The 114,032-nt window shown below is 36.1% G+C and overlaps 13 protein-coding genes, 3 long non-coding RNA genes and 3 pseudogenes across 23 annotated transcripts; 12 read left to right on the top strand and 7 right to left on the bottom strand.

Annotated features, from left to right (window-relative positions):
- Positions 1 to 782: 782 nt before the first annotated feature.
- On the bottom strand, positions 783 to 5,235 carry LOC147930722 (uncharacterized; annotated as a pseudogene).
- A 992-nt stretch (positions 5,236 to 6,227) lies between these two features.
- LOC104723654 (putative F-box/LRR-repeat protein At4g15060) lies at positions 6,228 to 8,539 on the bottom strand. Its single transcript, XM_010442046.3, has 4 exons — positions 8,375 to 8,539; positions 7,064 to 8,052; positions 6,836 to 6,976; positions 6,228 to 6,740 (listed from the first exon to the last, which is right to left on the bottom strand). Exons 2-4 carry the CDS (start codon positions 7,997 to 7,999, stop codon positions 6,444 to 6,446), a joined length of 1,374 nt encoding a protein of 457 aa, XP_010440348.2. The 5' UTR covers positions 8,000 to 8,052; positions 8,375 to 8,539; the 3' UTR covers positions 6,228 to 6,443.
- A 4,881-nt stretch (positions 8,540 to 13,420) lies between these two features.
- LOC147930721 (uncharacterized) lies at positions 13,421 to 14,041 on the top strand. The gene is made up of 2 exons (XM_087477000.1): positions 13,421 to 13,697; positions 13,800 to 14,041. Exons 1-2 carry the CDS (start codon positions 13,421 to 13,423, stop codon positions 14,039 to 14,041), a joined length of 519 nt encoding a protein of 172 aa, XP_087333126.1.
- A 9,179-nt stretch (positions 14,042 to 23,220) lies between these two features.
- LOC147930720 (uncharacterized) lies at positions 23,221 to 25,747 on the bottom strand. Its single transcript, XM_087476999.1, has 6 exons — positions 25,480 to 25,747; positions 24,980 to 25,321; positions 24,650 to 24,907; positions 24,271 to 24,418; positions 23,688 to 23,869; positions 23,221 to 23,597 (listed from the first exon to the last, which is right to left on the bottom strand). The coding sequence occupies exons 1-6, from the start codon at positions 25,745 to 25,747 to the stop codon at positions 23,221 to 23,223; spliced, it is 1,575 nt and encodes a 524-aa protein (XP_087333125.1).
- A 2,018-nt stretch (positions 25,748 to 27,765) lies between these two features.
- On the top strand, positions 27,766 to 29,321 carry LOC109127716 (uncharacterized). 2 transcript variants are annotated; one of them, XR_015575231.1, is made up of 3 exons: positions 27,766 to 28,281; positions 28,810 to 28,977; positions 29,072 to 29,321. It is a non-coding gene; the product is annotated as an uncharacterized LOC109127716 (long non-coding RNA). The 2 variants fall into 2 exon arrangements; XR_015575232.1 differs by having other exon boundaries at positions 27,879 to 28,281; positions 29,081 to 29,321.
- A 915-nt stretch (positions 29,322 to 30,236) lies between these two features.
- LOC104773037 (uncharacterized) lies at positions 30,237 to 31,251 on the bottom strand. The gene is made up of 3 exons (XR_002037135.2): positions 30,870 to 31,251; positions 30,545 to 30,709; positions 30,237 to 30,309 (listed from the first exon to the last, which is right to left on the bottom strand). It is a non-coding gene; the product is annotated as an uncharacterized LOC104773037 (long non-coding RNA).
- Positions 31,252 to 37,981: 6,730 nt separating this feature from the next.
- LOC104773038 (putative F-box/LRR-repeat protein At4g15060) lies at positions 37,982 to 40,160 on the bottom strand. The gene is made up of 4 exons (XM_010497582.3): positions 39,982 to 40,160; positions 38,689 to 39,659; positions 38,466 to 38,606; positions 37,982 to 38,379 (listed from the first exon to the last, which is right to left on the bottom strand). Exons 2-4 carry the CDS (start codon positions 39,604 to 39,606, stop codon positions 38,146 to 38,148), a joined length of 1,293 nt encoding a protein of 430 aa, XP_010495884.2. The 5' UTR covers positions 39,607 to 39,659; positions 39,982 to 40,160; the 3' UTR covers positions 37,982 to 38,145.
- A 960-nt stretch (positions 40,161 to 41,120) lies between these two features.
- Positions 41,121 to 45,280, top strand: LOC104773039 (protein FAR-RED IMPAIRED RESPONSE 1). 4 transcript variants are annotated; one of them, XM_010497587.3, is made up of 8 exons: positions 41,121 to 41,475; positions 41,769 to 44,012; positions 44,101 to 44,154; positions 44,284 to 44,352; positions 44,447 to 44,509; positions 44,603 to 44,671; positions 44,752 to 44,799; positions 44,896 to 45,280. In XM_010497587.3, the coding sequence occupies exons 2-8, from the start codon at positions 41,886 to 41,888 to the stop codon at positions 44,947 to 44,949; spliced, it is 2,484 nt and encodes an 827-aa protein (XP_010495889.2). In that variant the 5' UTR covers positions 41,121 to 41,475; positions 41,769 to 41,885; the 3' UTR covers positions 44,950 to 45,280. The 4 variants fall into 4 exon arrangements, with proteins under 4 accessions (XP_010495889.2, XP_010495887.2, XP_010495888.2 ...); XM_010497585.3 differs by having other exon boundaries at positions 41,210 to 41,575; XM_010497586.3 differs by having other exon boundaries at positions 41,241 to 41,613.
- A 182-nt stretch (positions 45,281 to 45,462) lies between these two features.
- On the top strand, positions 45,463 to 47,044 carry LOC104773040 (extradiol ring-cleavage dioxygenase). The gene is made up of 3 exons (XM_010497589.2): positions 45,463 to 46,019; positions 46,155 to 46,534; positions 46,612 to 47,044. The coding sequence occupies exons 1-3, from the start codon at positions 45,783 to 45,785 to the stop codon at positions 46,802 to 46,804; spliced, it is 810 nt and encodes a 269-aa protein (XP_010495891.2). The 5' UTR covers positions 45,463 to 45,782; the 3' UTR covers positions 46,805 to 47,044.
- Positions 47,045 to 52,544: 5,500 nt separating this feature from the next.
- On the top strand, positions 52,545 to 55,639 carry LOC104773050 (putative serine carboxypeptidase-like 30). The gene is made up of 10 exons (XM_010497598.2): positions 52,545 to 52,874; positions 53,038 to 53,145; positions 53,236 to 53,331; positions 53,499 to 53,591; positions 53,692 to 53,783; positions 53,893 to 54,189; positions 54,433 to 54,566; positions 54,659 to 54,754; positions 55,044 to 55,149; positions 55,282 to 55,639. Exons 1-10 carry the CDS (start codon positions 52,598 to 52,600, stop codon positions 55,447 to 55,449), a joined length of 1,467 nt encoding a protein of 488 aa, XP_010495900.2. The 5' UTR covers positions 52,545 to 52,597; the 3' UTR covers positions 55,450 to 55,639.
- LOC104773041 (cytochrome P450 97B3, chloroplastic) lies at positions 55,594 to 58,995 on the bottom strand. The gene is made up of 14 exons (XM_010497590.3): positions 58,680 to 58,995; positions 58,266 to 58,446; positions 58,064 to 58,171; positions 57,894 to 57,978; positions 57,561 to 57,802; positions 57,292 to 57,465; positions 57,180 to 57,227; positions 57,046 to 57,105; positions 56,873 to 56,959; positions 56,696 to 56,784; positions 56,522 to 56,613; positions 56,344 to 56,405; positions 56,108 to 56,257; positions 55,594 to 55,964 (listed from the first exon to the last, which is right to left on the bottom strand). Exons 1-14 carry the CDS (start codon positions 58,820 to 58,822, stop codon positions 55,746 to 55,748), a joined length of 1,740 nt encoding a protein of 579 aa, XP_010495892.1. The 5' UTR covers positions 58,823 to 58,995; the 3' UTR covers positions 55,594 to 55,745.
- Positions 58,996 to 60,099: 1,104 nt separating this feature from the next.
- LOC104773051 (putative polyol transporter 1) lies at positions 60,100 to 62,142 on the top strand. Its single transcript, XM_010497599.2, has 3 exons — positions 60,100 to 60,322; positions 60,427 to 60,773; positions 60,869 to 62,142. The coding sequence occupies exons 1-3, from the start codon at positions 60,196 to 60,198 to the stop codon at positions 61,928 to 61,930; spliced, it is 1,536 nt and encodes a 511-aa protein (XP_010495901.2). The 5' UTR covers positions 60,100 to 60,195; the 3' UTR covers positions 61,931 to 62,142.
- A 2,599-nt stretch (positions 62,143 to 64,741) lies between these two features.
- On the top strand, positions 64,742 to 67,861 carry LOC104773042 (serine/threonine-protein kinase SRK2B-like). 3 transcript variants are annotated; one of them, XM_087479934.1, is made up of 8 exons: positions 65,359 to 65,839; positions 65,958 to 66,099; positions 66,201 to 66,302; positions 66,478 to 66,531; positions 66,644 to 66,871; positions 66,949 to 67,027; positions 67,467 to 67,526; positions 67,644 to 67,861. In XM_087479934.1, the coding sequence occupies exons 3-5, from the start codon at positions 66,234 to 66,236 to the stop codon at positions 66,764 to 66,766; spliced, it is 246 nt and encodes an 81-aa protein (XP_087336060.1). In that variant the 5' UTR covers positions 65,359 to 65,839; positions 65,958 to 66,099; positions 66,201 to 66,233; the 3' UTR covers positions 66,767 to 66,871; positions 66,949 to 67,027; positions 67,467 to 67,526; positions 67,644 to 67,861. The 3 variants fall into 3 exon arrangements, 2 of the variants coding, with proteins under 2 accessions (XP_087336059.1, XP_087336060.1); XR_015575623.1 differs by having other exon boundaries at positions 65,686 to 65,839; positions 66,201 to 66,333; XM_087479933.1 differs by having other exon boundaries at positions 64,742 to 66,099.
- Positions 67,862 to 73,331: 5,470 nt separating this feature from the next.
- LOC104773044 (VQ motif-containing protein 22 pseudogene) lies at positions 73,332 to 74,211 on the top strand (annotated as a pseudogene). The gene has a single exon (XR_015574258.1). The product of XR_015574258.1 is annotated as a VQ motif-containing protein 22 pseudogene (transcript).
- Positions 74,212 to 76,083: 1,872 nt separating this feature from the next.
- On the top strand, positions 76,084 to 77,970 carry LOC147930719 (uncharacterized; annotated as a pseudogene).
- A 7,962-nt stretch (positions 77,971 to 85,932) lies between these two features.
- On the top strand, positions 85,933 to 96,570 carry LOC104773052 (uncharacterized). The gene is made up of 4 exons (XM_087479264.1): positions 85,933 to 87,229; positions 92,931 to 95,480; positions 95,865 to 95,983; positions 96,074 to 96,570. The coding sequence occupies exons 2-4, from the start codon at positions 93,710 to 93,712 to the stop codon at positions 96,458 to 96,460; spliced, it is 2,277 nt and encodes a 758-aa protein (XP_087335390.1). The 5' UTR covers positions 85,933 to 87,229; positions 92,931 to 93,709; the 3' UTR covers positions 96,461 to 96,570.
- A 1,263-nt stretch (positions 96,571 to 97,833) lies between these two features.
- On the top strand, positions 97,834 to 98,497 carry LOC147930718 (uncharacterized). Its single transcript, XR_015574356.1, has 2 exons — positions 97,834 to 98,086; positions 98,195 to 98,497. It is a non-coding gene; the product is annotated as an uncharacterized LOC147930718 (long non-coding RNA).
- A 5,489-nt stretch (positions 98,498 to 103,986) lies between these two features.
- Positions 103,987 to 105,862, top strand: LOC104773045 (choline-phosphate cytidylyltransferase 2). The gene is made up of 8 exons (XM_010497593.3): positions 103,987 to 104,247; positions 104,350 to 104,463; positions 104,539 to 104,634; positions 104,737 to 104,779; positions 104,859 to 105,014; positions 105,104 to 105,172; positions 105,295 to 105,405; positions 105,502 to 105,862. The coding sequence occupies exons 1-8, from the start codon at positions 104,108 to 104,110 to the stop codon at positions 105,682 to 105,684; spliced, it is 912 nt and encodes a 303-aa protein (XP_010495895.1). The 5' UTR covers positions 103,987 to 104,107; the 3' UTR covers positions 105,685 to 105,862.
- LOC104773046 (uncharacterized) lies at positions 105,839 to 106,682 on the bottom strand. The gene is made up of 2 exons (XM_010497594.3): positions 106,192 to 106,682; positions 105,839 to 106,100 (listed from the first exon to the last, which is right to left on the bottom strand). Exons 1-2 carry the CDS (start codon positions 106,594 to 106,596, stop codon positions 106,002 to 106,004), a joined length of 504 nt encoding a protein of 167 aa, XP_010495896.2. The 5' UTR covers positions 106,597 to 106,682; the 3' UTR covers positions 105,839 to 106,001.
- Between the last annotated feature and the right edge of the window lie 7,350 nt (positions 106,683 to 114,032).

Genomic DNA, 114,032 nt, shown 5'->3' with positions numbered 1-114,032 from the left:
TATTATAGAGAAAAAAATAAAGAAAACCATTGGAGATGGTCTTAGCCTATACAGACTGCAACAACCTCTTAGCCTCTTCTCAGACCATGTTTCCAGAGAGAGTTATTTGTCCACTTGGTTCAGATTTTGACATTTGTTTTTTTAGTGAACAAGTAGAGAACTGTAATTATTTGAGTAATGTTGAGTAATATTGATATTGGTGATGAGAATAGTAATTCTTGTCTAGCTAGTGATAATGATTTTCATGTATGAATATAACGTATGGTAAATCTAAGGTACCCAAAACATATATATATAAAATTTTTAAAGTACCAAAAATATTCACTAATTAGTCTCACATATTTGTGTTCTTTTACGGTCTAAAAATACCTCGGTTCAGTTTCTGTATCCGATAAAATTGGAACACCTCGGTTCAGTTAAGTTTATAAATCAATCCTTAATGCTTCCTCTTAGTGACTAACGTAATAATATGCAAGGACGAACCTGATCTTTGGAAACTCTACGTATTGTTTGGACTACGTGTACGTACAGGAGACGCAGGAACAAAGGCAAATTAATATAGGTCCATTGCAGATAAGAGTGGTGAGTTTGGGTACTTATGATTTTTTTTTTCCGTATCAATATTAAGTTTTTATACAATTTTGGCAATTTTTTTTTGTATGAATGTTAAATTATATTCACCAAAAAAACAGTGTTACAGAACAGGTTTAGAGTTTAATAGAGCTTCAAAGAAATTGAAAATAAGCAAAACAGTTGAGGAGAGAGTGATTCAGAGAGAATCCTTAATTGGGATGGGTTTGAAACCAATACTGAAGACCACTTTCAAAACCGGAGATGGTCGTCAATGTGAGCAGCCGATTACGAACAGTCCTTTCAATGAAGCGAATCAGATTGGAGGGTGGGGTTGGAGGTTCTCCATGACGTCGAGCATTACGTTCTCGCCAGATGGTATGTATGGCAGATTGAAAAACATACCGCAACACAAACAAGTGAAGCCTTGGAGTGGAGGAGTCAAGAAGCAGAGGTGTCAATGTGTCCCAAACCGTGGTAAACTTGACGCCGAGCAACCCGTCAGCTAGAGCAGACCATATGTGGGAGGAATAGGTCCAGGTGAAAAACAGGTGGTTCCTTGTTTCCCCCTATCCCTGGCAGAGAACACAATCACCATTCGCAGCAGTGTTCCATTGAACCAGTTTGTCTCCCGTGGAGAGCCTGTTGTGATAAGCGAGCCAAGTGACAAAAAATATTTAGGTGTAGCATGGGGGAACCAAACCCCAGCCGACCATTCACAGTAGTGGCTTGTTTGCCGAATTAAACACCACATATCAGATGATGAGAATTTGCCTTTAAACGAGCCAGTTTTCTGTTTCCATAGAGGACGATCACAACCCTACAATTGTATTGACTGACGAACGGAGTCAAGCACATCTTCAAGCTGATTTAAAAAATCAACTCGATGCCTACGCCTCCTATGCGTTGAAAGTGCCTCCGCGACAGTACTCTGCTTCGGAATTCCCATGTCAATACTACCACGCTCTCCAAGTTTAGCAAATAGCTGATCTAGAGGGCTCCAAACATCAAACCAAAAGGACGTCGCTTGACCCGTTTTCACCTCCACCTTATGAAAACTTGAAGAAACATTACGGTACTTTAGAATTTTCCTCCACATCCATGATCCCCCGACACTACGCTCATTTACTGACCAAAAGGAACCTGTGCGTATCAGATTTCGCCTAACCCAATTAACCCACAGGGAGTTTCCAGCAGACACTAAACGCCAAATAAGTTTCAGAATGCAGACTGTGTTCGTATCTTGCAGGCGACGAAGCCCCAGACCACCCTCACGTGTTACACACATCAAACCAAGAAATCTTTGCCTTTTTTGAATTCAGAGCCGGACCAGACCACAAGAAAGCGGAGAAGAGGCTATCAATCTCTTGAAGACACTTCTTCGGCAGACTGAAAGCAGAGAGCCAGAAGTTGGTAAGGCTAGAAAGAACTGATTTAATCAACTGTAGTCGACCTGCAAAGGACAGGAAGCGGCCGGTCCAGGACGTTATACGTAAGCGAATTCTCTCAATGAGTGGCAAATAGTCAGCGGGCGTTATACATCGAGTTAGAAGCAGAAGTCCCAGGTACCAGACAGGGAGAGAACCAACTGCAAACGGAAAATGCTGAAGAATAGCTTGTTGGTGTTGCGGTGAAGTACCCGCCATAAAAAGAGTTGATTTCTCAAGGCTTATTTTGAGACCAGAGGCTGCTGCAAACCGATCAAACACTGCTAATGTTTCTTCGACAGATCGAGAGCTACCATCAGAGAAAAATAGAATATCATATGCAAAACAAAGATGGGTGAGTCTCATTGTTTTGCAGCGAGGATGGTATCCAATTTGTTGATCGAGTGCAGCCTTGTCAAGCATAAGGGACAATACATTCATGCAAATGACAAAAAGATATGGTGATAAGGAGCATCCCTGTCACAACCCTCTTGTACTCTGAAAGTAACCTGCTAACTCTCCATTGACCTGTACGGAGAACGAAGCTGAACCAATGCAAAGTTCAATCCAATGGATGAAGATATCAGGAAGGTTGATGGCTTTGAGAATTTTTAGGAGGAAATGCCATTGTACTGAGTCAAAAGCTTTGGAGATATCGATTTTCATCATGCAACGAGGTGATATTGATTCCTTGTGATAATCTTTAACCAGCTCCGAAGCAAGCAGCAAATTTTCCATCATAAGTCGGTCCTTGATAAACGCGGACTGGTTTGGAGCAATGAATGAGGGCAAAATAACCTTCAATCGATTAGCAATGATCTTGGAGACTACCTTATATAACACGTTACAACATGAAATGGGACGATAATCCTTCATCTCCATAGAATCAGTCTTTTTCGGTATTAAGGCCAGAATTGTTGAATTGACACCTTTGGGAAGGAACCCTTTCAGGAAGAAGGACTGAACAGCGACTATGAAGTCGTCCCCTAAAATCGGCCATGCTTGCTTAAAAAATTCCACAGTGTAGCCATCAGGCCCCGGAGATTTACCCACTGGCATCTTAAAAAGTGTTTGACGTATCTCATCCATCGAAACCAACTTCAGTAACCCCTCTTGATCTGTACTGGAGCAACGATACGCCATCAACTCCTGCAACTGGTCAACACTAGTGCCCCTGTAGTCCGAAGGTGTATGTGTTAGAAACTCCTCAAAAAATCTCACCGCCTCGGATTTTAGTTCAGGTTGAGTTTTAACTATAGTTCCATCAGAACAGAGTATCTCTCGAATGACATTGAGAGCTTGTCTAGACTTTACAGTTTTGATCTTTGTTTCAGAAACTTCTCCTCCAAGTCAGAAACATGATCCCATCGTTGAAACGCTTGCTCTTCAGCCTCCACTGAATCCGCTTTCGGCGTAAGCAATGTAGTAGTCTGTCGCTCACAGAGGATCTTGTGAGAATCCTCGACCTGCTTCGAAAGCTTACTCAGCTTTTGACGACCTAAAGACCGCAAAATTGGCTTGAGCGCCTTAAGCTTCTTGGCAAAGCGATACATTGCTGAGGTGGAGTGATAGAGGCTCTCTGAGCTGTCCCAGAACGTCTGCACCGTAGACATAAAGTCTGCGAAAGACGTGAGAACATTTGAAAACTTGAACGGCCCCCTCGGTTTACTGACTAGAGTTCCCATCGTAAACCTGCATTGGAGGTGGTCAGAGCACCCACCGGATTCAAATACACCATAAGTATCACCAAAAAGTTGACTCCATTCCTCATTAACCAATATACGATCCAACTTCTTGCATACAAGTCCCTCATCCTTCTTATTTTCCCACGTAAACAGAGGACCATGAGAACTCATATATGATAAAGAGCAGTGACGCACCACATCCTGAAAATCTCTCATTCCAACTGTGAGAGAGGGAGATTGCTCATAGTTGGAATGTTCTTCACTGTCAAGGATTTCATTGAAATCTCCCACTAACATCCAAGGTTTATTAGCGAACAAAGGAGAATCAAAATGATGCTTAAGATCCTCCCATAACTCCCTCCTTTCATCAGCCAGATTGTAAGCATACACAAAAGAGACAAAAAAACTCCATAGTATCCCCAGGTAGAAGAACTGAGCAGGTAATAACCTGACCACTCTTAAAAACCGGGGTAACTCGCACATCCTCCTTCCACACCACCCAAATTCTCCCAAGATGATTAAACTCATAGTTATTAAGTGAAGACCAACCACGGAAAACAGAAGAGATAATCCGAGAGGCCTTATGTCCTGGACACGCGTTTCAAGTAGACATCCAAACTGCAAGGATTCAGCTTGCACCCAGTCCCTAACAATAGAATGTTTTTTTTATTTGTTAAAACCACGCATATTCCAGGAGAAACCAGACATTAACGACGCGGTTTGGAGTTCTTCTTGCTCGATATGCCAGGAGGGAAACTCTTGGCTTGCTGAGAAGAGGACTCCGAAGCAGGCTTATGAATTATCTTAGATTGCCGAGGTAAAAAAACTCGAATGGCTGACTCCACTGCAGGATCCGGCTTATCCTTAACAGCTACAGTTGCAGGTGCTCCTGTGGGAGCCAAATCCCGAGAGTCAACTGTATCCTTTGCCGGTTCGCCAACATCCTCTAAATCCTCCCCAGTGTCTTGTAGAACAGAGTACCGAGACGACCCGAGAATAGGTTGGCTAACAGCAGACGCACTACGAACTTTTTCAACACTCTTACAACCCTTCCCTAGAGAGACGACTGACCAACCCACTGCATCCTCCTTCAACTGTTTAGATGTTTGTCCCTCCCCTTCTGGAAGTGCACAAGTTGCAGTCGGCAAAACCGGAGGTGGAATCTCAGACTCAAGAATCTTAGATGGAGAAACAATCTCACCCTCCTCGATAACCTCTGCAGCACCCTTTTTTGGGGAAACTTGTGCAGTCACGTAACTGTCATCGGAATGACCCCACCTTTGACAGCGGGAGCATCGCGGTGGTAACCATGGGTAAAGAAACTCTACGGTGACATCCTCCTCCTTCGTTAACTGAAACCGAAACGTGTTCGGCAAGGTTCGTGTGAGATTAACTTCCACAAAAACTTTAGCCTCATCAAATTTACTACAGAGCTCTGTATCCGGGTGTAGCCTAATAGGGTTTCCTATAGATCTAGTCAAGAAACCAAGACCTTCCCAGGAAAAAAGAGAATGAGGGACATTCTTCAGAGTAACCCACAAGGGCATTGAGGTGACCACCGGCTGTGCATCTTCGGGAATAGGGGACCATTTAGCCAGCATCATAGGAACCCCCACAATATTCCACATCCCTCGGCATAAAACTCTTAACCTTGTAGCCTCATCACGAATACGAAACCAAACCGAAGTTGTTGAGTTTTCATAGACGTCAATGCGAACCGACTTGTCACCAAGAGGCCAGATCTTATTGACAATCACATGGATTTTGGCACATGACGAGCCGTGGAGGGGAACCTCCCCACCAGAAAGTCATCCCACAGAGGAACCGAGTCCTGAAGCACCGCATCAAGGACCGCAATCGTTGGAACACCATCAACCAAACTTATTTCAAAATCATGTTTCTTAAGCGATGCACGCTTATTCACCACTGCTGCATAGGACTGTTGCTTATTGTGAGAAGAGGCCTTGTCACCTTGAGGATGGCCCGAAGAAGTCAGCTCTGACATGAGAGCACCCCGGCGGAGCCGTCACAAACCCTAGCGAGAGGGAGGTATTGCAAACCCTAGAATCGCCTTGTGTATCGCACTTTCCTTTTTTAACCAGAGAGCTTTTTTTGTTTTTTCAGTTTGTTATCTGACGCAAAATTTTGACAGAACTACAAGTAGCAGAAAATGAAGAAAAGCTCAGGAGAACAACAAACACTATAACACTGCACATAAGATAAGGAAGCAGAAGTGAAAACCAAAAAGACAGAGACCCAGGAAGAAACAACGATTCCGAACTGCGAAGCTCGGACATTGGCATGATTTCCTTAATGGGGATAACTTTTTGGTAGTATTAAAAGTAAATCTACGCTGCACACCGATTAATTTGTGTTTATTTACAAAGGTTGTAAGAGCGTGTTAGAATCTATCAATAAGGTTTATATAGCTAGATCAAAGTCGTGTAAGAGATTCAAAAATAGCATGACCAAATTTTATTTTATGTTGGTTACTTAATTAAAATACCATGCATGAAGAACAAATTTCAAGTTGACACAAAAAAAAGGAACAAACTTCACTCTACTGTTGCCAACCTTTACTTTCGATAAAAATAGAAGTGAGAGACCAATTGCTTTGGTCACATAATTATAACTCATAACAATATCTTTGTCGAACCCAAGGCCTTTCTAAATTCCCGTAAACAATTGGGAGGGAAGAAACTAAAAACTATCACGATCATCAAAGTTCATCAAAGTTCATAGAAAGTAAAACAGCCACTGATCAAAATTCACAATTAAGTACGAGTTGGCATGTTGTTGAACCTCTAGGAGAGAGTAACAAATCCTGGATCATCATCTCAACTGGAACTTGTCTCTCTGGAGCGTCCATAAACAAGATTGTCCCAGTCTTCAAGCAACAAGCATTTCTCAAGATATATTTCAGCAGATGTCTCTCTTTCTCCGTCCCAAACAACCTTGTCCACTTGAAAGTTTCAAGACTCGATAACAAACATTTAGGAACACAATTTAGTCCATCCTCCCAGGGAAGCATTGGATGGAAATAACCCTCTTCATGACCCTGTGACAAAAAAAAAAAAGAAAAAAAAAAAGAGAACATTAATTAATCGAAGTAAATTAAAGCATAAAAAAATGACTTAAAACGAACAAACTTACATCATGCAGATAGACCTCCAGCTCTTGTAAATTTGGAGAATCTTTGAGTAATTGAGCAAGTAACTTTGACCAATCATAATCACATTGACACAACTTAAGATGTTTAAGATGATTGAAGACAATACCCTCACGGTATAAAGCCTGCACACGACGGCAAAGGATTCATGCAACATTAAGAAAACCTGGTCTGGTGTCCTAAAATGAGATTGAAATGAAAACATATATTACCTCAAGGGGATTGGCTCCTACGCATATTGAAAGCCGCTTAACAAATGTGATTGATGTAACAAACTTGTCAAAACCAAGGTACACGGAATCAATTTCCACTTCCTCCAGCTTGGGCATAATGTTAGAAGAGAAGGAGTAACTACCATTCTCAGTATAATCCTCAGTAACTTTGAAATACTTCAAAGAAGGAGTTTTTACCACAAGCTCACGAAAATCATTAGTTCTTAATATCTCAACAGTTAGTCTCTGTAAGGACGGGACATTTACCTTCCATGTTCCAAAATGGTCAAACTCACTTCGTTCCAACACTAGATCTTCAAGAACAGGGCAACTGGAAAGGAGTTTCTGAAGAGAATTCTCATCTGAGTAAGTCACACGTCGAAGGAGCAAAGTTTTCAAGAAGGGGAGACATGCCATGCGAGGAACATCGATGAGAACATCGTCATTCAGGTTCAAGATCACTAGCGATTTGCAGATATACAAACTACTAGGCAATCTAACAGGCTGCCTCATAAAAATAAAGAAGTCACGAATTACTCTGAAGGCAAGACTTAACTCACGGATACAGTGAGAAACTGCAAATGCAACCCATAGTTCGATAGCTTGAGGCTCAAATGTTTGAACTGGTCCATTGAACTTGAGATGCAAGCTTTCTATGACTGGAGCTTTATGAAATGGCAAATTCAGATTTATAAAACGCTTTAATCTCTCTTGCTCAGCAGCAGAATAATCGGAGCAATCGTACTCAAGCTTAGGCAACCACATCCAAAGAAACTCCCATCGCTTGGATAAAATACTCGTGCTAACTGCAGTTTTAGTTGGGAGAAGCAGTAGTATCTTCAAGAGTAATTCATCAGGCAACCCACTGATCTTATCCTTATCTTCAGAATCTTGACATTTCTCTCTTTTTCTCATCATCGTTGATTCTCTTGTCATTTCTCTTGTCAATGACTTAAGCGCCGTCTTGCAATACCAATATTTGGGTCTCCCTGAGTAAGTAACAAAGAAGAACATAAGATAACCGAAGAAAATCTTTAATTGTCATAGGTTGGGAGTTGAAATAATATATATAAGGACTAGGCCGACAAACATGCTTGTCCTCTTAATTCCTTAAATTTAATCTAAATGTTCACTCAATATTTTATACCATATTTATGTAAAATCTTGAACAAACATATATCCAACAAAGTCTTTTATGTTCCATATATTCTACCAGCCTATTCAAAATCAAACCAAAAATTTCATGTGTAACAAATTTAATGTCACACCCATTTCTCCGATTATGTAAAAACCCTAATTGTATCAACTTACCTCATGTCCTCAAAGAAAATGGAGTATCGAACTGCGTCTTGATTTAGAATCGGATTTGATCTCGTTTGCTTCTTAATTATGAACTCTTTAGAAACTCCGCCTACCCTCTTCTATCCATTAAAATTATCTTTTTTTCTCTCTCTCTCTCTTCAAAGCAGATAGCATGTTTTATCTTCCAACCCTAGGAGTATCTAAATACCCTTTAAATATTTCCAAACGACGTCATTTCGAAAAGAACAAAAAACAACGTCGTCCTATTTTATAAAATAATTTCCGGTAAGAATTCAATAACAATTTATCTTATTTAAATACAGTCAAAGTATGTAAACAAAAATCTAAAATTGTCAAACAAAAATGCTATGATTCTTTCAGTAATCGTTCATGGTATATGGCCAAATTTGAGTAGCATCTTAATATATAGCACTTACAAATTCCATACTTTTATAATTTGCTATCAGTGCCCACTTTTTTTAATAGAATGTCCGGATTGTCTATGAGGCTGGGGTTTAAACACTTCATGTTACTTTCTTCACTATGTTGAAGCTTGAAAAACAAAATAAAAGTTGTTTTTCTTTAGTTTTCTATAGCTACATAGGTATATCTTCATTCTTCTCCCATCAAACACTCCCAACCCTCTGATTTCCAGGATATTTTAGACTAGGTAACGGGTACGTACACCGGTCAAAACTCGGAGCTAATTAAAAAATATATATATGCAATTTCAAAATCATCAAATACTCCCCAACCCTCTGGTACGTACATAGACTAGGTACATACACCGTCCAAAAACTGTGATTTAACATAGGAAACAGGCGTGTTTAGATACTACTTAGCCTATACGGACTGCAGCAACCTCTTAGCTTCTTCTCGGACCATGTTTCGAGAGAGAGTTATTTGTATATAATGGTAATTATTTGACTAATGTTGAGTAATATTGATATTGATGATGAGAATAGTAATTCTTGTCTAGCTAGTGATAATGATTTTCATGTATGAATATAACGTATGGTAAATCTAAGGTATCCAAAATATATATATTATTTTAAAGTACCAAAAATATTCATTATTTAGTCTCACATATTTGTGTTCTTTTACGGTCTAAAAATACCTTGGTTCAGTTTCCGTATCCGATAAAATTGGAACACCTCGGTTCAGTTAAGTTTATAAATCCATCTTTAATGCTTCCTCTTGGTGACTAACGTAATAACATGCAAAGACGAACCTGATCTTTGGACAATGTACGTATTGTTTGGACTACGTGTACAGGAGACGCAGGAACAAAGGCAAATCAATATAGGTCCATTGGAGATAAGAGTGGTGAGTTTGGGTACTTATGATTTTTTTTTTCCGTATCAAAGTTAATTTGACAATTTTCGCAAATTTTTGAAAGAACTACAAGTAGCAGAAATGAAGAAAAGCTAAGGAGAACAACAAACACTATAACACTACACACACAATAAGGAAGCAGAAGTGAAAACCAAACAGACAGAGACCCAGGAAGAAACACCGATTCCGAACTGCAAAGCTCGGACATTTGCGTGATTTTCTCAATGGGAATAACTTTTTACTAATATTAAAATAAATCTTTACTGCACACAGATTAATCTCTATATACTTATTTAAGTAATGTTGTTAACATTTAACCCTACTATTATATGGCATATTACAAAAATATCATTACATTTTAACTAAATAACTAACAAAAAAATTTATATTGGTCTATAACATAAGAAAAAAGAATTTTGAAAATTATTTCATAGTTTCTATTTATTGTTTCAGAAATCTTAGAAAACAATAACAAACTATTTAGAAAAATTATAAAACTTCATTTTATTTATAAAACAAAATTCAAATATTTACATATCTAAATGTTTAATAATGACAAATATATTTTAAATGATTGCTTCGGGCACTCTCCCAGTGTTAGAACGGCTTGCGTATAGGGGTGTCCGGTGTGATACTCTATGCAAACGATGTGAGTCTGCACCAGAAACTATTAATCATGCTCTTTTTGAGTGCCCTCGCTCGCGCGATGTCTGGGGGCTGTTACCGGTTTTGTTAGCTCCAGATGGTTTCCCATATGCTTCAATCTATGCAAATTTAGATTCTGTTTTCTGGCGGGCAGCTTCTCAGTTGGGGGATCCTGATGTAGCTCTTCGTCTTCTCTGGATACTTTGGAAAGACGGGAATAAACAAGTTTTTCAGGGGTTAGAGGCCGAGTCGATGGAGATTTTACTTCAGGCGAATACTGATAAAGTACAGTGGGAAGAGGCCAAATCTTACTCGGACAGTTATTTGCATACTACGCCCCTGTTGGAGGACAGGGGAGCGTTTCCTCGATGTCAGATTGATGGTTCATGGAAAGGTTCAGATCCTTTACAGGGTCTGGGGTGGTGGTATTGTAGTGATAAAGATTCGACGCTTCTTCTGGGAGCATGGAGTCAGAGACGCGATCCTACATCCTTACATGCAGAGTTACAAGCCTTGATTTGGGCTATGGAGTCACTATTGGCGGCTGGACTTGTCTGCCAGAGCTTTGAGACAGATTGTGCAGAATTGGTGGCGATGGTACAGACGTCTGATGATTGGCCAGCTTTTTCGAACCTGTTGGAGGAGTTATTTTTGCTCAGGTCCCACTTTCCTTCCTTCTCCCTGACCAGGATCTCTCGAGAGCTCAACGTAAGGGCGGATTGTCTAGCCTGTTCTTCAAGATCTTTAATTACTGAAAATTCTTTTGTAAACTCTTTTCCCCCGGTTTGGACAACCAATCTTGGAGTTACCTTTTAATTTAATTAATTTTTGGTTGAAAAAAAAAAAAACTAAGATACAACATTGCTTATATTTTAAAAATATTTCTATATTCTTATTTGAGTAGTGTTGTTAGAACTTTAACCAACTTTGATGTGGCATATTAGGAAAAAATGCTATTGTATTTTAATTAATCTAATAACTAACAAAAGAAATTTAATATTTATTTACAAACTAAGAAACAATATTTTTAAAATTATTTAACAGATTCTATTTATTGTTTTAGAAATCTTAGGAAATAATAACTAACAATTAATTTGGCTAAAACTTATTTTTTTTTATACATAATAATACTAAGTGTATAATGTTGACAATATACATATACATAATCTAATTGTAATTTTCACATAAAATTTAATATATACTAACATGTTATACCAATAACTGCAATTTGTAAATTTGGTATATTAAGATCTTTAAACACAATCACATCAATTTGTAATACCATATTACATGTCAATACATTTTGTTGGGTTTTGTTTAAGACTTTACCGAATGTATAACTAACGAATTTGTTATTGCACCCAAACCAAAATAGTAGTACCGACTACGGGTCAAAATCGGAGATCTTAAGTAAATTAAATATATAATTTTATAAAATGTACAGAATAAATAATTTTTTTACAATTATTTTGTAACAAACAAATCTATATTTACTTAAATTTACTCAAATTTACTAGTTTGTGTTTATTTACAAAAGTTTTAAGTAGTAAATTTACTCAAATTTACTAACAAATTTGATATTGCACCCAAACCAAAATAGTAGTACCGACTACAGATCGAAATCGGACCCAAAAGGGCCTTTTTAAATTTCCGTAAACAGTTGGGAATCAACTAAAAAACTATCACGATCATCAAAGTTCATCAAAGATCATTAAAGATCATCAAAGTTGCTGAGAATACTGCAGGTACGGAGGGTGAACGGGACCTTGGTTGGACGACTCCTACCAAAGGATTGCGAAGCCCAATGAAACAGGTTTCTAGTACAAAGGACGTGTCGAATATGTCGAACTCTTTTTCTTGTTTGAGTGACAAAGGGGAAGAGGGTGAGGCGTTGGATACAACAGTAGCGGAGAGTAGTGCTCCGACTATTACTAATTCTGCAGAGGGGACTCTCCCTACTGATACTGCAATTTTGGGGGTTGAACTGTTACTGGAAAAGCAGAAACAAGAAAAAGATAATACTTCTGAGTGTCAGGAGACTGGTCGATCTCTTCGACCTTCACTCCCTCGAGCATCTAAAGAGGTTCATAAATTTGTTACTACTACTAGTTCTCAGAGTGCCAGGGCACAAGCTCCTAGTTCTCTGAAACCACGTCAAATCCCAAAACAACTCTGATGTCAGGGTTCTTTTGGAACATGCGAGACTTTAACAAAAAGGAAAAGCAGCGTGTTGTGAGAGACTGGATGGGACAGGGAAATTTCGATTTCGGTTGTCTGATTGAAACTAAGGTGAAGGAAAGACGTGCGGATAGAGTGGTGAGATCTGTGTTTGCAGGCTGGTCCTTTCTATCAAACTACGATGAGCCTCGGTTAGGGAGACTTTGGGTGGTTTGGAAGAACAATGTCAAGGTTACTCCGGTCTATCGAACTGCTCAGTTAATCACATGCTCAATCTACATTGAAGGAATGGAGGAGTTCTTTGTTTCTTTTATTTATGCTTCCAATTTGTCTGCTGAGCGACAGGAATTGTGGACTGATTTTCGACACCACCAGGATTCTCCTTTGTTTCGGGACAAAGCTTGGCTTCTTTGTGGCGATTTCAATGAAATTTTAGATGGTGATGATCACTCTCTTAATGCTTCTGTCCCTTTCTGCACACCCGGGATGAGGCATTTTCAGGATTGTGCAAGATATTGCGATCTTTCTGACATGCATTATCATGGTCAGCGGTTCACATGGTGTAATAAGAGGCAGGACGGCGTTATCTGCAAAAAACTTGATCGAGTTCTAATGAATAAGCACTGGTTGCCGCATTTTGCACATTCATACTCTGTTTTTGAGCCGGGAGGATGTTCAGACCACCTCCGTTGTCGGTTTTACCTCTCTGCAGTAGCTCCAATAATCAAGAAACCTTTCAAGTTTATAAATGTCACTGCATCTCATCCCGATTTCACCAGGGAAGTGGATGAACACTAGAAAACATCACCATCTCTGTTTCATTCTACATCTGCAATGTATAAGTTATCCAAGAAACTCAAAGGACTGAAACCCTCTCTGTGATCTCTAGGGAAGCGTATGGTTGGCTCAATTTCCACCCGTACAAAAGCAGCTTATAAGGCTCTGTGTGATTTGCAGTCTGCAATGATGACAAACCCCTCCTCTCAAGCTGTTTGTGATGAGGCGGCTGCTTTTGATAAGTGGAAGATGCTATCTGATATAGAGGAACGTTACTTGAAACAAAAAGCTAAGCTTCCTTGGTTGAAAGTGGGTGATCAAAACAATAAGGCTTTCCATACTGCAGCTACTATCCGTGAGTCGTGTAATAGCATCAGGGAAATTCAATGTGATGATGGTAGGGTTGTTACCACATAGGACCAGCTCAAGCAGGAGACTGCAAACTATTTCCAAGGCTTTCTTAACTTGAGACCTGAACACTACACTTCTTGGTCCCAAGAGGATTTGGAAGCAGTGTTGGATTTCAAATGTGCAGCGAGTGATAAGTGTTTGCTTACACATGAGGTATCAAAGGAGGAGATCAGGAGGGTGCTATTCACAATGCCTAATTCGAAATCTCTGGGACCAGATGAGTTTACTGCAGAGTTTTTTAAAGCTTCATGGGGAATTATTCATGAAGACTTCGTGGTTGCTATTCAATCTTTTTTCCGTACTGGTTTCTTGCCTAAAGGGGTTAACTAGACTATATTGGCTCTCATTCCCAAGAAAAAGAAAGCTACGCTCATGAAAGACTATCGGCCAATTTCCTGCTGTAATGTTCTCTACAAGGTTATTTCGAAGATCCTGGCTAATCGACTCAAGATCATACTACCAAAGTTCATCTCGCCTAATCAATCGGCTTTTGTCAAGGATAGACTGCTTATGGAGAATGTGCTGCTAGCCACAGAACTCATTAAAGATTATCACAAGGATACAGTATCCCCTCGTTGTGCTTTGAAGATTGATATATCAAAAGCTTTCGATTCTGTTCAATGGAGCTTCTTAATCACCACTTTGAGAGCAATGGATTTCCCTGAGCAGTACATTCTCTGGATCCAAACTTGTATATCGACAGCATCTTTCTCTGTTCAAGTTAACGGAGAACTGGCTGGTTACTTTAGTAGCTCTCGCGGTTTAAGCCAAGGCTGCTCACTTAGTCCATATCTCTTTGTTATCTGCATGAATGTCTTATCTCGCAAGTTAGATGTGGCTGCGGTTAATAGAGTTTTTGGCTATCACCCCAAGTGTAAACCGTTGAAGCTCACTCACCTCTGTTTTGCTGATGACCTTATGGTGTTTGTTGATGGGTCCAAACAGTCGGTTACGGGTGCTCCACGGGTCTTCGACGACTTTGCGGTTCACTCAGGCTTGCACATTAGTATTGAAGAGATCCTGCACCAATTCCCATTCGCATGTGGTTCTTTACCTGTACGATATCTTGGTCTACCGCTTTTACCAAGACGGATGACATCAGGGGACTATCTCCCACTCATAGAAAAGATTCGTTCTCAGATTGCCTCGTGGACTGCTAGGATGCTCTCCTTTGCTGGTATACTCCAGCTTATTGGATCAGTTTTATTCAGTCTAACAAACTTCTAGATCTCAGCGTTTAGGCTCCCCAAAGCCTGTATACAGGAGATTGATCGACTATGTTCTGCTTTTTTGTGGTCCGGACCTTCTCTGAACGCAAAGAAAACCAAAGTGGCTTGGTCTGAAGTCTGCATGCCAAAGAGTGAAGGAGGCTTGGGACTAAGATCAATTACGGAAGCAAATAAAGTGAGCATGCTTAAGCTTATCTGGAGAATTTCTTCGGCTAGAGGCTCCTTATGGGTGGATTGGGTAAAGAGATCTCTCATTCGCAGTGGTTCTTTCTGGGCAGAAAAGGATAACACAACTTGTGGTTCATGGATTTGGCGAAAGCTTTTGAAATATAGAAGCCTAGCAAAGCAGTTTATCAAGATGGAAGTGCACAACGGTGAATCAACCTCCTTTTGGTTTGATAACTGGTGTTCATTGGGATGTTTACATGATGTTTTGAGGGAACGGGGTTTCATTGATCTCGGCATCTCAAAGACAAGCACCATCGCTGACGTTCTGACTAGGCAACGGCGAAAGCGACATCAGCTCCCATTACTCAATGTTGTCGAGGATGAGATACAGAAACTGCAGGTACATCCTTCTCGTGAGGCATAAGATATACCACTCTGGAAAGGGAAAAACGATCACTACCGGAACAGCTTCTCTACCAAGGAAACTTGGTCACATATCCATGTTTCTCACCCACACATGGCCGAATACAGAGTGATATGGTTCCCACAAGCAACGCCTAAATATGCCTTCCTCACTTGGTTAGTTTTTAAAAACAGAGTCGCAACAGGGGATAAGCTGCAGCAGTGGTCTTCACAGGCTAATGCGAGCTGTATTCTCTGCAACCACCCGCTAGAGACAAGAGACCACCTATTCTTTCAATGTTCTTATTCACAGTTGGTGTGGGAAGGGCTAGTGAAGAAGCTCCTCGCAGACAAGTACACAAGTCACTGGCAAGAAGTTTTTTCTCTTCTCACGGGTAATGCTCTTGATAAAACTCTACGGTTCATTCTGGGCTATGCTTTTCAAACAACCATCTACCTACTTTGGCGAGAAAGGAATGGACGAAGACACGGTGAACATCCAATAACAGCAGAGAACCTGATCAAGCAGATCGATAAGTATGTCTGCAACCGTCTTAGCACACTACAAGGAGGTCAAAGCACATCCATTCAAGTCTGGTTTGAAGCAAGATTCTACTGAATGTTTTATTTTCAAACTGTTCTAAAATCGTTTACCACTCAAATTTTGTAAAACGTTTATTTTTCTTTTGAATATAATTTAACATTAAATTCAAAAAAAAAAAGATCATCAAAGTTAAACCATAAATTTCAAAATCAAACCAAAAATTTCATGTGTAACAAATTTAATGTCACACCCATTTCTCCGATTATGTAAAAATCCTAACTGTATCAACTTACCTCATGTTCTAGACGAAAAAAGAGCATCAAATTGCATTTCGATTTAGAATCGGATTTGATTTCGCTTGCTTCTAAATTATGAATTTTGTAGAAATTCTACCGCCGTCTACCCTCTGCTATCTATTGAAATAACCTCTTTTCTCTCTCTCTCTCTCTCTAAAAGCATGTATCATGTTTTATTTTCAAACCCTAGGAGTATCTGAATACCCTTTAAATATTTTCAAACGACGTCATTTCAAGAAGAAAAAAACGACGTCGTCCTATTTAATAAAATAATTTTCGTTTAAACATTCCATAACAGTTTGACTTGCTTAAATACGGTCAAAGTGTGTAAACCAAAATCTAACACTATCAAACAAAAATGTTATGATTATTTGGGTAGTCCTTCATGGTATATTGCCAAATTTCGAGTACCATCTTAATATATAGCATTTACAAATTCCATGCTGTTATAATTTGCTATCAGTGCCCACTTTTTTTAATAATGTCCGGATCGTTTATGAGCCTGAGGTTTAAAGTTATCTGAATATATATAGGGCTTGATTCTACATTTTTTTTTTCAATTATGTGTTTTTTTCTCCCACCAGGCCCTCAATGGTAATCAAATTATAGTCACCGTCCAGTCAACTGGTTAAGCATCAGCTATTTCGGCCGTTGCAATCCTGGACAACTGTGGCAAAACTCGATTCTCTTTCTCAATGGGGGAAAGACGTTCAAGCCACTATCCACTATGCATGAGTATGTGACTTTCTCAATTTGAATACGTGTTTGTAAAAATAGTTTTTTGATGGTGGGCTTCTTCGGAGTTGCACCAGTTCAGATTTGATTGTCTTTCAAAAGAATTGATTCATTGAACACTGTATAAATGCATCCTACTGAAAGATCATAACCCTAACATTTTTTTTCCAGATGTTAACTTGCTAAAAGCATAGATTAGATAAATACATTTAGCTAGTGGGTGAAAGAAAACAAATGATTCATTATTTTAACTAATAGCCAATGACCACCCCATGTCTTGGGGAGAGCACTAGTGTGACTATCAAACTCTTCCAAATGTGATTACTATCTACTTGCAATAACCGAGGACTCATACAAAAACTCTTAATTTAGAAGATAAACAAATTTAAGAGCTATATAGAAGATACATCATACTTACATGGATAAATAAGCTAGATCCCTTTGAGTGTTTGCACAAACTGCAGCGGTGAAGTCTTATATGCAGGAAATCAGAGTTATAAGCTTCACTAAGAGCTAGGGAAAATTGTTAATATGACAACTGACCTTATCATTTTATAGTTAAAGAAATATAACAATAGAAGGATGATGATGATGATGATGATTATGATCACATGATTTGCATCTTGATCTTGGATGATGCTATGGGAAGCTAGTAAGCTACAACGAATCTTTCCGAATTAGTAGACATTCATTTTCCAGTGTAAAGCAGACTTTCACAAATTCAAGAAATTTTTATTTTTTAGTAAAAAATACTAATGTGTTTCAGCTCATTTTCACTTCCATGTTCAAGACCTAAATTTTACATGACACGCATGTTAATCGTTTAGTCTGATAGAATTTGCATTCCCCAGAGTAACAAAGTAAACATGTTGCATATGATAGTATCATGTTTTGTCATGGAAGTGAAAACAAGCTAGAACTTCATTAGTCTTTTTTTACTAAAATGGGCGTATACTTGAAGTGGTGAAAAAGTCTATTTTACACTAAAATGGAGTGTCTATTAATTTAGAGAGGGTTTGTTGAAGCTATCCATAGCTTCATCCAAGCTCCAGATGCAAATCATGTGATCATAATCATCAGCATCATAGTCCATCTGTTGTTATATTTCTTCAAAATAAAATGATAAGGTCTATTATTGTATTGATTTATTTTAACAACAGTTTTAGATCATGGAATTGAATTATGGCATAATATGTTGTCAAATAAACATGTTTATTCTCTAAAGTCAATATTCTTTATGGTTAATACTAAAAGAAATTGTTACCTTCATGATTCCATCCTAATTCGAATGTGTTTTCAAACGACAATATACTAGGTTTGGAAGGAAAGAAACTCTAGAGAAGTAGAAGGTAAGGATCCCCTCATCACAACTTATCTGAATCTTGGAGAAGATGATACACCCACACAAACTCGAGGGATTTCTCAAGAGGCGGTTTGCGGTTCGTCCTCATAGCCTTAGAGATATTCTATGTTTCAAAAAAAAAAAAAGTCTTAGAGATATTCTCTTTTTTTTTATTAATTAAATTTGAAATCTCAGTCAAAAAAAGAGGAAATTGTTAATTAAAATTTGTTTGTCTCATTTAATCTCAATTTCAGAAATTTTATCGTATTGCTCACTCAACATTTAATCGAACACCAACTGCAGATAGATACCATATTCATGTAAATCTTAAAATTACATATACGGTATATTCCAAAAAGCCTTTATTTTACATATATTCTATAAGTCTACTCAAAATCAAACAAAATTTTCATGTTTATCAAATTGATGTCTTATCCATATTCTCTGACTATATAAAAATCCTAATTGTATAAACTTACCTCATGTTCTCGATGAAAAAATAATACCGAACTGCAAAAATTCCTGATTTATATATAATCTGATTTATGAAAATAAAGATAAACCTTTGAGAAGAACTTGATTATTTCTTATAATATCAAGATAGGTTTACACTCTTAGAGAACTATGTCTTATATAGAAACAAAGATAACAATCTAGAAATAGGTGAGTCATTGTGACAGCTCTCATGACAGCTGTGATGAGCTAGTCATCATCCTTATCTTGCAGAACACCAAATCAGTTATGGAGCAGGGGAGTTGCAGGTACAGTCTTTGGCATGACTTGAGAGTGTTGACCAACCTTCTTTATTGGGTTTCCTCCTTGTTGGACTGTTTAGTGGTCCAACTCACATATATCACTTACATTCCCCCTCAAACTTGTGGTGGGTGTTTACACCAACACCAAGTTTGTATCTCAGATGCTCGAACTCACGCTTGGGCAAGGATTTGGTAAAGATATCTGCTAGTTGAAATTTAGCTGGTATATGCTGTGTCTTAATGTGTCCCAATGCTACTTGCTCTCGGATGTAATGGAAGTCAGTGTCAAAGTGCTTGGAGCGTTTGTGAAGAGCTGGGTTTGCACTGATATACACTGCAGAGAGATTGTTGCATTTGAGCAAGGTTGGAAACTGTTGAGAGATCCTCAGATCACGTAGGAGGAATGAGAGCCAGGTTATTTCGTGAGCTGTATCTGGAAGTGCCCTGTACTCTGCTTCAGTAGACGAGTGAGACACTGTTTCTTGCCTTCTAGCAGACCAACTGATCAGGTTCGGACCGAGAAGAATGCAAAATCCTGTTGTGGAACGACGAGTCTTCTATGTTTCAAAAAAAAAAAAAAAGTCTTAGAGATATTCTCTTTTTTTTATTAATTAAATTTGAAATCTCAGTCAAAAAAAGAGGAAATTGTTAATTAAAATTTGTTTGTCTCATTTAATCTCAATTTCAGAAATTTTATCGTATTGCTCACTCAACATTTAATCGAACACCAACTGCAGATAGATACCATATTCATGTAAATCTTAAAATTACATATACAGTATATTCCACAAAGCCCTTATTTTACTTATATTCTATAAGTCTACTCAAATCAAACAAAATTTTCATGTTTATCAAATTGATGTCTTATCCATATTCTCTGACTATATAAAAATCCTAATTGTATAAACTTACCTCATGTTCTCGATGAAAAAATAATACCGAACTGCAAAAATTCCTGATTTATATATAATCTGATTTGTGAAAATAAAGATAAACCTTTGAGAAGAACTTGATTATTTCTTATAATATCAAGATAGGTTTACACTCTTAGAGAACTATGTCTTATATAGAAACAAAGATAACAATCTAGAAATAGGTGAGTCATTGTGACAGCTCTCATGACAGCTGTGATGAGCTAGTCATCATCTTTATCTTGCAGAACACCAAATCAGTTATGGAGCAGGGGAGTTGCAGGTACAGTCTTTGGCATGACTTGAGAGTGTTGACCAACCTTCTTTATTGGGTTTCCTCCTTGTTGGACTGTTTAGTGGTCCAACTCACATATATCACTTATATTCCCCCTCAAACTTGTGGTGGGTGTTTACACCAACACCAAGTTTGTATCTCAGATGCTCGAACTCACGCTTGGGCAAGGATTTGGTAAAGATATCTGCTAGTTGAAATTTAGCTGGTATATGCTGTGTCTTAATGTGTCCCAATGCTACTTGCTCAATGGAAGTCAGTGTCAAAGTGCTTGGAGCGTTTGTGAAGAGCTGGGTTTGCACTGATATACACTGCAGAGAGATTGTTGCATTTGAGTAAGGTTGGAAACTGTTGAGAGATCCTCAGATCACGTAGGAGGAATGAGAGCCAGGTTATTTCGTGAGCTGTATCTGTAAGTGCCCTGTACTCTGCTTCAGTAGACGAGTGAGACACTGTTTCTTGCCTTCTAGCAGACCAACTGATCAGGTTCGGACCGAGAAGAATGCAAAATCCTGTTGTGGAACGACGAGTCTTCTATGTTTCAAAAAAAAAAAAAAAGTCTTAGAGATATTCTCTTTTTTTGATTAATTAAATTTGAAATCTCAGTCAAAAAAAGAGGAAATTGTTAATTAAAATTTGTTTGTCTCATTTAATCTCAATTTCAGAAATTTTCAGAAATTTTATCGTATTGCTCACTCAACATTTAATCGAACACCAACTGCAGATAGATACCATATTCATGTAAATCTTAAAATTACATATACGGTATATTCCACAAAGCCCTTATTTTACATATATTCTATAAGTCTACTCAAAATCAAACAAAATTTTCATGTTTATCAAATTGATGTCTTATCCATATTCTCTGACTATATAAAAATCCTAATTGTATAAACTTACCTCATGTTCTCGATGAAAAAATAATACCGAACTGCAAAAATTCCTGATTTATATATAATCTGATTTGTGAAAATAAAGATAAACCTTTGAGAAGAACTTGATTATTTCTTATAATATCAAGATAGGTTTACACTCTTAGAGAACTATGTCTTATATAGAAACAAAGATAACAATCTAGAAATAGGTGAGTCATTGTGACAGCTCTCATGACAGCTGTGATGAGCTAGTCATCATCCTTATCTTGCAGAACACCAAATCAGTTATGGAGCAGGGGAGTTGCAGGTACAGTCTTTGGCATGACTTGAGAGTGTTGACCAACCTTCTTTATTGGGTTTCCTCCTTGTTGGACTGTTTAGTGGTCCAACTCACATATATCACTTATATTCCTCCTCAAACTTGTGGTGGGTGTTTACACCAACACCAAGTTTGTATCTCAGATGCTCGAACTCACGCTTGGGCAAGGATTTGGTAAAGATATCTGCTAGTTGAAATTTAGCTGGTATATGCTGTGTCTTAATGTGTCCCAATGCTACTTGCTCTCGGATGTAATGGAAGTCAGTGTCAAAGTGCTTGGAGCGTTTGTGAAGAGCTGGGTTGCACTGATATACACTGCAGAGAGATTGTTGCATTTGAGCAAGGTTGGAAACTGTTGAGAGATCCTCAGATCACGTAGGAGGAATGAGAGCCAGGTTATTTCGTGAGTTGTATCTGTAAGTGCCCTGTACTCTGCTTCAGTAGACGAGTGAGACACTGTTTCTTGCCTTCTAGCAGACCAACTGATCAGGTTCGGACCGAGAAGAATGCAAAATCCTGTTGTGGAACGACGAGTCTTCTTGCAACCAGAGTGATCACTATCACAATATGCTGAAAGAGACAGATTGGAACTCTTCTTTATATACAAACCCATATGTAACGTACCTTTAATGTATCGTAGGATCGTTTGAGCAGACCAAAGTCAGATGTTGTGGGTTCATGCATTCTTTGACATACGAAGTTGACTGCAAACTGAATGTCAGGCCTAGTGATTGTAAAATATTAAGGTTTTCCCGCAAGACTTCGAAAGTAGGTAGGCTCAGAAAAGAGTTCAGGATTCATATTGTCCAGATTTTGTGGCAGTGGTGTTGGCATCGGATTGTAGTCGGACATAGCAGCTTGATAAAGAATGTCTTTGGCATAAGCTGTTTGATGGAGAAAGAATCCTTCTTTACACTTTTGAATTTCAACACCAAGGAAGTAGCTGGGAGCTCCAAGATCTTTCATAGAGAACCTTTTATTCAGAGACTCTAACAGAGTGTCAACTAGGCTCTTATCACTTCCTGTAAATAGGAGAACCAGAGATTTACCATTTTTGTGATATGTAAAGAGAGATGGATCAGACTTTCAGCAGGTGAACCCAAATTCAATCAAATATTTGCTGAAGGTATCAAACCAGGCCCTCAGAGCCTGTTTGAGGCCGTATAGAGCTTTGGTGAGTCGACAAACATGTGAAGGTCTCTGCTTATCGATGAAACCAGGAGGTTGGAGCATGAATAAAGGTTCTTTTAATTCTCCATGAAAAAACGCATAAGAAACATCAAGTTGTTTGATGTCCCAATCCTTTGCAACCACAACATCAAGCACCATGCGAATTGTTGCTGTTCTTACGACTGGACTGAATGTCTCCAGATAGTCCAGACCTTCCTCCTGATCAAAACCCTTTGCAACTAGTCGAGCCTTTAACTTGTCCACAAAACCATCAGGCCTAAGTTTGGTTTTGGAGACCCATTTACAATCCAAAATGTTCATATCCTCTGTAGGTTCCATCAAGTCCCAAGTATGAAGCATGTGTATTGTTGTGATTTCATCATGTGCTGCATCATTCCATCCTGGATGTGCTAGAGCTTCAGTTATGTTTTTTGGTTCTTGAGAAACGAAACGTGAGGTAAGAAGAACATATCATGGGTTCGGTTTGTGTATCCCTGCTTTTGTTCGAGTAGTCATGGGATGAGCATTGATCTCTTGGAGCTCTTCTTGTTGATTTTCAAGATCTTCTTCTTCAGCAACTGAACTCTCAGTGTCCTCCCCAGTCAAATCTTCATTCTCACCAATATTTGTAGTAATATTCTCAGATTCTGAAACTGTTGTTGGTGTGGTTCCTTGAGTTGGATAGACTGGAGACTGAATAGGAACAGGAACTGATTGTGGAGATGGCGATGCTGCTTGCCAAGCTTCGAGCAGGGGAGTTTGATATGTTGGAAGCAGATGCTTGTATTGTTGTTGAAAAGGAAAGCAACTTTCATCAAAAATAACATGTCTCGAGATGTAAACCCTTCCTGTTGGAGTATATAAGGATCGATATCCTTTATATTAAGTATGATAACCCAGAAAGACACATTAGAGAGACCTTGGATCGAATTTGTTACTTGCCATAGGTCTGAGACAAGGATAACATGCTGAACATAAGACTTTTAACATAGAATAGTTAGGCTTCTCTTTGAATAAAAAATCAAACGGACTGCAGTTGTCCAGTGTTGGAGAAGGTAGAAGATTGGTGATGAAGCTTGATGTGAAGAATGCTTCAACCCAGTGATGTAGAGGAGTGTGACTGTGAAACATCATAGTTAAGCCCAACTCAACTATATGTCTGTGTTTTCTTTCAGCAATTCCATTCTGTTGAGGAGTGTAGGGACATGAAATTCTGTGAATTATGCCATTTTCTGAGAGGAATTGTTTAAGAACATTGCTTGTGAACTCTCCTCTCCATCACCCTGAAAAACTTTCATCTTTGTCTTGAATTGATTCTCAACCATTGATTTAAAGACCTTGAATATAGAGAAAAATTCAGACTTTGCTCTTATAGGGTAGAACCAAGTAAATCTTGAGAATTCATCCACAAAAACTGCATAATATTTAAACCCTTGTTGAGATACAACTGGAGAAGGTCCCCAAAGATCACAATGAACTCGATCTAGGGGACAAAAAAATCTTGAATCCGATTCAAAAAACTGTAATCTACTATTCTTCCCCATCTGGCAAGGCTCACAAATGGAGGTTGTTCTGCTCTTATTAATGTTAACTTCCTTGCTGTTCTTGAGGTGTTGGAGAACTTGAGAATTTGTATGTCCAAGCCGATGATGCCAAGTATCTTCAGAGGCTGTACATTGTCGATTAGAGAACAGTGCCACAAATTCTTGATTCTCCTAAGTGTATAACCCTCTATTTCATGGACCCTTTGCTACCACCTTCTGAGTTGGTATGTCAACAATACATACTTTATTAGAATCAAACCAAACTCCACAAGGCAGATCATCACACAATTTAGATATATAAATGAGAGATTTTTGCATATCTGGGCAGACCAACACGTCATTTAACGAGATATTACCTGTAGAGGAAGCAATGGTAGCTGATCCAACATGAGTGATAGGTAGGTAAGTGCCATGTCCAACCTGAACTGTGTCATTCCCATTGTATGTTGTAGCAGACTGCAGATTAATGGCCGAGGAAGTGACATAAGCGGTAGCTCCAGAATCAGTGAGCCAATCATTACCATCAGAGATTTTTAGGGAGGAAAACACTTGAGCTACGTCAGGTCTCTGATAGTTGTGATCAAAACAATTCCAGCAATCAGACGCAAGGTGTCCTGTTCGACCACAAATCTAACAAATGGGACGTTCACCAGAAGACTGCTGAGTTGTTGGGTGTTGAGAGAAACCTCTACCACGAGAGGAGTAGCCTCCACGTCCTCTGTTTTGTCCTGAAGATCGACCTCTGCCACGATAGCTTCCTCTCGACTGGTTGCCATAGCCACTTTGTTGAACATGAAATGCAAGATGTGGAGTAACAGCATCTGGGACATTGTACGACTGAAGCTTGTTGTCAAAGCTTTCAACTTCAGAAACCACATCACCGAAGCTTGGTGGGGAGATCTTGCTCAAGGAGCTTTGGACGACAGTGGCGATTGGTTCATAATCACGACCCAAACCATTTAAGAACCCAAATATCTTCAGAGACTCATCTATTGGCTTACCAATAGAACTCAAGGCATCACAAATGGCTATAAACTCTCAACAATAAGCAGCAAAGGACATGCCTTTCTTTTCTAGAACCCATAGACTACGGCGAAGAGCAAATTCCCTAGCAATGCTACTCTTATTGAAGTTCTCAGCTAAAGAAATTCAGACATCTCTAGAGGTAGTAATGTTATGAACATACCCGAGGACTTCTTCAGACAGAGTACCAAAGAGCCACGATCTGACGAGTTGATCTGTGCAAAACCAGGCCTCATACTGTGGATTAGTTTTGTTGTCGAGGTGGTACGAGAAGGAGCTGTCACGGCACTATTGACGAACACGATGAGTTTTTGACACAATAAGAGAGATTCAAACAGAGTCTTCCAAAGGAGATAGTTTGTGTTGTTGAGTTTGATAGTAACTGTACTCGTGACATGAATGTTGTCAGGGAAAGGATATGAGGTCGCCATTGTAGAACCTGTTAAGGTTTACAAGGCTCTGATACCATGAAAATAAAGATAAACCTTTGAGAAGAACTTGATTCTTTCTTATAATGTCAAGATAGGTTTACACTCTTAGAGAACTATGTCTTATATAGAAACAAAGAGAATAATCTAGAAATAGGTGAGTCATTGTGACAGCTCTCATGACAGCTGTGATGAGCTAGTCATCATCCTTATCTTGCAGAGCACCAAATCGGTTATGGAGCAGGTACAGTCTTTGTCATGACTTGAGAGTGTTGACCAACCTTCTTTGTTGGGCTTCCTCCTTGTTGGACTGTTTTGTGGCCCAACTCACATATATCACTTATAATTTGATCTCGTTTGCTTCTTAAATGTGATTTTGCAGAAATGCCACATCTTTTTTTCTCTTTTTCTCTCTCACGAAACCAATGTATCTTGTTGTTATCTTCTAACCGTAAGATTACCTAGTTACCCTTTTAATAACAAACATAAACAACATCGTCCTATTTTATAAGATAGTTTCTGTTTCAACATATGATAAAAGTTTGACTAACATCAAATAAAGTCAAAGTCTTAACCCAAAAAAAAAACAGTCAAAATTTGTATAAATTTTTTTATGGTAAATTAATACATCGATAAATTATGATACTTTGAATTTGAATTTGTTTATTAGATGAATCAATTAATTAATAGCTTTATAAACTTAATCCTATATTCTTAATTGTGTTAATTTACAGAGGTTTTACAATAGAATCATTTGTTGCTGAGCATGTGAAAGAAACTGAAAAAAAACAATAATTAAAGTTTGGCTTTGTCTTAAGCAATTATTATTATCATCAGCAGTTACTAACAGTTAAGCTCCTGGTTACAGAAAACAGAGAGACAATAGAGAGGAATCTGCTCTTCAGAAAAGAGTTAACAAAAGAAAATATGGATTTCGCTATAAGAGATATATTGGCGCACAACTGCACAAGTAATCTTGATACTTCTGCTAGTCATTAAAAAAAAAAAATCGTACATAAATTTTCTGTTTGAACATTGACCAATAAAAAACTTTCTTCTTTTCTCAAAGGGCTGCCTGTATGAGACCCCCAGTAAAATAGTGTTTCAACTAGTATACCCCTGTACTTTTACGCTCTACCTAATTCTCCCTAGACAACATCTATTCTTCCCAATTTCACTTATATTAATTGATTTCTATCTAATCAACCAAAATAAATTAAGCTTTTAAAAATCTAAGTTTTGCGTTTTTAAAATTTATAATTCGCGATTACTGTACCGCGATTGGCTTAACCCGACTCAAAATATCAGACCTGAAATCATTTTGTTTACCCATTTTCCCCAAATCAAATTGGGAAAAAATAGAAATTAGATCTTCTTCTTCTTCCTCGAAACCAAGAAAATCGAGTTCTTCTTTCTCAATTCAATTTCTTATTCTTTTTCTCCGTTTGTTTGTTTCTCTTTAATTGGAAGTATGAGCCAGTTTTCTTCTTCTAATTAGTCTCATCTGACTTCGAGAACTACTCACAGAGGAGTTCCGAGTAGGTGATGGTGTGGTAGCAAAGTACCCTCATTGTACCTAATTTCTTTTCCCCAAATCATTTTGAGGAAATGGGTAAACAAAATGATTTCGGGTATGATATTTTGAGTCGGGTTAAGCCAATCACGGTAAAGTAATCGCGAATTATTGATTTTAAAATGCAAAACTTAGATTTTTAAAAGCTTAATTTATTTTGGTTAGTTAGATAGAAATCAATTAATATAGGTGGAATTGGAAAAAATAGATGTTGTCTAGGGGGAAATAGGTAGAGCATAAAAATACAAGGGTAAACTAGTTGAAACGCTATTTTATAGGGGGCCTCATACAGGAAGCCATTTCTCAAATTATCCGTATACTCTTATAAATAATTTCATTCCTTTTGGTTTTAACTGTCCCAAAATAAACTCTTTTACTTCATTTTAAAGATTATCCATTTCGTACGTACGTTTGAATTTATAAAAACCCAAACCAAATATTTTTTGGGGAATTCTCACAAATAGCACAATTTTAAGTTTTTAGTCCAAAATTAGCACATATTCTCAAATGTTCCAAATTTAGCACAAACTAATATATCATTAATAAAATTAAATTAAAACAAGGATTAAACAAAATGTTGAAATTGTGAGAATTAGAGAATCCGTGTTTCACCGGCGAGAGAGACCATGGAGAGAGAGAATTAAAGCATTGACGGTGTCTATCACGGTTAACACGGCGGCGGCAACTAGATGGACGCTGATTCTTGCCGGAGAGAGAAACCTAACTTTGATTACCCTCAAAGCGAATCACTTGCTAACGATGGTGTTGGGGAAGCTGGTGGCAATAGTAGAGATCCGAGCCGTGGTGAGGCTATGTGGTTAGGAGGTCTAGCTTGTAGCGATAGGGACTAATACCACCGCCACGCAGCGCCGGATACGAAAGGTTGCGACTCCTAAGCCCGATAAAGTGGGATGGAAGAGAGTAGTGAGGATATTTGCCAAGCAGCTTCTGATTTAAACTCAAGGTAAGCTCGATTCTCGATTCTGAATTCTGGATTTGATTCTTAGGTCTCATTGCTTTATTTGTCCGCTTGAGTCCTATGGTGTGATCGACTTCCCTTTCTTATTTTCAAACGTTTTAGATTTTCAATAGATTGACTGATTTGTGATTTGGGTATCTCAATCATGAACTCTATATTCTTGTCCTTGTTTTTGTTTATTTGGTTTCTGGATTTGATAAAATTATGTCGGTGAATTGAAATTTAGATGGTGATGATGATGACGTTTAAGTCTACAAGGAACTTAACGATTTGGTCCTTGGAGATTTCTTATTCTTTAAATTTTGTTAGGATTATCTCATATTAGATTTGTTCATTGCTCATGACAATAAACTGTCAATAGAGGAATTATAAATATCTAGCTTTAGATGATACATGTTTGTTGTTTGCTTTGAGTTCCGTAATTAGAGATAAATTCAGTTGAATTGTTCTATTCAAGATTTCTAGAGCGACACTAGTTTGATTCATTTTTTCAATTCTTGATTTAACTTGTAGGTTGCATTACCACTAAGGAGCTGGGGATTGTGATGTGTTGTTCTCTTGGAAAAAACCCAACCGAAGCAGAGCTTCAAGACATGATTAATGAAGTGGATGTGGATGGTAATGGTACCATTGATTTCCTTGAGGTCTTGAAATTGCTGCTGAGTATGGCTATATTCTAAGGTAAGCAACCAAAACTTCTTATTCCCATGCATTACCCTTTATCTTATAACTCAGGATCTATCTGGTGTGACAACAACAATTTTTTTCTTGAAAGTAATTGCAGAGCATGTGATGGAACTTTAAACCAAGATGACTAATGGATCAACAATCAAAAAGACAAGGAGACTGCTCTTGTTTGGAGTTACAAGGATGTTAACCTTTATTTTGACTCATTTCCTTTAAAGCTCTATGTTGAATATGTGTTCCTAAATCACTGTTTGTATTTTCACTTTGCCTCAATGTGTACTCGAAGTAAAGGCTTAGATTATTGGTTAAACACCAGTTCTCGGTTTCACATCCTAAAATAACACTTTATGAAGGCTTTCTTAAATTCAGAGGATGCCTTCCTAACACTTTATGAAGGCTTTCCTAAAAACCAATTTTTTAACCCAAGACTTTAGAAAAATATTCCTAAATTTTAAGTAATCCTTCCTAAACATTATAGTGTCCTTCCTAAATTTTTTTAACAAGTGTTTTTTAAAAAAAAAATCAAACTTTTAGGAAAACCTTCTTATACTTTGAGAAGACCTTCCAAAATTTTAAGGAATTTTCCCTAAATGATAATTAGACTACTAATCTCATAATAACAAAAAATAGATAAAAACATAGCATTAAATCTAAATTATTTCAGAAAACACACCATCCAAAATAAGAAAATATCTATAATACAAAATCTTAATGAAAAAAAGCTAATATTATGTGGTTTTATATATATAATGTTATGCTTAGGAAGGTGAAGGTCTTCCTAACACTGACGGATCCCTTCCTGTATCTTTGCCGTTCCTCCACCAACCAAAGGTCTCATACATGTGTAGCATAACAGAATACATAAACAAACTTAGGTTCTAAATAATCTATAAACAAATTACATTTGTCGTCCAGATCCATAATTGTTGATAAAGACGATAAAACAAGATTTGATTCTCCACCAATCCTATATATTCCACAAAGAGGATGATGGTTGGATCGCCTTTGGTTGTTAAAAGTTAAACTATACTTGTAATGAGATAAGGAAGATGGCCTATATATATTCCTTGATCAGTAGTATGTCAATGTTTTTTTTCACATATCTCAAGTGACATTCACAATCTTACTGTCTTACAAAGAATACAAAATCCTGATGACTAGCTCTTTATACTCTCTTAAATGTTACTTCCACAAACTTATAAGGAACTGAAACTAGAGATAGATGTACTGGCAAAAATAAGGCACTCTAGCAATCGTCTCAAGAACAAAAAACGTTGCATAGATTCGATAACAATACAATCTGTGAAGTATCTTAATCACCAAGTCCTGAGGGGAAACATAAAAGAAAAAAAAAAGACAACATCAGAAGAAATGAAATAACTCTTGTTAATAACATGAACATACAATCAATTATCAAACTTTCTAAATTTCTAGTAAGACGCAACAATATAAAACCCTTACAGTAAGGAGACATTCACTCCTTGCTCATGCTTAATGATTCATGAGTCAAACAAAGTAGTTGAAGAAGAACTCGTATTTGACTACTCAAGTGGTTCTTTACCAGTAAATGTCTCGGCTTTAAATGACTCCTCCACCACCACTTTCTCTTCATCTTCTTGCAAAATCGTTGCTTGAACTCGATAATTGTTCCTGAATTTTTATTCATTGACGGATGATCCTTCCTTTATTCCGGTGGAAGGAACCAAGCTGATTCGCCACATCAATTCTATCACCAAATTTTCCCATTTGAATCGAAACAATGAAAGACCAATCCCAACACCAAAATTGATAGCCATATATAGAAGGAAGTTAAATCACAATTTCATCACTATCTAAATCGAACACACTCAAAATCCATTTCAAATCACCGTTAGAAGATTAATTACCTTACGTAAATCACCATTGTTGATGATAGTTCTAACTCAACGAGTCGAGAACCGGAGACGAAGCAACGATGACATAACAAATCAACCGATCATAAACGATCCCTTCCCCATGGGTTGATTTGAGAGGACCACAACCAATTGCTTACCATTTCTCTTTAAATGATTCGATTAGGAGGAGAGTCTCGTCGATACAGGTTTGGTTTTTCTTGCAAAGGCGGAGGTTATACCGGCTAAAGCGGTGGAGTACGGTGAGTCAAAAAGCTAATCGTTTCGGCGGTTCTCCCAGAAGTTGATGAAGATCTCAGATCGAAAGATTCACCTCAAACTTCGCCGGAAAAAATATAAATTCTGGAGTTTGATTTTTAGAGTAATGAATTTTGGTAACTAATTTTGGTAACATTTGGCTAACTATTTTTGGTATCTAATTAAATAATCAATATTTTATAAATGCTATATCTGGAAAATTTGAGTATGTGTGCTAATGTTGGAAGGAAAACTTAAAATCTATATACTTATTTAAGCAACCCTTTAAACAAATAACCCTACTCATGTAAAATATTACGCAAAATGCCACTGTATTTTAATACAAAATATAATAACATAATCTTAATATTAATTTGTTGTAACCTAAAAATGATTATCTAAAAAAATAGTAATTATTAATTTATTAGATTACAAGAAATCATTAATAAAATAATTTCGAAATTATTTAATAAAATAATAATAAAATTATTTCAAAATTATGTAATAAAATAATTAAACAGATTCTATTTATTATTTCAGAAATCTTAGGAAACAATAACAAACTATTTAGAAAATTATAAAACTTAAATCTATTTATAAAACTAAGATTAAATATTTACATATCTAAATCATTTAATAATAACAAATATATATTAAAATTAGGATACAAAATTGTTTATATTTTTAAAATATATCTATATACTTATTTAAGCTATGTTGTTAAAAATTTAACCAGTTCTGATGTGATATTACGAAAATGCTATTATATTTTAATTATTCTAATAACTAACAAAAGAAAAGTTTAGATTTGTTTACAAAATAATAAAATTCTATTTATTATTTCATAAATCTTAGGAAATAATAACAAACTATTTAATTGGCTAAAACTTAAGTGTTTATACACAATATTCACTATATAAACAATACTAAGTGTATAATATTGATAATATACATAACCTAATTGTAATTTTCACCTATAAAATTAATATACAACATGTTATACCAATAACTTCAATTTGTAAATTTGGTATATTAAGATCTCTAAACACGATCACATCAATTTGTAATACTAAATCACGGGTCAATACATGTTTTGTTGGATTTTTTTGGCTTTACCGAATGTATAATTAACGAATTTGATATTGCACCAAACAAAAATAGTAGTATCAACTACGGGTCGAAATCAGAGTATAACCTTAAGTAAATTAAATATATAATTTTATAAAATGTATAGAATTAATAAATTTTCTACTATTATTTTGTAACAAACAAATCCAAATTTACATAAATATTTCCTCACGCTGGTAACATTATTCTACAAAATATTAACGTGTATTTATGAGTCGGGTAATAAAACGGGTAATGAGATGGGTAACTAGTCGCTCAAAAATTAAATTAATATCCAATACTCGATTATTATTCATGGATAATATAATTAATATACCCTTCACTCGACCTTAAAGCTGCGGGTACCTTTTTTCGGGACGGATACAAACCGGAAAACGGGTCCAATACGGGTATCGGTAGTAGTTTCCAGTTCTACTTATTAGTAGTTTAATATGAATCAAAATTCACCATATAGTACTATATTATATAACATGTAAATGAATGATACAACATAAACATAATATTAACAAATAACAAAATAAAAAAAAATTCTCCGCGCTACCAGCGCGGGTTACTATCTAGTAGTGCTATTATAAGGTATTTCTCATATTTTTTTTATTTGTTCTAAACCAAGTTTTGGTTTTCAAATTGCTAATATATTTTGTTTAATCTAAAAAAAAGTTTAAGTACACATTAGGAAGCCAGAATATTAGCTAAGCACTTTGAAATTATCACAATTTATTTATAGCTAATCTTGTTTTGTTAGTATTATACGTTGGGAACCACAATGAAACAGTAGAGAATGATAATAGTTTAGGCACTGTTGAAAGATAATGATTGTTCTTCAAGAGTTACATATTTGATCACATAATTATTAGTCATAACAATAGCTTTGTCGAAGCCAAGATCTAAAAATTGGGAAGCAACTTCCAAACTATCAACACTGGCGGCATTGAGGTGATCATCACGTACGGTTCATATAAATGAAAACATCAAAGTAGTATGAGTTGTTGTCAAACCTCGAAAACAAAGTAACAACTCCTGGATCACCATCTCACGTTGTTGGCTCAAATTATAAGGCTAAGAGCACACTTTCTAGATTTTCCACTTAAGACTATACGTCTAGACAATGCTGGTGAGTTTACATCCCAAGCGTTTAATGATTACTGTATGTCCATGGGGATGAGTGTGGAACATCCTGTGGCACATGTCCATACACAAAACGGATTAGCTGAATCCTTCATTAAACGAATACAACTGATAGCTCGACCATTGTTAATGAGATCGAAGCTCCCTATGTTGGCTTGGGGACATGCAGTCTTACATGCTGCAGAACTTATACGCATCAGGCCATCTAGTGAACACAAATATTCTCCATCCCAACTATTAACGGGTCATGAGCCAGACTTATCCCATCTCAAAATATTCGGGTGTGCCGTTTATGTATCTATTGCTCCACCATAGAAAACTAAGATGGGACCTCAAAGGAGGATGGGAATATATGTTGGATATGAGTCTCCCACTATTATAAAGTATCTTGAGCCGGCCACAGGAGATTTATTTAAGGCCAGATACGCGGACTGTCACTTTGTTGAGTCCGAATTCCCTATGTTAGGTGGTGAGACTAGCAAGCTGGTTAAAGAATTAACATGGAATCAAACATCCTTAAATTAGCAAGATCCTCAAACTCTAGTATGTGATGCAGAGGTTCAAAATATTATTCATTTACAGAAGCTAGCTAATCAATTGCCAGATTACTTTGCTGACCCAAAGAGAGTAACAACATCGTACATACCAGCTTGTAATGCACCAGTACGTATTGATGTTCAAAAGGAACACAATAATCAAGTTGCTACAGAGTCTAAGCCACGTTTGAAACGAGGTAGACCATTAGGTTCCAAAGATAAGAACCCTCGGAAGTCTAAAGGTGCAAAACAGACCAAGGTTAAGGGAATTACAGAAAATACAGACATAGCAGCGGCAAATCCTAAGGTACCAAATGAGGTTTGGGATGCTGAACCTCAAGGACCTGAAGGTATTGATAATAATGAGATCTCAATAAATTATATAATGTCTGGAATTCACTAGAACCGAAAGGATGTCGACATCAATGAAATATTTGCATACAAGGTAGCACTTGAGATAAATGCGGATCATGAACCCACATCTATTATAGAGTGCACTCAAAGTAAAGATTGGTTAAAATGGAAAGAAGCTATTGACGTGGACTTAAAATCTTTAAGGAAGAGAAGTGTGTTTGGTCCGATCATAAGGACAACACCTAATATAAAGCCAGTTGGACACAAATGGGTCTTTGTAAGGAAGAGAAATGAGAATAATGAAACTGTGAGATATAAAGCACGGCTTGTAGCACAAGGATTCTCTTAAAGACCAGGAATAGACTATGAGGAGACATACTCCCCTGTGATGGATGCAACAATATTTAGGTACCTAATAAGTCTGACTATAAGAGAAAAACTGGATTTGCGGTTAATGGATGTTGTAACCGCATACTTGTATGGTCCACTGGATAATGAAGGTTATATTAGATTACCAGAGGGTATTGAGCTCAAAGATAAGAGTGGTTCTCGAGAACAGTACTACATTAGGCTGAAAAAATCCCTTTATGGACTAAAACAGAGTGGTCGAATGTGGTATAACCGATTAAGTGAATATTTAGCTAAAGAAGACTATAAGAATGACCCAATCAGTCCATGTATTTTTATTAAGAAGTTTGCAAACAAAAGGTTTGTAATTATAGCAGTTTATGTTGATGATTTAAACATATTTGGAACCCCTGGTGAAATCTCCCAAACAGTAGAGTATTTAAAGAGAGAATTTGAAATGAAAGACTTAGGAAAAACTAAGTTCTGTTTGGGGCTGCAACTTGAGTACATAAATAATGGAATCTTTGTGCATCAAATGGCATATACAGAAAAGGTACTCAAGAGGTTTAATATGGACCAGGCTCACCCATTGACCAGCCCAATGGTTGTAAGGAGTCTTGACTTGGATAAAGATCCATTTGGTCCAAAGAAGGACAATGAAGAAGTTCTTGGTCCTGAAGTGCCATACCTCAGTGCTATAGGAGCTTTAATGTTCTTGGCTAGCCACACTAAACCAGACATATGTTTTGCCGTGAATCTCCTAGCAAGATTTAGTTCTTGTCCGACCAAAAGGCACTGGAACGGTATTAAACACGTTATCTGTTACCTACAAGGAACGACAGACTTTGGTTTATTTTATACTAACTATAACAAGAAAGGTTTAGTTGGTTTTGCTGATGCAGGTTACTTGTCGGATCCGCACAATTCAAGGTCTCAAACAGGCTATATATTCACACACGGTGGTACGGTGATCTCATGGCGTTCTATGAAGCAAAGCATTATAGCAACCTCATCTAACCATGCAGAGATCCTAGCAATTCATGAAGTCAGCCGTGAATGTGTTTGGTTGAGGTCCATGACTCAACATATCAAGGCAGATTGTGGGATGCTCGACAATAAGGAAGCAACAGTCATACATGAAGATAATACGGCCTGCATCGCACAGCTCAAGGGAGGTTACATCAAGGGAGATCGGACGAAGCATATACTACCAAAGTTCTTTTTCACACATGAACTACAAAAGGCTGGAGAAGTTCAAGTGGTTCAAGTTCAATCCTGCGACAACTCAGCCGATCTCTTCACCAAAGCACTGCCGACAACAACATTCAAGAAGCTCATGCACCAGATTGGGATGCAGAGACTTAAGGACTTCAGGGATGCTTAGAGCAGGGGGAGCAATGTGTGTTGTACTCTTTTTCCTTCACCATGGTTTTGTCCCACTGGATTTTCAAGGTAAGGTTTTAATGAGGCAGCATCCCCAAGCACATTGCATCGATCCCTTAGCATCAACCTTGTTATGTCATCCAAGGGGAGTGTTATAAACCACTTAAGGATGGACTTCATAACCAAGCCCATACACGGTCCATAGGTGTTCAAGACTTAAAGCCCATCGGCCATGTCCTATTACTAAGTCGGTTTATGTCTTTGTACTACTATATATATGTAACCTCAATGCTTAAGATGAATAAGAATAGGAGTTTCTAGACTTTGAATCCTCTTGTTTTACAACAATACTAGATTTTAACCCGCGGTACACCGCGTGCATATAGTTTTATTATTATTTATATTTTATATTCTATTTGTTTGTTAAATATTGGATATTTTATAAATAGAGAAATAACCTAATTTTCCGGCCGTTTGTGCGACTAAATATATCTATTAATTTTTTAACCTGTAATATACTATATGACCATTTGTTTATTATATTTAGTTTGTTTTGTTTAGTGTTTGAGATTCTATTTTGATTTTTAATTATTATAACAAAAAAATAAGGGATCTAAATACATAATAAGTCATTTATATGATGTGATTAAGTCACATTTTTCCTAATGAATTAATTATTTTACACAATCCTAGGTAAAATAAATTGATTTTATATGTCAGATATTATAATACTTATAGTGTTGGCAAATAATAAAATAAGTATTTAATCCGTTTTAGCACATATTTAATAATATTTTATTAATTCCAACATGTCTTTTTGGCTTTTTATAACCACATTATATAGTATTTCTTTTTTAATTTTACATAGTCATAATATTTTAAATTTTATTAAATTTATATATATATTAATTATAATATTTATATAATAAGGAATCGAAGTTCTTCTTACGTTAATAATCAAAACTCACATGTTTGGAAAATAAAATGGAAAATATATCATAGTTTATGTCTCTATATAATATTGATTGCTGTTTTTTTTTGGTTGGAATGAAATGTAAAATATTTAGGAAACAAAATCTGAAATGATGTTGTTTTTGGAAAGTTTTTAGGGATTAAATTTGTAAATAAATTTTTAATTACATATAACTTCAAGGGTAAAACACCAAATGTACTTAAAAAATGTTAATATAGATTTAGGAAACAAAATCTGTCGTGATACTATTTTTGGATATTTTTTAGGGGTTAATGTTGTAAATAAAAATTTAAATAATTAAACCTAAAAGGGCATAACACAAAATGTACTTCAAAAATGTTAATATAGATTTTTTTTTTTTTAAATTCCAGTAATAAATAACTTAGAAAAGTTTAAAAATTTTGGGTAATTAGTGCCTCTTGAGGGAATCGAACACTTGACCTTCCAAGTAACATGGGGCACTCTTCCCAAATGAGCTAAGAAATTAACATTAATAGCACATCACTTAAATGATTTTTATAAAGGGTATGGGGCACGTGCCCCACCTAGTGCACACGTAGATCCACCCCTGTTTATTCCGATGTGTAAAATCTGGAGGAGCTCTTCAGATTCTTGATTCCAGAGTTATTGGGAGGTTCTTGAGCAAACAAGATTTTTCAATGGGAACAACGTAACTTGGTTCAGATTCTTAGTTTTACTATCTTTCTTTATTTTTTTTTTCTTAAACTAAAAAGTAAAGCTGCACTGGGCATCAATTAATTTTTAAGAGATCAAAGGTTCTTATTTTTTAAAAAGTACACAATTAATTCATAAAAAAATTAAATAGTGTATAAGATTCCCAAAATAAAATCCCCTAGTGGCCTTGCTCTTAGCTTTACTATCTTTCTTTATTTTTTTTTTCTTAAACTATAAAGTAAAGCTGCACTGGGCACCGATTAATTTGTATTTGTTTACAAAGGTTGTAAGAGGGTAATGTATGAAATATAACTCAAAGTCATGTAAGAGCTACAAAAAAAACATGATCAAATAACTTTATTTTTGTTTAGATAAAATTCAATAAAGTTCATATAACTATCAAGATCATTAAAGTTCATAAAAAGATCATCAAAGTTCGTATAAACGAAAACAGGCACTGATAAAACTCCTCACTCAAATTTACATACGAATTGGCATGCTGTTGAACTTAAAGTGATTGAATCTCCTGGAGCGTCGCCTCTGGAACTTTCTCAAACACGACTGTCGCAGTCTTTAAGCGACAAGCATATTTTAAGATATATTGCAACAGATGACTCGCTTTCTCCGTCGCAATTATCTTTGTCCACTTGAAAGTTTCAAGAGTCGATAACAAACATTTAGGAACACAATTTAGTTCATTCTCCCAGCTAACCCATGGACTGAAAAGACTCATTGCATGATCCTAAGATCAAACATGAGAGCTTAGCTTAAACATTAATTGAAAAGTAAATTAAACCAAATGAAAATGACTATAACGAACAAACTTACAGCATGCTGATAGATCTCCAGCTCTTGTAAATTAGGAGAATCGTTGAGTAACCGGGCAAGTAACTTTGACCATTTTGAATCACATTGACACAACTTCAGATGTTTAAGATGATTGAAGACAATACCCGCACGATATAACGCCTGCACACGACGGCAAAGGATTCAAAATTAAGAAAACCTGGTTTAGTGTCAAAAATTGTTTTGATATGAAAACATATATTACCTCTTGGGCATCGACTCCTATGCATAATGTAAGACGCTTAACAGATGTGATTGATGAAACAAACTTGTCCAAACCAAGGTTTACGGAATCAATATATACCTCCTCCAGGTTGGGCATTGTGTTAGAATCAAAGAAGTAATTATCATCCTCACTAGCACCGTCATCAATAATTTTGAAATACTTCAAAGAAGGAGTTCTTACCACAAGCTCACGAAAATCATTAGTTCTTAATATCTCAACAGTTAGTCTCTGTAAGGACGGGACAATTACCTTCCATGTACCAAAATAGTCAAACTCACTAGGTTCCAACACTAGATCTTCAAGAACAGGGCAACTGGAAAGGAGTTTCGGAAGAGAATTCTCATCTGAGTAAGTCACACGTCGAAGGAGCAAAGTTTTCAAGAAGGGGAGACATGCCATGCGAGGAACATCGATGTGAAAATCGTCATTCAGGTTCAAGATCACGAGCGATTTGCAGATATACAAACTACTAGGCAATCTAGCAGTCTGACTCGTAAAATTAAAGAATGCAAGACTTAACTCACGGATACAGTGAGAAACTGCAAATGCAACCCATAGTTCGATAGCTTGAGGCTCAAATGTTTGAACTGGTCCATTGAACTTGAGATGCAAGCTTTCTATGACTGGAGCTTTATGAAATGGCAAATTCAGATTTATAAAACGCTTTAACCTCTCTTGCTCAGCAGCAGAATAATCGGAGCAATCGAACTCAAGCTTAGGCAACCACATCCAAAGAAACTCCCATCGCTTGGATAAAATACTCGTGCTAACTGCAGTTTTAGTTGGGAGAAGCAGCAATATCTTCAAGAGTAATTCATCAGGCAACCCACTAATCTTATCCTTATCTTCAGAATCTTGACATTTCTCTTTTTTTCTCATCGTTGATTCTCTTGTCATTTCTCTTGTCAATGACTTAAGCGCCGTCTTGCAATACCAATATTGGGGTCTCCCTGAGTAAGTAACAAAGAAGAACATAAGATAACCGAAGAAAATCTTAAATTGTCATAGGTTTGGAGTTGAGATAATATATATAAGGACTAGGCCGACAAACATGCTTGTCCTCTTAAATCCTTAAAATTATCGTAAATGTTCACTCAATATTTGATACCATATTTATGTAAAATCTTGAGCAAACATATATCCAACAAAGCCTTATATGTTCCATATATTCTACAAGCCTATTCAAAATCAAACCAAAAATTTCATGTGTAACAAATTTAATGTCACACCCATTTCTCCGATTATGTAAAAATCCTAATTGTATCAACTTACCTCATGTTCTCAAGGAAAATGGAGTATCGAACTGCGTCTTGATTTAGAATCGGATTTGATTTCGCTTGCTTCTTAATTATGAACTCTTTAGAAACTCCGCCTACCTTCTTCTATCCATTAAAATCGCCTTTTTGTTTTTTCTCTCTAGAAGCAGGTATCATGTTTTATCTTCAAACCCTAGGAGTATCTAAATACCCTTTAAATATTTCCAAACGACGTCATTTCGAGAAGAACAAAAAACGACGTCGTCCTATATTATAAAATAATTTCCGTTTAAGTATTCAATAACAGTTTGACTTATTTAAATACGGTCGAAGTAAGTAAACCAAAATCTAACATTGTCAAACAAAAATGTTATGATTCTTTGGGTAATCTTCAATGGTAATATATAGCATTTACAAATTCCATACTGTTATAATTTGCTATTAGTGCCCACCATTTTTTGTATAATGTCCGGATTGTGTATGATTAAACATTTCATGTTACTTTCTTCTCTATGTTGAAGCTTGACAAACAAAATAATTTTTTTTTTCTTAGTCTTCTCTAGCTACAGAGGTATAATCTTCATTCTTCTCCCATCAAACACTCCCAGCCCTCTGATTTCCTCGATATTATAGAGTAGGTAACGGGTACGTACACCGTTCAAAACTCAGAGCTAACTAAAAAAAAACTATGCAATTTCAAAATCATCAAATACTCCCCCAACCCTCTGGTACGTACATAGACTAGGTATGTACATCGTCCAAAAACTGTGATTTATCATAAGAAACTGGCGAGTTTAGATACTACTTAGCCTATACGGACTGCAGCAACCTCTTAAATCGATTCACAGTGGAAGTGCTTATTGGATTGCTCATGTTTTTTTGTGGGCTAAATTTTTTACAAAACTCAAAAGTTAGAAACATTTTTTCTACTGTTTGTAGGCCATAGACAATTTTCATTGATTCAGTTTTATTAAACAATTAAAAATATAAATGTATAATTAAAGTTTTATTATACAGTATATAGTAACACAATAACCAAATTAGTCTAAAGCAACCTAATAAAAACAACATTCACCTCGTAAATAACAGAAATAGAAGTAAAATAAAACCTCATAGGCTCATACATATATGTTGTTGAATGATTGATTCTTGACCGCGTCGAAATATGGAAACGCAACGCTTAGACGAGTGATCGAATAGAAAGAACCTAAAACGACGACGCGCCTTAAACGCCAGACGCGCCTGTAAGAAGAAATCGCGTCGAGAACAAACGTCGTGTAAAGGCGAGTGAAACCCCAAATTAAAAAAAAAAAAAACATGTTCAAGATCCCTAAAAATTCCAAAAAATAAACGAACCCTAGATTTTCTCTTCTCTCACGCTCCTTTGTTCCTCACTCGCTTCGCTTCCCTCACTCGCCTCCTTTCGTGTTCTTCTCTGCTTTGCTCTTTTCACTTCACAATTTTGCCTTCCCTCCCTTTGTCGCTCTCTGGGTGGCCCAAAAAAAATGCAGTAAGCCACCAAGCCCAGAGCAATCCCTCAAGGATTGAAATTTCCATAAAATTTTGTGCTTTCTTAATTTGTATTCTCAGGTTTCATCCTCTATGATACAGTAAAGTCTCTATCTTTGATGCTGATGCTCTATTGAAAGTTCAGTTCTTTCACCAATTTGTGTGAATGTTTTTGCTCAAAATCGGAACTTTTCTAATACTATAAGTATGTTTGAAAAGTTCGTTTTTTTGGTTTTAGCGAATATAAAAACTGTTCAATGGTTCTTATGAAGTTTGGTTGTGCCAATTTTTCAGGTGTTAAGCTAGATTATGTAGTAGTGGAAAGATTCTAGTTTCAAGTTTCATGGGAGCTAGTTGTGGGCTAGTTGCTTTGGAGTGTGTTAGTGAATCCGAATGTGGCTAACTTGAAGGATGGATTTGCAAGAGAATCAGGTTAGTGATCATGCAGGGGATGAATGTATGGTTGACATTATGGTTGATTCGAGTAGTAGCAGAGATGTAGGAATTGCTGATGATCTCAAAGCAGGAGGGGATCTTGGCTTTAGTGGTGATGTTCAGGATCATGAGCCAAGAAATGGTATAAACTTTGAGTCTAATGATGCAGCGTATTTGTTTTATCAAGAATACGCCAAGTCTATGGGTTTTACTACTTCGATTAAAAACAGCCGACGCTCTAAGAAGACTAAAGAGTTCATTGATGCCAAGTTTGCTTGTTCTAGATATGGTGTGACTCCTGAGACTGAGGGTAGTAGTAGTAGTCGAAGGTCGAGTATCAAGAAAACAGATTGCAAAGCGAGTATGCATGTGAAGAGAAGAGCCGATGGGAAATGGATCATTCATGAGTTTATTAAGGATCACAATCATGAGCTTTTACCTGCCCTTGCTTATCATTTCCGGATTCAGAGGAATGTCAAGTTAGCTGAGAAGAATAATATCGACATTTTGCACGCAGTTAGTGAACGGACCAGGAAAATGTATGTTGAGATGTCGAGGCAATCTGGGGGATATAAGAATAACGGGCCTCTTCTTCAGAGTGATGTCAACAGTCAGGTTGGTAAGGGTCGGTATCTGGCTTTGGAAGAAGGAGATTCACAGGTACTGCTTGAGTACTTTAAGCGTATCAAGAAAGAAAACCCCAAATTCTTTTATGCAATAGACCTAAACGAGGAGCAACGTTTGAGAAATCTGTTTTGGGCTGATGCTAAGAGTAGAGATGATTACTTGAGTTTCAATGATGTTGTATCCTTTGACACTACTTATGTCAAGTTTAATGATAAATTGCCACTTGCTTTGTTTATTGGTGTGAATCATCACTCCCAACCTATGTTACTTGGCTGTGCATTGGTTGCTGATGAGTCAAAGGAGACATTTGTGTGGCTGATAAAAACATGGCTTCGAGCAATGGGTGGTCGAGCTCCTAGTGCTATACTCACTGACCAAGACAAATTCTTGATGGCCGCTGTTTCAGAGCTCCTACCAAACACTCGTCATTGCATTGCATTATGGCATGTGATCGAAAAGATTCCTGAATATTTCTCCATTGTGATGAAGCGGCACGAGAATTTCTTGAAGAAATTCAACGAATGCATCTTTAGATCTTGGACAGATGATGAGTTTGATATGAGATGGTGGAAAATGGTCAGCCAATTTGGACTTGAGAATGATGAATGGCTGCTATGGTTGCATGAACATCGCCAAAAGTGGGTGCCCACTTTTATGAGCGGTGTGTTTCTGGCGGGAATGTCGACATCTCAGCGTTCAGAAAGTGTGAACGCTTTCTTTGATAAGTACGTCCATAAGAAAATCACGCTGAAGGAGTTCTTGAGGCAGTATGGTGCGATTCTGCAGAATAGGTATGAAGAGGAATCTGTTGCAGATTTTGATACTTGCCACAAGCAACCTGCATTGAAGTCTCCCTCACCCTGGGAGAAGCAAATGGCAACGACCTACACCCACACGATATTTAAGAAATTTCAAGTCGAGGTCTTGGGGGTTGTTGCTTGCCATCCTAGAAAGGAAAAAGAAGATGACAATATGGCTACGTTTAGAGTTCAGGACGTTGAAAAAGACGATGAATTTCTTGTAACGTGGAGCAAATCTAAGTCAGAACTTTGCTGTTTCTGCCGTATGTTTGAATACAAAGGGTATCTCTGTCGGCATGCCTTGATGATTCTGCAGATGTGTGGTTTCGCCAGCATCCCACCTCAATATATTTTGAAAAGATGGACAAAAGATGCTAAGAGTGGAGTATTGGCTGGTGAAGGAGCAGACCAGATACAGACCAGAGTTCAGCGTTATAATGATTTGTGTAGCCGAGCCATCGAATTAAGCGAGGAAGGTTGTGTGTCAGAAGAAAACTACAACATCGTATTGCGCACGCTAGTTGAGACCCTGAAAAATTGTGTTGATCTGAATAATGCTAGAAACAGCATGATTGAGTCTAGTAGTCAGCTTAATAATGGTGCTCATGAAGAAGAAAGTCAGGAAATGTCAGGCGTAAAAGCAACAAAAAAGAAGACTGTTTGTAGGAAAAGAAAGGTTGGTTTTTATTGCAAACCAATATATTTGATAGTCGTGCATGTTCTTAGTTTCAAAGGCTTAAGCTCATCAAATCGATTTTATGCAGGGACAGCAAGAAGCTGACCAAATGCTTGAATCACAACAGAGCTTGCAACCAATGGTTTGTGCTTTGAATTGAATTTCTGTAATTTAATTTGGTCATTGTTACTGTGCATTTTCTTATATGAGATAAAGAGTAGGATGTCTTGAATATCACTTTATAGTTTAAATATTTTAATCGTTTCTGTAGGAAACTATAAGTTCAGAAGGAATGGGCATGAATGGTTACTATGGTCCTCAACAAAACGGTCAAGGATTGGTATGCTATGTTAGTTCATTTTTACAAATCTGTGTAAGCGTTTCGACATCTTTTTCTACCCTGATACTCAAACCTGTTTTAACTGTGGATATAGTTAAATTTAATGGAGCCACCTCACGAAGGCTACTATGTTAATCAAAGAACCATCCAAGGCCTGGTGGGTTTAGTATATACTTGAATTCTTGAGTCGCTAAAATATGTGCCTTGTATAAGTTAATAATATGATATGTTATGGTTTATGCGACTTCAGGGACAACTGAACTCCATAGCACCGGTGCAGGATAGTTTCTTTGCGAATCAGCAAGCCATGCCTGGGCTGGTACATTATAAAACCCTCCAAACTGATAATAGAAGCATGGTCTTATTAGTAACTATTTTTCGTTTTATTGTCTGGCGCAGGGCCAAATGGATTTCAGGCCTCCTCCCAATTTCAATTACAATTTACAGGTCTCAGCTGTCTGAATAGATTCTGCCAAGTTGCTTCACTTTGAATGAGGATTATTATGTTTTTGTGCTTTAACCACATGTTGATTTTTCTTTCAGGAAGAGCATTTAAGATCTGCCCAATTGCCTGGTAATTCATCAAGGCAGCTGTAGTAACACGTTACTGAATATCTTTGAGAGAAGGTTTGTCTCAGGAAGAAGCTGTTTCAAACATGAGGAAGAAAAAACTCCAGATTCTTTCTTGGAGCTGAGTTGCTATGACAAGACGAAATCGTTTAGATTGGTTCTTTCTGTACATTATGGGAATTGGCTGCTTTTGATGTGTGGATGTGGGTGAATTATTGTGTATCTGATTGAATAATTTGGGATTACATAGAATGAAACATCTGTAGGCTGTAACACTTTATCTAGAAGATACACAAAGTCTCCTCTGTAATTTGGAATTATCTTCCTTGTTAAGTTTTACTAAGGAAACACCAAACTAGTCAAAGGAGCCAACCTAGAGAATAGAGATGATTAAATTTGAACAAAATTATCTTCAAATGCAACATAACAAGAGTTGAATTACGAAAATTAGAGAAAACTAGTTACATAATTTTGTTGTATAACAACAAATCACATGCTTGTATGGTTATAAATAGAAACACAAATTCACATCTGTAGGCTGTAACACTTTTATGTAAAAGATACACAAAAGTCTCCTATTGATTTGGAATTCTCTTCCTTGTTAAGTTTACCAAGGAAGTACTCAAAAAGTATCAAAGGAGACGAGCTAATTTTTTTTGTTTAATTGCTAATCCCGTAAAGACACTCCATCCCTGGTCGGTCGTTGGTGTTTGGTGGGTGTGACGTGACCCAGACTTGGTGAAAAGGATAATAATTGGGGAAAAAAATCAGAAATTTACCAGAGTTGGTGAAACAAAACATTTGCAAAAAAAGAAACAAAAATCAAGGTTGAGACTTTGAGAGAGATACAATAATTCCCAATGGAGAAAGTGAATCAAACCTTCTTCTTGTCTCATGGATCTCCAACTTTAAGCATAGATGATACCTTAGAAGCGAGACAATTCTTCAAATCATGGACTCACAAAGTTCTTCCTCAAAAACCCAAATCGATCTTAGTCATCTCTGCTCATTGGGACACCAAATACCCAACCGTTAACACTGTTCTTCGCAATTCCACGATCCACGATTTCTCTGGCTTCCCTGATCCCATGTACAAGGTAACCACAAAAAAAAAAACCCTAACTTTGTTGGTCAATCAACAGATTCGCAATTAGGGTTCTTAGATCGTTGAATGATGCATAAAGTGTTGATTTTATAAATCTATTGGGTCTGTCTTTTGAATGTTTTTGTAGTTGAAATATGAAGCCCCAGGAGCGATTGAATTAGGGAAGAGGGTTAAAGAGTTGTTAATGAGAGAAGGTGGAATGAAACGTGTTGATGAAGATACAAAGAGAGGACTTGATCATGGAGCTTGGGTTCCTCTTATGTTGATGTATCCAGAAGCTGATATACCTATTGTTCAACTCTCTGTTCAATCAAACCAAAATGGGAGTTATCATTATAACATGGGTAAAGCATTAGCTCCAATGAAAGATGAAGGTGTGCTTATCATTGGCTCTGGAAGTGCTACTCATAACTTGAGGAAGCTAGACTTTAGTATCGCTCATGGCGGATCGGTTCCTTGGGCTTTGGAGTTTGATACTTGGCTTAGAGATTCTCTACTTCAAGGAAGGTTAGAGAAAGTTTAAACCTTTTTTTGCTGCTTAGTTTTATGAAAAGGAATCATTGATTGTGTGTGTGTGATTTCAGATATGGAGATGTGAATGAGTGGGAAGTGAAAGCTCCAAATGCGAAAATGGCGCATCCATGGCCCGAGCATTTGTATCCGTTACATGTTGCGATGGGTGCAGCGGGTGCAGATGCAAAAGCAGAGCAAATCCACACAAGTTGGCAACTTGGTACCTTGTCTTATTCTTCCTATAGCTTCACTTCTCCTCTTTGAAACATTTTCAAGCTTCATCTCCTTCACTTGTCTTTGATTAATTAAGCTTTTGTGTGTTCATCTAATAACCCCAATCCTATCTTGACTCTTGTATACAAATACAGATCCTCTGAGTCTGTACTATTATGTATGAATATGCCATGTGAATTTGAAATAATTGTGTTCTATATCTTTGTATACATATACAAACTGAAGCATTTGTAACACTTTATCTCTGTATTAGTTTTTCTCTGTTCATCATCTGCACCTATAAAATCTCAAGAGTGTTTCTGCTGTTATTTATGGTGACTAGTCACTATGTCTATGTGACGATTAGTCAAAAGTATTCTAAAATTGTGTTGGTGCTTATTATGAGCGGTTTCTTACAATTGTATTAGTAGCTGGTTTCATGTAACGTTTCATATAATTTATGTAATGCTACATGCACTACAACACGTACTTGTCAAGTTCTCATACATCCTAGGAATTCATGTCTCATCCTAGTATTCACAAGAGGTTTGCTTAGTGAATATGACTCATCCTAGTATTCAACAGGTCACAAACACTAATCAATAGAAAAATATATCCAATGTGAAACCAACTAAAAGACAGAAAAATAGATCTAAGTTACAGTAGATTCAATGTGAAACCAACTAAGTCACAAAAAAGAATTATTATCCAATCGTGAAACAAACCTAAATAAAAAGAACATCTATTAATTCAAAATTTGTATGGTTCTTATAATGACTCGTTCATGTAATTTTTGTTCATGTTTCAAATATGCGAAAAGGATATATTTTCTTAATAAATATACATATATTATATCATATTTAATAGAATATTAAAAAAAAAAAAGATAAAAAGAGGATAAATGGAGATCGAATGGAAGAAACAACATTAAAAACTCTAAGAGATAAAATATCATTGAGTCTTTAACTTAACACTTGATCATTTACACACTTCACTATATGGCCATTTTATTTATGTTGGAGTACAGTTTATGACTTCCCTCTCACTCACCAAACAAAGTTTGAGACCATGTCATATCCCAATAACCACTTTTCTTTTGTTTATTTGTCCTCACATCTTCAAAAACATGCTTTCAAAGTATTGCCGAGACGTACAGCTAGCTGTCAAGTGAACTAAGCAAAGAGCCAAGAGTAAAACGTATGCATATTTTACGATTTATTGAGTGGATTAAAGTGTCCACATTAATTGAAAATCCATTTTAGTTTTGGCAAACGTGGTAAAAATCACTTAATTATTAATATAAACCATGTGTAGTGGTATATTCGTTGTTTGCTAAAGTTCTTACACCACTACTCGGATTGAATTCCAAGCCTGATCGAGAAAAGGAGAAATTAGGTCCGATGGTCCCCCAAAACACAATAATTCATCGTCTTTTTTTTTTTTTTTTTTTTTTACTTTCTGTTTTGTCAACATATACTTCACAGTCTAATCAAATAAATTTTAATATGGTCAATATATGATAATTCAAAGATATTATACAAATGTCTTTGCTTTCAACCATTTCTAAAAGATTTATAGCATATTTCCATACGTTTATTTTTAAAAAGTGATTATACATTGTTATTTTATTTTATTTTTAAAAATATTAAATTTTATTGCAAATGTTATGATTTGAATTTCTAGTAGATATGATGGATGTGTAACTAAGTGAAATTTTTTGAAGTACATTTTGAAGTGCGATTATATATATATCTTATATAATATGAGAAGGTTTTTCTCAACTTTTGTTAAGGTGATGACACTTGGCATGTTATCTATTTAACACCTGTCTAATTTTGTTGTTTGGACCTAATTAACTAAATTTATTTGTACTTTGGACCTAAGTAACTACTGGCCCATAAAACAAAACAAAAAACTCTCAACATTTCATTTTTTCCTTCTTCAATAAGAACCAGTTGTAGGCTTTTTATGATCTAAAGCCACCATTTATTAGTTTGTGGTTTCATCCTTGGAAAAAACTGATAGTTTATTTTGAAATGATAAATATTGGTTTCAATCTTATGTATGATTCAGGGGTAAGAACAAATTTGAAATTATGTATAAATTTTATTTATGGGTTTTAGTCTTATAAATGATTCATAGGCAAGAAAGGATTCTAGATTATGTTAGATTATGGGATGTTTATGTGTTCTCCAATTCTCTTATCAATTCATAAATTTTTGGCTCAAAGTTTAAATTTTGGGTTTCCATTCCTTCTTAGTTTCTGGCCTCTAATCTTATATAATCTAATGGTGAGATGTTTTCCGTAAGTAATTTGATAATTGCTTACTCATTTATTCTTCATTAGATCTTACCAATTTTTTTCCATAAAAGTATAATTCATTCTGTTTTCCATAAAATTAGAATTCAATCCCTAATTATCTAATGTCTTTCCAAAAATATAATGACTGAAAATAATAAGAAGAATTATATTAATAGGTCCATGGGCCGGTCCGGCAATTTTGGATGTCATACGCCAATGTCTTTTAAAAACCCTTTTTATTATTGTAAATAAAATTATAAAAATAGTAATATAAAAATTATTTTCATTGATTTCATATTGTAGTCCGTTTTCACATTTTTTTAATCTTTTCAATGTTTTCATGTTCATTTAAACATTTATATGAAAATAAATATCATATTGCCTAACAACTCATTATTGTTTTATAACTTTTCGAATATGGAAACTTTTTTATTAGAGTTTCAAATTTGTTTTTCTAAATTAAGTTTTACTTTAAATCTCAGTAACAACAGGTTTAATTAACATTAATCTAATGCTCATTCATCAACAATTCAAAAGATGAAATAGGTTCTTACATAAACCTAATAAAATTTCATTCTTAAATTGGATATATCTACATGAATAATATACTGTTTTCTTATATAAAATATAAAATTTGGACTTCTAAATTTTTTCGAATTTATATTAAAAAAATCTAATAATAACTGAACTTATAATTCCTTTTTACAACATAAAAGACCTAATACTTTTAGCCTAAAATATGCCCCAAAAAATTTGATTTTCCCATACTTGGTTTCACTTGCTTGGCCTATGGGTCGGGCCTTGAATCATGTTTTATTTTTACTTCAAGTTATCGTGTTTGTTGGTTGTATTAATATTACTACATCATAAAGAAATGAACTATCATGATTTAATATGTTGAACATGTTAGGTTTTGTTCCTTTCTTATATTTTAGAATCTCTATTTTCTTTTTCTTTTGGGCATTCATGTTGTAAAGCAGGCTAAAACTTCTTTTTATTGGACGATGCATATGAGTCTCTCCATTGTAAATTTAGTTTCTTATTAGTCTTCATATTTAAGAAAAAAACTTATTTAAACTATTATAAAAAAGGAAAATGTATGTTACTATCATATGCTTAAAAACATGTTGTTAAGCTTATGATGTCTTTTTATCTCATGGTAAAGATATGAGTTGCATTTTTCTATACTATATCTGATTAGTTTGGCTTCTATAGTTTTGAGTAGTATATGTTAATTGTATATTGGTATCATATATTTTTAGGAATCTTAGTATCAAATAGCGCATTTTCAAATATACCTCTTTTCATATATCACTTTTCAATAAAAACCTTTTCATGTTGTTCATTTTCAATAATACCCATTTTCTATGTATAAATGACTAAATTCTAAATTCTAAACTCCAAATACTAAACCCTACCCCATGAAAACTATATCCTAAATGTAAAATAGAGAACCTAGACCTAAAAAAAATTCTAAAATTAAATTAACATATTGTAATTTGTGTTAAAGAGGACAATAATGAAAATAAGAAAAAGGTATCTCAAAAATGATATTTCTAACAAATTCTCATATTAGAAAGAGGTTCCTAAATTTCTCTGTATTATAAAAAAAATATTATATGTTGAGAAATTCAATGGATCTCTCACCAATGCACATGCTCTAATATGTCTTGAAAATCTAAAGGGAGAAAAAAACATAAACACTCTACTATGCAATCAAAAATTTCTCCATGTGTTGAAATACTCTATAAAACTATATATAAAATGATATTAAACTCATGTAACATCAAAAAAATGAACCCAAAAAAAAATTAAGATGACCAGTATATCTTAAAATCACAAAAATAACCATTGCTTGCTGACTAATCGAATAAAAACTAATAATCTTCAAATTACTAAAATTGAACAACAATGTAAGCTAAATTCGTGCGTAGTACGAGATGACTTCTAGTATATATATACTTTTTAGTATACGGAAATTAACCTTTTAATTATTAAACAAATGTGTTTTGTTTTTTGTGTAGTAGATGGCTGAAATTGACAAAAATAAGAGTGTTGCTTTTATCACTTTGAAATATTTGGGAGAGGACATAATCGAGTTTGGTACCGTTTTAATTAACTCTAAGACGTGATACCAGTGGTCAACGAGCATATATGCATTAAAGAATCTAGTTCAAAAATCCTTCACCTCAACAATGGATATGTTTTCTGAGGTCCATAGGCTCCACAAATATCTTGATAACAAAGTTTGGATATACCATAAGACTGAGATTATTGTTCCATAAAACTCTTTAGCGTCTCTAACAAATTAATTTCTAGAGCTGAATGCATGATAGATACTATGGATTGGTACAAAAAAAATTTTGGAGAAAGAATTATTAATAAGTCGCTCAAAGGACTTGTTAGACACTATCAAGTGGATATTGGAAAGATTGGAGGAAAACTTGTTTCTCAATCAAGCAACAAAACTGCAGGACTAGTACGTGCATCTTGAAGTTTTTAAGTTCTCTCTAGACTCTAGGCGTGAAAAATTGGAGGATTTTCTGGCCGAAATCACATAAAAAAGGAGAAGAAACAAAACAGTGTCAAGACCAAAAAAAAAGAAAGGAAGAAATATCGGTTGCACCACACCACAAAAGAGGCAGACAAGGCGTGAGAGTTAGAAAAAAGAGGTAGATTTTGATTTTTGATTTATAATTTTTCAGTTTTTCTATGTTTCGGTTTATTACCAAATTAGTTGTTTGTATAGAATGTAGTGCAACTGATATAAGACACAAGATTTGTAACATGTCTATTTTTCTTTTGTATCCTCACTTGAACCTGAATGTAGATCAACAAGTCAACAACATGTGGAACATTTTGAAAGTTTTTAACACAATTTGTGAGAATTACCCTTTTAATTTTCCTGATGAAAAAACAAAAAATTGGTGAGAATTACTTTTTTTTTATTTGCTCTATTTTATATTTAGAGTATAGTTTGGAGGAGGTAGGCTTTAATATTTAGATATTAGAGTTTAATTTCCAAACTTAATTTCAAAATATTATGCTATTTTGGAATTTATATAATAAGATGTTAAATTTGTAAATAAAATTTATTTTTGTGCTATTTTGTGAGAATTGCCCTTTTAATTTCCCTACTGTTTTTAGTCGATTAATCTGCCTATTTTCTTAGGTTATATAACGTTTATTTAAATTTTTGTTACTTTTGACCATGACGTAATTAAACCCCATCAAAGAGAAAGTGCTTCGTCCACTAATCAACAATATACGAATTTATTCCCTATCCTTAGGTTTTATTTTAAAGAAATGGAACTGGTGAAGAAAAAAAGATGGAATCATGCGACCACATCAACAGACTAAAGCCACTAATTACCACACAAGGCTAGTCTTTCACAGATGAAAATTTTAATTAAGAAAAATTCAAAAGCACACGAAAATCTCATGATCGTAGCTTATATAATAGACATATAATGTTAGAGCTTTCTTAGCTTATAAATAGACATATTTAGTCTTAGATCTTCTTCACAACCAAAACCTCTCAAATGGATTATCATACCAAGAGCATGCCTAATCTATTGTGGCTTACTGTTCTTTTAATACTAGTCGAAGTGGTTTCGTGTGCTAGACAACATCATAAAAGTCTCTTCGCCAAAGAGGCAGATCTCGTGACAGATTTGCCCGGACAGCCTGATGTGAGTTTCAGACATTACGCTGGTTATGTTCCTGTCGATAAATCCAACGGAAGAGCTTTATTTTATTGGTTCTTTGAGGCCATGGATCTCCCTAAAGAGAAACCTTTAGTTCTCTGGCTTAATGGAGGTAAACACGATATAATTACAAATAAAATTTGTAATATTTATTTTGTAATGATAACATGTGAAATAATAGACTGATAACGGCATAACGCGGTTTCCATGCATACTTAAGTTTGTAATTTTCTTATGTTGTCTCATGGGCGAGAACATTTGGACTTTTGTTATAGGTCCAGGGTGCTCTTCTGTGGGATATGGAGCAACACAGGAAATTGGTCCGTTTCTAGCGGACACCAACGAAAAGGGACTTAAATTTAATCCATACGCATGGAATAAAGGTAATCTTGTTTTATTATAAGTACAATTTTGCTATCATCATATAATTTTTTAATGATTAATGAAAAGGGTTGGTTTGCTTATGCATGCAGAGGTCAACATGCTGTTTTTAGAATCTCCCGTTGGCATTGGGTTTTCGTATTCAAACACAACTAGCGATTATCTAAATCTTGATGATCACTTTACAAGTAGGTCTATTATTCATACTATATATGCTCTTTTTGTCCTTAAAAGTGGTGTCTATTATTCATACTATATACTATATAGTCTTAGTTTGTCCTTAAAAACTAAAGGATTTCATACATAATATTAGTAAAACATAACTGTATGTTTTATTTTATTTTTCTGTCATCAGAAAAAGATGCATACACTTTTCTTTGTAACTGGTTCAAGAGATTCCCAGAGCACAGAGGAAATGAGTTCTATATTGCAGGAGAAAGTTACGCAGGTTAAAATAAAAATCATCTTATTTTAAGTTTTAACTAGTATGTATGTCTAATGCGGTTTTATAATTATTTTGGCCAACGTGAATATACTTAAATTTGCAGGAATATACGTACCTCAGTTAGCAGAGGTTGTGTACGATAACAATAAAAAGAACAATGATTTGTCGCTTCACATCAATCTTAAGGGTTTTTTGGTAAGTTTGAATATCTCAATACTAGCTAAGTGTGACTAAATAAATTAAACTATAAAATTTGCATTGCGAGATCCTAAATTCAAATCATATGTTCAAATTGGCTATGTAGTTGGGGAATCCTGATACATCAAATCCAGATGATTGGAGAGGCTGGGTGGATTATGCATGGAGCCACGCAGTGATATCGGACGAGGCACATAGAAACATAAACAAGTTGTGCAATTTTAGCAGCGACGATGTTTGGAGCAATGTTGAGTGCAATGAAGCCATGGCAGAAGTTGACAAGCAGTACAACGAGATCGATATCTATAGCATCTATACCTCCGCTTGTAAAGGAAGTTCTGCGCAATCGTCTTACTTGGCATCAGCACAATTCAATACAGATTACCACATTAAATCTAAGAGGGTATGTCCGTATGTGTATAATATTTTTAAGTTATCACATCAACAAAATAAGTATTCTTTTATTTTACGCCAAAATTTACATTTCCAAACTAATACTTATTTTAATACAAAGGGTATAACAAAATTATCAAATTTTTCTTAATTGTGTAAAAAGTAGTAAAATGAGACTCTTTATAAAATATAGAGGGTATTAAAAAGCTATACCAAGTAAACGTAACAAATTTTTATTGTTTGCATGCTTTAGATGCCACGAAGGCGCTTGGGTGGATATGACCCATGTTTAGACGATTACGTGAAAATATATTATAACAGAGCAGATGTTCAGAAAGCTCTTCACGCAAGTGATGGAGTCAATCTCAAGAACTGGACCATTTGCAAGTATGTGTTATCTATTTTCTTTTTCCTTTTTTTTTTTTTGTATGATAGACGATAAAACTTGTCTGAAAATGTTTGATATTATGAGATTACAGCATGGAGATCTTTCATAACTGGACGTATTTAGTGACCTCAGTATTGCCTATATACGAGAAACTCATCGCGGGAGGATTAAAGATATGGGTTTACAGGTAAATTACATGCATTCATAAAACAAAAAATTAAAAATCAGTCATATCCTCCTATTCATCAAGATTGATTATTTAATTTTAATCAATGACTAGGATTTTTATTATACAAAAAAAAATGTGTTGAAAATAGAGTAATAACAAAATGTGTTGCTTCTTACGCATGTTACCACTGTACATTTTAAAGCTTTTCTACTTTATATATGGAAGACATTAATTTTTGTTACTCTACATACATAACGGCCATCCCACTAAACCGTTGGCTTGGTTTCCTTTCTGTGATGGCTCTCAGTGGTGACACAGACGGATGTGTTCCAGTGCTCGGAACTCGGTATAGCTTAAACACACTTGGCTTACCCATAAAGAAAGCTTGGAGACCATGGTACCATGAGAAACAGGTCAATACATGATCACAATTCACATATGATGGATCCTCTAATTAATCGGTTAACTTAGATTCTTATTTGATTATGATTAGACCGGTACGTAGTTTCTTGATGATTCTTATACTGCAATAATAAAGAATACAGGTAAGTGGGTGGGTTCAAGAATATGAAGGTCTAACATTTGCTACGTTTAGAGGAGCTGGACATACAGTGCCTAGCTTCAAACCAAGCAGCTCCTTCGCTTTTTTCTCGGCCTTTATCAAAGGGGTTCCTCTGCAGTCCTCACGGGTAGAGTCGAAAATCCAGGATTAAAAAGATGATTTGGTACTCATATATGGAGCCTTTTAAGGTTTCAGAAGGTTTTGAAGATTGTGGGGTTTTGTAATGTGAACTTGTCAGATATGGCTCATGCATAAATAAAGATTGTAAGCCCGAAGATGTGTGTTACTATGTAACTTTTTATGTAATGATCATTATGATCAAAGGAAAGCTTTCAACACTACGTCAAGTAATTTTCAAAATGTACGTTTGCTGAATCATAAGCAATTCTTGTCTCCCATTTACACTCTTTCAAGTTAATATTGAGGTATTTTTGCCTTTCCTAAATTTCATTTTGACCTTTTCTTTAGTTTACACCACATCCCATTTTTGGCATGAATCGTTGCGCCGCTCACGAGTTCAACGGATTCCGGCGGTCCACGCAGCTCAACATCGAATTTCTGCAACAACATGGCTAGTGCAACGGTAGATTCCATTAGGGCAAACTGGTCACCGATACATTTCCTTGGTCCTCCACCAAATGGTAAGAATGCAAAGTCTGCTATGATCTGTTCTCATCATAATACAACTCAAAAGGTCAGTCTTATTACAAGGCATACGAGAGTTAAAATACAGAGAACTTTTCAGCTTTACGTATGTAGAAAGAGTGATCCCTCACTAAGAGAAAGATTTGCAAATTTTGGATTTTCACCTCGTTCGGATATAGAGCTCCAGGGCTTCGAGATGGATCAAAGCCAGCCCATCCTTCTATTCCATTGCTCTCCTTTGTTCTTAAAAACCTCTCGGGCTCAAACTCGTGGGGATTATCCCAGAAGTATGGAGATCTATGGAGATTGTACACCTGTAAGCAAATACACAACAGGGGATTCTAAGAGAAATCCGGGTTTCTATTGAGGAACGACGAAACATTTAGAAACTGCCACTCACAGATATGAAGATATCAGTTCCTTTTGGAACTTGATGACCACTTTTTTCACCTTTGTACCCTCCTGTGAATGCAATCAGTAGAGAAAGACATGGGTAAAATAGAGATATATGATGTGTTATAATCATTATAGCCTTTTCTTGTTTGTCAGTGCTTAGCAAGTTTAAAATTTGAATATACCAGGCAAGGTTTCTGATTTAAGAGTGCGTCTGATGAGCAAAGGTGGCTGAGGATAGAGACGAAGGACTTCAACAACGATCAGTCGTATGTACCTGCAGAAGCATGGAACGGTCAACGATTTAAGTAGAGACCAAAAGAAAAGATTTAAAGAAGATGTCTTTCAAATTAACGTACTCGAGCTTTTTCATTGATTCATAAGTGGGTGGACCTTCACCAAGCACGGCATCAATCTCAGCTTGAGCTTTCCTAATCTTTTCAGGATTCTGCAAATTTAAAAAAGAATGCTAAGACTGTACAATGAGGTTTAAAGCAGCCACGGAAAAAATGTAAAAAAGACTGTTAAGTGCATACTTGTGAGAGAAGGTAAACAGCCCATGTAAGAACTGCTGCTGTTGTCTCGTGACCAGCAATTAACATAGTCATCAAGTCATCCCTCAGCTGCAGAAACAATTGTGTCAAAAACAGATAAACCAAACACAAAAGAGTAAAAGTAAGTTTGTTAATCAGAAAGTGAAAAATCTTACCTGCCGGTCATCAATATCAACACCGCGCATATCGACTAAGAACCGCAAGAGACTTGCATCCTATGGATACAAGAGTATACAATCAGAGGAGTTTCATAATGGGATTAAAAAAAGGTAAGGAGTCTTAGATAAACCTTGAGATTAGAGTAGTCCCTTTGCTGGAGCTTCTCTACATCTGTTTCCTGGGAGAAGAAATAACAAAATGAGAACAGAACAGCAGACTCAAGAACAAAAGAAGTGAAATACCTCTCTTGTCTCTTTGGCATTTTGAATGAGTCCATCAAGACAATCATTTATAATCTTCAGATCGCTTTGGAACTTCCGTTGCCTCGGAACTATCCATCTGGCAGGAGGAAAATTCCAATACGGGAAGTAAAAAGTAGATCGATGCTCTGCCTCGTAAAGAGTTCCATAAACTGCCTGTGATGTTAACAGAAAACATCAATGGACCAGCATACCTCAAAAGACTAGTAAAGAGCCAATTCAATAGTAGAATGATTTAAAAATTCAAATACCTTAATCACAGGGGACTCTTTTGTGACAGAGCCAAAGTCGTAGTTGAACACGCTAAGCCCTATAATATCAAGAGCTAGACTCGAGAATTCTGCTTCCAGATCCAACTCGATCACGTCCTCTCCACTTGAAACTTCTTTCTCCCTTAAGAGTCTCTCAGATTTCAATATCATTTTCTCCGAACAGTCACTAAATACTTTGACCATTGCCTCCAGATACAATGTATGGAACGCAGGAGTTATAGCTACAACACATAATGGAAGGAAACAATCATTAGTGCCATGGGCTTGTGATACTGCAATATCTAAAACATGGAGATCACAACGTGCTTCTACCTCTTCTCCTTAGCTTCCACGTATCTAGATCAGCTGGTATCAACCCTTTTCCCATAATCGGCTCCAAGATCTCAGCAAGAACTCCCTAGATAAACACAGGACATTACTTGATGGTACAGAAGTAAACAAAAGAAATGTCTCTTCATCAATCGAATACTAGCTCCGGTTACCTTGTCATAAGAAAAAGCGTTTTCCCGTAGGACATGCCTTGCAACAATAGGATCTGAGATGACAACAAAAGCTTTTGGACCAAACGCAAGCTTGTACACTCCTCCATGCTTTTAAGCCAAGAAAAAAAAACCACAGAATCAAACAAACTAGTTAACAAAAAGTAAAAACATTGAGATGATGAATCCACATTATAATATGTACCTCCAAGAACCAGTCGTAAAGCGATAAAAAGAGAGGCTTTCCAAACAAATCAGAGACAGCTCCTTCAGCAGTAGGCATTGAACCCAAACTTCCACCACTTAAGAAATTAGTAAGAAGGTTGCTCGCATTGTCCAAAAAGTTACCATTCGTCTTTGGCTCTTTGGTATCAGTAGATTGACACCTAACCAAAAAAAAACTTTCCCCACGAAATCAAACTCCGTTTACAACAACTATACTATTCCAAAAGCTCTGACTTTGTCTTCTTTGGTTCTAAATTTTCACAATCCCACATTAAAAAATCAATACTTTATACTGCAAAAAGCCCCCAAATTTCATCAAACCTAAACCTAATCTTGAAATTGCAAGCAAAGAAAAAGAGATTTTGAAAGGTGGATAAAGCAGAGAAACCCCAACCTGATGGAAACTGAAGCTCTCCGGGAATTAACAGAAGAGGAAAGAGTCTGAGAGTAATCGGTCCTACCCAGATGAACACCGCCGCCATGGAAGTAACAGGAATGAGTAGCAGCGGCAGGGAAAGCCATGGCTGCAGCTACCATCTTCAAATGAAACGAGAAGCTCTAATTCTAAAGATTGAAGAACTTTGAGCATGTTTTGTTTTCTACTTCTTTACTTTATCTATATGCTGAAGATGGCCACTTCCAGCATAAACGACACAAGATTGCACTTGCATTGCAACAAAGATTGTTTAGTGCTTACACTGACACGTGTCTTTCTATATCTTACTCAACAAAGATTTAGCACATGGTCAGTAGGGTCAGATGGTTAAAACCGCAAAAGTAGGTTTGGTAAATTAACTGAGCCAAAAGTATCGACCCGAAACTGAAATTGAAGAACCGAACCAAAAATTTTGTAATATCAGAATGTTATTATATAAAGTTTGGTTTTTACAATACATATATTATATCAAATTGATGTAAAATTTTTAAACCTCATCTTAATTTGGATATATATATTTAGGCAATATTACTTAATGACTCTATTCGTTGTATTTCAAACCTCCATTTCTTGTAAATCAATTACACAGTTAAATGGCCAACTACGATATAAAAAAACAGAAAAAAGAAAAATTAGAGAGAGTATAAAGAATAAATTATTTTAGTTAAGATGTGCGATTTTTTTGCATACTAGTATCATTGGTATGACTAGTAATCTTTTTTACTTAAAAAGGTTATGAGTTTTTCCAAAAACATTTAGGTTTTTTTTGGCCTTCATACACTAGCATTGTATTTGTATGCATATTTAACAATGCTAGTGTATGAAGGCCAAAAAAAACCTAAATGTTTTTGGAAAAACTCATAACCTTTTTAACCTTTTTATCAGTTTTTTTGGCCTTTATGTGTATTTTGTTTTTCTTAGAGGGATGATAAAAAACAGCTAAAGAAAGAGGGACAAAGAGAAAGAGAAGAAAACTTTTCATAACTCTAAAAACTGATTATAGTTAAATATGCGGTAGTGATTGGAGAGAAAGAGACAACATCTTGTTTAAGGTGAACCATATAGATGTCTATTTACTTATGTTTCTAAATTTAGATAAGGTAAATAACCAAATAAAAGTGAGACGACAAATCTTAAAATCTTAAATGATCTGTTCTTACTATAAATTACAAATTTTAGGACAAATCTTATAGATTAGAGTAAAACCATGTGTAACTTAATATCCGATTTCTATCAATGGAATTTCAAGTAAATAGTTTCTATAACTGATTAGTTAACTGGTTGCTCGTTTGTTATTTTCTAAAACATGTGATCTTAGTTGGCTTCAATTGTGAGCATTGCACATCTATTTAAATTCTCATATTCCAATAGATTTCGTAACTCACAAGAAACTTAGTTTTTAATCTACTAATAACACTCTCTTCTCCTTACCATTTACTTTTGCACTCTAAGTTTTACAATTACGGTGGGCACAATGAGTTCCTCAGGAGAAGAACGAGGTGTTGTTGTTGCGGAGCCCGAGCCACCAAGAGGGAATAGAAGCCGATTTGCTTTTGCTTGTGCAATCTTAGCATCAATGACGTCTATCATCCTTGGTTACGGTTCGTATTCGTTATGAATTCTTATCCTTCACTAACGACCCATATCAAGGTTGGTTTGATTTTACGGTTTAGATAATTATCCTTACATTTTATGGATGTTGCAGATATAGGAGTGATGAGTGGAGCTGCAATTTTCATAAAAGACGATTTGAAACTGTCGGACATACAACTTGAGATTCTTATGGGAATTCTAAATATCTACTCTCTAATCGGTTCAGGCGCAGCCGGTAGAACTTCCGATTGGATTGGAAGACGATATACCATAGTGTTGGCAGGAGCTTTCTTCTTTTGTGGTGCTCTTCTCATGGGTTTTGCCACAAACTATCCTTTCATTATGGTGGGTCGTTTTGTAGCTGGTATCGGTGTCGGTTATGCTATGATGATTGCACCTGTTTACACCGCTGAAGTGGCTCCTGCTTCTTCACGTGGTTTCCTTAGCTCTTTCCCTGAGGTACAATAGATTCTACCTTTATTATTATTTGAACTATATATATATATAGAATTTTACATGGAGGTTGATGATAATATGTTTCTTTTTCTATGTAGATATTTATCAACATTGGTATACTTTTAGGATATGTGTCCAACTACTTCTTCTCCAAGCTACCCGAGCATCTCGGCTGGAGGTTCATGTTAGGCATTGGAGCGGTTCCCGCGGTACTCCTAGCCATTGGAGTGTTGGCAATGCCGGAGTCTCCACGGTGGCTAGTCCTACAAGGTCGCATTGGAGATGCTTTTAAAGTTCTTGACAAAACCTCAAACACTAAAGAAGAAGCCATCTCTAGGCTCAATGACATCAAACGTGCGGCTGGAATCCCTGATGATATGACAGACGATGTTGTAGTCTTGCCAAACAAGAAGACTGCTGGGAAAGGGGTATGGAAGGACCTTCTTGTCCGACCAACCCCGTCCGTTCGACACATCCTAATAGCATGCCTTGGCATCCACTTCGCCCAGCAAGCCTCTGGAATCGATGCGGTCGTGCTTTACTCTCCGACCATCTTCTCAAAGGCTGGACTAAGATCCAAGAATGACCAGCTTTTAGCTACGGTGGCTGTCGGAGTTGTGAAGACCCTCTTCATCGTGGTAGGGACTTGTGTGGTTGATCGGTTTGGACGTCGTGCCTTGTTGCTTACAAGTATGGGGGGAATGTTTATTTCCTTGACTGCACTTGGAACTAGCCTCACAGTAATCAACAGGAACCCCGGACAAACTATCAAGTGGGCTATAGGGCTTAGCGTTACAATAGTGATGTCTTTTGTGGCAACATTCTCAATAGGTGCAGGCCCCGTGACGTGGGTGTACTGCTCAGAGATATTCCCCGTGAGGCTAAGAGCTCAAGGTGCAAGTTTGGGAGTCATGTTGAATAGACTTATGAGTGGTATTATCGGAATGACATTTCTGTCTCTTGCTAAGGGTCTCACCATCGGTGGTGCGTTCCTTCTCTTTGCTGGAGTTGCGGCCGCTGCATGGGTCTTCTTCTTCACTTTCCTTCCGGAGACACGTGGTGTGGCTTTAGAAGAAATGGAGAGTCTCTTCGGGAGCTACAGCGCAAACAAAAAGAACAATATTATGAGCAAGGATAAAGAAGTTGTTGATGAACAATGAACAAAATTTGTTTCCATTTTATTATTTGGTCAATGGAACGTCAAAAGATTCTCATAACCGAGTCTTCATGAGGCGAGTGCGACTACAAATAAAATTAATAGAGGATTTGACTTGCCATGTTTAATCGATCACTTTGTATAGCTTTAATAAAAATAGTAAGAAACTCTTAATCTGTAATTTCTGTTAATATTAATGCCACATATGTTTGATTACTTTGTTCGGACGATTTTTTAAGGTACGTTTCAGTTATTTGCAAATTTATGATTCAAAAGTGTGTTTGTTGTGGGACAAAAAGTGATGGTAACCAAAATTTAGGAAAAGAATGAGGAAGAATATGATATTCTTCTTCATTCCTCAAAACTTTTACCATTTATAAAGAATATTATTTTCTATCATTCCTTTACATTCCTCATAAACACCAGATCAAAAATGTTTCTCCCAAAATTGATGAGGAATAAATGAAACAAAAAAAGAATAAATATTGAAATTCGTTTTTTATTTAAAAATAAATAAAAATTATGTTTATTAATAATATTTTAATTTTATAATATAAGAATATTCATATTTTCACAGTATATTGGCAGAAAAATATATTTTATACAAAATTAGATGAGGATCCGCCCGATATGCGGATTTAAAGTTTTATAAATTAAATTAACTTAAATTAAAATTTGTTGTACGTTATTTATAAATTTTATTTTTGTTATAATACACTAATTTATATCCATTTACAAATCTTTTACGTGTTACTATTAAAAGTGTATTTTTTACCCCTAAATATACTTTATGTTACAAATATATTCTTTATCACTACCTAGAAAATGTCTGTATGAACACATTAAGCCAATTATTTTACATGCATAATTTTTTAATTACTAAAATTGTTGGCTCGAAAAACATTTTGAATAAAAAATATATTACATAATATACTAATCAATGATGTATCATCATAATAATATATGACCACCATGGAAAAAACCTCGGTTCTGCCCTCATCCTTTATGGAGAGAACCTTGCGTCCAACCTCCTCCATCGTAGAGAGAACCTTGGCTCCGCCTTCCTCCTTTGGGGAGATAAACTTGCGTCCAACCTCCTCCACCTTCCTCCCTTGGAGAGATAACCTTGCGTCCAACCTTCTCTACTATAGAGAGAACCTCGGCTCTGCCTTCCTCCTGTGTGGAGTTCACGTCTTTTTGCTATCTCAAAATGACTTGCTCCGACAACCAATAAAAGTAAAAACCTTTCTCTAACGTCACAAAATCTTTTGATAGTAACTAATGTTAAATTTTCCAATATATTCGTAGAAGTATCTTTGACACACCATGATGTAGCCTCTGTCTCTGTAACACCTCAACCGCCACCTTGCTTAGTGAGCCCATGTCCACTGTCAGTCCATCGGCCCACCTTCCTAAGTGGGCCCTACATCTATTCCCGGTCCGTGGACCCACCCATATTCGATGGCCGGTTTGTTACGTCTGGGAGGCTTTTAAAACTTGTTTACCGACCCTACAAATCAACAAATGATATTTTCCTGTGTTTTGTCCTCACTTGCACAGTTTCGACAATCACTTCCAGGAAAGTCACCCATCATGAAGTTCTCTCCGGACCCTTGACCGGAAAAATAAGTGCATTTTGCTGACATATGTGGCCAAATCAATTCTTTAAACCTTTTCGTAAACCAGGGTGTCATAGTCTTTGGGCTCCTATGGATCTATCAACAACAATTTATGTTTTTCTAATCTATCTATCTATGTTTGTTGTAAGCTTGTGTTTGATTAGCCTATTTTGTCTATCCATTAGGCTGATGAGCTCCTACTCGTTATCTCCCTTTGGGATTGAATGAATAATGGTAACAATTATGTTTGAAAAAAAGGGTTTATGACCAACCGTTAGAAAATTAGAAGAAAATTAATTTGACATAAGTAAAGAAACAATAGAAAGTTATAAGCACGATAATATATGAATCCCAAATAATTCAAAGATAAAAATATAACTTAAATAAAACAATATATTTTAAAATACAGTATTAGAACTCATATATTAATTTTTTTTGGGTCAACATATTAATCTTACCTATTCCCAACTGAAAAGGGTAAAAAGTAGGAGAAAACTTTGGTTTAAAAAATAAAAAAATTTACATTCCCATTAAAAAAAATTTCCCAATTAAACAAAATTGAAAGCAGTATTTTTGAATAAATTATTTAAATATAAGACGATCTATCTTTATATAGAAGTGAGTATTTACAAAATTTAAAATTAATAATTAACTGTATATTTTCCTTAATCCCCTTTTCTATTTTTTGTATAATTAATAACTTAAAATCAAAAATAAGTAAATAATATGATAATTTAGAATTTTATGAATATATATATATATATATATATAATCTCTTTATAATTATCTTTTTACGTTATTAATAATTTTTAAACAAAATATTTTATTTTTGTTGTAATCAAATTTCTCCTTTGAAATATTAACTTTTACACTTGTCAAAATTTGAGATTGATAATTTGACACATGTTAAAATCTTGTTAATGACTAACTTTCAAAACCCAACTTTATATAATAAGATTTTATGTTAAATTAATTTGAAAGCTTTATTTGGAAATTGTATTAATAGTAAAATAAATTTAAAAGATGTGTATATTGTGAATAAAAACTAAAGAATAATTTAAATTACATTTATTGTAGGTTAATATTAATTATTAGTATTTAATCTGATGTATCTAAAATTTATTTCACAAATATTATTTTAAAATCAAATGTAAAATTATTTTATATAAATTAAAAGTAGTATTAGTATCTTTATTGATTGATTTATTTAATATTTAATATATTTTAAAAAATATTGTTATTATTTGGTTATCAGTTATTATTTTGTTTCTTCTCTGCATTTTTTCCTTTTATTCCTCAAAAATTGTTTATTCCGTTCTTTATTGTTTTCTATTCATTTTACTTTTGTTTCTCTAATGGTTACCAGTAGAAGCCAATGTAGTAGAAGATTCTAACGGGGATCAACGATTTTTCTTATCATTTTGGCCATTAATGTTTGGAGGATTTTAAGAGGGTTTTAGATTATATACTATATTTTTTAGATTATAAATTTTTGTTTTTGATTTTTAGATTTTGCAAAAGAAAATAAAAAATAAAAATTGAAAAAAAAATTCCTAGAGGAAATTCTAAAAAACCCATTAAAATTGGATTTTGGATTTTGTATAGAAATTAGTAAAAACTCTTAGAATCAGGATTCTCTATTTCTTAGGGAGTCAACTTTTTCCAAAATCTTAAATGGTTAAAAAATGGATTTTTAGAAAAACTAAGGCCAAAAACTAGTTGAAAAACCATAACCATTCAATGCCTTAATATAAAGTTTGGTTTTTAAAATTAGTTATTGAACATAACCATTCAATGCCTTAATATAAAGTTTGGTTTTTAAAATTAGTTATTAATATTATCATGACATGTGTCAGTTGTTTCAATAAGATGTTGACACGTGTTAATTATAAATGTTTTTATGTTATGAAATATATCTCTACTATTAAAAGAAAAACGTTGCCTGAAAAAAACCTTAGTTTTGGAAGAATTTACGATACAATGCCATTGCAATTATGACTAAATAATTTATTTGGGCGAAGGGTAAAAGTATAATTATGCATCTGTTGGAAATCGGATAAACACGCGGATCTAAATGACCCGGTTTTATTGTTTTTGGATCTTTTTCATTAAATCATAACCGTTGATTCACTTTGATCATATTCATCAATTAAAAACAAAAAAGTAAAACCTAAAAAGGGTTTTTCTCTCTATGGTCTCTCTCGCCGTCTTCAAATTCTTTTGCAGAGTTCATCACAAAACAGCTCTTGATCAGCGAAATTAAACATGAATTCTCTCTCTGGTGGATTCAGCGGGTTATTCCTTGCCTCTTTTTCTTATTTTTTCTTCTCAATCTCTTTGTTCCTTCTAAACCCTAATCTCTCTTTTGATTCTACATCAAATCCAATTCTTTTGTTCATGACCATTTCATAGTCTTTGTTTCTGTCAACGATGGCGGGTATACAAGGCAATGTGGTCTTTTGGGTGAATTTGATATTAGATTGATGAGAACGTGGTGAGAGAGATTATTAATCATAGATCACTTCGTCATCCTAATATCACCCGCTTTAAGGAGGTTAGTAACTGTGTGCCTCTATAGCCTATAGCTGCTCTCTTCATGGTATGTGGCAATTTTCTTAAATTAAAGTTTTTTTTTCTTTTTTTTTTTTGTTTCAGGTGGTTTTGACAACAACGCATATCGCCATTGCTATGGAATATGCTGCTGGTGGTGAGCTATTTGAGCGTATATGTACCGCTGGAAGGTTCAGTGAGGATGAGGTGACCGCTCTTGCTTCTCTTTGTCATAGTGGTTGGTGTACTCAATTGATCAATTTCAGAGTGGTTTGAGATTATTTGATTGAGAGTAAAGGAAAATAGGATAACATGTAAAATAGGAAACAAAAGGAAATATGTGTTGTGATAGCTTTTTTTGTGTGCATCTTTGTTTTTACAGGCAAGATACTTTTTCCAGCAGCTTATATCGGGAGTTAGCTATTGCCATGCCATGGTGAGGGAATGAAATTTCCTTTCGCAGTTTATTTTATCTTAACTTCACAGATATACAGAATCTTTTGCGGTACCTTCGTGCTGTACTCATATTGTTTTCTTTATTGGCATAGCATATATGCCACAGAGATTTGAAGCTTGAAAATACCCTCTTGGATGGAAGTCCTGCTCCACGTCTCAAGATCTGTGATTTTGGTTATTCCAAGGTCTGGCATCTAACCCCAGCATGCACCTGATCTGTTAATTTCTTTTGTCGGAACAAGCTCTGTCTTTTGTTCTCTTTCCGTCCATCTAACCCCAGCACGCACCTGACTTTAAATCATTTAGCGTTGCTGCTCATTGTAAGTCGTACAACCTTTTTCTTTATCTTTAAAAAGAGTGTAATATTTTTTAATCACTTTCATGTATTTGTGAACAGATTTTGGAAGCTCGAGTGAAGTATATCCTCATGAAAATTTGTTTTTGTTTAGCTCTAAACACAAACCAGAGATAGAGAGGTACATATCTTTCTCTCTTAAGCTTATAAACTTAATGAGTTTAAGAAACGGTTCAAGAACACAAGACATCTATTTCCGTACTAATTTCTTATGAGTTTGAATTCATCTTTTGTTTATGTTCTTGAACCACTGTTTTCTTATCTTCTATTTCTTACTTTTTGGTTGTCTAAGTTGAAGTTTAGTTCATGCTTTAAAAGTTCACAAGATATGTGATTGCACGTAAACGTTCAATGGAGGGACCTTCAGACTCTATCTGAGTCATTCTATAAATAAGTCACTAGGTTTTGAAACCAAGTCACTCTGTCTTTCTCACCTTTCTCATATCTTCAGTACTTAGTAGCAAAAGTGGTGTTTCATATCTTCACCAAATCAATTGTTTTCTTTTAGGATTCAGATAGAGTCTGAAGTTTCTTTGTGAACTTGATTTTTTTTTTTGTAGTGTTTCGTGAGGAAGTGAGGTTTCCGTATGAACTTGATGTGAAGATACTATTTTCAATTGGTAATGCAAAGGAACCAACCAGAAGGATAAGTACCATATTTTTTTTCAAAAAAGGGTTAATTATAAGTTTTTTAGTAATATTGTAACAATGGTGTGTGTGTTGGGTTTGCATTGCAGGCATACCTTAGTGAAGGGATTGGAGCCATTTGTGAGTTTGCTAGAAGATGAGTGAGTGAGACACTCTGTTTTTTCCTTTTTCTTTTCACTCTATAGTCTATTAAATCTTTTTAATTGTATCTTTTTGTTTGTTTGTAACATTTATATCAAATCTAAATTATATCTGTTTCACAACATTGATAAATTGGATATTGAATGGTGGATATCATGGTTTTCTTTTTCTTTTGTTTTCAACTTACAATTTATAAAAACATTTTGTTGGTATCCAATAATTTCTCATATACATTCAATATATGTTTAGTATATATATGACGTAAAAATATTTTGTTTTGGGTTTTATATATCAACTCAGTTGAATTTGAATATAACTTAATAAAATAATTGTAGCAAAACCAAATAGAACTCCAAAATAATAATCGTTACATTTTTTAAATAAATCTATGAACATTTTAACTTGAAAACAAAGAGTTTAACTAACATAATAATTAATTTTCCTATTTTTTTGGTCTATCACATAAAATATAAATATGAAATTTGGAATTAAAATATTAGTATTCCACTTATGAATTATGCCATTCAATTTTCCAAAGAAAAAATTGTTTTTGGGAAATTATTTACCCCATTCATTAACAACAATGTATATTGAAACATTGATTCGAAAAATGCTTATCTACATTGTGGGCTCAAGTATATGAACATATATGACTACTATAGATACTAACTTAAGTGAATCTCTAATAAGAGTTAATGAAATCTCATTCTCCAATCCCCACAAAGTAAATATAGTGCTAATTGATGTTAAAATTTATGTATAAATAACGTGTATAACTGTTGGTATCTTTCCACAGACATTCTTTGGCGATCGATCTGATTGATGTATAATATCGTGCTGATTGATGTTAAAATCATTGAATTTATAAAGATAAATTAGATTTACATTGTCAGACTATGTGTTTTTGTTATATGCATTTTCCTAGATTTTGATCTGTTTTTTTTTAATAAAAGTTAAGGCATGTCCAAAATCTTTTCTATTTTTGTCTTGGGATCTTAATATTGATGTTACTTCCCATAATTCTACAGCTAATATAGTTCTGATCATAATAATTAGATGTTTTTGAGAATTATAATTTGTTTTTGGATAATTTTACTAACTAACTAAAAATTAAATATACAAGGGAGAATTTGAATATCATGTCTAAATTTCTTACCGAATACATATTAAGAAATCATAATATCATGACTAATTATTGAAAGATAACTATCATAGGACAAAAAAAATTATGATGGATAAAAGAGAAAGACAAGACGGGACAGGATAGGACAAGATGTGATGGAACGGGACGGGAAATGTTTCCTTTTATAAAGTAGATACGTCTGGATTATATATGAATAATAATTCAAACTAAAACCGAATTGAAATTCAATATTTAGATTTTTTATCAATATTGTACAAATAGTTTTATATATTTAAAATAATAAGATTCTAACTCATTTTTCAAATTTAAAATTTATATGAGAAAATTTAATACTAAATTAATTTAGATGAAAGAGTTTAAATTAAACAAAACCACAACATCATGTTATTAATGTTTATCAAAAATTTGAAAGATGAAAAAAACAAAACCATAAATAGATATGAGAATAAAATGGCTGGATGGCTTCAATTCTAGAGACTTTCATAAGGTGGCTGTTCCGGCGAATAAAGTGACGATTGCTATCGTGAATAGTATCACGAGGAATGGTAGATTTAGTCATATTCAGCACTGGGTGGGCCATCTTGGCTTCATGATCAAGTGCATGTTGAGGAATAATATTGCTGGTGTTTATTATTGTTCTTGGTTACTTTCGGTTCTCAAACTATTTTTGGTTCTATCTGATGACCAAAAAAAATGACAAATAAGTCTCTTATTGTTCCACCATCAGCAGCCCATGATTAAAAATTTTTTGATTCATCAACACTGTCTTTGTTGAAAGCCAATATGCAATAAATTACATTTCATGAGAAATCATTATTGTAAACACCTAATAAAGAAAAACCTTTTTTTTGTGTCCATTAAACAAAAAAACATATAAAACTAAAAAATTTGATGTATTATGTAAATGAAAATATGACTAAGTCCGGGGTATTTAAGGTATTACAATAAGAAATAGTGGATGTGCAATAGAAAGGGGTAATTCGTATAATAGAAAAGATTGCACTTAAACGATTTTCTTAAAAAAATTCACTATGTGACATATAAAGAACTAATATGAGATGGATATTTTGAGAATTTTGGATATTTTTGAAAGTATTTTGAGAAGTATAATTTCCACTAACTGTATAAATTAAATATTCAAATGAACTTTATATATTTCGAGAAGTAATTCTCCACTTTGGAACGGGTAACTTCAAAATTTCAGTATTTTTTGAAAACAGTTAGATAGTTTGTTAAAATTATAGATTTTTTGGATAGTAAAAACTAACTAAATAAAAAATTAAATATTCAAGAAGAATATGTGTATCCCGTCTAAATTTCTTACCCAATCTCTATTAAAAATATTGCCTACCAAGTAATTATTTAAAAGAGAACGATCATAATTGTGACATCCCGGTTGCGGAGAGGTTTAAAAAAATTGATTTGGTCACCTATGTCACCAAACTGCAGTTTTCTTTTCGGTTAAAGGTTCTGAGATAACTCTAGAGTTAAGCATGTTTGAGCTGGAGTAGTTTCAGGATGGGTAACCATCCGGGAAGTGATTGTCGGACGTATCAATTACGTGATGTGGGCCCATGGACCAGGAGTGGACATGGGTGTGCCCACTAAGAAAGGTGATGATCGGAGCGATACAATAAGATAGAAAAGTTCTGATGGATATGGGACGAGAGGAGATGGAACGAGACATGATAAAACGGTACAGGGACGTGTTTCCCATTCCTATAGGTTATATACGTGTAATAATCCAAGTAAAACCAAACTTAAATTAGATATTTGAAATAATACAATTATATAAAAGTATTTTGCCCGTGCTATAGCACGGGTTACTACCTAGTCAAATACATTTCGAAAATGGCAAATTCTACTATATTAATTGAGAAATACAAATGTGAAACTAACCTTAAAGTGTAAAAAATGTTTAATCTTTTTGAGAATTTGTTAGAAATGCCCCTTTTGGCATACCCCATTTTTAGCCATTTTTATTTTTGCCCTCCTTTATTTTTAGTGACCATTTTACCCTTACATTAATATTAACTTAATCAATAAAATGAAAAACAAATTTTCCGACATATTTTCCCGCCAAAAAATTTTCAAAACAAAATTTTGATAAAAAAATTTCCCGCCAAAAATTTCTTACAAGGCTTTTATAAGGTTTTTAAAAGGTTTACAACCTTGTAAAAGCGTTTAAAAGATTTTTAAAAACCTTTACAAGGTTTTTAAAAGGTTATTAAACTGTTTTTAAAAGCGTTTACAAGGTTTTTAAAAGGTTACTAAAATGTTTTTAAAAGCGTTTACAACATTTTTAAAAATTTTTTATAAGAAAATATCTTTTAAAAACATTTTTAAAATCTTTTAAAAACCTTGTAAACGCTTTTAAAAACCTTTTAAAAACATTTTAAAAATCTTGTAAACGCTTTTAAAAACCTTTTAAAGCATTTACAAGGTTTTTAAAAAGTTTTTAAAAACATTTACAAGGTTTTTGAAAGATAAAAAAATTCAAAATTTTTGGTGGGAAAATCCAATTTTGGCGAGAATTTTTTCATTTTTTGGCGGGAAATTTTTTTATATTTTTTGGCAGGATATTTTTTTATTTTTTGGCCGGAATTTTTTTTGATTTTGATGACTGTACATTCTTGCTGTCACTCAAAGAAAGGGTAATTTGGTCATTTTGTATATAAAATGGGTAGTTTTAAAAATAGTCAACATGTAAGGATATTTTTAAAAAAGGACATGGAAAAGGACATTTTTTAGAATGCCCCAATTAATTATATAGACAAAAATTACTAATTAATTTAAAAAATGTAAACCAATCAGAATTTTAAAAACTAAGATTTTATATATAAGTATACAATAGGATTATTTTTAATAACTATAATTAGAAGATTTTGTTAAGATTTTCAATTGTTATTCTTCTATCATCTTTCTTGAATTTTATTTACAAATTGTTTTGGATTATCATATAACACTTATGATTGATAAACATGTAGATTTTTTTCTGCATATGTTGTGATTTGAATTTTTTTAAAACCAACATATATTACTCAACAGTCTAAAATAATTACTATTCTAAACGATATATGTAAATTTACCAAACAAATTCAATATAAAAATAAATACTATCTCAGACAAAATAATATATTTAAAAGATATATGTAAATTTACCAAACAAATTCAATATAAAAATAAATACTATATCAAACAAAATAATATTTTTAAATAAATATAATAATAATTTTTAGAAAAAAATTGCTATGTGCAGTATATTGTACGGGATATCTCCTAATTGGTATGTATTTAACTCTACAAATATAAAAAATGGTATACTATATAGTAAATATAAAAAAAATTGTTTTTATGATAAAAGACTTTGATTAATTTTGTTGACGCTGGTATTTAGTTGGTACATTGGCTTGTAGATTTTTAACTATGATTCAAAACCATATTAAATTCTAAAACTAAGAATCAAAAGAATCGAAATGGAACCGAACCAAATATTCAAGTGGATTAGACTAAAGTTTTAGAAGGCCATAAGAAAGACTCAAAAGTTTCTTTGAGAATCGCAAGCTATCGCAATTACAATTGAGATTGCAATTTTAAAATTATGGGATCTTTGCAAGTCATAAGATTATTTGTTTTTTTTTGTCACACAATTGATTGTAAAGTCGTTCGTATTGTTATTTGTTGCGACTGATTTTTTAAAATTCTGAATTATTACTTCTAAATAATTAAATGTTTATTTGTGTATTATTGGTAACATTTTAAATTATTTAATCTATATATAAATAAATTTAAAAATTTAAACTAAATCTACCGCAAAATAAAATCATAAACCAAGTCATAGAGCAAAACAAAATAAATTTATAAAATTGCAAAATAAACAATAAGATAGTCTACATCCATTACTCATTTTTACTTGTAATGGTGTCACGTAAACCTTTCATAAATCTATCATGGATCATTTGATCCGCTCAGAATTCTATCACTGATCGGCTACGTAAACTTTTCGTCACTAAATATTTTAAATCGCGTTACTGATTTATTGGGTACTCACAAGTTCTAATCAAATATCGTAGCAACTAATTGCAGCGTTTAATAGCAAAAACATAACTGTCAAACGAACATCACACATTTTTTAAACCAAAAATAAAAAAAACATCACACATTTTTTTCCTAGATCTTCTTTTCGTTACAATATTCTTCTAGTCCTTGCTTTTCCAAAAATTTTTGGGTTAAATTTTGTCACTAACCAAAGCAAGATAAAAGTTCATCAAGAAAAAAGAAAAAACTTAATTCTAGAATTACTCTACGTGAGAATTGAGAAATACAAATCGACAACATCAAACGTTAGGCGACGACAACCTTTTTAAAATCCACGTGCCCGAAGAAAACAAACCAAAACCAACGGCTGTGATGTGTTAGATGGTCTTCCTTTGACCAAGTCGAACCAATTATTAAGTTTTATACAATTGTCTTTTTAAGAAAAAATGAGAAAGTCCATAAATACTCAACAAAAGGGTTCTCGTCTTTGATCTCTCTCCCATAATAATAAGAAGAAGATGGCCAACTCCAACAACGACTGGTCTCAGTTCTACAACAACCAAACCTTCTTCACCACCGCTACAGCCTCCACAGTCACAACCACCACCACCACCGCCACATCAGCTGAATCTCCCCTGAACCCCGAAAGCCGCCGTGTTGCAAAACCAACACGTCGGAGGTCTAGAGTCTCGCGTCGTACACCCACTACACTTCTCAACACCGACACAGCTAACTTTAGAGCCATGGTCCAACAGTTCACTGGTGGTCCATCAGCCGTGGCTTTCGGGTCTTCGTCTTCGTCTGCTTTTAGTCTTACCTCGTCGGATCCTAGTGCCGGAGCTCCGTCCATTGGCTACCAAGCTCCTTGGCAATACGCTAGTTTGCAGAACCAAACGGCTCATCATCACGAGCTGCCTCAGCAAGAGAGACCGTACATGTTCTCGTCGTCAAACAACGTGAGTACACTAAGCTATCCTAACGCGGTGGTTTCCAATGGTTTTGTAGCGGCGGATGAGAGTAGCGACGGCAGAGGAGGAGGAGGAGGTTATGCTCCGTCGTCGGAGAGGAGTAACAATGTTACTTCATGGTTGCAATGAGGAAACGGTGAATTATCATTCTTCAGAAATGGTTATTTTTATTTTTTTTTACCAATTGGGAAGGAAAGAAAAAACACATAAAAGGAGGAAATGTTAGGTATACTGACTTTGTTTGTAGCAGAATGAGTACTTTGACTATTGTAACTTTTTTTTTTAAGTTGTGTTTTATTTAAATTTCATATTTTGAGGACTTTGTCGACGCATAAATTTTAATAAACTAAAATAGCATTTACCAAATTGAGATATCGTCAATCCATAAGTTAAGATCTCATTTAGGAAAGATGGCTTTGGAAACAAATGTAATCAATGTGATCATATGATATGGTAAATATTGATATCTTTTCGACTACAAAATTATACGTTATGTGAAATTTATGGAGTGTTACTGGATAGTGTATTTTAATGGAGTTAGATGTATTTCAATAATGTAGTTGATAAAGTACAAGAAAATTCAGTGTTATTCAATATCGACTTGTTAGGGTAAGACTATCGAGTGTCATACGTACGTAATGTATATGCACAAATAAGATTAAAAGGATCCCGTAGTCGTATTCAATTGACCTCAAATTCTTGTTTATTTCTCAAACTATATGGGTGTGTGAAACTAACTTTTGAATAAATATTAAGAATTGAATAGATTAAAGTTCTTTTCGTTTTGGTTGTACAAAAGAAAGGTCTATATATGAATTGTCTTTTCCATTTTCTCATTCCTTCCATGTGATTAACTTTAAGAAAAATCTTAGTTGGCTTTTCAATTTAATGAAGAATTTTCTCTAAAGAAAGAGAAGTAAGGAATACTAGTTTACAATGCCGCCGTTGCTTTTCGTTCGGAAACAAGGGAAAGTGAGTTGGTGAAAGTAGGCTACCAACATGTGAAGAATCTTACGTGATGTTTTTCTCTTTTCTTTTCTAAAAAGTGATTTATAATGGGAAAAACGAGTGAAAAAAAAAAAAAGGGTTAGAGCCTTATAGGACATGATGAAGGCACAAATTTACATTTTTGGAGAAACAAATCGTTACGTGAATAATGTTTGCTTAATTCCTATTGTGTTTCCATTGTAGCATTTAACTTAAAGGGTGGCATTCCGGACATGAAAGGCGGGTTAGAAGCAGTTAATGATCCTTTGTTCTTAACTCAGCTTTTAAATCACTGTCAGTGCCTCAGTGGACCAGATATATGCACAATCAGCAGTAGTAGATGTGCTTCTTACATGCTCAGTAAAAATGTTGACGTTGATGATGACCTCACATATCTTAGTTCACACTCTAACCGCATCTTCGAAGGGCTTAGATTCATTCTCCTTACTCGCTTCATATATATATATTTTTTAAAAAGACTCACTTCATCTTTCTTCCACACATATTTTCTCTTAGGCGTTTTGCTTTCTAAACCATCAACAACAAATGTTGTAGGAGTTAGTGCTTCGGGGTCTATCTTACCTTCTTTAACCACATTTGGCCTCTTCTTCCTCTTCGTTGGTTTTGAGTCTTGATATGTTGAGAAACATTGTTTTTTTTACTGCGCTGAGACTCTCATGAAGCATCAATTTCATCTCTAGTCAAAATCATCTTCCTTGCTGAGGCATTATTAGCCCATGGGATATTGGGATGTGTCCGAAAACATCAAAAGATATTTTGTTGGCTCTAGCCAAATTCCTGAATGAAAAGTGATCAAGACCAGTCATATTGTTGCTGTCTCCACTGATGCATCATACGTTACTTCCTTGAGCAATTACCCAAAAAATTGTAACTTATAAGTGGAAAAAATGCTTTTTGGAGATTCAAAGTTAAATGTGAAAAAGATAATAATAATAGTCATAATAATAATAATAAATTAAAAATAGTATTAATAATAATAATAATAATAATAATACTAAGAAATAATAATAATAATACTAATAATAATAATAATCAACATATCAAAAAGCTGTATTAATCAAAATAAATGGTGTCTCGCAACACCAAGTTCTTCGACTATTATATAGTAAAACACAAAATCCATTACCAGAGGAAATGAAAACCTAATTGCTTGTGAAATATTTTTATTCTAATATAGAAGACTTATCACAAACAAAAAAAATAAAAAACCAACCTCTCAAATCAGCAATATCCAAAAGAATCTAAAACTTTAATTTGAATAACACCAAAAAAAGGAGCGTGCGTGGGTTTGACCAAAAAAAAAAACGTTGGTAAATGATGATCGCAAAAGCGATTTTCTCTGGTGGTGGTTTTCTTCTCCGATTTACTCTCGCTGTTGTGGAAGCGGTTGAGATTTGTGTTAGCAATAGAGTGGGTTTCGTGGATTGTCTCTCCCACTCTGTGACAGTTATCTCCATATTGTGTACCACGTCTCAATATGCGTAAACTGATCTCTTAATCGCTCAAATCGGGTGCTACAAATTGGAATGACACTTTACACTCAAACCATCAAATCCCTCAATTACTCTTTTCAATTCACAATACTCTCTTCGTTTTTCCGACATTCTTACGATCATGGCTGATAACATCCGAAGAGCTTTGCAAGATATTGATCTTGGGGCTGATGATGTCCCAATTGCGTTACCAATTGAAGTGGTTAATCAGGCTGCGACGGTGAACCGTTTTATACTGATGGGCAGACCGGTGATTCCACGGCGTCAAAATCTCCATTCCATTGTTGCTGCTCTTCCCCGTTATGGGGACAGGGAGTATTGGTTCATCGATGGATTGTTGCTGGCAGACGTTTCCAGTTTATCTTCCCATCTGAAGAATCAATGGAGTTGGTCCTTAGGCGAGGACTATGGGCTTTTGCTGAACGTATGTTGGTCCTTCAGAGATGGACTCCACTTATGCCTATGGCGATGCTGAAATACATACCCTTTTGGATCCAAGTAAGGGGTATCCCGCTGCAATTCCTAAACAAGGAGGTTGTTGCTCACATTGGTCGGACTATGGGGCAACTGATGGATATCGACTATATTGAGTATGCTGCAGCTCAAGTGGAATATGTGAGGGTCCGCATCAATTGGGATATCCATGACCCTCTGAGATTTCAGTGCAATTTCCAGTGCACACCGGGTACCAACACTCTTCTTCGCTTTCGGTATGAGCGACTTCAAGGTTTCTGTGAGGTTTGTGGGAAGCTGACTTATGATTTTGGCAACTGTCTGGTCCAAAATGGTGGTGGTTACGACTCTTCTAACAGGGATAGTGATGATGACAACATACCAATTCCAAGAAGACCTCTCAATCAAGGTGTGCAAATCCGTGAGTTGGTGGATGAAGAACTTCTTGAGGAAGATATGGATCAAGAAGCGGAACCAAGGCAAAATGGACAAGTAGAGCAGAATGATGAGGAGGATGACTACGTCTTTGAGGAAATGGGAAACCCAAGCATGTGGGCAAGAGAAATGGATAACAGTGAGTTATTCAACCCTTGCCCAATTTTCCCAAACTCCTACAGGAACATTTCAGGTGCAGAAAGGATCCCCTCGGTTATTAGCAACCCCATTGCTTATAAAGGTGATTTTCCTCCAATGAATTCTGAAGAAAGTGTTGCTGATCCACCTAACCGTAAAAAAAACATGCTGACTCGGATGAAACGGGGCCTAGCAAGGAGACATCTGACCACGGTAAGGACTCAAGTTCAGATGACAGCTACAATGGCAAAACAACAGTGGGAGGCGCGGTGGACCCTGAACCAACACTTCCCTCATGAGGACAACCTGCTGGAACTGTCAGGGTTTTGGAATAGACCTGACGGTTCGACGCCTTAAGGAGATATCTCAGAAGTATCTCCCGGACATCATTTGCCTTTCTGAAACCAAACAGCAGGATGACTACATTCGTGACAAAGCTTGTGAACTAAGATTTCCCAATTATGTAACAGTCCCTCCTTTAGGTCTAAGTGGTGGTTTAGTAGTTTTCTGGAAGTCGTCTGTAGATGTTTCAATTCTGTTTCAATCCCCTAATCTTGTAGATTGCTTTGTTAAAAGTAATGGAAATGAATTCTACTTTTCTTTTGTCTATGGGCACCCAAATCCAAGCTATAGAAATGATCTTTGGGAACGAATAAAAAGAATTAGAATCCAAAGAAGGAATTTCCCTTGGCTAATGATGGGTGACTTTAATGAGTTACTAAGCAATAGTGAAAAGAAAGGGGGATGAGTACGACCAGAGGCTAGTTTCCAGGGTTTTAGAAATATGGTTCGACATTGTGGTCTCACTGATCTTAAATTAGAAGGGGATAGATTTTCATGGGCTGGTAAGCGAGGGACACACTTTTTTACAAGTTGTTTAGATAGAACAATGGCGACAAGAGAATGACATGAACTATTCCCTACTTCTGAAACTTTGTTTTTGGAATTTGGAGAATCAGATCATCGACCTTTGGTAACACATATTTCCGACAAAAGAGAGGAGCGACAAGCTGTTTCAGATATGATAGCCGTCTAGTGAACATAGAAGGTTTTTGAGATTCAGTTCTTTCAGGATGGTATGGAGCTCAAAATCAGAACAGTGCGACTGTAGCTCTGTCTGATAGGGTGAACAATTGCAGAAAACATATTTCAAGATGGAAACGACGGAACAGAACAAATGCAACAGATAATATAGCACAGATAAGAGCTCAGTTGGATAAAGCAGTTTCCTCATGAACATCTACACCAGCAGAAAGACAACAACTTAAAAGAGATCTTAATCAAGCATACATTGACGAAGAAATATTTTGGAAACTCAAAAGCAGAAAGTACTTGGGCTCAAGAAGGAGATATGAACACTAAATTCTTTCACTCAATGGTCAAAGACAGACAAGCTCGAAACAAAATCCTCTCAATCACAGACCAGAATGGAGTTTATCATCGAGGAGATACAGAAATAGATGAAGTTGCGGTTAACTATTTTGGTGAACTGTTTCATTCATCAATCCCATCCCTGCGTCACCAAGAAGAGGTTTTCAATGGTTTTGACAGAAGAGTAACGCCACAAATAAATGCCGAGCTAACAAAAGAAGTGAGTCTCTTAGAAATCAAACAAGCAGTTTTCAGTATTGGTAAATATCGAGCTCCTGATCCTGATGGTTTTACAGGAGCTTTTTATCATCAATTTTGGAACGACATCCAGTCCACTATCGTGCAATAAGTTCAGCGATTCTTCACTGAAAGCAAGATGGCACCACATCAAAACCATACTAATATCTGTCTTATCCCTAAAACAGATGCACCAACAACCATAAAAGAGTTTCGACCAATCGCTCTCTGCAATGTCAGTTATAATATAATTTTCAAGATACTGGTGAACAGACTCAAGAAACATCTCTCAGGTATAATTTTGGAGAACCAAGCATCTTTTACTCCAGGTCGAATGATCACAGACAATAATATAATAGCACATGAAGTATTCCATGCACTAAAAGCAAGGAAAAGACAGTCTAAGTCCTACATGGCTGTCAAAACTGACATCATGAAAGCCTATGATCGTTTAGAATGGAGTTTTTTGGAAAAAAACAATGCAGCATATGGGATTTGATGAGAGATGGATCAGATGGATAATGGAATGTGTCTCAACAGTCGGTTTCTCAGTTCTTATAAATGGTTCACCCAAAGGCCACATTACTCCAGAAAGGGGAATCAGACAGGGAGACCCACTATCACCCTATCTTTTTATAATCTGCGCAGAAGTCCTATCCCACCTGGTTCAAAAAGCAGCAACGTCAAATAAGTGACCATGGTCCATCAATAACACATCTTTTATTTGCTGATGACTCCTTGTTCTTCATGTTGGCAAATGATAAATCCTGCAAAGCTATGAAAGCAATTTTAAGCACCTATGAAGAAGTCTCAGGTCAAGCTGTCAATCTAAATAAGTCGGCAATAACTTTTGGCAAGAGAGTCAAACCAGAGGTCAAAACAAGAATGCGACGTATTTTAGGAATTCAAAATGAAGGGGTAGGAGGAAAATATCTTGGTCTACCAGAAGAAGTGGCTAATAAGAAAGCTTAAATGTTTCAGTATATCACAGACAAGGTCAAACACAAGACTCAAGGCTGGAATAAAAGATTTCTTTCAGCAGGTGGTCGTGAGGTTCTTCTCAAGTCAGTTGCAATTGCTCTACCTGTATACTCGATGTTTTTAAGTTCCCTAAAGAGATATGTGAAGAAATCAACAACCTACTGTCCAACTTCTGGTGGGGTGATAGTGATACAAAAAAACATGCATTGGTTTGCATGGAATCGTATGACAAGATCCAAATCAGAAGGTGGTATAGGGTTCAGAGACATAGAGCACTTTAACTTAGCTTTACTTGGGAAACAGGTATGACGAATCATGCAACACCCGACCTGTCTCATGGCTCGGATGCTAAAAGCAAGATATTTCAGTGACACCAATATACTGAACGCTACAAAGAAACGCAGGGAATCCTTTGTATGGAAATCATTAATGCAAGGTCGAGACTTACTAAAAAAGGCATGCGTTTTATTATTGGAGACGATTCAATGATTAATGCATGTATTGATCCTTGGCTACCTCTACATCCGCCTAGACCTCCCAGAGCAAGGAGTCACCAGACTTCAAATTCTCTAGTAAAGGATTGAATAAATACCAATTCAGGTGAGTGGAATGAAGAACTAATACGAGATCTGGTTGCTGAAGAAGATGTGAACCATATCCTATCCCTCAAGCTATGCAAGTATACACCACAAGATGTACTGGGTTGGCACTATACTACGAACGGATTATACTCTGTTAAATCGGCATACTGGCTGGCAAACCAACTCTATAATGATCCACATGTTCACCCTCCGCCAGGTAATCCTGTTCTTAAATCCAAAGTCTGGAAACAGTTCACAGCTCCAAAAATCAAATATTTTCTTTGGAAAATATCATCGGGATCTATTGCAAGTGGAGAGAATTTAAGAAGAAGACATATCAACAATCACTCTACTTGTCGAAGATGTTGTCACACAGAAGAATCTACAAAGCACATATTATTTGACTGCTTTTATGCTCAGATGGTTTGGATAGCATCTGGTTTACCTACCAACATCATTATAGATGCATCTGCTTCTCTAGAAGACAAAATGGAGGTATGTCTTTCAGACACCAATGCCCAAAGTAATCCACAACCACACCAAGTTGCTCTACGTATTCTATGGAGATTATGGACAAGCAGGAACTATCGTCTCTTCCAACCAAAAAAAATTTCTTGGCATTCTATATTAGCTAAGGCTAGGAACGATTCTCATGAATGGTTACATGCACAAGAATATCATCAGAGTCTCAACAATGGGTGCACATTCCATCCCCAATCAGGTGGTCATGTTTCTACTAGCTCAAATTGGCAACAACCACCTACATGATGGATTAAGTGCAATTATGATGGTTCTTTCAAAACCGATACACGACAATCAAGATCAGGCTGGATAATTCGAAATGAGATGGGTGAATTTGTTGATGCTGGACAGGCGGTTGGTCAATTGACTGAATCACCACTAGATAGTGAGTTACAAGCTCTCCTCATTGCAATGCAGCACAATTGGAGCAAAGGACACAGAAATGTCATAGTTGAAGGTGATTGCAAGCAACTAACGGATATTCTTGATGGAAAAATGCTAAATTCAGGAGTTTTAACTGGATCCGTAATATCAACTACTGGAAGACACGTTTTCATGATGTGGTTTTCAAATGGACGCCAAGAAACAGTAATCGAGTAGCAGACTTGTTAACCAAGACCTCCATTCCAAACAATTCATGTTATAATGTGTATACCCATGTTCCTTATTTCCTTTTACAAGAACTAAGATGTAACAGTCACTAATTATCGTAATAGAAAAGTCGTTAAAAAATAAAATAACACCAAGAAAATATAAAGTCATGCATCATTGCAAAATTATATTAACGAGAATAACTTAATACTACAATTATCAAGAAGAAAACAAACTCAAAACTACAAATTCTAGTCTACAATGTAATTTGTTCAACTAGCATTGAACAAAGTCTTATATAACAGATTATAAAAACAACATAAATAATAATTTGAATATAATTTGGCCATGTTTTTGAAATTAGGTGTAATGAATTATTTACTTCTTAAGTTAATCTTACAACCTATAACATAGTTAAATAAAAACTAATAAACAATAAATTATTAGATCACTAAGTTCTAGCAATTATTTATGTCACTGATTTTTAAGTATCCTTGATTTAGGCCCTGATTGGTAACGGCTGTTACTTTTGGCTGTAAAGACTTTGACTTTAAAATTTTAGCTGTAGAGAATTTGACTGTAGATGCTTTGACTGTATAAACTTTAACTGTTAAAATCTGATTGTTTACCAACAACTTTTAAAGCTGTAGCTGTTATTTTTATTATTATTATAAATATTAATAATAAATATATATTATGTCAAAAATTAATTTATATAACATTTTAATGACAAAATAAATTTTATTAATGATAAATTAAAATTTTAAAAAATATAAATCAATCAAATATGAAATTTTGTTTGAAAACTAATTAAAAACAAACAACTATAAGAATAAGAAATAAATAATTGAAGTTGTAGACATCAATTTATAACTTATTAAATTTTAAATAATGCAAAAAAAAAAAAAACTAGTCAATGCATTGTTTGAATGTTATTCTCTTATTAATGATGAATTTCATAAACTCTTTTATAGTATTATTAGTGCTGATGATGAAAAAATAAAATTTATTATTGAAATGGGTCTTAAAAAAAGAGAAAAAATGAGAATAATTAATTTATAAAAATAAAATATATAAAAACTAGTCAAAAATCTAGTCACAAAAATCTAGAATAATTCATTAATTTATAAAAACTAGTCAAAAATCTATTAACCACTAATCAATGCATTGTTTGAATGTTATTCTCTTATTAATGATGAATTTCATAAACTCTTTTATAATATTATTAGTGATGATGATGAAAAAATAAAATTTATTATTGAAATGGGTCTTAAAAAAAAGAGAAAAAAATGAGAATAATTAATTTATAAAAATAAAGTATATAAAATATTTATATATACTTTTGAAGAGCTTTTAAATATAAAAGGGTGAAAAAAAAGAATGCTTTAAAAATTGTTTTGTTTTAAAGCATGAATTTGACGCTTTAAAAAAGAAAGGAAAACAAGGAAGAGAAAAAAAAGTGACTTTTAAAACTTTAAAAAAATTAAAAGCCAAAAAAGCCTGATTGGTAAAAAAATGACTGTCATGACTTTAAAAGATTTTTAAGTCTTAAAAGTAGCCTACCAATCAGGGCCTTACTTTAAATATGTGTATCTATGTTAGTTATAATATGGTATATATATAAAATATGCAGAATCTACTTTAAAATATTTTTATATTTTTTTATGATTTGCAGTTGATTTACATCTCTCTTTAAAATCCTAAAGCTCAATCAACCATATCATCCTCTCCATAATTATTTCATATGCTACTAGATTTCAAATCTCTTTTCCAAATTGGTAACCTCTTCTTTTCTAGTCTCTTTTTTTCTAGTCTTTGTTGATTTCTAGTGCACATACACTTTTGTTTGTATGAATTTGTTAAATTTTGGTATTCTCCTCAATTTTGAGAATTTTTTGTGCAATAAAGTTTTTTTGGATTAAAAGATCTTTACACGATGATTTTGATAATTTAGTTTGATTTTCATTTCTCCACATATCTGAGAAATTTTTATTATGAAAAAACAAAATTATAAATCGACCATTCTAATAATCTTCTAATTTTTCATTAGAATTTAATTTTTTATTATTATTATCGAGTTATGGTGCTTTTGCCCTTTTTGTGTGATGAAATTGATGCATTTAAAGATTTTCCATGATTTAAGAAGTTTATGATTTGATTTATGTTTACCACTTTGCAATTTGCATATGAAACACTAAGAGGGGGGTATTGGTTTGAGATTTAAAGAGAATTTAAATGACTTTAAATAAAATCATAGAAAGTGTAAAATGAAGGATTCTAAAAGATTGTTTAGTAAGTGTTTTAAATTCTTGCTGATTTGTTTTCCTAATCTTGTAAAATCTCTCATCAAATCTTTCAAACTTTCTAAAAGAATTTTGCACAATATTCTTTTGTTTACTTACTTTTGTCAAAAAAACATTGTTTCATACTTTCATTACCAGAAATTTTTATCATTATTATTTATGTTGCATGTTTTTTTACAGATTACGATCATACCAATTAGTGAATTTGCAATTTGAGAAAACTAATCAACTATAGTGCATCCACGTCCTTGGAGTAGGTAAATAATTACGAAATAATGCACTCCTGATTTGATGAGCTTAACGAGATGATGATGGTGATGGTGGAGAAATCATATGTGACGGTTCATGGTGATGGTGGAGGAATCATTGCTCGATTTGCCCACTCTTGATCTGTTAATTTTTCTGGTTCTGTTTTACTCTCTTGTTCTTCATTTTCTACAAAAGAACAACAAAAAGTCATAGACTATGAATCTATGATTCACAATCTTTCTATTTGATGAGAGAGTTTACATGATTTTTGTAACATCCGTGAACCGAAATCCCGGTTTAGGGGATTGCATCGGTCGATGCAAGAGGTGCATCGGTCGATGAATGTGCAATTCTCTGCGTTTTGACTTAAGTCAAACGCTGCGTTTTGGACAAAGGGAAAAGAAAACCCTTAAGTCGTGTTTTGGTTTCATTCGACGGATTTGGCCGTTTTTGAGAGAAAACAAAAGAGAGAAAAGTGTTCTTGGTGTTCTTGGAGATTTCTTGGAGATTTGGGGCGTTCTTGTAGAGATCTGTAGCTGGGATCGTTGTAAGAGCTTCCTAGAGGCTTGTTCTTGTTGTTTGAGGTTTAGTTTTCTTCTGTGGCAAAGGTAAGTGCATGACCATGGCTTATCTAAGCTAGAGGATTCTTTAATCTGCTTGTTGTATGATGTTAGGCTTGTTAGATCGTTGCTAGGGACGTTAGGAAGCTTTCTTGTGGCTTGGGATCGAGTTTTGTGGTTGTAGAAACGAAGATCCGGCGAGAAGCTTCGGGGAAATCACGATGCTCGACGTTGCGTTGATCGATGCATATCTTGCATCGGTTGATGCAAGTGCGAGGACGGCGTGTAAAACTCTAGGGTTTTTGTGTTACGCCGAGCATGCGTCGGTCGATGCAGACTGGGTATCGGTCGATGCAAGTTACACTTGCATCGGTCGATGCAGCTTCTGTGTCGATCGATGCTTCCCCGTTTGGCATCGGTCGATGCATGTGTGGTGTCGGTCGATGCTAAGTCCTGGTTTGTTATGGTCGTTTGTTGATTGTTGTGTGTTGGTTATTGATACTCTATTGCTTGTGTGTATAGCCCAGTAGATGGGAGGATTGCCTTACTGAGTGTTTATAAAATACTCATGCATTGCAATATGTGTTTGTGGTACAGGTAAAGGCAAAGTGTAATCGTGGAATCCAGGCAATGAAGAGGAGGATGTTCTAGGGACTCGGTTTTATGTTGTCTGGCTTTGCTAGGTTGGTAGAGTTGAGTCATTAGAACATTGCTAGGTTGCTGGTTCTATGATTTCTGTTATTTGATTATTGGATATTGTTGATGTTATGGATATTGGTTATTTATATTTTATTGGATTATTATTTATTGGATGTTGGTATTGTTATTCGGCTGATGGTTGTGTTTGTGGTTAGGTGGCTAGTGGGTATGGGACCACTAGTTGTAGTTTATTTTATTATATTATATTTATTATTTATTTATTAAAAAAAGGTCGGTCGTTTCATTTTGGTATCAGAGCCCTTACGGTTCTAGGTTTGGGTTCACTAGGTTTCTGTTGTAGATGTTTGGGATTTGCATGCTTGATTGATTATGTGAGTTAGTCAATTATGTGTGGCATGGAGTCCTAGAACATCCTCTTCGAGTCGAGTGTGTGATTCCACGGTGAGTTTATGTTTCTGTGTTATAATAGAATTGTTTGCTTAGCCTTCTGTTCATGGTAGTGCAGATGGTTAGAGAGGATGCTGTGGCTGGTCGAGGTCATGGACGCGGACGTGGTCGCGGACGTGGTCGTGGTAGGGGCAGAGCCCCAGTGGTTAGTGAGACCGAGGACCAGAGTGTGACAGCTGAGGGTGTTGGCGAGTCGCAGGGTGTTCCGGGGGATTTCGTGAGTGTGGCAGGAGGGGGCGGTGTTGATGCTCCAGTGGCCGGTGATGCTAGGGTCCCGGGTGTGGGGGTCCCAGCGGGTGGAGTCCCTGGTGTTGACGTTGCGGCTTTGCTAGCACAGTTGTTAGAGCGGTTACCACCAGTGGTACCGGCTCAGGCTGAGGTAGTGCCACCACTGGTGGCAGAGGAGCGGCAGCCAGTGGCTGCGGATGCGGGCGTCCATGCTCGTTATCTCAGCATGCTGACAGAGATGGGTCGGTTGCGTACTGAGCAGTTTTTGGGAGGTGTAGATCCTACTGCTGCGGATGCATGGAGGACGAAAGTGGAACGTAACTTTCATACTCTGAGATGTCCTGAGGAGTTCTGGGTGGACATAGGGGTCTACTTTTTGAGTGGTGATGCTGAGTTGTGGTGGAGATCTGTGGCTGCTAGGAGGGTGCAGCGGGAGATGACTTGGGCTGACTTCGTTTTGGAGTTCAACCGTAAGTATTTTCCTAGGGAGGCATTGGATCGTTTGGAGGTGTAGTTCCTTCAGTTGTCTCAGGGGACACGGTCAGTGCGGGAGCTGGACTTGGAGTTCAGTCGACTTCTTTGTTATGGAGGTCGGGCTATGGAGTTTGAGGAGGCTCAGGTCAGGAGGTTTATGAGGGCTCTACGGGATGATTTGAGAGTTCACTGTAGAGGAAGGTATTATGCTACGCGTGCAGAGCTGGTTGAGACTGCAGCAGAGATTGAGGAGGATATCCGGGCACAGTCAGTGTCGGTTACTCCAGCAGTTCAGCCTAGTAAGGCTCAGCAGCAGGGTGGTTCTAGCAGGGGCGGTAGGCATGCTCAGGGAACCAAGAGGAAGTGGGAGGCTACGCAGAAGCTGAGTGGTGCAGGTTGCTTCGGTTGTGGGAGCAGAGATCACAGGGTTGCTAGTTGTCCCAAGAGGAGTGTTCCGTCGACAGGACCACGGGTATGTTATCACTGTAGGGAGACAGGGCACATCAGGCCTTTTTGTCCCAAGTTGCAGCCGGCAGCAGTGGCAGCGTTGCAGCAGGTGCAGCCTGGGGGTCAGCAGGTGGCACGGATTGAGCAGGCGCCACGGGTTTACACGACAGCTGAGACTGGTGGAACCAGTGCCGGGGCGATCACAGGTATATTTTTCTGGTACTTTAACTTTGTGAATTTTAGTAGGTTCAGATTGTATATGTATCCTGTGATAAAGTGTTAGGTTCTCAACACATGAGGTTTGTGTAGGGACCTTGTTGGTGTGCGGGTTTAAGTCCCACGTTATATTTGATTCTGGAGCTTTGCATAGCTTCATTACTCCAGAGTGTGCAGAGTGTGCGGGGATCAGCGGGGATCCTGGAGAGCATGCAGGAGTTGTCAGGGTTGCGGGAGGTGAGTTCCTGAGAGTGATTGGACGGGCTAGAGGAATTGATATTCAGATCGCAAGAGAGTCCTGGCCAGCAGATTTGCTTATCAGTCCAGTGGAGCTGTATGACGTTATTCTCGGGATGGATTGGTTGCATCGGCATAGGGTGCATTTGGATTGCCATCGGGGTAGAGTGGAGTTTGAGCGTTCAGGAGGGAAGTTGGTATTCCAGGGTATTAGACCGACTTCGGGGAGTCTCGTGATCTCAGCCATTCAGGCTGGGAAGATGATCGAGAAGGGCCGTGAGGCTTATTTGGTTACTATATCTATGCCAGAGTCAGTGGGGAAGTCTATGGTTGGCGGTATTCCGGTAGTGGAGGAGTTTGAGGATGTGTTTCAGTCTTTGCAGGGATTACCACCATCTCGGTCGGATCCTTTCACCATTGAACTGGAACCAGGGACGATGCCGTTATCCAAGGCTCCTTACAGGATGGCTCCAGCAGAGATGGCAGAGCTGAAGAAGCAGCTAGAGGATTGGTTGAGTAAGGGATTCATCCGTCCTAGTGTATCACCGTGGGGAGCGCCGGTGTCGTTTGTGAAGAAGAAGGATGGAAGTTTCAGGTTGTGTATTGATTATCGGGGTTTGAACCGGGTCACTGTGAAGAACAAGTATCCTCTTCCTAGGATCGATGAGTTGTTGGATCAGTTGAGGGGTGCTACTTGGTTCTCTAAGGTGGATCTGGCGTCGGGTTATCATCAAATACCGATAGATAAGGCAGATGTGAGGAAGACTGCTTTCAGGACGAGGTATGGGCACTATGAGTTTGTGGTGATGCCCTTCGGTTTGACTAACGCGCCAGCAGCGTTTATGAGATTGATGAACAGTGTGTTTCAGGAGTTTCTGGATGTATCTGTCATCATTTTCATCGACGATATCCTGGTTTATTCTAAGAGTCCTGATGAGCATGCAGTGCATTTGAGGGCAGTTATGGAGAAGCTGCGGGAGCAGAAGTTGTTTGCCAAGTTGAGCAAGTGTAGTTTTTGGCAGCGTGAGATGGGCTTTCTGGGTCACATTGTTTCTGCAGAGGGGGTTTCTGTAGATCCAGAGAAGATTCAGACTATCAGAGATTGGCCTAGACCGCACAATGCCACAGAGATCAGAAGTTTCCTTGGATTGGCAAGTTACTACAGAAGATTTGTGCAGGGGTTTGCAAGAAGAGCACGTCCTATGACTAAGTTGACAGGGAAGGATGTTCCTTTTTTCTAGTCAGAAGAGTGTGAGGAAGGCTTTGCAAGCCTGAAGGAGATGTTGACTACTGCGCCAGTGTTGGCTTTGCCTGAGCAGGGAGAACCCTATGTGGTTTATACAGATGCATCTAGAGTTGGTTTGGGGTGTGTTCTGATTCAGCATGGGAAGGTGATTGCCTATGCTTCGCGGCAGTTGCGGGTGCATGAAGGCAACTATCCTACTCATGACTTGGAGATGGGTACTGTAGTTTTTGCCCTGAAGATTTGGAGATCTTATCTTTATGGTGCAAAGGTACAGGTGTTTACAGATCATAAGAGCCTGAAGTATATATTCACTCAGCCTGAGCTGAATTTGAGACAGAGGCGGTGGATGGAGCTTGTGGCAGATTATGATTTGGAGATAGCCTATCATCCTGGTAAGGCTAACACGGTTGCAGATGCTCTGAGTCGGAAGAGGGTAGCTTCGGCTCAGGAGCAGGAGTTGGAGTCTCTGGTAGGGGAGATTAGTGCTTTGAGCTTATGTGCTGTTTCACAGGAACCGTTGGGTTTGGAAGCAGTAGATAGAGCAGATCTTCTGAGTAGAGTGCGGTTGGCTCAGGAGAAGGATTTGGGGCTGGTGAATGCCTCTAAGGATGTGGATTCAGAGTATCAGGTCTCAGATAATGGTACTATCTTGGTGCACGGTCGGGTTTGTGTGCCCAAGGATGAGGAGTTGAGACAGGAGATTCTGAGAGAGGCTCATGCGAGCAAGTTGTCTATTCATCCAGGAGCGACTAAGATGTACCGTGATCTCAAGAGGTACTATCATTGGGTCGGGATGAAGAAGGATGTAGCTAGTTGGGTTTCGAGGTGTGATGTGTGTCAGCTAGTGAAGGCTGAGCATCAGGTTCCTGGCGGGTTACTGAAGAGTTTACCCATTCCTGAGTGGAAGTGGGATATGATCACCATGGATTTTGTGGTAGGATTGCCAGTGTCACGGACCTTTGATGCTATTTGGGTCATTGTGGACCGGCTGACTAAGTCTGCACATTTTCTGGCCATTAAGAAGACTGATGGAGCAGCGGTCTTGGCTAAGAAGTATGTGAGAGAGATAGTCTGATTGCATGGGGTGCCAGCGAGCATTGTGTCTGACAGAGATTCTAAGTTCACTTCGGTGTTCTGGAAGGCATTTCAGGCAGAGATGGGCACTAAGGTGCATATGAGTACAGCTTATCATCCCTAGACAGATGGACAGTCTGAGAGGACGATCCAGACGCTGGAGGATTTGCTGAGGATGTGTGTGTTGGATTGGGATGGCCATTGGGCAGATCACCTGAACCTGGTAGAGTTTGCTTACAACAACAGTTATCAGGGGAGTATTAAGATGGCTCCTTATGAGGCTTTGTATGGAAGGCCATGTCGTACACCATTATGCTGGACTCAGGTGGGGGAGAGGAGCATGTTTGATGCTAGTTTTGTTCAGGAGACCTCAGAGAAGATTCGGGTTCTCAAGCTGAACATGAAGGAGGCTCAGGATAGGCAGAGGAGTTATGCAGATAGGAGGAGGAGAGATCTTGAGTTTCAGGTAGGAGACAGAGTGTACCTCAAGATGGCCATGTTGCAAGGTCTGAACAGGCCATTGTCAGAGACTAAGTTGAGTCCGAGGTATATGGGTCCGTTCAGAGTGATTGAGCGGGTTGGTCCAATGGCATATAGATTGGAGTTACCTGAGGTTATGCGTGCATTCCATAAGGTTTTCCATGTGTCTATGTTGCGGAAGTGTCTCCGTAAGGGTGAGCAGGTGTTGGCTAAGATTCCTGAGGATCTTCAGCCTAACATGACTGTAGAGGCGAGACCAGTGAGGGTTCTCGAGAGGAGGATCAAGGAACTTCAGAAGAAGAAGATTCCTTTGATGAGAGTCCTGTGGGACTGTGATGGTGTTGAGGAGCAGACTTGGGAGCCTGAGGCAAAGATGAAGGCAAGGTTCAAGAAGTGGTATGAGAAGCAAGCCGCGACTTGAGCTTGTTTAGCCTGGTCCCATCTGTAATCCGTGGCTGGAGCGGGAATGGAGTATTCCAGCCCATCTCTCTTGTTACTCGGTCGCTTGGGGTGGTTGGTTGTGCGACTCAGTAACAAGATGAGGTGGTGTTTGGGGTACAAAGTTTCCGTGAGGCGGGGTTGAGAAGAGAAGTTTCCAAAAGTGGAAAGTTTCCAAAAATGGAAAGTGCTAAATATGGAAAGTTTTGCAGGAGTCAGAATTTGTCCATTTTAGCGGTGGGAAGCCTTGGAGGGGCTTTTGTGCCTTTGTGGCGGACTTTCGAGTCAGAGTGCCTGTGTGTGGCGGTCTTGTTAGACATTATGTGGCCTTTGTGGCGGACTTTCGAGTCAGAGTGCCTGTATGTGGCGGTCTTGTTAGACATTGTGTGGCCTTTGTGGCGGGCTTTTAGCCAATTGTGTGGCCTTTGTGGCCGGCTTTTAGCCATTTGTTAGCCTTTGTGGCGGGCTGTTTAGCCAGAGTGTCTTTGTGACGGTCCTTCGGGACAGATGGTCTTTGTGACGGTCCTTCGGGACAGATGGTCTTTGTGACGGTCCTTCGGGACAGATGGTCTTTGTGACGGTCCTTCGCGACAGATGGTCTTTGTGACGGTCCTTCGGGACAGATGGTCTTTGTGATGGTCCTTTGGGACGAGTGGCCTTGGTGGCGGTCCTTTTTAGGACATTTGTTGGCCTTGGTGGCGGTCCTCGTGAGGATATTTTGTTGGCCTTTGTGGCGGCCCGTGTGGCGTGTATATGATCCTTGTGTGGTCATGAGGTATTCCAGTGAGGGAATATGTGGCTGGTAGAACATTGAGATGTTTTTACGCGAGTCACGGGAAGGAAACCTGGATAGGGATAGGACTCGGATGTGTTTAGAATCGTTTGCTCGCGACTCTTGGGGGACTTAGGTTCTCCTAGTACTGCCATATTCAGAGACTTTGTGGCTCGGGAGTATGGTTGGTATATCGACTTCGGATGACGATCCGGGGGCGCGCTGTAGGGTGGCAACCCGAGAGACGAGTTTGGACTTTTCCTTATATCTTTTGGCATGCAGACTTAGGTCTGATGAGGAGCCAATAAAAACTCAAGGTTTAGGCCTATGAGTAAAGGAAAGTCCAAAAAGTCAAGAGCAAATGACGCCTGGAGCGTGAGTTTATCGCCTAGAGGTGACCTTCTGTGGATCGGTCGGAGGAGTGCGGACTGTGGAGACGGTTGCACGGGAGTCCTTGGCTGATGGTTGTTTGAGATTCGAGGACGAATCCAGTTTGGTGGGGGAGAATTGTAACATCCGTGAACCGAAATCCCGGTTTAGAGGATTGCATCGGTCGATGCAAGAGGTGCATCGGTCGATGCATGTGCAATTCTCTGCGTTTTGACTTAAGTCAAACGCTGCGTTTTGACTTAAGTCAAACGCTGCGTTTTGACTTAAGTCAAACGCTGTGTTTTGGACAAAGGGAAAAGAAAACCCTTAAGTCGTGTTTTGGTTTCATTCGACGGATTTGGACGTGTTTGAGAGAAAACAAAAGAGAGAAAAGTGTTCTTGGTGTTCTTGGAGATTTCTTGGAGATTTGGGGCGTTCCTGTAGAGATCTGTAGCTGGGATCGTTGTAGGAGCTTCCTAGAGGCTTGTTCTTGTTGTTTGAGGTTTAGTTTTCTTCTGTGGCAAAGGTAAGTGCATGACCATGGCTTATCTAAGCTAGAGGATTCTTTAATCTGCTTGTTGTGTGATGTTAGGCTTGTTAGATCGTTGCTAGGGACGTTAGGAAGCTTTCTTGTGGCTTGGGACCGAGTTTTGTGGTTGTAGGAACGAAGATCCGGCGAGAAGCTTCGGGGAAATCACGGTGCTCGACGTTGCGTCGATCGATGCATATCTTGCATCGGTCGATGCAAGTGCGAGGACGGCACGTAAAACTCTAGGGTTTTCGTGTTACGTCGAGCATGCGTCGGTCGATGCAGACTGGGTATCAGTCGATGCAAGTTACACTTGCATCGGTCGATGCAGCTTCTGTGTCGATCGATGCTTCCCCGTTTGGCATCGGTCGATGCATGTGTGGTGTCAGTCGATGCTAAGTCCTGGTTTGTTATGGTCGTTTGTTGATTGTTGTGTGTTGGTTATTGATACTCTATTGCTTGTGTGTATAGCCCAGTAGATGGGAGGATTGCCTTACTGAGTGTTTATAAAATACTCATGCATTGCAATATGTGTTTGTGGTGCAGGTAAAGGCAAAGTGTGATCGTGGAATCCAGGCAATGAAGAGGAGGATGTTCTAGGGACTCGGTTTTATGTTGTCTTGCTTTGCTAGGTTGCTAGAGTTGAGTCATTAGAACATTGCTAGGTTGCTGGTTCTATGATTTCTGTTATTTGATTATTGGATATTGTTGATGTTATGGATATTGGTTATTTATCAATGTTCTAAAATACGGGCTAGGCGGCCGTATATACGGTGGCTATACGGTAAACGGTGACCCACTGTACCGTTTATAGACTAAACGTTTAGCATATACGGATTGGTTAAATTCGGTTCCTTATACGGCGTATATACGCAAGATTATACGGTTACCGTATATACGTCCGTATATTATTATTTTTAACCTTTGATCACGCTATAAAACGAAACCTATAAATTGAAGAAACCCTAAGCTTTTTTCGTTAGCTACTGCCGTGAGTCTGTGACACTTAGGTTGTTTCTCAAACTTCAATATTCTATAACTTAGGTTTTCTTTACTCTCCTTCTCTTGTTTTGATTATATTATCTTTCTTGTTTGAATTTTTGGCTTTACCATCTACATACTATCATTGTTGTCTTGTTAATTATAGACCTATAATTCTTAACAACGTTAAATAGGTTTGAGTTTTGTGTGTTTGATACCGTAATACTCTGTTTTGATATCACGAAAACAGAGTATTGATATAGTTAAACTTTGTTTCGATATCATCAACCTTAGTTGGATTCTCACTGCATATTTTTCTTTTGACAGAAATTATTCAAGTTGCAATGGATTCTGGTTTGAATGAGGAAGCTGTTGGAGCGTCGGATTCCACAGTTTTGAAGAGGAACTCAAAAGATGTTGCTTGGGAATATGGAATGTTGTCTGATTCAAAAAATTTGGACAAAGTTAAATGCAAATTGTGTGGGAAAGAATTTTCAGGAGGTGCTTACAGGATAAAAGAACACATTGCCAAAATTCCTGGAAACGTTTCTGCTTGTCCAAGATCATCAAAGGATGATCAAGAGAAGTGCAAGAATGCTATCGAGGAAGCAAAGAAGAAGAAGAAAAAGAAGGTATCTCTAGATGATGAGCTGCAGCAGACAGTTAATGTTCATGGCAGTGGAGATATGGATGATGTGATTGAACTTGAAGAAATGGGATCAAGAAAGATGCAAAGGACACTTGGTCCAATGGATAAGTTTGCAACAAACATCAATCCAGAATCTAGACCTCTTCCAACTAGACAACAAAATATCAATGATGCTCTTTGGAAAGAGAAGCTACACAAGGTTCAACAATATATTGCTAGATGGGTGTATGCTTCAGGGGTTCCTTTCAATGCCATAGCAAATGATGAGTTTAAGCTAATGGCTGAAGCTATAGGACAATTTGGTCCAGGAGTCACACCACCAAGTCAACACCAACTTCGAGAGCCTTTACTTAAGGAAGAGGTTGATAGAGTTCATGGTTTGCTGAAACCACAAGAAGAAGAGTGGAAGAAGAATGGATGCACGGTTATGACAGATGCTTGGTCTGATCGAAAAAGGAGAAGTATCATGAATCTGTGTGTTAATTGTAAAGGAGGGACAATGTTTCGGTCATCTAAAGATTGTTCAGATGAGGCTCATACAGGTGGATATATTTTTGAGTATGTCAAAGGCTGCATTGAGGAGATTGGTGAAGAGAATGTAGTTCAAGTGGTTACTGATAATGCTGCTAACAATATGGCTGCGGCAAGAATGATGAAAGAGATCAAGCCGAGTATAGTTTGGACATCATGTGCGACTCACTCCATCAACTTGATGCTTGAAAGCATATCGAAACTCACAAGGTTCAAAGGCACAATTCAGATGGCAAAAGACTTCACAATCTTCATATATGCTCATCATAAGACATTGGCGTTGATGAGAACATTCACAAATAGGACAGACATTGTGAGACCTGGTGTTACTAGATTTGCATCATCGTTTCTTACTTTGCAAAGTCTCTTGGACAAGAGGGATCAACTAGCAGCCATGTTTTCTAGCAGTGAGTGGAGAAACTGCAAATGGTCGAAACATTCCAAAGGTATCAAGGCATTTAGCACAGTGATGAGTGTTAAATTTTGGAATGGGGTGATAATGTGCTTGAAGGTTTTTGGACCATTGGTGAAACTGCTTCGACTTGTTGATGGAGATAAGAAGCCTACAATGGGATTTCTGCATGGAGAACTGATAGAAGCAAAGAAACAGATCAGTGATGGATTAAAACATGTGGAAAAAAATGTTAAGCCGATATTGAGTATCATTGAAGAAAAGATTAAGGGTCGACTTGACAATCCTTTGCATCTGACAAGTTATTTGTTGAATCCATACTACTTCTATAAAGATTCAAGCCAAGCCTCCAGTGATGAAGTATCAAATGCAGTCTTTAAGTGTGTCTCTGCATTTTTCCCCAATGATGTCACCACACAATGTCAAGTCATCAATTCTGAACTGGCAATTTACAAAAACAAAGAAGGGAACTTTGGAAAACAATGGGCCATCCTAGGCTGCCAGAAGGAGGATTATGATCCAGGTATTCTTCTTTCACTTATTTTTCAAACAGAGCACAAGCATGTTTACATTTTTAAAATTGCAGAGCACGAGCATGATATAAAAGAAAGGACGAACATGGTTTTTAAAAACAGAAAACGAGCAGGTTTTTCAAAAACAGAGCAGAGCAGGTTTTCTTTTAAACATATGTCGAGCATGATATTGGTATTAGAAGCATGAACATGTTTTTAAAAAAAAGAACACAAGCAGGTTTTATTAAAACAGAGCAAAGCAGGTTTTTTTTAAACATATGTCGAGCATGATATAAAACAGAGCATGAACATGTTTTTCAAACATATGTCGATCACTAACTCACTTATTTACTTAGCTTAGCTCATTTATATTGGTTTATATTTTACAATTTTAGTTTATTGGTGGGAAACATATGGAAATGCTGTTCCTAATTTAGCAAAAATGGCTAAGAGAATTTTAGCTTTGACTACAAGTTCATCCGGATGTGAACGAAACTGGAGTACATTTGAAGGGGTTAGACTTTATTTTGCTCTAATTTTCAATTATCTTGATTTTATGCTTATAGTTCAATGGTTCATTTAATTTATATTGCTTTATATGTAGGTACATACAAAGAAACGAAACAGACTTGCTGTAAGTCGAATGAACAATCTTGTGTATGTCCAATTCAATTTAAGATTGATGAACCAAAGGAAGAGACAAAAGGAGAATAATGTTGATATATTGGTTGCGAATCATGCTACTAATGCTCAATCATGGTTAGTTGATGGGATTTCCAATGATGGAGAGGACTCACAATTCGATTTACAAGGTGATATTGGTGAAGAGGAACCATTTCCACCAACAATTGATGATGTAGATCAAATTAGAGAGTTAGATGATGAAGATGATTTCATATCCGACAATGAAGAAGAACTTGATGATATTGATTGCGAGTCTGACGATGACCAGATTCTACAAGTTGACGGAGAAGAAGAACTTGAAGTTTAAAATTGGTTTATTTTCTGTTTTTGTTTTGCTATTTCAGTTATTGAGTTTTAGACTACTTGGAGTTACAATATAAGGTTGCTACTATTGGTTTTGAGACAATTTCATGAATATTTTTGCAGAGATTTTGATATATATATATCTTTTTATTATACATATTTAATTATTTATATATAATATATTTATAATTTATCATATCTATATATATTTTTGGTAAAATATATTTACCGTATAAATCCCGCATATACAGCCGCGTATACAGCTATACGCTAAACAGTGGTGCACCGCCCAGCTAGCGCCTAGCGTATTTTAGAACATTGTTATTTATGTTTATTGGATTATTATTTATTGGATGTTGGTATTGTTAGGGGGGGTTATTGGTTTAGGATTTAGAAAGAATTTTAATGACTTTAAAAGTTATGTAAAATATGTTGTTATTCAATCAAGATTTTTTAACTCTTTAAAAATTTGGTGTTATTGGTTGTGGATTTGTAAAAAGTTATCTAAAATCTTGATAAATCTAGTGTTATTGGATTAAGAGTCTTATAAAGTCATTAAAAGTTTTATGTTATTCAATTAAAACTAAAGAATCTTGGATTGTTAATGAATTCAAATTTTGTGTTATTGGTTTATGATTTTATATCATTTTCTTCATAACAAAAGTCATGAAAACTCTTTCATCAAATAGAAAGATTTTGAAAGATTTTATGAAAGATTTTACAAGATTAGGAAACACAAATCAGCAAGATTTAAAATAACTTCCTAAACAATCTCTTATAGAATCCTTCATTTTTACTTTCTAAATTTCTATGATTTTAAAAATCAGCAAGATTTTTTAAAAACACAAAGTTATTTAAACTCTTTCTAAATCCTAAACCAATACCTCCCCCTTATTCCGCTGATGGTTGTGTTTGTGGTTAGGTGGCTAGTGGGTATGGGACCACTAGTTGTAGTTTATTTTATTATATTATATTTATTATTTATTTATTAAAAAAAAAGGTCGGTCGTTTCAATTTTTTTAATGAAGAAAATAGTATAGAATCCTAAACCAATAACATAATAGTTGAATTCATTAACAATCCAAGATTATTTTGTTTTACTTGAATAACATAAAACTTTTAATGACTTGATAAAACTCTTAATCCTATAACACTAGATTTATGAAGACTTTAGATAACTTTTTACAAATCCACAACTAATAACACCAAATTTTAAGAGAGTTTTAAAAAGTCTTGATTGAATAACAATATATTTTACATAACTTTTAAAATCATTAAAATTCTATTTAACTCTCAAGCCAATAACCCCCTAATATCATGTAACACTGAATATATATATTTTAAAGATCTTGTGGATTGAGGTCAAAAAAAAATCTTGTGGATTAAAAATGTATTTAAAAGAATTCAAGAGTTTTTTATGAGAAGATCAAATTTATCGATATTCATCTATTTTTATTAGAAATGTTGTTGTAGAAAAGTCAATGGTTGTAATGCAAAGATCTGGGTCGATTCCCATTTCTTGATTTTTGTCTATTTGAGGCGGTGAAAATAGTTGAAATTGCACCAACTCGCAAATTGCCACTGTTGCCATCTACCCCGACGAAGATGCGAGACAGTACGGATCTCCAAGGTTACAACTATTTGATTATATAATTACTCTTTTGATTTTATGTGATTTCTTTTGTTAACTTCTTCTCTAATAATATTTTAGCGTCGCTAACGTACTTGGACGTTACAGTTGGGAGAAAACCCAATCGGACCGGTGCAAATGTTGGAGAGGGCTGGGGAGAACTTGAACCCGACATAAATCGATGATTCTACATTGGTAGCTATTCGAGATAGCACCACACAATACATCAACAACATCCAACATGAAAGAAAGAGACACTACAACTAAATGCTGATTTTTCTTACATTTAAATATTTATTTATATTGTTGCTTGGGTGTATATGGTGAATGATGTTGTTTGTTTTTAACTAATGAATTGGGCCATAAGGCATAAGCCCATATTTTTGATATGTTGAAAAGCAAATTAAACAAGTATACAGAGAATAAAAATTTTGATCAAAAAAATAAAAATAAAAAAAAAGAATGAAAATTTTCAATGATCCTTAATGGTCCTCATTCATCAGTCTCCTTATTAGCTCTAAGAAGAGCTTTCATGGATGCAATCAAATGCAGCTCTACTTTCCTCCACCCCTAGCAAAGTTCATGATTTTTTTCACCACTTTTGGTAGATCATGTTTTTTTTTTGACATTTTTTTTTTCATTTAGAAAAGATAATATCACTGAACTATTATCTGTTGTTGAGTTCTCTCGTTTAAATGAATCATTAGCCATTTTTGTATAAAGAACTCGAATCGGATGACTTTACAAGTGAGTTCATTTATCACTTTCTGTTGTTTCAGGTAAAACATATTTAAGACATTGGTTTTTGAATTTTTGGGAGTATATGGGGGAGTACCCAGTGACATTCTAGTCATCAATAATTACCAGTTGAATAAAATCGTCAAAATCAATGTTGGTTTTTGTATAACGTATATTAGTTCATATTTGAAATTTGATTTAATAATCGTTCAGGTAGAAAAACACATTTTGTTGTAATTTAGGTATAAAAGCGTATATGCAACATGTTCGTATTGATTTTGGCCGGTTTTCGTAATAGACACATCACACATATGTTTATTTTGAAGATCTTGCAGATTAGAATAAACTAAAATCTGTGATAGAGCACGGCTTGAAATCCCTTTTATTTATATTATAATTGTTTTAAAAAGTTCTTTTGGATAAAACATTATGCAATAAAATCATATGATAAATATGATGGATTGAAAAAACATATATTTTGTAAGTTTTATATTGTTAATTTTGTAATCCTATGTATGAGAAATGGTTCTGTTTGTTATTTGTTTTTATTTTAATTTTTTGAACAGGTGAAGGTTTTTTAATATGACCCGTGCTTAGGTAAGATTTTATTTTCAACTGCACAATAAGATCTCGGAAATAGAGATTAAGTGTGATAAATTGCCAAAATTTTATTTTTTTTTACGCCTAACAATATATTTTTATGCTTAACCGTATATATTTTGTAACAATACATGAAATACTAAAGATTTTATTTTGGAAATTGTATAAATCATTAAAATATTCTCTTTAAGAAGATTATGAGATATTCTTAAGTGTATTCATATAGCCCACAAATTGACCAATTAATCTATAACCTTGTTATGTAATCAACCTATATTTAATCTATAACCTATTTTGTAACCAACTTATAAAAATTATATAGTTTACAAAAAAAGTTATGTACTTCCGTTTTATTATATAGGAGATTTATGGGGTATTATATTTATGGGAGAGAGATTTGTTAAAAATATCCTTTTTGGTATACCCCTTTTCAAAAATACCCTCTTTTTGGCCATTTTTATTTTTGCCCTCCTTTAATTTTTATTGACCTTTTACCCTTAGATGAAAAATATTTTAATCAATAAAAAGAAAAACAAAATTTTCCCGCCAAAAAAATTTCTGACATATTTTCCTGCCAAAAAATTTTCGAAAAAAATTTCCTGCCAAAACATTTGTTGTCAAAAAAATTTGATAAAAATTTTCGACAAAAAGATTTTCCCGCCAAAAAAAATTTACAAAGTTTTTAAAAGGTTTTAAAAGGTTTATAATTTATAAAAGCCTTATAAACACCTTGTAAAGGCTTTTCTAAGATTTTTTAAAGAGTTTTAAAAGGTTTTTTAAACACTTTGTAAAAGCGTTTACAAGGTTTTTAAAAAGTTTTCAAATGGTTTTTAAAAAGATTTTTAAAAGGTTTTTAAACACCTTGTAAATGCTTTTACAATGTTTTTAAAAACCTTATAAAAACGTTTACAAGGTTTTTATAAGGTTTTTAAAAGGGTTTTAAAAGGTTTTTAAACATCTTGTAAACGCTTTTAAAAGCTTTTTAAAAGCATTTACAAGGTTTTTAAAAACGTTTACAAAATTTTTAAAAGGTTTTTAAACACATTGTAAACGCTTTTAAAAGGTTTTAAAAAGTGTTTACAATGCTTTTATAAGGTATAAATTTTAATATTTTTGACGGAAATTTTTTTCGATTTTGACCGGGAAAAAAAAATTTTGGCGGGAAATTTTTTTTATTTTGGCGGGAAAATATTTTCGATTTTGATGACTGGACATTCTTGCTATCACTCAAAAAAGAGTAATTTGGTCATTTTGTATATAAAGAGGGATAGTTTTAAAAATAATCAACATAAAAAGGTATTTTTAAAAAAGGTATGGAAAAAGTAGCATTTTTGAGAATACCCTTAAAAAGTTTTTAAATAAAGATTTTTTGAAAGTTTATCAATGTTTTACTAGAATAGTGAACACTGAACGGTTCATGGTTGTAACGAAATCAATAATTTTTGTTCGTTGCTTTGTAACAAAGAGCAAAGATCTTGCTCGATCCCCATTTCTTAATTTTTATCACACAAACATTAATGGATTCAAATGATAAATTAGAAAAATATTTTGTCATTTCACATAAAATTATTTTATTTTATATAACAGAGACATACATTAATCTCATAAATTACTTATTTTTTATTACAATGACAGTAAAATTTTTCTCTGTTCTGAATATGAAGAAGCTAGCACAATAGATTGTTCTAATGCCGGTGAAGCTTCGGCTTGCCTCTTTTCGCATGTTTTGCTCCCTTTTAACCATTTTTGGCTTTTATTTCATTCATTTTGATAGATTCAAAAGTCCGTGCAAGCCCTCTCTACCCTGCTGCTGAGCTTCAAAGTTTGATTCTTCTTCCGGAGATAAACGGCGGGGGAGTCCTCCGGCGACCCTTGTTCGGATTCAAACCCTTCCCCCAAACCCTATGATGAAGCTAGTAAATTTGGTGCTTCCTCAATTCTTCAAATCTGATTTAATTCTTCCCTTGGCTGAGGCTTCTCTCCGTTCGGTGAAAGCGTCGAAGGTACGAGATGCTGCTGCTTCTTGGCTGCAAAAAAACTGAGACGATACCGAAGAGGCTACCTCTGCTCCCCACCAAACCCTTATTTTCCTCAAAGACTTTGTGCTTCAGGTCTTCCGCCGCCCCCTTCTTCACCGGTGCTAACTGGATTCATGATGAAATCTTACTCGTCATTGAGCCGCCATACCATCACCACTCGCTGTCCAGCAGTTGATGAACTATGGTTTCCTCTGATAGACATTTGGTCACATTTAGGCCCATTATCTATCCTTTGGCCCACTACCAAAAGAATTGATCCATGCTCTCCAATTTTATGGCCCAGATCTGTGCTCTCTTTTTCTATACCAACGACATCTCTAGTAAATCTTTTCTCTAATCTCTATGGCAGAATCCAGTTGAGTTGTGAATTGATTGTGCTTAGTTGGCCTTGGTTCCATTATCTTGAAATCCTAGTGCCATATTTATCTTTGGTATGACTGTATGAACGCTTAAACCTGTTAGCTCCCTTTCGACTAGGCATGGGCAAAATACCCGACCCGAAATATCCGTATTGGAATCGAACCGAAAAACTCCGGTTCGGATCGGGTATAGATCTTCCCCAAAGTATTAGTTGGATCTTAATTGTAAATACTTTTGGGTATCGGGTATTACCCGATCCGAACCGATACCAAATTAGTACCCATATATATCCAAATCTATGTTGTTTATCAATTCAAATATGTAATCTGTGTTTATCAGTTGAGATTGTATTGAAGAAAAATAATCGTATTTATCAGTTCGTCTCCACTCTCCACTATCTATATGGCTATATCTGCGGAAGATTTGATTCTGTAGACTGTATATAGAATTGGTTTAGTTATTTTGGTATGATTTTTTAGTTATAACTTCATGAAATTTGATATAGTTATTCAATTTATATATAGGGTATTTTAGTTATATATGGGTATTTTGGTTCTAAATGGGTAAAAATACTTATATCGAACCGAACCCAAAAAATATCAGAAATATTTCGGTATTCTAATAAAATACCCGAACCGACCCGAACTCGAAAAAATCCGAACCGAACCCGAATCAAAATTTCCATAATACCTATATGATTATAGAAATTATAAATCCGAATTACCCGAAACCCGAATTACCCGAATTACCCGAACCAAACCCGAACCGATACCCGAATGCCCACCACTACTTTCGACAATATAATTCTGGTTGTAGAGCTTCCCTACCTAGATCCGCTTATAATAGTCTTATATCAAGCTCAAATTCTTTAGTACTAATTATCTCTACTTAGTATAGTCAAGGATTCCTCAGTAGCAGACCTTTGGTTTCTTATGAATTGCTTGGAAAATGTTTATTTCGATGCCATGTTGGTAGTTTTAATGGTGAAGTTGGTCCTACAGTCTGGTTGACTTTTGGTGCTTGTACCCATTGCCCTCATATGCCACCTACCGCCACAAGATCGAATGCTTGGATCTGGTTCAATATCTGAGGGCCAATCTGACTAAAAGCTTTTTGTGGAATTCCTTAGCCTCCATGGCCATGGGCTTCATGTGAGGGAGGACTCATCTGCTTTGTTACGGTTTGACATCCATCTCTTGCGAACTTTGGTTGTAGCTTCATCTAGAATCATGAGGTATGTTCCTAAAAGCTTGAAAGATTTTGCTCCAAGGCTCTTGAACCCTCTCATGTGTTTGGCAAGAAGGCCTTTACGTGTTCCCCCGTGGAGCATTCTTTTACAAGGTCGAATGCGTTATCCGCTAGAGCCGCTTATGACTACTAGTTGGTCGAAGATTTCGTGAAGCCTAGCTTTAAGGATGAATCCGCCTTGGTCCCAATAGATTCTTCAAATATTTTAAAACTTTTTAAGTTTGAAAATCCCTTTTAAAAACTCATTGAACCTTTATCTTTACTTTCCTTTGCTTAACTTGAAACATGTTGTATGAACTCACTTCTTTTGAGTTAAAATTGAATGAAAGTTCTTGTTTGTCAAAAAAAAAAAAATCTCAAAAATTATTTTTGTAAACATTTTCTTTCTGGGCTACCAATATTGAGAGTTCTATTTTAATCAATGTTTGTTGGGGAAGAAAAAACAAGAAACAGACATATAAAAGAAGATCTATATATCCTGATTCAGTAAAAAAAACACAATACATATTGATAAATTATCTGAAAATACGTAGAAACTAAAATTACCGCTAAGGATACATTATTTAGAACTACAAAAATTAACAACAACAATCCTCATTTTGATAAATAGGTAATATGTACAAGAACGTTTTATACCTGCGTAATAAATAAATAAAACTATATATTTAAATAAAAAAATTACTAAATAAAATACTACATCCTTTACAAACAATGTCAGTATTCAAACATGGCCGACCTATGTATGATCTCACCATCTCTCAATTATAATTTTACAAAATTGTCGTTTTATCACACTTTTTGGCTTTAAATGTGAATGTGAGACCATAACAACAATATATAAAATATCTTTTAGGTTCCAAAAATTGAAAATTATTTCTTATTAAAAAAAAAACTAATTTAGAAAACCGCGCGATTGGAGGGAAAGCCAATAAATAAACTGAAAGATAATAACAACATTTAACAAACAAATCCAAAAACCCAAAAAAGAAAAAAAAATCACAAGGAGGAAGAAGAAGAAGAAGAAGAAGAAGAAGAAATGAGCGTCAATGGTGAAAACAAGGCTCCAGGAGGAGAAACCACAGCTTCTTCAGATCGACCGGTTAGAGTCTACGCTGATGGGATCTTCGATTTGTTCCACTTCGGTCACGCTCGCGCCATCGAACAAGCCAAGAAATCGTCAGTTTTACTAATTCTCTATTTCTGTGAATCGATCTCGATACGGAATCGCTGGAATTGAGAAATAACTGATTTAATTTGTGATTGAATTTCGAAAATTAGGTTTCCTAATACGTATCTGCTTGTTGGATGTTGTAACGATGAGATTACGAACAAATTCAAAGGGAAGACTGTGATGACTGAATCTGAACGATACGAATCTCTTCGACATTGCAAGTAATGTTTTTAATAATTGCTATTATAGATTCTCTGGAGATTTTGGGGATTTTGAGTTTTTTTTTTGGTAAACAGGTGGGTTGATGAAGTTATACCAGATGCACCATGGGTTCTCACTACAGAGTTTCTTGATAAGCATAATATAGATTACGTAGCTCACGATGCTCTTCCGTAAGATTTTGTTGTTGTTGCTGTTGTTGTTGTGTAGTTCTATTAGAGAGTTTGCAGTTTGATTAACAGGTTAATGATGTGTGGTTTGTGTTTGTTTGGTAGCTATGCGGACGCTAGTGGAGCTGGGAATGATGTTTATGAGTTTGTAAGTATTAAACATATATAGGGAGGCTCATCTTTCTACCTTTTGGTATCTTACATGTTATCTCTTGTGATTCATATAGGTAAAGGCGATAGGGAAGTTTAAAGAAACTAAACGAACAGAGGGGATATCGACATCGGATATAATCATGAGGATAGTGAAAGATTATAATCAGTATGTGTTGCGTAATCTGGACCGAGGATATTCGAGAGAAGAACTCGGTGTTAGCTTTGTTAAGGCACGGTCTCCGTTCTTTTTCTCCACATCTGGTTTATTATGTTATATCCAACTAACATGTTATTTGGGCCTTTATTTTACTAAATTCAGGAGAAGAGGCTTAGAGTGAACATGAGATTGAAGAAACTGCAAGAGAAAGTGAAAGAACAACAAGAAAAGGTAGGTGGCGATAAAATCTATTCTTTATGTGTTAATGATGTTTCTTTATTGACCCTTTGGCTTTGAAGGGTGTTAGAGTCACTCATTTAGTAACTTCTGAATCCTGAATCTTTTCCCTGTAGATACATACCGTAGCGAAAACTGCTGGGATGCACCATGATGAGTGGCTTGAAAATGCTGATCGTTGGGTTGCGGGATTTCTTGAAATGTTTGAGGAAGGTTGTCATAAAATGGTAAGCTGCATAAACAAAGGAATGGTTTCTCAACATTTGTATTTTCAAGCATGAATCTCTCTGTTGCTAATGTCTGGTTGAGTGAGTTTTTCTCAGGGAACAGCCATCAGAGATGGGATCCAGCAACGGCTAATGAGGCAGGAATCAGAAGAGAACCGGCGCATGCTTCAAAATGGGCTGACAATATCCGAAGACAATGACGACGAACAAATATCTGATGACAATGATCATGAAGATCTTAGTGTGAGCAACAAAGAGACTGTAATAGTAAAGAAATGAGAGTTTCTGGCTCATGATTCAAGTATTTCCAGATACACAGGACCAAATGTCTACAAGATTCCACATTTGTTGCAAGGCTTGTTTATTCAACTGTATATTAAACTCCACTTCACAATCCCCACTTGTTTGTTAAGAGACTCAGATGCAGCCAAAATATAAAAGCAGTCACTTATAATTATAATCTATGATCAAACACTCCAAATGATTACATGGAGACAATAAGTAGAAACATTTTTATTCTAAATTTAACCCATCAAAAGCCTAGTAATGTTTAATACAATAAAAGCAATTGAACGGAAGTGGCTTATATAATCTTATCATTTGAAGTTGAGAAGCTTGGCATCAGCGACTGAATCTCTCTTCTTTCTTGATTTCTTGAAATGTTTTGAAGCTGCCTTTAACACACCATTCCATCCCTAAACAGTAACAACATCTATTATAAACATAAACAAACAAAGAAACTATGTAATAGAACACAAAATCAAAAACATAATCTATGTAACATACCTTGGTAGGAATAGGAAAGCAGCCAAGTTTAGGAGAATCTTCATTCTTGATTGAAGAAACATCTAATTTCACCAACTTGCTCTTTTTCTTCATCTTCGTGTTCATTGACATCTTCATCTTCTTCTTGCCTACATGAAAATCTCCGAGATTAAGGTTCCGACAAACGCAACCGTCGGAGGAGCCGGAGTCAAGATCGGAAGGACTAGCGTAATTTCGAGGCAAGAGAGGAGACCAGAGAGAGCTCTGTGAGTAGTCGAATCCAAAAGCAGAGTTATCTGGAAATTTGCAGAGAAGCTCTCGACACATTACTGGTTGCAAGTATTCAACTACTTTGGTTGTAATCATAAGTGGATAGTTCTCCTTTTCTTCTTCTTCTTCTTCTTGTAGGTTTATTTGATTCACCATTTTTGTTTCAGATCTTTTTTTTTTTTCTCTAGTTTCGTGTTGTGTCTTTTTATATTTAGGGTCAAAGGATGAAGAAGAAAAGAAGAAAGAAGACCGTTGGGGTCGGATGTGGGAGACGTGTCGTGTAGTAAATGGAATAAATTATCGACTTTATGTCCGAAAAGTTACCGTTGGGAAGACTTAAGATTGAGATGAGATCGGCGCAGGAATATGTTGTACAGTACAGTGCCGCACGGCCGAATCTAAGATTTTAATATTATTCAAGTCTTACCGTTACGGTGTATACAGATTCAATCTGAATTGCACAAGAGCAAATTTTTTTTTTTGAAGTTATAGCAAATCGGTTTGAAATTTGAACCAATTTAAGTTTGTCTTTATAATTTTAAAAATTACTTCCTCCTCATGTCCTCCATTTTTTACAATAAATGTTATTAGGTAATCTTTGTTTATTTTTCTTTCCAATACTGTATAATTTGGAGTTTTTAATAAAACAAATGCATAATTAAGTAAATATTAAAGAATTTATTTAAAAAATAGAAAATAGAATTGAATTTCAAAAGTACAAAAAAACCCCTAAATTAAATTCCACAATGTTTTATATTTTTAAAAATGATTTGATGAGAATTTTAGCGAAAGTGGCGCATTGGAAACTCAATCTTTTAGGAAATGCGACATTCAGTTAAACTTTTTGCGGATGCCATATTTATGCTTTATGGTATGGTTGGTAAAGACAAAACTACCATTAGAACAAAGAAGCCAGCTATTTAAAAGACGACAATACGTTTGAAGCGGCTGCACATGTACACATTTTAGCCTTGTTCTGGAAAAGGAGAAAATGAGAGATTTTTTTAAAACACCAAACCTATATGGCCAAAAAAAAATGAGAGATTTTTTACCTATTGGTAAATGTGGTGGTTTAGCCTTGTTCTGGAAAAGTAGTGTAAAGATGGATTTCAAGTTTGTAGATAAAAATTTGTTGGATGCTCAAGTACAGTTTGGAGGTTCCAAATTTTATGTGTCTTGTATTTATGGAGTCCCACATAGGAGAAAAAAGAGGTGCGGTTTGGAGAGAATTACAAGAATAGGGGTTGGTAGAAGAGATAGATGGTGTAAGTTTGGAGATTTCAACGATCTGCTGCATAATGGTGAAAAAAACGGAGGACCAAGAAGAAGTGATAAAGAGTTTACTGGCTTCAATGATATGATACGAGTGTGTGATATGTCTGAACTCCCTAGTCAGGGGAATAGTTTTATGTGGGCTGGAAGAAGAGGAGAATATTGGATCCAATGCAAATTGGATAGAGCCTTTGGAAATAAGGACTGGTCAAGAAATTTCCCCCAGTCAAACCAATCCTTTTTGGATCTAGGAGGATCAGATCACAGATCGTTTTTAATGAAGTTAATGACGTCTCAAGATTCCTACAGAGGTCAATTTAGGTTCGACAAAAGGTTCCTGCACAAAGAAGGAGTGAAATCGGCTATTCACTCGGCTTGGAATAGTGGAAGAATGGGAACCAATATATCAGTGGTAGATAGATTGCAAGCATGCAGAAAGTCCCTTGGTTTGTGGAAGAGAAAGAACTTCACAAACTCTCATGACAAAATCCAACAATTGGAAGTTGCTTTAGAAAACGAACAATCAAGACTTTGGCCTGTTAAACAAAGGGTAGCCTTTCTTAAGAGAGACTTAGCAAAGGCTTACAAAGAAGAGGAATTATACTGGAAACAAAAAAAGCAGACAAAAATGGCTGAGAAGTGGAAATAGGAACTCAAAATTATTTCATGCTTCAGTAAAGTTTAATAGACAAAGGAAGAGAATCGCAACGGGAGAAAGACATAAATGAGAACTATCAGGAATCGGAGGCTGCAAAGGGAGAAGTTGTTGCAGCTTACTTCCAAAATCCTTCCACTTCTTCAAATTTGGCTAGCTTCTAGAACTGGTTTGACGGACTCTCTCCTAGAGTCTCTGAGGTTATGAATGATAGGATGTTAGAAACAGTAAGCGATCAAGAAATTAAGGATGCAGTTTTTTCAATAAAACCAGCCAGCGCCCCATGTTCTGATGGGATGTTTGCACTATTCTTTAAAAAATACTGGTATATTTTTGGAGTTCAGGAAACCTTAGAAGTGCAAAATTCATTTGTGAAGGGACAATGCCAAATGAATGGTATTATACTCATCTATGTTTAATTCCAAAGACTCACTACCCTACTGAGATGGAAGATCTAAGGCCTATTAGCTTATACTCCATTTTGTACAAAATAATCTCCAAGGTTTAGTTCAAGCGTTTACAGCCTTTTTTGCTTGATATAGTATTGGATACCTAATCGGCCTTTGTGTCAGAAAGACTCATCACTCATAACATTCTAGTGGCTCACGAACTGGTGCATTGCTTAAAAGTTCATCCTAGGGTGCCAGAAGAGTTCATGGCAGTAAAGTCGGATATGTCAAAGGCTTTTGACGGGGTCGAGTGGAGCTATTTGAGATCTCTCTTGTTGGCCCTTGGTTTTCATTTGAAATGGGTTAATTGGATCATGACTTTTATCTCTTCTGTAACATATTGGGTTTTGATCAATGACAATCCCTTTGGTATGATTTCACCTCAGAGAGGATTGAGGGAAGGAGACCCTCTGTACCCCTTACCCATATGCTCAATAAAGCTCAATTGCAAGGAAGGTTGGAAGGAATTTTGTAACACTCCCGAACCGTTCTAGGACTAAGAACGAATCGGACGCGTCACGTGTGATACCCGTATATGATCCGACTGAGGTTATTAGAACGAATCCAATACCTTAGTCAGTCCATCTGCGGGTATCGTTCCTCTCGAACATGACCTAAGGCTTTTCAACCCGTACCATGTGCGCGAGTTGTGTTAGTCCGGACAAGACTAGTATCAAACAGAACACAGGGATTTTAAGAAACTCATTTTATTAATTTTCAAAATACCTTAAAATAAATACGCGTTTGGCGCCAAGGCCTAATGCCCAAATCGAGTCATACAATATACATTCCAAATATTTCATTACAAAGGCAACAAACTCTACACTGGTGTCCAGCGTCCGTGCTTTCCCAAAAGTCTCCCAACTATGGTTACCTGAAAACCAAAAGTAGAATATTGAGTAATCTAAGATTACTCAGTGAGTCCAGGATCTAACAATCAACAACCCCACACCCATTCCCCAAACAACAATCAAGCACGCAACACGCAATCAAGCTTAACAAGCAATCATACTCAATAAAGAGTATTCACAACGAAAGCTAACTAACACTACCAATAACATGGCACAACAGCCATCACACTACTCACTACCAAACCTTAAGGCTTTTACTATTAATGCGACTCGGATTTCCTACGAGGCAATGTCTTCTGACCCTTTGCCACAAAGGCTAGAAGGATCACATCCCTTACCCAAAACCGTGTACAAGGGACCTATTCCCTTACAGCAAAATTGATTACTTCGTCAAGTAGTGCCTTGTGGTAGCGAACCGCTCCAAGCCGCTGGGAAAATCACGACCTTGCCACACACTAGCCATAGAAATGACTAACACCACACTACTTACTACGTGCCTAACATAATGTCAGTACTACTCGCAACCATATCTACTAACAGAAACAAGTCAATAAAGCAATAACAAGATTAACTAACAACAATCAATCAACGAAACAAACAAACAAATTCTGAAACCATAAACATGAAACAATTAAACAAAAACACACAACGCCCGATTATCATGCCAATAAATACCGATTATTGACCATGAACAACCAAGCAGCATAACGACTATACCAACGATAGCCTAACCTCATAAAATTGCATAAGCAACTTCACAACATCAAATAGATCTCTAAACTATATACTAAGTATAGTTCCTAAACCTCACACAAACTTCAAAATATGAAAATAAATCAAGCAAGGATGCTAGATCTAAACCAGCCAATCAAATCGATCTCACGTAAAAACGTAGATCTAACTATTATACACAAGTATAAACATGCAACCTCAATTCTAAACTCATACACAAAATAAAATCCTAGTCATGTGCTACTACACATGCTTCAATACTCACATTGGCCTTAGCATCGAGAAAACAACATTCTACCCTTGCCCGCCTATTGATCGCGATCCGACTAGCTTTCTCCAACGATGGATCTAAGCTTCGGACCAAACCAAAAACTTAGAAAAATATTCTAAAAAGAATAAAAAACTAAAGGCAGAACTTACTTACCGGATACCCAACCACGACTCTCGACTCGACCAACTTTTACCCGACTCGCCTCCGCAAGCTTCTGGAACTAACTAACGATCTAACTATTCTAAGGTGGGATTTTGGTGTGGAAAGCTAATGAACTAAAGCTAGATTTCGTGGCCTCATATAGGGGGAGGAGACTTAGCGCCCAAGCTAAGGCAAGCACGAGGTGATGCATAAGGTTTATCCATAACCTTATCCTTATCCACTTTTTATCCTTATCCTTATCTAATCCACAGTTAAGCTTAGGCTTATCATTGGACGTCCTCATCCAATTGAGTGTCATCTCGTGGTCTGCACACTCCAAGCTGGTGACAAAACTGCATACACTACAAGCACCTACATGACAAAGCAACTTCTCGACCAAAACTGAACCGAGAGTTCTTCGACCAATTTTTACAACTAAACTCACGTAATGTGGCTTGTCCTTAACAAATTAATTACCTTGTTGTCTCCGTATCCAAACCCGTTCGATCATTGCTCGCTTGTCTAGGCCTTAATAGCTCCTTCTCGATAGTATTCTCTGATAGAAACTAGTCACTTCCACAAACTCTGAATATTCCTCGGTAAACTTGAGATTTCCCTTGATCAAAATGCACCTCTTAACTGAACTTGATAGCTTGTTGATAACCACCCAATAATTTTTTGATCTTGTCCTTCGATCAAACTAACGTCGATGCTCTCGATAGCCTATCAACAAAATGTTGGCTCTTCAATAATTGTTTCGGTCATGTCCTTTGACCGAAGTACTTATCATCTTCCTGTAGTCTTACTATCCATTGCTACTAATAGCCGGTCCTTGCCTTCTCGATACTTGACAGTAGCCGATAGAAATCTTAACTCACTCACGATTTGATATCAACCCTTTTTCTTCGATCAATCCTTCGGATAAGGCTTTGTTTACTGATGGCTCCATTAGATTTTTCTTTTCGAAAAATTTTCTAAGTCTCGGTCGCACATCTACATTCGTGACCTTCCGTCTGTATACTAGATCAAAGTCAGGGGTATTACAAATTCAGTTATCTATAGAGGGGCCAATGATTCATCACTTGTTATTTGCAGATGATAGTTTGTTCATTTACAAAGCTTCTAGGGAGCAAAGCATTGTACTTCAAAATATTTTGGGGATCTACAGAGAACTGGAGCAGCTACAGGTCAGACCATCAATTTAAACACATCCTCCATTACTTTTGCCTCAAAAGTAAATGACCTAAGCAAAACAAACATTCAGGCTTGTTTGGGTATTGTCACAGAGGGTGGAGCCGGAAAGTATCTTGGGGTCATCAGGAGGGCTTCAGTGGATCATAGGTGGAAATGTTGGACAGTTTGAAGTCTAAACTTTCAAATTGGCATTCTAGAAGCTTATCACAGGGAGGGAAGGAAGTTCTCCTCAAATCTATAGCCTTAGCAATGCCAATTTTTGCCATGTCCTGTTTCAAATTACCAAAAGAACATGTGAAAATCTGGAAAGGGCTTTAGTTTGGTGGAATTCCTGTGAGCACTCAAGGAAATTTCATTGGCAAATCTGGGAAAAGTTATATCTACCAAAAGATTTGGGCGGTCTAGGCTTTCGTGATATCCGATCCTTCAACCAAGATTTGTTGGCAAAGCAAGTTTGGAGATTGCTGCAATTCCCAGACTGTCTAATGTTTAGACTTGTGAAATGTAGATATTATGAAGACATGGAATTCTTATGAGCAACGATGAGTTAAAGACCTTCTTTTGCATGGCAAAGTATCATGTTTGGCAGGGGTGTCGATCGACACTGCTTGTGGTGTCGGTCGACACCATGTGCGGTTGGATTAGCCGGTTCGATTTTATTTCTCTGGTTTGCATGGTTGGTTTTAGGGAACCCCTAAACCCGGCTATAAATAGGAAAAGTCAACTTCTTTCTTTCTTCTTCAGCCGTTTCTCGTTCCAGAGAGAAAAAGAAAGAGAGAAAAGCTTCTCAGAGAGTTCTTGTGAGGTTCCTTGCTTGTTTTTGAGAGATCTGTGCTTGGGGATTGAGATCTAAGGCTAAAGACGTGGAATGAGCTTGTTGTGGGGCTTTCTGGTCGTGGGTTGGTCGATTTTCTCATTGATTGGCAAATGTGGGTGCATGTCCATGGCTTATCTAAGCTGAGATCTCCGTTTCTATGATTTGTTTGATGTGTTGTCTTTTTTTTTGTGAGTTCTTTATGTTTTTCGTAGCTCTTGGAGGCTTAGATCTGTTCCTGGGTTTGTGTGGGACAAATAGGAGAAGTTTGGAGGCGAGATTCAGAGTTTTGACACTATCCTGGTGTTGGTGGGCACCAATGCGAGGATGACTCGGGGACTTGACGAGTGTCGGTCGATACCGTTAGGGATTCGAGAATATTGAGCAGGTGTCAGTCGACACCAGTTGAGGTGTCGGTCGACACTAGTTGAGGTGTCGGTCGATACCAGTTGAGGTGTCGGTCGACACCAGTTGAGGTGTCGGTCGACACCAGATGACCAGTGTCGGTCGTCACCCCCTGGTGTCGGTTGACACTCTTCTACAGAGACCGGTTTATGTCGTGTTGCTTTGTGCATTTGTCTGGTTTGTTTTACTGTTTGTTGTTTGTGGCATGAGATATCTTATTGTTTGTGTGTATAGCCCAGTTAATGGAAGGATTGCCTCACTAAGTATTTATGGTAATACTTACGACTCTGTTTTGTGTTATGGCGTAGGTAAAGGTTAAGTGTAATCATGGAATCAAGTCCATAAAGAGGACGATGTTCTATAGGCTCAGTTGTTTGCTATGTGTCTTTGTTAGGATTCTAGAGTGGAACGTAGTGGTCTAGAACGGATGTTAGGATTACTGGTTTTATGATTTGTTTTATGTTCTGGATTGTGGTTGCAATTGATATGATGTTATTTCATTAATTGTTATTGGTTATTGGATTTATTATTGTTATTCGCTGTTGTTATTTATTGGGGTAGGTTGCTAGTGAGTATGGGATCAATAGATATTATGATATTAAAAAAAGAAAAAAAACGGGTTGGGTTGTTTCAGTTTTGTATCAGAGCCCATACGGTTCTAGGTACGGGTTCGCTGTGTGCTTTGTGTTGTGGATGTTGGATTGAATGCTTGTGTGTGGCATGGGGTCCTAGAACATCATCTTTGAGCCTGCTTTGTGATTCCATGGTGAGTTGTGTTCTTTGTGTAGTTAGGAGTCGTTTTGTTTGC

Source organism: Camelina sativa, chromosome 12, assembly GCF_030686135.1.
Source record: "Camelina sativa cultivar CO46 ecotype springtype chromosome 12, ASM3068613v1".
Lineage (NCBI taxonomy): Eukaryota > Viridiplantae > Streptophyta > Magnoliopsida > Brassicales > Brassicaceae > Camelina > Camelina sativa.
The sequence above is the reverse complement of the archived record's forward strand: the minus strand, read 5'-3'. Positions and strand labels throughout refer to the sequence as shown.

Coding starts and splice junctions, on each gene's coding strand:
- LOC104723654 (XM_010442046.3), bottom strand. CDS start 7,999: ATGACAAGAGAATCAACGATGATGAGAAAAAGAGAGAAATGTCAAGAT. Junction 6,977..7,063: donor TAGGAGCCAATCCCCTTGAG/GTAATATATGTT, acceptor CGTCGTGTGCAG/GCTTTATACCGTGAGGGTAT. Junction 6,741..6,835: donor TGGAGGTCTATCTGCATGAT/GTAAGTTTGTTC, acceptor TTTTTGTCACAG/GGTCATGAAGAGGGTTATTT.
- LOC147930721 (XM_087477000.1), top strand. CDS start 13,421: ATGGTTGGCTCAATTTCCACCCGTACAAAAGCAGCTTATAAGGCTCTG. Junction 13,698..13,799: donor GGAAATTCAATGTGATGATG/GTAGGGTTGTTA, acceptor CTTGGTCCCAAG/AGGATTTGGAAGCAGTGTTG.
- LOC147930720 (XM_087476999.1), bottom strand. CDS start 25,747: ATGGCGACCTCATATCCTTTCCCTGACAACATTCATGTCACGAGTACA. Junction 24,908..24,979: donor CTACTCCTCTCGTGGTAGAG/GTTTCTCTCAAC, acceptor GTGGTCGAACAG/GACACCTTGCGTCTGATTGC. Junction 23,870..24,270: donor GGGAAGAATAGTAGATTACA/GTTTTTTGAATC, acceptor GATGTTTCACAG/TCACACTCCTCTACATCACT.
- LOC104773038 (XM_010497582.3), bottom strand. CDS start 39,606: ATGACAAGAGAATCAACGATGAGAAAAAAAGAGAAATGTCAAGATTCT. Junction 38,607..38,688: donor TAGGAGTCGATGCCCAAGAG/GTAATATATGTT, acceptor CGTCGTGTGCAG/GCGTTATATCGTGCGGGTAT. Junction 38,380..38,465: donor TGGAGATCTATCAGCATGCT/GTAAGTTTGTTC, acceptor GTTTGATCTTAG/GATCATGCAATGAGTCTTTT.
- LOC104773039 (XM_010497587.3), top strand. CDS start 41,886: ATGGATTTGCAAGAGAATCAGGTTAGTGATCATGCAGGGGATGAATGT. Junction 44,013..44,100: donor CTGTTTGTAGGAAAAGAAAG/GTTGGTTTTTAT, acceptor GATTTTATGCAG/GGACAGCAAGAAGCTGACCA. Junction 44,800..44,895: donor ATTTCAATTACAATTTACAG/GTCTCAGCTGTC, acceptor TTTTTCTTTCAG/GAAGAGCATTTAAGATCTGC.
- LOC104773040 (XM_010497589.2), top strand. CDS start 45,783: ATGGAGAAAGTGAATCAAACCTTCTTCTTGTCTCATGGATCTCCAACT. Junction 46,020..46,154: donor TCCCTGATCCCATGTACAAG/GTAACCACAAAA, acceptor ATGTTTTTGTAG/TTGAAATATGAAGCCCCAGG. Junction 46,535..46,611: donor GATTCTCTACTTCAAGGAAG/GTTAGAGAAAGT, acceptor GTGTGATTTCAG/ATATGGAGATGTGAATGAGT.
- LOC104773050 (XM_010497598.2), top strand. CDS start 52,598: ATGGATTATCATACCAAGAGCATGCCTAATCTATTGTGGCTTACTGTT. Junction 52,875..53,037: donor AGTTCTCTGGCTTAATGGAG/GTAAACACGATA, acceptor CTTTTGTTATAG/GTCCAGGGTGCTCTTCTGTG. Junction 53,784..53,892: donor TCAATCTTAAGGGTTTTTTG/GTAAGTTTGAAT, acceptor TTGGCTATGTAG/TTGGGGAATCCTGATACATC.
- LOC104773041 (XM_010497590.3), bottom strand. CDS start 58,822: ATGGTAGCTGCAGCCATGGCTTTCCCTGCCGCTGCTACTCATTCCTGT. Junction 58,172..58,265: donor TTTACGACTGGTTCTTGGAG/GTACATATTATA, acceptor TTGGCTTAAAAG/CATGGAGGAGTGTACAAGCT. Junction 57,228..57,291: donor ATGCCAAAGAGACAAGAGAG/GTATTTCACTTC, acceptor TTCTTCTCCCAG/GAAACAGATGTAGAGAAGCT.
- LOC104773051 (XM_010497599.2), top strand. CDS start 60,196: ATGAGTTCCTCAGGAGAAGAACGAGGTGTTGTTGTTGCGGAGCCCGAG. Junction 60,323..60,426: donor GTCTATCATCCTTGGTTACG/GTTCGTATTCGT, acceptor TGGATGTTGCAG/ATATAGGAGTGATGAGTGGA. Junction 60,774..60,868: donor TCCTTAGCTCTTTCCCTGAG/GTACAATAGATT, acceptor TTTTCTATGTAG/ATATTTATCAACATTGGTAT.
- LOC104773042 (XM_087479933.1), top strand. CDS start 66,234: ATGGAATATGCTGCTGGTGGTGAGCTATTTGAGCGTATATGTACCGCT. Junction 66,303..66,477: donor GAAGGTTCAGTGAGGATGAG/GTGACCGCTCTT, acceptor TTGTTTTTACAG/GCAAGATACTTTTTCCAGCA. Junction 66,532..66,643: donor TTAGCTATTGCCATGCCATG/GTGAGGGAATGA, acceptor TTATTGGCATAG/CATATATGCCACAGAGATTT.
- LOC104773052 (XM_087479264.1), top strand. CDS start 93,710: ATGGATTCTGGTTTGAATGAGGAAGCTGTTGGAGCGTCGGATTCCACA. Junction 95,481..95,864: donor GAAGGAGGATTATGATCCAG/GTATTCTTCTTT, acceptor TTACAATTTTAG/TTTATTGGTGGGAAACATAT. Junction 95,984..96,073: donor ACTGGAGTACATTTGAAGGG/GTTAGACTTTAT, acceptor CTTTATATGTAG/GTACATACAAAGAAACGAAA.
- LOC104773045 (XM_010497593.3), top strand. CDS start 104,108: ATGAGCGTCAATGGTGAAAACAAGGCTCCAGGAGGAGAAACCACAGCT. Junction 104,635..104,736: donor GTAGCTCACGATGCTCTTCC/GTAAGATTTTGT, acceptor TTTGTTTGGTAG/CTATGCGGACGCTAGTGGAG. Junction 105,015..105,103: donor TCGGTGTTAGCTTTGTTAAG/GCACGGTCTCCG, acceptor TACTAAATTCAG/GAGAAGAGGCTTAGAGTGAA.
- LOC104773046 (XM_010497594.3), bottom strand. CDS start 106,596: ATGGTGAATCAAATAAACCTACAAGAAGAAGAAGAAGAAGAAAAGGAG. Junction 106,101..106,191: donor GCTTTCCTATTCCTACCAAG/GTATGTTACATA, acceptor GTTACTGTTTAG/GGATGGAATGGTGTGTTAAA.